We start from the raw sequence: 121,896 nt of genomic DNA on the forward strand, positions 1-121,896 counted from the left end.
GGTAAAACCCCCCAGCTGGGGCTTTTTTAATTCTTTACCTTTGGAATTTACCTGAAAAGGAAAAAAATTTGAACGTCCAAGGAAAAAAAAACCTAAAACCCCGAGCTACATTCGCTCCAGGTTTCACGCTATCCCAACGTGCTGCGCGTCATCTACCGCACCGACCCTTTTAAGTACCTGCCTCGAGCTAATTGTCAGGAGAGGAAAACAGTTTGCACTTAATTCCCTTGCCATCCTTCATATAGTTCTTGACCATGGTGACCTATTCTTCCACGGCTTCCCGATCGTGACGTCGTGGAAAGTGAAGGCAAGGGACGCTATTACTTGCTAAGTGGACAAAATATGCCGATCAAAATCGGCTGGAACTTCATTCAGATTGATTTCTACATGGACGGGAGATGCCAAAGGCTAGAGGGAGGCCTTTCCCTTGAGTCGTGAGGTTCAGAATGGACCCCCTTGCTTTCTAAACTCCTCCAAGAGGGGAGTCTAGGTGCGGCTGGATCCGAACTTAGCCCCGCGGCGGATCTACGGTTTGGCTCCCAGACTCGCAGGGGATAGGGGAAACACCTAAGGTATTATATTTACCTAAGGCCAAAGGATTGTACGTGTACACCTCATTCCTTATATCGCTCAGCCTGAATTTCAGAATTGCATCGCTCTACACCTCGACGTCCCTGCCTCCCTCCCGGGGGCGTGGGGACGGGTGGGTTGGGGTCTAAATCCTTGATCTATTGGGGCAAACTCTCAGACAAAAACCCTGTAAATAACTAACCAAACAGAACAGTACAGTGGGAAGGCTGAGTGGAGCTGCTGCTTCTGCTTAAGTCCCAGCCAAGCATAGAGATCCCTGGGTATTGATACCCTTACAAACTATTCACCCACCCCTCTACACTGTGATTCGGGCCAATAGCAATAGCTGAGTCTGTGGTCTTCTTGCTTCTCAGTGGATCCTTTGCGCTGACCTCGGACAGGACTTGGCTCCGCGCAGCTGTAGATTTTGTTTACGGTCCGTAGGAGCTCCTTTCCGGCCTTGAATGTGGCGTTTTCACTGAAAGAAGCCTATTTCTTCAAAAAGGTGTAAAGCGGGCCTTATCTCCCGAGTGTTAATCGGAGTCTGTAGCTGCTTTTGTTAAGATCAAAAAAGGCTATAACTGAGTGTTACATAGCCTAACAAAATGCCTTTTTGTAAGTAAGTGACTCATATTGACAATGTGATCACCTGCAAGGAAAAGAAAATAAAAGATTTCATTAAAACACGCTTCATCTCTGATAAAACAGCACACTACGGAAAACACTAGTGAACAATGTTCTTCGTAACAACTGCAAAACACCACTAAAAGGACTATGGACTCCCCTGCCCACAGCTACTCCATCCCACATGACTGCACAACCTCTGCCTATGCAATTTAACACGTCAGCAGATTAACTGGGGACTCCCAGACCTCCGCCCACCCCCCCCAACTCCACGTGTCCGGGCAGAGCAGCTCCAGCCAAACGCGCACCCGTGCAGACAGATGCTGCACAGCATGTTATAGACCACACGATGCCAACGGCACCGACAACACCCAACGATGAGAACGACGCGAAACCAGACACGCATCGACCAAAATAACCTGCGGGGAGGCAGTGGCATAGCAAGGAGCCTCCACTGTGACCCCAGAAAACAAAGGAGCCGAAAGTCAGGGCCCCTTATGAGACGGCAGCACTGAACGACAAGAACGACTCCAAACCAGAGACTGCATCAATCAAAACAACCTGCAGGGAGGCAGCGGTGAGGCAAGGAGCCTCTACTGCAACCCCAGAAAAACATAAGAGCCGAACATCAAGGCCCCTTATGAGACGGCGGCGCTGGCGCAAACACACACAGAGACGGCGGCGCTGGCGCAAACACACACAGAGACGGCGGCGCCGGCGCACACACACACAGAGACGGCGGCACAGCTTAAAAACTTCAAGATGCTGGGAAGAAGTGCCAGTCCCTGAGACTGGATGGGTAGAGAGCAGAGCTGCCGACGCAGCCCTCAGCAACACCAACTGACCAGAAACATCCAAAACGCCACGACCTGCCACGCTTTCAGCTGCTGATATGGGAAAACCAGCACCCAATTGGCACTACGTCAGTCAGCACCGGTGTTCCAGATCCCAGGATGGCACCTGAGGTGCCTTTCATGTCCCTCAAATGCAATAAGACCCCAGGATCGTCTGACAGGCGCAAGGCAGGCTTCCCGAACTACACCACAACGCAGACACAAGCTGGAGCTGCCCTGCCCGGCACACGCTGGTGTCGCACTCGGAAATTCTCTGGACCCTTCACCTGCCCAAAGGGACAGTTCCTGGAGGGCCCTTGCCCCGAACAGAACTTTACCCACCTCCCTGCGGTTCCCAGCCCCTTCCCAGCCCCCCAGCCTCCACTTAGCTTTCAGAGGGCCAAGAGACTGAATCCATCTTCAACGGATGAAAACGCCACGTGCGCTGACAGGGATATTCCAGCATCGCCAGCTTCCTCCTCAACATCTACAGCAAGACGAGAAAACAAGCTCACTAAGCAGAGCGAGCACACAGTATAAAGGCACAAGGCAAATCTTCCCACTGACACCACGCAACAACCCACCTGCTTGCGGCGCACGGCTCGCCTCCTCCGTCGCTCTTCCATGCCAAGTTGTCCCTCTGCACCTGAAATCAAGGTATTCAACAAGTCACCCAGCTAATCATCAACAGCTTGACCATCCCACAGGTCTGCTTTCTGTTTAGGAATCCCACCAGAAGCTCTAATTGAGTCTCTAAAATACTGGCGAAGGGACAGTCCGCTCCCCTGCCCACGGCTACTCCATCCCAGATGACTGCACAACCTTTGCCTGTGCAGTTTAACCTGTCAACAGATCAACCGCGCCCCCCTAGAGCTCCATCCACCCACCCCTGACTCCACGCCTCCGGGCAGAGCAGCTCCCAGCCAAAGGTGCACGTGCGCAGACAGACGCACCTCAGAACGTTATCGACAACACATCAACAGCACCAAAGACACTCTATAACAAGAACGACTCCAAACCAGAGACTGCATCGACCAAAAGAACCTGCAGGGAGGCAGGGGTGAGGCGAGAAGTCTCCACTGCAACCCCAGAAAAAAATAAGAGCCAAACGGCACGGCCCCTTAGGAGACGGCGGCGCTGGCGCAAACAAACAGAGACGGCGGCGCTGGCGCAAACACACGAGTCTGCTGCAAGACTAAGAACTTCTTCCCAGCATCTTGAAGTGCCAGTCCCTTAGACTGGGTGGGTAGAGAGCAGAGCTGCTGATGATGCAGCCCAGAAAGACGCCACAAATCACAACTGACCGGAAACATCCGAAATGCAAACACCATCCACACTTTTGGCTGATGACACAAGAATCCAGCACCCAATTGGCACCAAGCCCATTGGCACTGGCGTTCCACATCCTGGGACGGCACCCGAGAGGCACGTTGTGCCCCTTGAGCACAACGAGACCCCAGGATCGTCTGACAGGCGCAAGGCAGGCTTCCCGAACTACACAACGCAGACACAGGCTGGAGCTGCCCTGCCCGGCACACGCTGGCGTCGCACTGTAAAGTTCCCTGCGCCCTTTACCCACCCAAAGGGGACTGCTCCTGGATGGCCCTTTCCCTTACCAGAACTTTACCCCCCTCCCTGCGGTTCCCAGCCCCTTCCCAGCCCCCCAGCCTCCACTTAGCTTTCAGAGGGCCAAGAGACTGAATCCATCTTCAGCAGAGAAAACGCCACGTGCGCAAACGGCCATCTTCCTGCATCACCGGGTTCCTCTTCAATGTCTACAGGAACACCTAGGAAACAGAGAAACGACCAAGCTCAGCGAGAGCCACACGGCACAGCTTCCCTCTGGCGCCACGCACCGACCCACCTGCTTATGGCGCACGGGTCGCCTCCTCCGTCGCGCTTCCAGGCCAAGTTGTCCCTCTGCACCTGAAATCAAGGTATTCAACAAGTCACCCAGATGCTCATCAACAGCTTGACCATCCCACAGGTCTGCTTTCTGTTTAGGAATCCCACCAGAAGCTCTAATTGAGTCTCTAAAACACTAGGGAAGGGACGGTCCGCTCCCCTGCCCACGGCTACTCCATCCCAGATGACTGCACAACCTTTGCCTGCGCAGTTTAACATGTCAACAGATCAACCGCGCCCCCCTAGAGCTCCGTCCACCCACCCCTGACTCCACGCCTCCGGGCAGAGCAGCTCCCAGCCAAAGGTGCACGTGCGCAGACAGACGCACCTCAGAACGTTATCGACAACACATCAACAGCACCAAAAACGCTCTACAACAAGAACGACTCCAAACCAGAGACTGCATCGACCAAAAGAACCTGCAGGGAGGCAGGGGTGAGGCGAGGAGCCTCTACTGCAACCCCAGAAAAAAATAAGAGCCGAACGGCACGGCCCCTTATGAGACGGCGGCGCTGGCGCAAACACACAGAGAGACGGCGGCGCTGGCGCAAACACACAGAGAGACGGCGGCGCTGGCGCAAACACACAGAGAGACGGCGGCAAGACCAAGAACTTCTTCCCAGCATCTTGAAGTGCCAGTCCCTTAGACTGGATGGGTAGAGAGCAGAGCTGCTGATGATGCAGCCCAGAACGATGCCATAAATCACAACTGACCGGAAACATCCCAAATGCAAACACCATCCACACTTTTGGCTGACGACACAAGAATCCAGGACCGAATTGGCACCAAGTCGATTGGCACTGGCGTTCCAGATCCCGGGATGGCACCCGAGAGGCACGTTGTGCCCCTTGAGCACAACGAGACCCCAGGATCGTCTGACAGGCGCAAGGCAGGCTTCCCGAACTACACAACGCAGACACAGGCTGGAGCTGCCCTGCCCGGCACACGCTGGCGTCGCACCGTAAAGTTCCCTGCGCCCTTTACCCGCCCAAAGGGGACTGTTCCTGGATGGCCCTTTCCCTTACCAGAACTTTACCCCCCTCCCTGCGGTTCCCAGCCCCTTCCCAGCCCCCCAGCCTCCACTTAGCTTTCAGAGGGCCAAGGGACCGAATCCATCTTCAACGGATGAAAACGCCACGTGAGCGAACGGCCGTCTTCCTGCATCGCCGGGTTCCTCTTCATTGTCTACAGGAACACCTAGGAAACAGAGAAACGACCAAGCTCAGCGAGAGCCACACGGCACAGCTTCCCTCTGGCGCCACGCGCCGACCCACCTGCTTACGGCGCACGGCTCGCCTCCTCCGTCGCTCTTCCGTGCCAAGTTGTCCCTCTGCACCTGAAATCAAGGTATTCAACAAGTCACCCAGATGCTCATCAACAGCTTGACCATCCCACAGGTCTGCTTTCTGTTTAGGAATCCCACCAGAAGCTCTAATTGAGTCTCTAAAACACTGGCAAAGGGACAGTCCGCTCCCCTGCCCACGGCTACTCCATCCCAGATGACTGCACAACCTTTTCCTATGCAGTTTAACCTGTCAACAGATTAACCGTGCACCCCTAGAGCTCCATCCACCCACCCCTGACTCCACGCCTCCGGGCAGAGCAGCTCCCAGCCAAAGGTGCACGTGCGCAGACAGACGCACCTCAGAACGTTATCGACAACACAGCAACAGCACCAAAGACACTCTATAACAAGAACGACTCCAAACCAGAGACTGCATCGACCAAAAGAACCTGCAGGGAGGCAGGGGTGAGGCAAGGAGGCTCTACTGCAACCCCAGAAAAAAATAAGAGCCAAACGGCACGGCCCCTTAGGAGACGGCGGCGCTGGCGCAAACACACAGAGACAGCGGCGCTGGCGCAAACACATGAGGCTGCTGCAAGACTAAGAACTTCTTCCCAGCATCTTGAAGTGCCAGTCCCTTAGACTGGGTGGGTAGAGAGCAGAGCTGCTGATGATGCAGCCCAGAACGACGCCATAAATCACAACTGACCGGAAACATCCCAAATGCAAACACCATCCACACTTTTGGCTGACGACACAAGAATCCAGGACCGAATTGGCACCAAGTCGATTGGCACTGGCGTTCCAGATCCCGGGATGGCACCCGAGAGGCACGTTGTGCCCCTTGAGCACAACGAGACCCCAGGATCGTCTGACAGGCGCAAGGCAGGCTTCCCGAACTACACAACGCAGACACAGGCTGGAGCTGCCCTGCCCGGCACACGCTGGCGTCGCACCGTAAAGTTCCCTGCGCCCTTTACCCGCCCAAAGGGGACTGTTCCTGGATGGCCCTTTCCCTTACCAGAACTTTACCCCCCTCCCTGCGGTTCCCAGCCCCTTCCCAGCCCCCCAGCCTCCACTTAGCTTTCAGAGGGCCAAGGGACCGAATCCATCTTCAACGGATGAAAACGCCACGTGAGCGAACGGCCGTCTTCCTGCATCGCCGGGTTCCTCTTCCTTGTCTACAGGAACACCTAGGAAACAGAGAAACGACCAAGCTCAGCGAGAGCCACACGGCACAGCTTCCCTCTGGCGCCACGCGCCGACCCACCTGCTTACGGCGCACGGCTCGCCTCCTCCGTCGCTCTTCCGTGCCAAGTTGTCCCTCTGCACCTGAAATCAAGGTATTCAACAAGTCACCCAGATGCTCATCAACAGCTTGACCATCCCACAGGTCTGCTTTCTGTTTAGGAATCCCACCAGAAGCTCTAATTGAGTCTCTAAAACACTGGCAAAGGGACAGTCCGCTCCCCTGCCCACGGCTACTCCATCCCAGATGACTGCACAACCTTTTCCTATGCAGTTTAACCTGTCAACAGATTAACCGTGCACCCCTAGAGCTCTGTCCACCCACCCCTGACTCCACGCCTCCGGGCAGAGCAGCTCCCAGCCAAAGGTGCACGTGCGCAGACAGACGCAGCTCAGAACGTTATCGACAACACATCAACAGCACCAAAGACACTCTATAACAAGAACGACTCCAAACCAGAGACTGCATCGACCAAAAGAACCTGCAGGGAGGCAGGGGTGAGGCAAGGAGGCTCTACTGCAACCCCAGAAAAAAATAAGAGCCAAACGGCACGGCCCCTTAGGAGACGGCGGCGCTGGCGCAAACACACAGAGACAGCGGCGCTGGCGCAAACACATGAGGCTGCTGCAAGACTAAGAACTTCTTCCCAGCATCTTGAAGTGCCAGTCCCTTAGACTGGGTGGGTAGAGAGCAGAGCTGCTGATGATGCAGCCCAGAACGACGCCACAAATCACAACTGACCGGAAACATCCGAAATGCAAACACCATCCACACTTTTGGCTGATGACACAAGAATCCAGCACCCAATTGGCACCAAGCCCATTGGCACTGGCGTTCCACATCCTGGGACGGCACCCGAGAGGCACGTTGTGCCCCTTGAGCACAACGAGACCCCAGGATCGTCTGACAGGCGCAAGGCAGGCTTCCCGAACTACACAACGCAGACACAGGCTGGAGCTGCCCTGCCCGGCACACGCTGGCGTCGCACTGTAAAGTTCCCTGCGCCCTTTACCCACCCAAAGGGGACTGCTCCTGGATGGCCCTTTCCCTTACCAGAACTTTACCCCCCTCCCTGCGGTTCCCAGCCCCTTCCCAGCCCCCCAGCCTCCACTTAGCTTTCAGAGGGCCAAGAGACTGAATCCATCTTCAGCAGAGAAAACGCCACGTGCGCAAACAGCCATCTTCCTGCATCACCGGGTTCCTCTTCAATGTCTACAGGAACACCTAGGAAACAGAGAAACGACCAAGCTCAGCGAGAGCCACACGGCACAGCTTCCCTCTGGCGCCACGCACCGACCCACCTGCTTATGGCGCACGGGTCGCCTCCTCCGTCGCTCTTCCAGGCCAAGTTGTCCCTCTGCACCTGAAATCAAGTTATTCAACAAGTCACCCAGATGATCATCAACAGCTTGACCATCCCACAGGTCTGCTTTCTGTTTAGGAATCCCACCAGAAGCTCTAATTGAGTCTCTAAAACACTAGGGAAGGGACGGTGCGCTCCCCTGCCCACGGCTACTCCATCCCAGATGACTGCACAACCTTTGCCTGCGCAGTTTAACATGTCAACAGATCAACCGCGCCCCCCTAGAGCTCTGTCCACCCACCCCTGACTCCACGCCTCCGGGCAGAGCAGCTCCCAGCCAAAGGTGCACGTGCGCAGACAGACGCACCTCAGAACATTATAGACAACACATCAACAGCACCAAAAACGCTCTACAACAAGAACGACTCCAAACCAGAGACTGCATCGACCAAAAGAACCTGCAGGGAGGCAGGGGTGAGGCGAGGAGCCTCTACTGCAACCCCAGAAAAAAATAAGAGCCGAACGGCACGGCCCCTTATGAGACGGCAGCGCTGGCGCAAACACACAGAGAGACGGCGGCAAGACCAAGAACTTCTTCCCAGCATCTTGAAGTGCCAGTCCCTTAGACTGGATGGGTAGAGAGCAGAGCTGCTGATGATGCAGCCCAAAACAACACCATAAATCACAACTGACCGGAAACATCCGAAATGCAAACACCATCCACACTTTTGGCTGATGACACAAGAATCCAGCACCCAATTGGCACCAAGCCAATTGGCACTGGCATCCAGATCCCGGGATGGCACCCGAGATGCACGTTGTGCCCCTTGAGCACAACGAGACCCCAGGATCATCTGACAGGCTCAAGGCAGGCTTCCCGAACTACACAACGCAGACACAGGCTGGAGCTGCCCTGCCCGGCACATGCTGGCATCGCACTGCAAATTTCCCTGCGCCCTTTACCTGCCCAAAGGGGACTGTTCCTGGACGGCCCTTTCCCTTACCAGAACTTTACCCCCATCCCTGTGATTCCCAGCCCCTCCCCAGCCCCCCCAGCCTCCACTTAGCTTTCAGAGGGCCAAGGGACCAAATCCATCTTCAACGGATGAAAACGCCAAGTGCGCGAACGGCCGTCTTCCTGCATCGCCGGGTTCCTCTTCAATGTCTACAGGAACACCTAGGAAACAGAGAAACGACCAAGCTCAGCGAGAGCCACACGGCACAGCTTCCCTCTGGCGCCACGCACCGACCCACCTGCTTATGGCGCGCGCGTCGCCTCCTCCGTCGCTCTTCCAGGCCAAGTTGTCCCTCTGCACCTGAAATCAAGGTATTCAACAAGTCACCCAGATGATCATCAACAGCTTGACCATCCCACAGGTCTGCTTTCTGTTTAGGAATCCCACCAGAAGCTCTAATTGAGTCTCTAAAACACTGCGGAAGGGACAGTCCGCTCCCCTGCCCACAGCTACTCCATCCCAGATGACTGCACAACCTTTGCCTGCGCAGTTTAACACGTCAACAGATCAACCGTGCACCCCTAGAGCTCCGTCCACCCACCCCGGACTCCACGCCTCCGGGCAGAGCAGCTCCCAGCCAAAGGTGCATGTGCGCAGACAGACGCACCTCAGAACATTATCGACAACACATCAACAAGACCAAAAACGCTCTATAACAGCAACGACTCCAAACCAGAGACTGCATCGACCAAAAGAACCTGCAGGGAGGCAGCGGTGAGGCGAGGAGTCTCTACTGCAACCCCAGAAAAAAATAAGAGCGGAACATCACGGCCCCTTATGAGGCAGTGGCGCTGGCGCAAACACACGGAGACGGCGCAAATACGAGAAGCTGCTGCAAGACTTAAAACCTTCAAGATGCTGGGAAGAAGTGCCAGTCCCTTAGACTGGATGGGTAGAGAGCAGAGCTGCTGTTGCAGCCCACAACTACACCGTAAAACACAACTGACCGAAAACGTTCAAGATGCAAGAACCGTGCACCCTTTCGGCTGCCGATACAAGAAAACTGGCAGCCGATTGGTGCTACGCCGATCGGCACCGGCTTTCCAGACCCCGGGATGGCGCTTGAAATGACTTTCGTGCCCCTGGAGCGCAATGATACCCCGGGATCGTCTGACAGGCGGGAGGCGGCTTCCCGAACTACGCGACAACAGACGTGGGCTGGAGCTGCCCTGCCCGGCACACGCTGGCATCGCACTGTAAAGGTCCCTGACCCTATTTATCTGCCCAAAGGGGACTGCTCCTGACTGCCCTCTTCTATCTCAGAACTTCAAACCCTCCCTGCAATTCCCAGCCCTTGTGCCTGCACTTAACTTTCAGAGGGCCAAGGGACCGAATCCATCTTCAACAGAGGAAAACGTGACGTGGACTAACGGAGATCTTCCTGCAGTTGTCGCTTTCTCCATCATCACCTACAATAAGGAAAACAAGGACATGCGTACGATTAGGCACCCGAATAATATTTATTGGTAGCAGCCTACGAGTCATTGCTCACCTTGGCTGATTTCCGAGAGGTACATTTGAATGACCTACCGGGGGCCATTGCACGCTGCAAAGGTTCTGGAGACAAAACACTCTTCTAGGATAGGAGATTATATTAACAGCTATTAATACAGCAATACAAACCAAAAAACAACACTCCATCTTCATCGTGGTCAGGAATTACTGGAAAATGCAAAGCCCCTGGAACTGAATCAGCAAATGAAACATAATGACAAACAACCTTTCTGCTACAGCTGCTACTGAACCTTTGCTGCGCCCGAAGCTCTTACCTCAAACGGACACCTCCGCTTCTCCTAAGACATCTGCCCACGTAGCTTAAACGGCTCAAAAGCTGCCGACTGCCAAAGGAGCGACAGAGAACCGGCACCGAAGCCGTCCTGGAGTGGAATGAGCTCCCTACCCGGGGACTGGGGCTCAAATACCCGGAGCCCCACCCACCCCTGCCCACAATCCCCTGGGAAAAGGGAGGGATCAATCACCCCAGGCCCTGCCCACCACCCTTATCAAATTACCTGGAATCTCACTTGAAGTGACAGCACCTGCACTTCGTTACTGCTATTGCAACTACAATGAGACTCAGTATGGATGTCAACTTAGGTTTTCTAGGGAGCAGATAGAAAAGGAGATACAATAACCAATGCTCCATCTTCATCGTAGTCAGGAACTACTGGAAAATGCAAAGCACCTGGAACTGAATCAACAAATGAAACATAATGACAAACAACCTTTCTACTACAGCTGTTACTGAACCTTTGCTGTGCCCGAAGCTCTTACCTCAAACGGACACCTCCGCTTCTCCTAAGACTTCTGCCCATGTAGCTTAAACAGCTCAAAAGCTGCCGACTGCTGAAGGAGCAGCAGAGAACCAGCACCACAGCCGTCCTGGAGCGGAATGAGCTCCCTACCCGGGGACTGGGGCTCAAATACCCTGAGCCCCGCCCTCCCCTTCCCACAATCCCCTGGGAAAGGGGAGGGATCAATCACCCCAGGCCCCGCCCACCACCCTTATCAAATTACCTGGACCCTCACTGGAAATGACAGCACCTGCACTCCTGTCGGGCTCTGTCAGACACTGTTGGTTTTTGTGAAGCCCTGTCGAGACCTCTTGGGGCCTGTCAGGCTCTATCAGGCTTTGATGGGCTCTGTAGGGCTCTGTCGAGACCTGTTGGGGCCTGTCAGGCTCTATCAGGCTTTGATGGGCTCTGCAGGGCTCTGTCGAGACCTCTTGGGCTCTGCTGAGCCCTGTCAAGATTTCTCAGGCTCTGTTGAGGCCCCCAGGGCTCTGTCATACACATTGAGGCTCTCTCAGGAACTGACAAGATTTGTCAGGCCCTGACGGGTCCTGTTGGGCTCTGTCAAGCTTTGTCGGGCTCTGTGAGGATCCGTCAAACTCTCTCGGGCCCTGTCGGGCTTTGTCAGGCAGTGTCGAGACCTGTCGGACTTTCTCGAGCTCTCTCAGGCCCTGCCTGGCTCTGTTGGTCTTTCCTGAGCTTTGTCTGCCCCTGTCATGCCCTGATGGGTACATGGCTCAGCAGGGGCGGGGAAGGAGTTGTAGGTCTGTAGGCCACACCCCCTGCAGGGAGCCCACCAAGGGGGGTGGAAGTGTGGGTCAAGGGGGAGGAGCCCAGCTGGGAGGGTGGGGTGCTTGGAAAGGGGGTGGGGCCTGGTTGGGGCACACCCCTCCGGGAAGGCACATTGGGGACAGCTTGGGAGGGGAGTGGGGTTGGCAGTGGCCCCGCCCACACTTTCAGCCCCACCCTCAACCCTAAACCTCACCCCCAAATTCCTCACTGGAAATGGAACAAACCACATGCTTAAGGTTTTTAACATTATTTTATTGGGTGAGAATTGGCCCCAAAACCAGGTTAAAAATCCCCCAGCATGGCCCAGGGGAGCAATGTCAGGATGGCAGCGGCACAGCGCTGCCCTTTTCCAAGATGGCCATCGGGGGAAACAGAGTCACAGGTCCCACCACCCACCTTGGGCCCCACCCCAAAATGGCCACCCTAGGCAGGCCCCGCCCACCTCAGCCCCACCCTTCCAGCACAGGCTTGGCAGCCATGGCCCCGCCCACCAGCAGGGACACAGCAGCCGAGAGGGCCACACCCACCAGGGCAGCCATCTTGTTCCCATGGGCAGGGTGCAGGGCCACAGGGGCAGCCAATGGGAGCAGCCGATACAGCCGGGAGCTGCCGCCTGAGCACAGCCCAGATGAACAGCCCCTCCGGCAGTGCCAGCAGGGCTGCCAGCCGCCCCCCAGCCATCTTGGATTCCAAGCCGGGTGGAGCCCAGCAGCCATGCTGTCCTCATTTTCTATTGTACACAGGGCCCTGTGCAGCATCACAACCCAGGACATCTGGTGGGGTGAGGGGACCCAGGAATGTGGATCTATGCGCAGAACCCAGTAGCTGTGGGCTGCTACATATCAATGGGGCAGAGTTCTGGAACTATATGGTGGTGCAGAGCAGTGCTGTGGATGTATAGGGCACACTGGATGTGTAGGGCACTGAGGGGCATTGCTGTGGTTCTATGGGGCAGGGTGCAGGAGCTACAGTGTGCTGTGGGGCAGCACTGCTGGCCTATGGGCTACTGTGAAGAAGCTACGGTGTTTTCTGGGACAGTGCTGTTGATCTATAAGGCAGAAGAACTGTGGGGTGCTGTGGGGTTACACTGTGGGTTTATAGGGCAGAGTAAACAAGATACAGGGTGCTGTGGGTGATGTATGGGGCAGAGTGGAGACATAGGGTGCTGTAGAGCAGTGCTGTCCATTTATGGGGCAGAGTAAAAGCAGCTATGGAGTGCAGTGACTCTATAGGGCAGAGGGGCTATGGGCTGCTGTGGGTCACTGTGTGGGTCACTCACTCATAGAGGGTTCAGCCTCTTCAGGGGTGTTTCACCCGACAACAATCCCATTGACCCCACAGCCCCCCTGACCCCCACACCCGCCCCATAGACCCTTGTGACCCACCCATAGTGGGCAGTGCAGGCATGGCCAGAAGGGAGGGGTGGTCAGGTGGACAGAGGTGTGTGGTGCTGTGAGGCAGCACGTTGCACCAACAGGGCAGAATGCAGCACCTACAGGCTGCTGTGGGGCAGCTCTCTGGGTCTAAGGGGCAGAGTCGAGTCCTATGGGGTCCTGTGGGGCAGCACTGTGGGTCTATGGAGCAGAGTAGAGTCACTATGGGGTGCTGGGGGGCACTGCTATGGATGTATGGGGCAAATTACAAGAGCTATGTGGTGCTGTGGGGCAGTACTGGGCATCTTTAGGGCAGAGAGCAGGAGCCATGGGGTGCTGGGGGGCACTGCTGTGCATGTATGGGGAAGAGTATAAAAGCTATATGGTGCTGTGGGGCAGTACTGAGCATCTATAGGGCAGAGTGCAAGAGCCATGGGGTGCTGGGGGACACTACTGTGGATGTATGCGGCAGAGTACAGGAGCTATATGGTGCTAGGGGGCAGTACTGGAGATCTTTAGGGCAGAGTGCAGGAGCCATGGGGTGCTGGGGGGCACTACTGTGGGTGCATGGGGCAGAGTACAGAAGCTATATGGTGCTGTGGGGCAGTACTGGGCATCTATGGGGCACAGTGCAAGAGCCATGATGTGCCGGGGGGCACTACTGTCGATGTATGGGGCAGAGTACAGGAGCTATATGGTACTGGGGGGCACTACTGGGCATCTACAGGGCAGAGTGCAGGAGCCATGGGGTGCTGGGGGGCACTACTGTGGATGTATGGGGCAGAGTACATGAGCTATATGGTGCTGGGGGGCACTACTGGACATCTATGGGGCAGAGTACAGGAGCTATGTGGTGCTGGGGGGCAGTACTGTGGATATATGGGGCAGAGTACAGGAGCTATATGGTGCTGGGGGGCAGTACTGGGCATCTACAGGGCAGAGTCCAGGAGCCATGGGGTGCTGGGGGGCACTACTGTGGATGTATGGGGCAGAGTACAGGAGCTATATGGTGCTGGGGGGCAGTACTGGGCATCTATAGGGCAGAGTGCAGGAGCCATGGGATGCTGGGGAGCACTACTGTGGATGTATGGGGCAAAGTACAGGAGCTATATGGTACTGGGGGCAGTACTGTGGATGTATGGGGCAGAGCACAGGAGCTATATGGTGCTGGGGGGCACTACTGGGCATCTACAGGGCAGAGCATAGGAGCCACGGGGTGCTGGCGGGCACTACTGTGGATGTATAGGGCAGAGTACAGGAGCTATATGGTGCTGGGGGGCACTGCTGTGGATGTATAGGGCAGAGTACAGGATCTATATGTTGCTGGGGGGCAGTACTGGGCATCTATAGCGCAGACTACAGGAGCTATATGGTGCTGTGGGGCAGTACTGGGCATCTATAGGGCAGAGTGCAGGAGCCATGGGGTGCTGGGGGGCACTACTGTGGATGTATGGGGCAGAGTACAGGAGCTATATGGTGCTGGGGGGCACTACTGGGGACGTATGGGGTAGAGTACAGGAGCTATATGGTGCTGTGGGGCAGTACTGAGCATCTATGGGGCAGAGTACAGGAGCTATATGGTGCTGGGGGGCAGTACTGGGCATCTACAGGGCAGAGTCCAGGAGCCATGGGGTGCTGGGGGGCACTACTGTGGATGTATGGGGCAGAGTACAGGAGCTATATGGTGCTGGGGGGCAGTACTGGGCATCTATAGGGCAGAGTGCAGGAGCCATGGGATGCTGGGGAGCACTACTGTGGATGTATGGGGCAAAGTACAGGAGCTATATGGTACTGGGGGCAGTACTGTGGATGTATGGGGCAGAGCACAGGAGCTATATGGTGCTGGGGGGCACTACTGGGCATCTACAGGGCAGAGCATAGGAGCCACGGGGTGCTGGCGGGCACTACTGTGGATGTATAGGGCAGAGTACAGGAGCTATATGGTGCTGGGGGGCACTGCTGTGGATGTATAGGGCAGAGTACAGGATCTATATGTTGCTGGGGGGCAGTACTGGGCATCTATAGCGCAGACTACAGGAGCTATATGGTGCTGTGGGGCAGTACTGGGCATCTATAGGGCAGAGTGCAGGAGCCATGGGGTGCTGGGGGGCACTACTGTGGATGTATGGGGCAGAGTACAGGAGCTATATGGTGCTGGGGGGCACTACTGGGGACGTATGGGGTAGAGTACAGGAGCTATATGGTGCTGTGGGGCAGTACTGAGCATCTATGGGGCAGAGTACAGGAGCTATATGGTGCTGTGGGGCAGTACTGGGGATCTTTAGGGCAGAGTGCAGGAGCCATGGGGTGCTGGGGTGCACTACTGTGGGTGCATGGGGCAGAGTACAGGAGCTATATGGTGCTGTGGGGCAGTACTGGGCATCTATGGGGCACAGTGCAAGAGCCATGATGTGCCGGGGGGCACTACTGTCGATGTATGGGGCAGAGTACAGGAGCTATATGGTGCTGGGGGGCACTACTGGACATCTATGGGGCAGAGTACAGGAGCTATATGGTGCTGGGGGGCACTACTGGGCATTTATGGGGCAGAGTACAGGAGCTATATGGTACTGGGGGGCAGTACTGGGCATCTACAGGGCAGAGTGCAGGAGCCATGGGGTGCTGGGGGGCACTAGTGTAGATGTATGGGGCAGAGTACAGGACCTACATGGTGCTGGGGGGCACTACTGGACATCTATGGGGCAGAGTACAGGAGCTATATGGTGCTGGGGGGCACTACTGGGCATCTATGGGGCAGAGTACAGGAGCTATATGGTACTGGGGGGCAGTACTGGGCATCTACAGGGCAGAGTGCAGGAGCCATGGGGTGCTGGGGGGCACTACTGTGGATGTATAGGGCAGAGTACCGGAGCTATATGGTGCTGGGGGGCACTACTGGGCATCTATAGGGCAGAGTGCAGGAGCTATATGGTGCTGTGGGGCACTACTGGGCATCTATAGGGCAGAGTGCAGGAGCCATGGGGTGCTGGGGGGCACTACTATGGATGTATGGGGCAGAGTACAGGAGCTACATGGTGCTAGGGGGCAGTACTGGGCATCTATGGGGCAGAGTACAGGAGCTATATGGTGCTGGGGGGCACTACTGGGCATCTATAGGGCAGAGTGCAGAAGCCATGGGGTGCTGGGGAGCACTACTGTGGATGTATGGGGCAAAGTACAGGAGCTATATGGTACTGGGGGGCAGTACTATGGATGTATGGGGCAGAGCACAGGAGCTATAAGGTGCTGTGCGGCAGTACTGGGCATCTACCAGGCAGAGCACAGGAGCACGGGGTGCTGGCGGGCACTACTGTGGATGTATAGGGCATAGTACAGGACCTATATGGTGCTGGGGGGCACTGCTGTGGATGTATGGGGCAGAGTACAGGATCTATATGTTGCTGGGGGGCAGTACTGGGCATCTATGGGGCAGAGTACAGGAGCTATATGGTGCTGTGGGGCAGTACTGGGGATCTTTAGGGCAGAGTGCAGGAGCCATGGGGTGCTGGGGGGCACTACTGTGGGTGCATGGGGCAGAGTACAGGAGCTATATGGTGCTGTGGGGCACTACTGGGCATCTATGGGGCACAGTGCAAGAGCCATGATGTGCCGGGGGGCACTACTGTTGATGTATGGGGCAGAGTACAGGAGCTATATGGTGCTGGGGGGCACTACTGGACATCTATGGGGCAGAGTACAGGAGCTATATGGTGCTGGGGGGCACTACTGGGCATTTATGGGGCAGAGTACAGGAGCTATATGGTACTGGGGGGCAGTACTGGGCATCTACAGGGCAGAGTGCAGGAGCCATGGGGTGCTGGGGGGCACTAGTGTAGATGTATGGGGCAGAGTACAGGACCTACATGGTGCTGGGGGGCACTACTGGACATCTATGGGGCAGAGTACAGGAGCTATATGGTGCTGGGGGGCACTACTGGGCATCTATGGGGCAGAGTACAGGAGCTATATGGTACTGGGGGGCAGTACTGGGCATCTACAGGGCAGAGTGCAGGAGCCATGGGGTGCTGGGGGGCACTACTGTGGATGTATAGGGCAGAGTACCGGAGCTATATGGTGCTGGGGGGCACTACTGGGCATCTATAGGGCAGAGTGCAGGAGCTATATGGTGCTGTGGGGCACTACTGGGCATCTATAGGGCAGAGTGCAGGAGCCATGGGGTGCTGGGGGGCACTACTATGGATGTATGGGGCAGAGTACAGGAGCTACATGGTGCTAGGGGGCAGTACTGGGCATCTATGGGGCAGAGTACAGGAGCTATATGGTGCTGGGGGGCACTACTGGGCATCTATAGGGCAGAGTGCAGAAGCCATGGGGTGCTGGGGAGCACTACTGTGGATGTATGGGGCAAAGTACAGGAGCTATATGGTACTGGGGGGCAGTACTATGGATGTATGGGGCAGAGCACAGGAGCTATAAGGTGCTGTGCGGCAGTACTGGGCATCTACAGGGCAGAGCACAGGAGCACGGGGTGCTGGCGGGCACTACTGTGGATGTATAGGGCATAGTACAGGACCTATATGGTGCTGGGGGGCACTGCTGTGGATGTATGGGGCAGAGTACAGGATCTATATGTTGCTGGGGGGCAGTACTGGGCATCTATGGGGCAGAGTACAGGAGCTATATGGTGCTAGGGGGCAGTACTGGGGATCTTTAGGGCAGAGTGCAGGAGCCATGGGGTGCTGGGGGGCACTACTGTGGGTGCATGGGGCAGAGTACAGGAGCTATATGGTGCTGTGGGGCACTACTGGGCATCTATGGGGCACAGTGCAAGAGCCATGATGTGCCGGGGGGCACTACTGTTGATGTATGGGGCAGACTACAAGACCTATATGGTGCTGGGGGGCACTACTGGACATCTATGGGGCAGAGTACAGGAGCTATATGGTGCTGGGGGGCACTACTGGGCATCTATGGGGCAGAGTACAGGAGCTATATGGTACTGGGGGGCAGTACTGGGCATCTACAGGGCAGAGTGCAGGAGCCATGGGGTGCTGGGGGGCACTACTGTGGATGTATGGGGCAGAGTACAGGAGCTATATGGTGCTGGGGGGCACTACTGGGCATCTATAGGGCAGAGTGCAGGAGCTATATGGTGCTGTGGGGCAGTACTGGGCATCTATAGGGCAGAGTGCAGGAGCCATGGGGTGCTGGGGGGCACTACTGTGGATCTATGGGGCAGAGTACAGGAGCCACATGGTGCTAGGGGGCAGTACCCGGCATCTATGGGGCAGAGTACAGGAGCTATATGGTGCTAGGGGGCAGTACTGTGGATCTTTAGGGCAGAGTGCAGGAGCCATGGGGTGCTGGGGGGCACTACTGTGGGTGCATGGGGCAGAGTACAGGAGCTATATGGTGCTGGGGGGCACTACTGGACATCTATGGGGCAGAGTACAGGAGCTATATGGTGCTGGGGGGCAGTACTGTGGATGTATGGGGCGGAGCACAGGAGCTATATGGTGCTGTGGGGTACTACTGGGCATCTATAGGGCAGAGTGCAGGAGCCATGGGGTGCTGGGGGGCACTACTGTGGATGTATGGGGCAGAGTACAGGAGCTATATGGTGCTGGGGGGCACTACTGGACATCTATGGGGCAGAGTACAGGAGCTATATGGTGCTGGGGGGCAGTACTGTGGATGTATGGGGCAGAGTACAGGAGCTATATGGTGCTGGGGGGCACTACTGGGCATCTATAGGGCAGAGTGCAGGAGCTATATGGTGCTGTGGGGCACTACTGGGCATCTATAGGGCAGAGTGCAGGAGCCATGGGGTGCTGGGGGGCACTACTGTGGATGTATGGGGCAGAGTACAGGAGCTATATGGTGCTGGGGGGCACTACTGGGCATCTATAGGGCAGAGTGCAGGAGCTATATGGTGCTGTGGGGCAGTACTGGGCATCTATAGGGCAGAGTGCAGGAGCCATGGGGTGGTGGGGGGCACTACTGTGGATGTATAGGGCAGAGTACAAGAGCTATATTGTGCTGGGGGGCACTACTGGGCATCTATAGGGCAGAGTACAGGAGCTATATGGTGCTGGGGACACTGCTGTGGATGTATGGGGCAGAGTACAGGAGCTATATGGTGTTGTGCAGCAGTACTGGGCATCTACAGGGCAGAGCACAGGAGCCACGGGGTGCTGGCGGGCACTACTGTGGATGTATGGGGCAGAGTACAGGAGCTATATGGTGCTGGGGGGCACTGCTGTGGATGTATGGGGCAGAGTACAGGATCTATATGTTGCTGGGGGGCACTACTGGGCATCTATGGGGCAGACTACAGGAGCTATATGGTGCTGGGGGGCACTACTGGGCATCTATAGGGCAGAGTGCAGGAGCCATGGGGTGCTGGGGGTCACTACTGTGGATGTATAGGGCAGAGTACAGGAGCTATATGGTGCTGTGGGGCACTGTGATGTATGGGGCAGAGTACAGGAGCTATATAGTGCTGTGGGGCAGTACTGGGCATCTATGGGGCAGAGTACAGGAGCTATATGGTGCTGTGGGGCAGTACTGGGCATCTATATGGCAGAGTACAGGAGCTATATGGTGGTGTGGGGCAGTACTGGGCATCTATACGGCAGAGTACAGGAGCCATATGGTGCTGGGGGGCACTACTGGGCATCTATAGGGCAGAGTGCAGGAGCTATATGGTGCTGTGGGGCAGTACTGGGCATCTATATGGCAGAGTACAGGAGCTATATGGTGGTGTGGGGCAGTACTGGGCATCTATACGGCAGAGTACAGGAGCTATATGGTGCTGTGGGGCAGTACTGGGCATCTATGGGGCAGAGTACAGGAGCTATATGGTGCTGGGGGGCACTACTGGGCATCTATAGGGCAGAGTGCAGGAGCTATATGGTGCTGTGGGGCACTACTGGGCATCTATAGGGCAGAGTGCAGGAGCCATGGGGTGCTGGGGGGCACTACTGTGGATGTATGGGGCAGAGTACAGGAGCTATAGGGTGCTGTGGGGCAGTGTTGTGGATCTATAGGGCAGAATGGAGGTGCTATGGAGCACTGTGGGTCAGTGTGGGTCAGCGTGTGGATCACTCACCTGCAGGGCGTTCAGCCTGTTCAGGGGTGTTTCACCCCACAACAGCCCCGTTGACCTCACAGCCGCCCTGACCCCCACACCGCCCCATAGACCCTTGTGATCCCCCCTCCCGTCCCCGCCATGGTGTGCAGTGGAGGCGCAGTCAGCCGGAGTTGGGGGGCGCAGTCAGCCGGAGTTGGGGGGCGCAGGCAGCCGGAGTTGGGGGGCGCAGTCAGCTGGAGTTGGGGGGCGCGGTCAGCCGGAGCTGAGGGCCGCAGGCAGCCGGAGTTGGGGGGCGCAGGCAGCCGGAGTTGGGGGGCGCAGTCAGCTGGAGTTGGGGGGCGCAGGCAGCCGGAGCTGGGGGGCGCAGTCAGCCGGAGTTGGGGGGCGCAGCCAGCCGGAGTTGGGGGGCGCAGTCAGCTGGAGTTGGGGGGCACAGCCAGCCGGAGTTGGGGGGCGCAGCCAGCCGGAGTTGGGGGGCGCAGTCAGCTGGAGTTGGGGGGCACAGTCAGCCGGAGTTGGGGGGCGCAGCCAGCCGGAGCTGGGGGGGCAGTCAGCCGGAGGGGGGCGGCCAGGCTGCCTTCGCTGTTCTCTGAGCAGGAGCTGCAGTGGGAAAGGGAAGGAAAGGGCCGTTATTTGTGTCACAGTCCTGGGAAACAGCCCCGAATCCCCCCGCTTCAGTATTAACCCAGGGAGCAAATTAACTGCCAAAAAAATGGATCTTAAAAGCTTCTTTGAGCACAAATTATCCTAAAAACAGCCCCAAAATGAAGTAAATTGAATTTGAGACCAAAGAGCCTTAAAAATCTCAAAAACCCGCCCAAATATGGTCCCTCACAGCTTTATATAATAAGATATCTATGTAAAAATAGATTAGATACATTACATAGTAATTATATATTAATATAGATATTAATAATATATAATGAATATCATTATTATTACAATATTAAGTTATATATCATTATATTATGCCATTATATATTAATTATAAATTACATTAAGTAATATCATTGAATATTAGTTGATCAGTTAATTTTATCAGATTATATATTATATATATTTCTGCTATTCATCATATTATATCTTGTTGTAGTATATTACTATATGGATTTTATCTATACATTTAATATTAATATATTATTTAATAAATTAAATAATAAATTAAAATTAATTTAAATTAAATTAAAATCCATAACTAAATGTAAAAATCCCATGTAACCAATGCAGCGGGTTTACCTTCCTCTCCTCGCAGACAGCGCGCGGGGCGGAGCCAGCGGGAGGCTTTCCCGCCAGACGGCACCGGCCAATCAGCGAGCGGCTCCTCGGCCCCTCAGCGTGGGGGGAGAACGGGACGGAGAGACAAAATGGCGGCGGGTTAAAAAGCCGAATTTGTTCCCGCTTAAATATTAATTCAGTAAATTATAAATAAATAGATTTTTAAAGCTTTTTTGGGGGCGCAAATCAGCACCAGAGCTGGGACCCCCCCAGACACGTTCAATAAAGTGAATTCAGCCCTAAAACCCCCAAAAAGCAACGAAATGCCCCTCCCGACTTTAAACACAATAATTTACACACTGATTTCAATAACTATTTAAATTATTTTAACAATTAATAATTTAAACAATTAAGCGGCTTTAGGAGCCTCCGAACCGCCCAAAATGCTCAAAAAAACCCTCATAAAACCTCAAAAAGCCCCGTTTAAATATAATAATTTAAATTAATAAGCGGTTAAAAGGAAACAACGCATTTGGACTCGCAGCCCTGGAAACAGCCCCAAACCCCCCGGGCTCTAAACATCAATCTACTGCAGAAATTCCGATCAAAGTGGATTCAAAAGCTCTAAAGTGGCGAATCGGCCGCTCGGGCTCCAAACGCGATAAACGAACCTTTAAAAGCCGATGGAGCCCAACGGCCCGAGCGGCTCCGAGCGCTGAGCGATGGACAGTGCAGAGCTGCAGGAGCCCGGCCGACCCGCGCGGGAACAAAACCGCCAACAGCGCTTTGAACACAACAATTCAAATAAACAAGGGCTCTAAAACCCTGACTGGGACTCACAATCCCGGGAAAAGCCCCAAATCCCCCCGAGCTTTGAACTTTAACTCTCCTGATAAACCCTCAATAAACAGATTTTAAAGGCGCCTTTTGGCACAAATCGGGACCCAAAATACCCAAAAAGTACGTAAAAAAACTTTTAAAAGCCGAATTCGACCCAAACCAGCCGCGATTCCTGAGAAAAGCCCCGAACCGGCTCCGCTTTCAACACAACGATTCAAACCGTTAAAGCGGCTCCGGGAGCCTTAACCGCCCCCCCCCCCAATCACAAACCCGCGGCTTTAAAACCCCAATTTCCATCAAAACCCCCAGATACACCCCAGCCCGCCGCTCGCTCATTAACCCGCCGAGCCCCAATTAACACCCGCACGATAATTACCGCCCTAGCCCGCCCCGTTACCCGATTCCGGCCGCTCTCGGGTTTCGGGGCGGGGGGGGGGTGCTCAGCCGGTTCGTCAGCGCTGACGACCTCGCGCAGCCGCTGCCGCCTCCACGTGTCTGGTCCTGCGCGCGCTCTGCGCCGCCCCCTTTATCACCTCGTTGTCCCGCCCAGTCCCGCCCCCCGCCCGCCCTCCGGACAATGGGCGAGCGGCGCCCTCAGCCGCGCTGCCCAATCAGCGCTCCGTTGCTGTGGGCAAACGTCGGCGGGAAAACGACGACCAATCAGCGCCTTCTCTACCTCAGGAGCGCTAGCGAATCAGCGCCGGTTACTGGGAGCGCGAAATTTGGCAGAAAGGCAGTGACCAATCAGTGCCTTCCTCCCCTCAGCCACACGATGACCAATCAGCGCCTTTCTCTCACCCCCTCTGAGAACCCCACGTGGGGATTAGCCAATGGACGACTCCCGTGGCTGACACCGTCAGCCAATCAGCGAGCGCCTCCTCCCTCCCTCGGTATAAAAGAGCGAATGCGAACAGAAGAGGGAGACAAGATGGCGGAAAAGGAAACGTCATGGCTGCGTGCGGCGGCGATTGAGGAGGAAGGAGGACAGTCGGGGCTGGGCGGAAAACCGGCGGCTCCTCCGGCCGCGGCAGCAGCAGCGATCGGGGATGTGGGGGGGGCGGAAACCGGCGGCTTCTCCGGCCGCGGCAGCAGCAGCGATCGGGGATGTGGGGGGGGCGGAAACCGGCGGCTTCTCCGGCCGCGGCAGCAGCAGCGATCGGGGATGTGGGGGGGGCGGAAACCGGCGGCTTCTCCGGCCGCGGCCAGGACGTGGCTTCACCGGCACGGGGGGCGCGAGCCCGCGCGCTGCGGGGCTGCGGGCGGGTGCGGGGCCGGGGGCTCCGGGGGTCCCAAGCGGCGGCCGTGGGGCGGGAGGGGCGGCTGTGGTGATAACCTGTGGGGCACTTAGGTGGCTGCTGTGGGGGCTCTTCAGAGGCGAGTCTGGAGCTTATGGGGCAGGAACGGGGCTGCTATAGCGGTACCTGTGGGGCAGCCATAGGGCTGCTATGGAGTTACTTTGGGGTCACCTGGGGGGGGAGGGGGGGGGGGGGCGGCAGCGCGCGCAGCTGAGTGTGGCCCCACTCACGCGGGCGGGGTCAGTGCTGAGGGGCGGGACTGGGAGGACACGCCCATGGGGAGGTCCCCCTGGGGAAAGTGGCCGGGGGGTGGAGCTTCTGCGTGTCACGCCCCCATAGGAGGAGCCTCTTGGGGTAGGGAGAGGGCCACGCCCGAAGGGGGCGTAGCTTAGGGAGGGAGGGGTGGAGCCGATATAAGGTTGGCTTGTACAGCACGTGCTCTGAGGGGCGTGGCTTAGGAGGGGCTGAGTATGGGGGCGGGGCTTTGATACATCATGATGCTGGGGGGTGGGCGCGATGAAAGGGGAGGGATCTGTAAGGGACACGCCCCTCGGGGAGGGCACAGACTGGCAGGGGCGGAGCTTTTGATGGGGTGGAGTTGGGGGTGTGGCTTTGTCAGACCACGCCCTTGGAGGGAGAGGCCAGACTGGACAGCACACTGAAAAATTAAAATTAACTGTTGTTAACCACATCGAGTTTGCTGTCTTTTATTTTAACTCAGAGGTAATTAATACCAGTCATGTTTTTGCACAACCCCAGAAACGCTGTGGGTAAATTCAGACTGTCATAACTCACTGTTTTCTGATTTTATTTTACATCTAAATATCTTTTACTGTTCTGTTGGGAATCATCACTGCCTGGGAACTTTTTAATACCTCTATTTATAAACAGCCACTATTTAGTGGCACGTGTCTTTTCCAAGCAGAATGAGCCTGTGATTCCACAAAAAAGGAGGGCAAAGAGCAGGTCAGCTTATCAGAGAAAGACAGTGACAGGGAGCCAGACGAGGTGACACAGAGAGAGGGAGAGCGAGGCAAACGGGACGGAGAGGCCAAAATGAGCGCTCCACAGCCTCCCCCGCCTCGCCCCGAGACACCACGGAAGCGTTTGCAAGGCAGGCAGCTGTTCAAACGGGATTGAGTCGGCGCACTCTGATTGGCTGCTTTCCACCCCACCGCGCCGTCCTCCTATTGGATGCGCCTTCCGCGGTCCGCGCTCAGGTGCCCGCCTCACGTCGGACCTGACTGAGGACTGAGCACTTTGGGCATGCGCAGTACGGACAGCCCAAGCCCGCCCCTCCGGCAACCTGATTGGCTGCCTACGAACATCAATTGCCATTCTCCCCGCCTATCAGCGCTCCGCCCCTCCAGCCCTCCCGAGCCATCTCATTGGTCCATTCTGAATCCATACCATTTAGAAACAGCCGCTATTTAGTGGTTCCTTTTTACTTCTCTTTAAAAAAAAAAAAAAAAAGTAACGTTTTGACTCCGTTTGGGTCTGAGCGTTGTTGCCTCCAATCTCATGGCTCTGTTATAATTTAAATACTAAACACTCCCGATTACTTTCCAATGCTGTTTAAAATCTAAAGCTTCCTTACTTTGTTTCCTATGCAGTCATTCGTGCCTGCAGTTTATTTCATAACGGTTGTGCAAATGGAGCTACCAATGACTCCACATTAGTTTCCTGCCTTTAGCATTTCAAAGGAATTCCAAACAACGTGGTTTTAAACTAGGATTCAGATTGGGAATAACTGCTGCCTAGTTCACCAAGAAGTAATAGCTGAAATTAAATTTAGTTATTGCTTACGCCTAAATAATTTCATTTATTTACACTTTAACATTTTTATCACTACATTACTACCAGCCGGATTAACTAGCACACATTATTTTTTTATTATAAACTAGAGATTTTTTCTCCACAGGTATTACTTCCAATTAGTGCTCCAGTATTTATATTCCACTCTTTTAAATTTTACTACATCAACTGGAGATAATTACTGTCTGCAGAGTTTTGAGTAACAGCTAGAGGAGATGACAGGCATCATTTACTCCCAAAGACTCTTCTGGTTACTCTTATTTACGTTTTCATTCTAAATGCCTTACAGTAAGTAAGTAGTTACAATCATAAAACACCAGGGCCTTGGAATTTCCAGGAAAACCCACCGCAGCGCCTCGACGCGTCCAGAGATCGTCGGTGCCGGCTCCGCCAACGACGCGTCCAACCAGCCCCACCGTGCTGCCAAGGCTGCGGCAGCGCGACGGAACCGACCGGAGCGGGGGAAGGAGACTCAGCCCGGCAGGTACCGCACGGAACGGGAAACACCGGGCAGCGCAACTTCATTTCAAAGGAGGAACACGCACACGGAGCACAAAGGATGTTGTTCTGCACGGGACACGCGCTGTCCTTGGCAGCTGCACGGCAACGTTGGCTCTGTGACTTGGAGATCTGGTGGCAAATGAGGGAGCTCTGCACGTTGCACCTTTCAAACCTGCGCACAGAATCACACTTCACCCCGCAGGTGACACCAGAAACTAGGAAGCCTCCAAAAAGAATTTACAACCCCACACCCAAACCAGTTACACTCACCTCCACAACCAGTCCTGCTCTACACACATCTCCTCCTCCTTCACACACCCTTCAACAGCCAGATCCACAGCCAGCTCCTCACGGTCACTCACTGCACTAAACGCAGCAGGGCGGGGGGAGAAAGCTAAAGGAATTTTTTTAAAAACTCCCTGTGTTTTTTTCGGTGGCAGTTCTGGCGTTATTTTTGTTGGGGGTTGGGGGACATGCTGGGGTGTTTTTCGTTAAGGAAACTGCTGTTTCAGCCTGCAAGTGAAAACAAACCACACGCACAAGGCTGGACACGGTCGAAGAAGTCCCAGCTCGTCCGGCAGTCGCTGACAGCGCGTCCGTTCAGCCGTCTGCCCACCCTGACGCGCTCGCCCCCAGACGGACCGGCTGGACACATACACGTGTACTGGGGAACTCGCACCAGCGCCGCGTTCTGGGGAGGAGGGAAGGACAAACCAGAAATCAATCCTGCAAGAATCCGTCTCTAAAACACTACAGACCAACAATGACAGTTGTAAGTCACAGAGACTCCTCATTTTCTCTCTGACTCTCACAACAGTAACAAGGAAGTCCCGAAGGATGGAAAACACCAGGATAGGCTGGGAACAACAACAAAGGTAGGTAAAAGAAGGTAAATGGGGGCTCTCAGGGTCACAAAAGACAAGCTCAGCTGTCCTGAGAGGAGCAGATGGGAATCAGAGGAGTTCTGAGGGGATCGCGGTGGGGGGCTGTCCTGGTTTTGGTAAAAAACAAGTTTCTCTTTTAGTGAATTTGCCTGTCAGCCGTGCGCTGCAGTACCCGAGTTTCGCCACAGGGTGCCAGCAGTGAGGCGCGCCGCGGCACCGCATTGGGGCGGCCGGGTGCAGCACCGCGCTTTGTCCACAGGACGGCGACACTGAGACCCGCCGCGGCACAAATCTCATTTGTGCATGGTTTCTGTCCCCCCAGAACTCCTGGGTCCCCCCCTGAACTCCTGGGTCCCCCCCTGAACTCCTGGGACCCCCCCCTGAACTCCTGGGACCCCCCCCTGAACTCCTGGGACCCCCCCCTGAACTCCTGGGACCCCCCCCTGACCTCCTGGGTCCCCCCCCTCTGAACTCCTGGGTCCCCCCCTCCTGAACTCCTGGGTCCCCCCCTCCTGAACTCCTGGGTCCCCCCCTCCTGAACTCCTGGGGGAAAAAAACATGCCCCTCACGGTGGGGGGCTGTCCTGGCTTTGTTAAAAACCAAGTTTCTCTTTTAGTGAATTTGCCTGTCAGCTAAAGCTTCATATTAGCTGCATTTTCCTGGAGAACCAGATACGTGTTGTGGTAAACAGAGTAATGGAATGCTAACTTGTTGCTAAGGACAGATTCACATCTTGCAAGAGGGGCAACAAGAAACAGGTGACCGAGAAACTGGCCAACTGTGTATAACATCCCATTCACGTGAATACTTCATATAAAAGTGGGAGATCATGAGGATCTCGTCCTCTTTGCCCTTTTTCGTCCCTTCTGCTTATGGCAACATTAGGCGAGTAAGCTGGTGAAGGGTCCAGAGGCAAAGGGATGTGCCCTGAGGAGAACAAATCGAAAGGTTCTTACCTCTGAGAAGTTGTCCTGGACTTTGGTTCCGCCAGCAGCCGTCCTGTGGGCCCGGCACAGCCTGGGGATCCCTGACCTGCACCACCGCAACCTTTAACAGGACACTGGGCCGTTCTAGAGCCTGAATGACAAACAGCAAGTATTTCTCTAGGACAGCTTTGATGGGGGATTGTTCTGTTTTCCCTGCAGCGGACAGGGAGAAATTTCTCCTCCTCACACTACCACTGAACACCCTGCCCGTGATTCTTCAGGCATTTTGGGGCTGTGAGCCCCCAGCTCTCGCTGGCCTGCTCCTCCGGTAACATCATCGTCATCCCCCGAGTCCCCCCATTGATTCACTCCAAAAAAAAAGTTAGAAAAGGAAAACAGCCCCAGCGGGCAGCTCATTACTTTAAAATGCCATTTCCATACGTACATACCGGAGCCACCTCCAGAGAAATCCCTGGGGCGCGCCGAGAACGTCCTCGACTCCGCGCCGCCCTTGCTGCCGAGAAGATGACGAACTCGGCTGCCGGCTGCAACCTGGTCGGCCAGAGAGGCAGAGGGTGTAGAAACCTGGACCTGATCCTCTTGCTAGGAGTGGGGACTTACTGTTCCCAACTTAGCCTGGCCAATCCCTGTACCAAATGCTATGAGCGCGTGAGAATAGGACGACTGACACAGGATGTTCTCAGTTATCACACTCATGTTAATTCTGGGTGTTATGACAGAACAAAATTGGAAAAATGTGAAATCCAAGGGCAGAAGTTACGGGTAGCAACTCACCTAGGGAAAGGTGGACTCGGTGTGGGCTCTGTCTCCTGCCCTAGGGGAGAACAGAGTATCTGTTTTACACAAGCTGGTATGTGCGGCTGTTCAGATGGAGGGGGGGTGCAAGATCAGTATAAGGAGGAGTTAGTTAAGAGTGCCACTCAGGAATTGAAAAGAAGGCAAGAGAAACAAAATTGGTACCGAAAAATAGCGATCGGTATGAAGAAATAAGGAAAAAAGACAAGGGATTACAATTACCAACAGTAGGGAAAAACCTGTTTATAGATCTCATGGAAAAGAGAGCCCGGGAATTAAACGTCACATCATGCTGGATATGTGGGGGGTCTCCAATGGCAGAACGGTGGCCTTGGAGAGGAAAGAGTGTAAGCCCAGAAGGATTACTGGGATGGAACAGAACTCACGTAACTCGAGAAAAAAGACCAGAAGGATGGCTATTAAGTCACTTAATAATAGGGCAGATATGCCTGTCAAGGGATGATGGTAAACTGGATTTCACTGAATACGCTGGACAAACCCCTTGTAAGTTAGTGTTACGGGCAAATTCATCAAATGCCTCTATTCCTCCCACCCGGTGGCCAGGTCCACCTAATGGATATTGGTCTCGAAATTGTAGCCTGGGAAATGAAACGACATGCTGGAAGAATCGAAGCAAAGCAAACCCCTTGGAGGAAATGGGGGATTTAAGGGGATCTTGGCAGAATCCTGCCTCTACTGATGTCAACGAACCGTGGAAAGCCCCCGATGGATTATTTTGGATATGTGGGAATAGAGCTTAGAACGAGTTAATGCCTAAATGGAGAGGGTCTTGTACAATAGGGATAATTCAACCAGCATTTTTCTTTTTCCCAAAGGAAAAAGGGAGTCATCTGGGGAAACCTCTGCACGAAACTTTAAAGAGAGAGAAGAGGGGTTTAACAAATGTCCCCATAGGAGGAACGCAAACTTGGAAAGATGATGAATGGCCTGCGGAAAGGATAATTGAATACTGTGATCCAGCCACCTGGGCCCAAGATGGAAGCTGGGGATACCGTACCCCAATATACATGCTAAACCGAATTATCCGGTTGCAAGCAGTGGTTGAAATAATAAGCAACCGGACAGCTGAGGCACTGAATCTCATAGCGAGACAATTGTCTCAGACCAGGGCTGCAGTGGACCAAAATCGGGTAGCCTTAGATTATCTTTTAGCTGAAGAAGGGGGTGTCTGTGGGAAATGGAATACTTCTGAGTGTTGTTTAGAAAGAGATGGTAATGGGGAAGCTATAACGAAAACAGCAGAGGAGATAAAACGACTGCGCGTGTCCCAGTACAGAAATGGAATTCTATACTTACCGGCCATTGGTGGGATCACTTCTTTGGGGGAGCTGTTTGTACCGTGTATGATCCCATGCTTTATTCGGTTAATACATTCAGTACGCCAAGCCATGCAAATCTCAGCCGTGCCTATAGATCCTGAAATGGCAACAAAAGGAACAGGGTATAAATTGATGATTTTCAAAGATAACACCAAACTGGACCTGGCCGCCGCTAGGCAAGTACTAGCTAACTTTGAGGCCAAAGCACGAATCAAGAGGATAAAAAGAAAACGTGGCAACTGTCAAAAATGCACTTGTGATTCGTGCTAAGATGTTGAATGTTTACAGATATAACCAAATGAGGCACGGGCTCTGAACCTGGAAAAAGGAAAAGCTGTAGTTTTTGCCGTTCCAGTGCACGGTCAGAACCAAGGCCTATCCAAGAATTAAACCGAACTACGGCACGCCTCACCGCTACATACAGAGCCGGCTTTACACCGCAACGGAGCACCGCAACAACCGGTACCAAAAGCCCGGCCCCAGCTCTCCGCAAAGAAAGACTCCTCACCCGTCCTCGCGCGTCCCCGCGGCGACCCGACCGAGACCAGGAGTCTCTCCAGAGAAATCCCCGGGGCGCGCCGAGAGAGTCCTCGACTCCACGGGTCCTGCGGCCGCACAGAGCGGGTCCTCCGGCCGCCTCGCCGCCTGACACGGGGAAAGAAACGGGACGGCAGAGTCAGCGGCGCTGCTAAGCCGCGTGCTGTACTGCATTGGATGAGGTTAGTTATAACCGTTTAGTTTCTGGCTGACAACACATCTGTTAATTATTAGTTAAATATAAACTAAGCTCTCAGCTTCTAAACAACGTGTTATTTAATCTTCTGTCTCCCTCCTCTCATGCAGAAGGATCTAAAAGGCGAAAAGTGTCCCCTCACCGTGCAGGCGCTCAGAAAGCATTTCCCTCACGTCAACCGGTTCATGAGGGCTACATCTTCTATAACTTCATCGCAGCATACGTTAACTTGGCAGCTTCTCTTCAAAAGCGAGAAGAGAACACAGGGACAGGCACCTGAAAAAACAAGGCAGAGAACAAAGCAGCTGGGAACATTGTGTCATTTACACGTGCACGTACCACCACCCCCCAAAAGTGGGAGGGCTCCCCTAGGAAAACAAAGCGGAGGCAGCGCCCCAAACAGCCGCAGCCCCCGGCCCGCAGGCCGGCAGCTGCCCCCCGGCACGGCAATGCTGCTGGCCAGCCTGAGCAGGGAGCTGTTCGTGCCGGCCAATATCGATACCCCCCTTCGCTCTCTCGCGGGAGAGCAAGTTCTTCAGCTTTCTGGGCAGAAGTCCCTGGAGGTAAAGGTTCAGCTCCCATTACCTGCTGGGCAGCCGTCCCCGCACGCCCGGCTTCACGTACCCCTTGCTTTACGCAAAGCTGCTTCCATCGGTGACCCGGGAGTCTTCGGCATCCTCCAGCGGCCGGTCCTTTCGATCCGCTCCTGCTGTTGCCGAGCATTCGTGGGCCACCGACTGCAAGACGGATCCACTGAGGAAAGAAGCTGCACCGACAACGTTAGCAGTAGCAATATTTACGTCATTAAACGTTCTAAGGAGGCACCGAGAGAGGGATGTTGTTTGCACACAAACGGGGACCTGACCCCCGTCGGGGGGACGGACGCTGACACGCGGAGACCTGACTGCGAACCCCGCGGGTCACACAGCGTCTCTGCCCCCTGGCAGCTTCTCTTCACAAGCGAGAAGAGAAAACAGGGACAGGTATCTGAAAAAACAAGGCAGAGAACACAGCAGCGGGGGGGACAGAGGAAAAGAGGCCGGAAGAGCACCGAGGAACAGGGCAGAGGAAGAAACAAATCGGCGCGGCGGGGCGGAGACGGGGGGAAAAAGCCCGGCACGGTCAATGGGACAGAGAGGAACGCGGCCACGGGCAGGGAGCGGGACACGGGGACGCAGCGAGAAACCACGGGACGCGGGGAGATACCAAAACGTCGGCAAAAAAGACTCCTTAACACTGTTCTGAAAGTGTTAAACGGCAGGCAATTTCAATACAGCGCACCGCACGCTCAAGGATCGCCCCGTAATCGAGCGTGCGTGTGACTCACGCTTCTTGGTATTGATTACATCTACCTATTGGATATTCATTTGCTCCCAGCGCTTAGTTAATGCATTAAACGGAAGCTCTTTCCATAACCCCACCCTTCGCTGGCAGTCCCTCCTTGGTGTGCCAGCGTGTCCACCAAGGGTCTCCAGCGGTCCCCGGTGCCCCCCCGCCCCGGTGTCGGCTTCTCGACCTCATTTCTTGAGCACGCCCACTGTCATTTTGTGCTGCTACTCAAGTAGCTCCTTCTCCATTCTGTGGAACGTTCCATTTTCCCAGCCTGCGAGCCAAGGACATCCCGCTTTGCGCCACCTCCAGTCCCTGTAGAGCCAGTTTTTCTCTGTTAGGTTTCTGTTACGTTAGGCCTGGTCTTGCTACCTTATGCCGAGGGCTTTCTAAAAGATTTTTGTTCCTCCTATCAACGGGAAGCAAGAGGGAGAGCAACAGGCAAAACCGATGGCAGAGCGAGAGAGACCACGGGGAGCACAGGGGGCTGGAGGAAGAAAGACAGGAATGAGGAGCCCCGCGGAGAGACGGAGGGCAGGGAAAAAACAACAAAAAAAGAGAAAAACGGGGCGGGGGGCAGCACGAAGGCTCAGAACAGGAACGAGGACGGGAACAGCGCCGTACAGAATGAAGAACGCCAGCAACGCTGAGCACGACAAAGGCACAAAGAGAGCAGACGAAGGGAGGGAGGAAGGAAAGAGAAAGACAGGAAGGTCGGGGGACAGAGCAGCACGTACAGACACAGAGAAGAAGAGAAGAGCGCGGGGACACACAGACGAGAGCGCAGCGGGGGGACAGACGAGAGCGCAGCGGGGGGACACGCACACGGATGAGAGCGCAGCGAGGGGACGGACGCACAAGAGAGCGCAGGGGGGGGACGGACGCACACGAGAGCGCAGCGGGGGGACGGACACGCACACGAGAGCGCAGCGGGGACAAGAGAACAGCGGGGACAAGAACGGGCCAGAGAAAGCGTGGGGAAAAAGGAGACGGAGGGGCAGGGAGGCACCAGGACACGGAAGCTGGGGACGAGGCCCGAGGGCCAGGGACTCACAGCAGCTCTCGCTTTCGGTGGCTGCCAGGAGGCTTCTAACAGCTCAGACGCTCCTGTCCCCTCCTCTCCTCCCTCGGGGCGCTCGGCCGTCCTCAGCCTAGGAGAACACGGTGGGGTGTCAGGGCTCCTACGAGACGAGGCTTCGGGGACACGGAGCCTCGCTGGCTCGCTCGCCACGCAGCCGTCCCGCTCCAGGATACGCGCACGGACCTGCCGCGCACGTTGACGGCCTGGCCCGCTGCACGCCACGCAGAGGGACCCTTCGTCACCCGGAGAGAGGGGCTCCCTCTCTTGCCCGCCGCAGGAAGCAGACGTCGGGCCGACGGCCCCGCATTTCTTCCTCTTTACCTCTCCGGCTCCAGCCGCGGCAGCACCCGTCCATGGACGGGACGCGCTCCCTCGTCGCTTTTCCCGACGCGCTGCCAGACGAGCCTCGCCAGCCCGAGGCGGGCGCAGCCGACGGCATCCCCGGGGTGGCAGCGAACGGCTGCATCCTCAGCGTGGCCTCTGGCCATGGGGCTCGCGAGCGGCCCAGGAACACGGGACGGGTTCGCAGGAGCTGCCGCAGCTGGGGGCGGCTGCACGGGGCGAGCGGGGCCGCGGGAGGAGGCTCACGGGGAGCTCTGGCGAGCTGGGGACGCACCCGGCATCTGCCCCCGGCCGGCTGGCGCCTCCTGCTCCTCTGCGGCACGCTGGCCAATACACTGACAATACACCTATTAGTTAAATAGAAACTAAGCACTCTGCTTCTAAACAACGTGTTATTTAATCTTCTGTCTCCCTCTTGTCATGCAGAAGGATCTAAAAGGTGAAAAATATCCCCTCAGCGTGCAGGGGGTCAGAAAGCATTTTACCTCACATCAACTGGTTAATGAGGGTATGAGTTGTATAACTTCATCACAGCATACGCTAACTTGGCAGCTTCTCTTGAATTCCCCCCTTTGCAATATACTTGCAAATTCTTTGACAGTATAAATCTATAAAATATTATCATCTCGTGCTGTGGTACAGCACAATTATTTGTTACCCACTAGCAGTGCCAAACAGAACACTGTAGCATAATGTAAGTCAAAATGACTAGCATCAACATCAGACTCATAAGATCAACGCTGATGGAGCTCTGAAGCCGCAGCTCCTGCCGGTTCTGACGGTTGTTTCTTATCTGGCACTTTTGAGTGCTTGTGTTTCTTATCTGGCACCGCTGGCTGCTTCGGGTCAAGCAGCGTCTCTGCCCCCTGGCCGTGCGCTGCAGTACCCGAGTTTCGCCACAGGGCGGCGACACTGAGACCCGCCGCGGCAGCCCCGGGCGAGCGGTCGCGCCGGGTGTCGCGGGAATCCCGAAAAAAAAAACCCCAAAAAACAAAGGCAACAAAACAAAAAAGCACACGGAGAGCCGCGGCACGAAAGCCGCGCCTACAGGACACGGAACCCGCCGCGCCTCGCCCCGAGCTCCCGCCGAAGCGGCGCCCCACCACCGAGCCTGCAACCGCGCCTCAGCTCCGCTTTCAAACGTGCCCCCACTAACGGGGGCTGCGCCGCTCCCGGAGGGACTGCCGGACCGGGCACGGGCGCTGCGCCGGAGGGAGACGCGGCTCCAGACCGCAAGCCTTCAGCGCACCTGCCCTCGGGGTCGCACGCCGTCCACCAGCTTCGCCAGCTCGGCCGTAAGGGCGGGGGGGAAACGGAGCCCTCCCGCTCCCCCCGTTCCAGCGGCACGGTCCCCGTGGCCGTGGCTGCACTCACCTGCCGCGTCTCTCGCCGCTCCGTTCCCCTCACGCTCTCCCGCCGTCCCGCCGGGCTCCGCGGGCACCGACCCCGCCGGCCGCAGCGAGCGCTCCGCAGCAGCCCCGACCCCCGTTCCCGTTCGCTCCCGGTTACCCCCCCCTGCCCCAAACCGAGGCGCTCGCGGCTTGGACATGCGCAGTAGGGATACCGCAGCACCCGCCCCTTGCCGCGTCCCGGTTGGCTGCCTAGGACACGTCAATCACCTCTCTCGCCGCCTATCAGCGCTCGCTATTGGGGCATGCGCAGTAGGGAGACAGCAACGCCCGCCTCTTCGGCAACATCATTGGCTGCCGGCTGCACGCCAATCACCATGTTCTCCGCCTATCAGCGCTAGCTCTTTGGGGCATGCGCATTACGGAGCACTCAACGCCCGCCCCTCCAGCAACCTGATAGGCGGACAGAGTGGCAACTGACGTGCCTAGGCAGCCAACCAGCGCTCCGCCCCTCCAGCCCTCCCGCGCCATCTGATTGGCCCGCTCCGAATCCTCTCAATCCTCACCCGCACGGCCTCTCCTTGCGGAAAAAACATGCCCAAACACTAGGGAGCCGTGGGGAAACCAGTGAGAGACAAGACGGACAGCAGCAACGGCAAGTGCAATCTGGCTTCAATTCTGATCGTGCACTTCAAAGCCTCTCTCAGTCCTACCACTAACTGTTCCTTTTCTGGAAGGACAAACTTTCTTACCTGAACCTCCTAAATTGAAGACTCCACAGAACAGAACGGGGATTGAGCCGCAGGACAACGTGCCATCGATTTACACTAATGGGGAAAAAAACCCCTAGAAGTCAACCCCAAATTTAAAATGGCACGTGTCTTTTCCAAGCAGAATGAGCCTGTGATTCCACAAAAAAGGAGGGCAAAGAGCAGGTCAACTTATCAGAGAAAGACAGTGACAGGGAGCCAGACGAGGTGACACAGAGAGAGGGAGAGCGAGGCAAACGGGACGGAGAGGCCAAAATGAGCGCTCCACAGCCTCCCCCCCCTCGCCCCGAGACACCACGGAAGCGTTTGCCAGACAGGCAGCTGTTCAAACGGGATTGAGTCGGCGCACTCTGATTGGCTGCTTTCCACCCCACCGCGCCGTCCTCCTATTGGATGCGCCTTCCGCGGTCCGCGCTCAGGTGCCCGCCTCACGTCGGACCTGACTGAGGACTGCGCACTTTGGGCATGCGCAGTACGGACAGCCCAAGCCCGCCCCTCCGGCAACCTGATTGGCTGCCTACGAACATCAATTGCCATTCTCCCCGCCTATCAGCGCTCCGCCCCTCCAGCCCTCCCGAGCCATCTCATTGGTCCATTCTGAATCCTCACCATTTAGAAACAGCCGCTATTTAGTGGTTCCTTTTTACTTCTCTTTAAAAAAAAAAAAAAAAAGTAACGTTTTGACTCCGTTTGGGTCTGAGCGTTGTTGCCTCCAATCTCATGGCTCTGTTATAATTTAAATACTAAACACTCCCGATTACTTTCCAATGCTGTTTAAAATCTAAAGCTTCCTTACTTTGTTTCCTATGCAGTCATTCGTGCCTGCAGTTTATTTCATAACGGTTGTGCAAATGGAGCTACCAATGACTCCACATTAGTTTTCTGCCTTTACCATTTCAAAGGAATTCCAAACAACGTGGTTTTTAAACTAGGATTCAGATTGGGAATAACTGCTGCCTAGTTCACCAAGAAGTAATAGCTGAAATTAAATAGATTATTGCTCGCGCCTAAATAATTTCATTTATTTACACTTTAACATTTTTATCATTACATTACTACCAGCCGGATTAACTAGCACACATTATTTTTTATTATAAACTAGAGATTTTTTCTCCACAGGTATTACTTCCAATTAGTGCTCCACTATTTATATTCCACTCTTTTAAATTTTACTACATCAATTGGAGATAATTACTGTCTGCAGAGTTTTGAGTAACAGCTAGAGGAGATGACAGGCATTATTTACTCCCAAAGACTCTTCTGGTTACTCTTATTTACGTTTTCATTCTAAATGTCTTACAGTAAGTAAGTAGTTACAATCACAAAACACCAGGGCCTTGGAATTTCCAGGAAAACCCACCGCAGCGCCTCGACGCGTCCAGAGATCGTCGGTGCCGGCTCCGCCAACGACGCGCCCAACCAACCCCGTGGCTGGGTGCCGGCTCACCACACTTCGGGTGCCGGCTCTGCAGGTGCTGAGACATTCAAGATTGGTTTTGTATATTTTGTATTATTTTCCCTATTCTTATCAGTAGCATTAGTAAAACATTGTTAATATTTCCAGCTCTCTCCTCTCTGTCCTTCTCCCCCTCCCGATCGCCTGTCCTGAGTGGGACGGGGGGAGAGGGAGGGGCAAAAGGGGGAAGTGGGGGGGAGAGGGGGTTAACAATACACCTGCCAGGGTTTTACTGTCACCCCGCAATCTAAACCCTCGACAGGGGCCAACAGATGGGGGGTCCTGAGAGGAGACAAGAGGGCAAAAATGAGGCCTCTGGGATGTGTCAAGAGCAAATGGGGAAGTTTTGAGGGGAAGAGAGAAAAGAGGGGAATTTAATGGGGCAAGAGGTCAAACGGGCACCGTCATGCCACCAAAGAGCCTGCAGGGACCCAAAGGCAGGCAGGGTCATCGCAGAGGAGCTGGAAGGAAATGGGTTTCTGAGGGAACCAGGGGGCGAGTAAGCTTGTGAGGGGGACAGAGGCAAAGGGACGTGTCCTGAGGAGAACAAATCGAAAGGTTCTTACCTCCGAGAAGTTGTCCTGGACTTTGGTTCCGCCAGCAGCCGTCCTGTGGTCCCGGCACAGCCTGGGGATCCCTGACCCGCACCACCGCAACCTTTAACAGGACACTGGGCCGTTCTAGAGCCTGAATGACAAACAGCAAGTATTTCTCTAGGACAGCTTTGGTGGGGGATTGTTCTGTTTTCCCTGCAGTGGACAGGGAGAAATTTCTCCTCCTCACAGTGCCACTGAACACCCTGATTCTTCAGGCATTTTGGGGCTGTGAGCCCCCAGCTCTCGCTGGCCTGCTCCTCCGGTAACATCATCGTCATCCCCCGAGTTCCCCCATTGATTCACTCCAAAAAACAAAAGTTAGAAAAGGAAAACAGCCCCACTGGGCAGCTCACTTTAAAATGCCATTCACATACGTACATACCAGAGCTCCCAAACCCGGGGGGGCAGCACCCCGAACAGCCGCAGCCACGTCCCACAGGCCGGCAGCCGCCCCCCGGCACGCTGGGGACGGACGACGGTGCCGCGTCTCCCGCTCCGGCGCTGCTCCCCCCACCGGGGCTGGGGGTCTGCTGAGCATGGGGCGGTCACAGCTCCCCCTGAAACACAGCAATTCCACAGGAGAGTTCTTGAAACATAGCCCCTCGTTTTGCACGTTTCCAGAAAGCATTTCTTATGTCAACTGCCTGATGACAGGCTTGTCTTTTGTAACTTCATCACACTATACATTAATTTGGCAGCTTCTCTTGAATTCCCCCCTTTGCAATATACTTGCAAATTCTTTGGCAGTACAAATCTACGAAATATTATCACCTCGTGTTGTGGTACAGCACAATTATTTGTTACCCACTAGCAGTGCCAAACAGAACACTGTAGCATAATGTAAGTCAAAATGGCTCGCATCAAAATCAGAGTCATAAGATCAACGCTGACAGAGCTCTGAAGCCGCAGCTCCTGCTGGTTCTGACGTTTCTTTCTTATTTGGCACCTCTGAGTGCTTGTGTTTCTCATCTGGCACCTCTGACTGCTTCGGGTCAAGCAGCGTCTCTGTCCCCTGGCCATGCGCTGCAGTACCCGAGATTCGCCACAGGGCGGCGACACTGAGACCCGCCGCGGCAGCCCCGACGCCCTAACCCGACGCCCTAACCCGACGCCCTAACCCGACGCCCTAACCCGACGCCCTAACCCGACGCCCTAACCCGACGCCCTAACCCGACGCCCTAACCCGACGCCCTAACCCGACGCCCTAACCCGACGCCCTAACCCGACGCCCTAACCCGACGCCCTAACCCGACGCCCTAACCCGACGCCCTAACCCGACGCCCTAACCCGTCCAAGGAAAAAAAACCTAAAACCCCGAGCTACATTCGCTCGAGGTTTCACGCTATCCCAACGTGCTGCACGTCATCTACCGCACCGACCCTTTTAAGTACCTGCCTCGAGCTAATTGTCAGGAGAGGAAAACAGTTTGCACTTAATTCCCTTGCCATCCTTCATATAGCTCTTGACCACGGTGACCTATTCTTCCACAGCTTCCCGATCGTGACGTCGTGGAATGTGATGGTGAGGGACGCTATTGCTTGCTAAGTGGACAAAATATGCCGATCAAAATCGGCTGGAACTTCATTCAGATTGATTTCTACATGGACGGGAGATGCCAAAGGCTAGAGAGAGGCCTTTCCCTTGAGTCGTGAGGTTCGAATGGACCCCCTTGCTTTCTAAACTCCTCCAAGAGGGGAGTCTAGGTGCGGCTGGATCCGAACTTAGCCCCGCGGCGGATCTACGGTTTGGCTCCCGGACTCACAGGGGACAGGGGAAACACCTAAGATATTATATTTACATACAGCCAAAGGATTGTACGTGTACACCTCATTCCTTATATCGCTCAGCCTGAATTTCAGAATTGCATCGCTCTACACCTCAATGTCCCTACCTCCCTTCGGGGGCGTGGGGACAGGTGGGTTGGGGTCTAAATCCTTGATCTATTGGGGCAAACTCTCAGGCAAAAACCGTGTAAATAACTAACCAAACAGAACAGTACGTCGGGAAGGCTGACTGGAGCTGCTGCTTCTGCTTAAGTCCCAGCCAAGCATAGAAATCCCTGGGTATTGATACCCTTACAAACTATTCACCCACCCCTCTACACTGTGATTCAGGCCAATAGCAATAGCTGAGTCTGTGGTCTTCTTGCTTCTCAGTGGATCCTTTGCGCTGACCTCGGACCGGACTTGGCTCCGCACAGCTGTAGATTTTGTTTATGGTCCGTAGGAGCTTCCTTCCAGCCTTGACTGTGGCGTTTTCACTGAAAGAAGCCTATTTCTTCAAAAAGGTGTAAAGCAGGCCTTATCTCATGAGTGTTGATCAGAGTCTGTAGCTGCTTTGGTTACCATCAAAAAAGGCTATAACTGAGTGTTACATAGCCTAACAAAATGCCTTTTTATAAGTAAGTGACCCAATTTGACAATGTGATCACCTGCAAAGGAAAGAAAAAAAAATATTTCATTAAAACACGCTTCATCACTGAAAAAACAGCACACTACAGAAAACACTAGTGAACAATGTTCTTAGTAACAACTGCAAAACACCACTGAAAGGACTATCGACTCCCCTGCCCACAGCTACTCCATCCCACATGACTGCACAACCTCTGCCTACGCAATTTAACACGTCAGCAGATTAACTGGGGACTCCCAGACCTCCACCCACCCACCCCGGACTCCACGTGTCCAGGCAGAGCAGCTCCGGCCAAATGCGCACGTGCGCAGACAGACGCTCCACAGCATGTTATGGACCACACGATGGCAACGGCACCAACAACACCCAATGATGAGAACGACTCCAAACCCGACACACATTGATCAAAATAACCTGCGGGGAGGCACTGGTGCGGCAAGGAGCCTCCACTGCGACCCCAGAAAACAAAGGAGCTAAAAGTCAGGGCCCCTTATGAGACGGCGGCGCTGGCGCAAACACACACAGAGACGGCGGCGCTGGCGCAAACACACACAGAGACGGCGGCGCTGGCGCAAACACACACAGAGACGGCGGCGCTGGCGCAAACACACACAGAGACGGCGGCGCTGGCGCAAACACACACAGAGACGGCGGCGCTGGCGCAAACACACACAGAGACGGCGGCACAGCTTAAAAACTTCAAGATGCTGGGAAGAAGTGCCAGTCCCTGAGACTGGATGGGTAGAGAGCAGAGCTGCCAACGCAGCCCTCAACAACACCAACTGACCAGAAACATCCAAAACACAATTACCTGCCACGCTTTCAGCTGCTGATATGGGAAAACCAGCACCCAATTGGCGCTACGCCAATCAGCACCGGCATTCCAGATCCCGGGACGGCACCCAAGACGCCTTTCGTGTCCCTCAAACGCAACAAGACCCCAGGATCATCTGACAGGCGCAAGGCAGGCTTCCCGAACTACACCACAACGCAGACACAGGCTGGAGCTGCCCTGCCCGGCACACGCTGGCATCGCACTGGAAAGGTCCCCGGGCCCATCACCTGCCCAAAGGGGACTGTTCCTGGATAGCCCTTGCCCCGAACAGAACTTTACCCCCCTCCCTGCGGTTCCCAGCCCCTTCCCAGCCCCCCAGCCTCCACTTAGCTTTGAGAGGGCCAAGAGACTGAATCCATCTTCAACAGATGAAAACGCCACGTGCGCTGACGGGGATATTCCAGCATCGCCAGGTTCCTCCTGAACATCTACAGCAACACGAGAAAACACAACCTCACTAAGCAGAGCGAGCACGCAGTATAAAGGCACAAGGCACATATTCCCACTGACAACACGCAACAACCCACCTGCTTACGGCGCACGGCTCGCCTCCTGCGTCGTCCCTTCTGTGCCAGGTTGTCCCTCTGCACCTGAAATCAAGGTATTCAACAAGTCACCCAGATGATCATCAACAGCTTGACCATCCCACAGGTCTGCTTTCTGTTTAGGAATCCCACCAGAAGCTCTAATTGAGTCTCTAAAACACTGCGGAAGGGACAGTCCGCTCCCCTGCCCACAGCTACTCCATCCCAGATGACCGCACCACCTTGGCCTGCGCAGTTTAACACGTCAACAGATCAACCGTGCACCCCTAGAGCACCGTCCACCCAACCCGGACTCCACGCCTCCGGGCAGAGCAGCTCCAGCCAAATGCGCACGTGCGCACACAGACGCACCTCAGAACATGATCGACAACACATCAACAGCACCAAAAACGCTCTATAACAAGAACGACTCCAAACCAGAGACTGCATCAATCAAAAGAACCTGCAGGGAGGCAGCGGTGAGGCGAGGAGCCTCTACTGCAACCCCAGAAAAAAATAAGAGCCGAACATCACGGCCCCTTATGAGACGGCGGCGCTGGCGCAAACACACGGAGACGGCGGCGCTGGCGCAAACACACGAGGCTGCTGCAAGACTAAAAACTTCTTCCCAGCATCTTGAAGTGCCAGTCCCTTAGACTGGATGGGTAGAGAGCAGAGCTGGTGATGATGCAGCCCAGAACGACGCCACAAATCACAACTGACCGGAAACATCCGAAATGCAAACACCATCCACACTTTTGGCTGATGACACAAGAATCCAGGACCCAATTGGCACCAAGCCAATTGGCACTGGCATTCCAGATCCCGGGATGGCACCCGAGATGCACGTTGTGCCCCTTGAGCACAACGAGACCCCAGGATCGTCTGACAGGCGCAAGGCAGGCTTCCCGAGCTACACCACAACGCAGACAGGCTGGAGCTGCCCTGCCCAGCACACGCTGGCGTCGCACGGTAAAGTTCCCTGGTCCCTTTACCTGCCCAAAGGGGACTGTTCCTGGACAGCCCTTTCCCTTACCAGAACTTTACCCCCATCCCTGTGATTCCCAGCCCCTTCCCAGCACCCGTGCCTCCACTTAGCTTTCAGAGGGCCAAGGGACCGAATCCATCTTCAACGGATGAAAACGCCACGTGTGCTAACGGGGATCTTCCTGCATCGCCGGGTTCCACTTTAATGTCTACAGGAACACCTAGGAAACAGAGAAACGACCACACTCAGCGAGAGCCACACGGCACAGCTTCCCTCTGGCGCCACGCACCGACCCACCTGCTTATGGCACGCGGCTCGCCTCCTCCATCGCTCTTCCAGGCCAAGTTGTCCCTCTGCACCTGAAATCAAGGTATTCAACAAGTCACCCAGATGATCATCAACAGCTTGACCATCCCACAAGTCTGCTTTCTGTTTAGGAATCCCACCAGAAGCTCTAATTGAGTCTCTAAAACACTGCGGAAGGGACAGTCCGCTCCCCTGCCCACAGCTACTCCATCCCAGATGACTGCACCACCTTGGCCTGCGCAGTTTAACACGTCCACAGATCAACCGTGCACCCCTAGAGCTCCGTCCACCCAACCCGGACTCCACGCCTCCGGGCAGAGCAGCTCCAGCCAAATGCGCACGTGCGCACACAGACGCACCTCAGAACATGATCGACAACACATCAACAGCACCAAAAACGCTCTATAACAAGAACGACTCCAAACCAGAGACTGCATCAATCAAAAGAACCTGCAGGGAGGCAGCGGTGAGGCGAGGAGCCTCTACTGCGACCCCAGAAAAAAATAAGAGCCGAACATCACGGCCCCTTATGAGACGGCGGCGCTGGCGCAAACACACAGAGACGGCGGCGCTGGCGCAAACACACAGAGACGGCGGCGCTGGCGCAAACACACAGAGACAGCGGCGCTGGCGCAAACACACAGAGACAGCGGCGCTGGCGCAAACACACGAGGCTGCTGCAAGACTAAGAACTTCTTCCCAGCATCTTGAAGTGCCAGTCCCTTAGACTGGATGTGTAGAGAGCAGAGCTGCTGATGATGCAGCCCAAAACAACACCATAAATCACAACTGACCGGAAACATCCGAAATGCAAACACCATCCACACTTTTGGCTGATGACACAAGAATCCAGGACCCAATCGGCACCAAGCCAATTGGCACTGGCATTCCAGATCCCGGGATGGCACCCGAGATGCACGTTGTGCCCCTTGAGCACAACGAGACCCCAGGATCGTCTGACAGGCGCAAGGCAGGCTTCCCGAACTACACCACAACGCAGACAGGCTGGAGCTGCCCTGCCCAGCACACGCTGGCGTCGCACGGTAAAGTTCCCTGGACCCTTTACCTGCCCAAAGGGGACTGTTCCTGGATGGCCCTTTCCCTTACCAGAACTTTACCCCCATCCCTGCGGTTCCCAGCCCCTTCCCAGCCCCCCAGCCTCCACTTAGCTTTTAGAGGCCCAAGGGACCGAATCCATCTTCAACGGATGAAAACCCTACATGCGCTGACAGGGATCTTCCAGCATCGCCAGGTTCCTCTTCAGCGTCTGCAGGAACACCTAGGAAACAGAGAAACAACCAAGCTCAGCGAGAGCCACACGGCACAGCTTCCCTCTGGCGCCACGCACCGACCCACCTGCTTACGGCGCGCGGCTCGCCTCCTCCGTCGCTCTTCCAGGCCAAGCTGTCCCTCTGCACCTGAAATCAAGGTATTCAACAAGTCACCCAGATGATCATCAACAGCTTGACCATCCCACAGGTCTGCTTTCTGTTTAGGTATCCCACCAGAAGCTCTAATTGAGTCTCTAAAACACTGCGGAAGGGACAGTCCGCTCCCCTGCCCACGGCTACTCCATCCCAGATGACTGCACCACCTTGGCCTGCGCAGTTTAACACGTCAACAGATCAACCGTGCACCCCTAGAGCTCCGTCCACCCAACCCGGACTCCACGCCTCCGGGCAGAGCAGCTCCCAGCCAAAGGCGCACGTGCGCAGACAGACGCACCTCAGAACGTTATCGACAACACATCAACAGCACCAAAAACGCTCTATAACAACAACGACTCCAAACCAGAGACTGCATCAATCAAAAGAACCTGCAGGGAGGCAGCGGTGAGGCGAGGAGCCTCTACTGCGACCCCAGAAAAAAATAAGAGCCGAACATCACGGCCCCTTATGAGACGGCGGCGCTGGCGCAAACACACAGAGACGGCGGCGCTGGCGCAAACGCACGAGGCTGCTGCAAGACTAAGAACTTCTTCCCAGCATCTTGAAGTGCCAGTCCCTTAGACTGGATGGGTAGAGAGCAGAGCTGCTGATGATGCAGCCCAAAACAACACCATAAATCACAACTGACCGGAAACATCCGAAATGCAAACACCATCCACACTTTTGGCTGATGACACAAGAATCCAGGACCCAATTGGCACCAAGCCAATTGGCACTGGCGTTCCAGATCCCGGGATGGCACCCGAGATGCACGTTGTGCCCCTTGAGCACAACGAGACCCCAGGATCGTCTGACAGGCGCAAGGCAGGCTTCCCGAGCTACACCACAACGCAGACAGGCTGGAGCTGCCCTGCCCAGCACACGCTGGCGTCGCACGGTAAAGTTCCCTGGTCCCTTTACCTGCCCAAAGGGGACTGTTCCTGGACAGCCCTTTCCCTTACCAGAACTTTACCCCCATCCCTGTGATTCCCAGCCCCTTCCCAGCACCAGTGCCTCCACTTAGCTTTCAGAGGGCCAAGGGACCGAATCCATCTTCAACGGATGAAAACGCCACGTGTGCTAACGGGGATCTTCCTGCATCGCCGGGTTCCACTTCAATGTCTACAGGAACACCTAGGAAACAGAGAAACGACCAAGCTCAGCGAGAGCCACACGGCACAGCTTCCCTCTGGCGCCACGCAACGACCCACCTGCTTACGGCGCGCGGCTCGCCTCCTCCATCGCTCTTCCAGGCCAAGTTGTCCCTCTGCACCTGAAATCAAGGTATTCAACAAGTTACCCAGATGATCGTCAACAGCTTGACCATCCCACAGGTCTGCTTTCTGTTTAGGAATCCCACCAGAAGCTCTAATTGAGTCTCTAAAACACTGCGGAAGGGACAGTCCGCTCCCCTGCCCACAGCTACTCCATCCCAGATGACTGCACCACCTTGGCCTGCGCAGTTTAACACGTCAACAGATCAACCGTGCACCCCTAGAGCTCCGTCCACCCAACCCGGACTCCACGCCTCCGGGCAGAGCAGCTCCAGCCAAATGCGCACGTGCGCACACAGACGCACCTCAGAACATGATCGACAACACATCAACAGCACCAAAAACGCTCTATAACAAGAACAACTCCAAACCAGAGACTGCATCAATCAAAAGAACCTGCAGGGAGGCAGCGGTGAGGCGAGGAGTCTCAACTGCAACCCCAGAAAAAAATAAGAGCCGAACATCACGGCCCCTTATGAGACGGCGGCGCTGGCGCAAACACACAGAGACGGCGGCGCTGGTGCAAACACATGAGGCTGCTGCAAGACTAAGAACTTCTTCCCAGCATCTTGAAGTACCAGTCCCTTAGACTGGATGGGTAGAGAGCAGAGCTGCTGATGATGCAGCCCAAAACAACACCATAAATCACAACTGACCGGAAACATCCAAAATGCAAACACCATCCACACTTTTGGCTGATGACACAAGAATCCAGGACCCAATTGGCACCAAGCCAATTGGCACTGGCATTCCAGATCCCGGGATGGCACCCGAGATGCACGTTGTGCCCCTTGAGCACAACGAGACCCCAGGATCGTCTGACAGGCGCAAGGCAGGCTTCCCGAACTACACAACGCAGACACAGGCTGGAGCTGCCCTGCCCGGCACACGCTGGCATCGCACCGTGAAATTCCCTGGACCCTTTACCTGCCCAAAGGGGACTGTTCCTGGATGGCCCTTTCCCTTACCAGAACTTTACCCCCCTCCCTGCGGTTCCCAGCCCCTTCCCAGCCCCCCAGCCTCCACTTAGCTTTCAGAGGGCCAAGGGACCGAATCCATCTTCAACGGATGAAAACCCTACATGCGCTGACAGGGATCTTCCAGCATCGCCAGGTTCCTCTTCAGCGTCTGCAGGAACACCTAGGAAACAGAGAAACAACCAAGCTCAGCGAGAGCCACACGGCACAGCTTCCCTCTGGCGCCACGCACCGACCCACCTGCTCACGGCGCGCGGCTCGCCTCCTCCGTCGCTCTTCCAGGCCAAGCTGTCCCTCTGCACCTGAAATCAAGGTATTCAACAAGTCACCCAGATGATCATCAACAGCTTGACCATCCCACAGGTCTGCTTTCTGTTTAGGTATCCCACCAGAAGCTCTAATTGAGTCTCTAAAACACTGCGGAAGGGACAGTCCGCTCCCCTGCCCACGGCTACTCCATCCCAGATGACTGCACCACCTTGGCCTGCGCAGTTTAACACGTCAACAGATCAACCGTGCACCCCTAGAGCTCCGTCCACCCAACCCGGACTCCACGCCTCCGGGCAGAGCAGCTCCCAGCCAAAGGCGCACGTGCGCAGACAGACGCACCTCAGAACGTTATCGACAACACATCAACAGCACCAAAAACGCTCTATAACAACAACGACTCCAAACCAGAGACTGCATCAATCAAAAGAACCTGCAGGGAGGCAGCGGTGAGGCGAGGAGCCTCTACTGCGACCCCAGAAAAAAATAAGAGCCGAACATCACGGCCCCTTATGAGACGGCGGCGCTGGCGCAAACACACAGAGACGGCGGCGCTGGCGCAAACGCACGAGGCTGCTGCAAGACTAAGAACTTCTTCCCAGCATCTTGAAGTGCCAGTCCCTTAGACTGGATGGGTAGAGAGCAGAGCTGCTGATGATGCAGCCCAAAACAACACCATAAATCACAACTGACCGGAAACATCCGAAATGCAAACACCATCCACACTTTTGGCTGATGACACAAGAATCCAGGACCCAATTGGCACCAAGCCAATTGGCACTGGCATTCCAGATCCCGGGATGGCACCCGAGATGCACGTTGTGCCCCTTGAGCACAACGAGACCCCAGGATCGTCTGACAGGCGCAAGGCAGGCTTCCCGAGCTACACCACAACGCAGACAGGCTGGAGCTGCCCTGCCCAGCACACGCTGGCGTCGCACGGTAAAGTTCCCTGGTCCCTTTACCTGCCCAAAGGGGACTGTTCCTGGACAGCCCTTTCCCTTACCAGAACTTTACCCCCATCCCTGTGATTCCCAGCCCCTTCCCAGCCCCCCAGCCTCCACTTAGCTTTTAGAGGGCCAAGGGACCGAATCCATCTTCAACGGATGAAAACGCTACATGCGCTGACAGGGATCTTCCAGCATCGCCAGGTTCCTCTTCAGCGTCTGCAGGAACACCTAGGAAACAGAGAAACAACCAAGCTCAGCGAGAGCCACACGGCACAGCTTCCCTCTGGCGCCACGCAACGACCCACCTGCTTATGGCGCGCGGCTCGCCTCCTCCGTCGCTCTTCCAGGCCAAGCTGTCCCTCTGCACCTGAAATCAAGGTATTCAACAAGTCACCCAGATGATCATCAACAGCTTGACCATCCCACAGGTCTGCTTTCTGTTTAGGTATCCCACCAGAAGCTCTAATTGAGTCTCTAAAACACTGCGGAAGGGACAGTCCGCTCCCCTGCCCACAGCTACTCCATCCCAGATGACTGCACCACCTTGGCCTGCGCAGTTTAACACGTCAACAGATCAACCGTGCACCCCTAGAGCTCCGTCCACCCAACCCGGACTCCACGCCTCCGGGCAGAGCAGCTCCCAGCCAAAGGCGCACGTGCGCAGACAGACGCACCTCAGAACGTTATCGACAACACATCAACAGCACCAAAAACGCTCTATAACAGCAACGACTCCAAACCAGAGACTGCATCGATCAAAAGAACCTGCAGGGAGGCAGCAGTGAGGCGAGGAGTCTCTACTGCAACCCCAGAAAAAAATAAGAGCCGAACGGCACAGCCCCTTAGGAGACGGCGGCGCTGGCGCAAACACACAGACGGCGGCGCTGGCGCAAACACACAGAGAGGGTGCAAATACAAGAAGCTGCTGCAAGACTTAAAACCTTCAAGATGCTGGGAAGAAGTGCCAGTCCCTTAGACTGGATGGGTAGAGAGCAGAGCTGCTGTTACAGCCCAGAACTACACCGTAAAACACAACTGACCGAAAATGTTCAAGATGCAAGAACCGTGCACCCTTTCGGCTGCCGATACAAGAAAACTGGCAGCCGATTGGTGCTACGCCGATCGGCACCGACTTTCCAGACCCCGGGATGGCGCTTGAAATGACTTTCGTGCCCCTGGAGCACAATGATACCCCGGGATTGTCTGACGGGCGCGAGGCGGCTTCCCGAACTACGCGACAACAGACGCGGGCTGGAGCTGCCCTGCCCGGCACACGCTGGCATGGCACCGTAAAGGTCCCTGACCCCATTTATCTGCCCAAAGGGGACTGCTCCTGGACTGCCCTTTTCTGTCTGAGAACTTTAAACCCTCCCTGCAGTTCCCAGCCCCTTCCCAGCCCTCGTGCCTCCACTTAACTTTCAGAGGGCCAAGGGACCGAATCCATCTTCAACAGAGGAAAACGCGATGTGGGCTAACGGGGATCTTCCTGCAGTTGTCGCTTTCTCCATCATCACCTACAATAAGGAAAGCAAGGACATGTGTACATTAGGCACCCACATAATATTTATCGGTAGTAACCTACGAGTCATTGCTCACCTTGGCTGAGTTCCAGGAGGTACATTTGAATGACCTACCAGGGGCCGCTGCATGCTGCAAAGGTTCTGGAAACAAAACACTCTGCTAGGAGAAGAGATTATATTAACAGCTATTAATACAGCAATACAAACCAAAAAACAACACTCCATCTTCATCGTAGTCAGGAACTACTGGAAAATGCAAAGCCCCTGGAACTGAATCAACAAATGAAACATAATGACAAACAACCTTTCTGCTACAGCTGCTACTGAACCTTTGCTGCGACCGAAGCTCTTCCCTCAAACGGACACCTCCGCTTCTCCTAAGACATCTGCCCACGTAGCTGAAACGGCTCAAAAGCTGCCGACTGCCAAAGGAGCGGCAGAGGACCTGCACCGGAGCCGTCCTGGAAAGGAATGAGCTCCCTACCCGGGGACTGGGGCTCAAATACCCTGAGCCCCACCCACCCCTGCCCACAATCCCCAGGGAAAGGGGAGGGATCAATCACCCCAGGCCCCGCCCACCACCCTTATCAAATTACCTAGAATCTCACTTGAAGTGACAGCACCTGCACTTTATTACTGCTATTGCATCTACAATGAGACTCAGTATGGATGCCAACTTAGGTTTTCTAGGGAGCAGATAGAAAGGAGATACAATAACCAATGCTCCATCTTCATCGTAGTCAGGAACTACTGGAAAATGCAAAGCCCCTGGAACTGAATCAACAAATGAAACATAATGACAAACAACCTTTCTACTACAGCTGCTACTGAACCTTTGCTGCGCCCGAAGCTCTTCCCTCAAACGGACACCTCCGCTTCTCCTGAGACGTCTGCCCACGTAGCTGAAATGGCTCAAAAGCTGCTGACTGCTGAAGGAGCAACAGAGAACCTGCACCAAAGCCATCCTGGAGCGGAGTGAGCTCCCTACCTGGGGACTGGGGCTCAAATACCCTGAGCCCCGCCCACTCCTTCCCACAATCCCCTGGGAAAGGGGAGGGATCAATCACCCCAGGCCCCGCCCACCACCCTTATCAAATCACCTGGACCCTCACTGGAAATGACAGCACCTGCACTCCTGTCGGGCTCTGTCAGACACTGTTGGTTTTTGTGAAGCCCTGTCGAGACCTCTTGGGGTCTGTCAGGCTCTATCAGGCTTTGATGGGCTCTGTAGGGCTCTGTCGAGACCTCTTGTGGTCTGTCAGGCTCTATCAGGCTGCGATGGGCTCTGTAGGGCTCTGTCGAGACCTCTTGGGGTCTGTCAGGCTCTATCAGGCTGCGATGGGCTCTGTAGGGCTCTGTCGAGACCTCTTGGGGTCTGTCAGGCTCTATCAGGCTGCGATGGGCTCTGTAGGGCTCTGTCGAGACCTCTTGGGGTCTGTCAGGCTCTATCAGGCTGCGATGGGCTCTGTAGGGCTCTGTCGAGACCTGTTGGGCTCTGCTGAGCCCTGTCAAGATTTCTCAGGCTCTGTTGAGACCCCCAGGGCTCTGTCATACACATTGAGGCTCTATCAGGAACTGACAAGATTTCTCAGGCCCTGACGGGTCCTGTTGGGCTCTGTCAAGCTTTGTCAGGCTCTGTGAGGATCCGTCGAACTCTCTCGGGCCCTGTCGGGCTTTGTCAGGCAGTGTCGAGACCTGTCGGACTTTCTCAAGCTCTCAGGCCCTGCCTGGCTCTGTTGGTCTTTCCTGAGCTTTGTCTGCCCCTGTCATGCCCTGATGGGTACACGGCTCAGCAGGGGAGGGGAAGGAGTTGTAGGTCTGTAGGCCACACCCCCTGCAGGGAGCCCACCAATGGGGGTGGAAGTGTGGGTCAAGGGGGAGGAGCCCAGCTGGGAGGGCGGGGTGCTTGGAAAGGGGGTGGGGCCTGGTTGGGGCACACCCCTCCGGGAAGGCACATTGGGGAGCGCTTGGGAGGGGGGTGGGTTTGGCAGTGGCCCCGCCCACACTTTCAGCCCCACCCTCAACCCTAAACCCCACCCCCAAATTCCTCACTGGAAATGGAACAAACCACATGCTTAAGGTTTCTTTACATTATTTAATTTTATTGGGTGAGAATTGGCCCCAAAACCAGGTTAAAAATCCCCCAACATGGCCCGGGGGGAGCAACGTCAGGATGGCAGCGGCACAGCGCTGCCCTTTTCCAAGGTGGCCATCAGGGGTAAACAGAGTCACAGGTCCCACCACCCACCTTGGGCCCCACCCCAAAATGGCTGCCCTAGGCAGGCCCCGCCCACCTCAGCCCCACCCTTCCAGGAGGGTTACACTGTGGGACAGCACTGTGTGTCTATGGGCAGAGTGGAGATATAGGGTGCTGTGGAGCAGTGCTGTCCATTTTATGGGGCAGAGTAAAAGCAGCTATGGGGTGCAGTGACTCTATAGGGCAGAGGGGCTATGGGCTGCTGTGGGTCACTGTGTGGGTCACTCACCTGTAGGGGGTTCAGCCTCTTCAGGGGTGTTTCACCCCACAACAACTCCATTGACCCCACAGCCCCCCTGACCCCCACATCCACCCCATAGACCCTTGTGACCCACCCATAGTGGGCAGTGCAGGTGTGGTCAGGAGGGAGGGGTGGTCAGGTGGCCAGAGGTGTGGGGTGCTGTGGGGCAGCACTCTGCACCAACGGGGCAGAATGCAGCACCTACAGGCTGCTGTGAGGCAGCTCTCTGGGTCTAAGGGGCAGAGTAGATTCCTCTGGGGTCCTGTGGGGCAGCACTGTGGGTCTATGGGGCAGAGTCACTATGGGGTGCTGTGGGGTACTGCTGTGGATGTATGGGGCAGAGTAGAGAAGGTATGGGGTGCTGCGGGATAGCAAGCAGGAGCTATAGGGTGCTGTGGGGCAGTGTTGTGGATCTATAGGGCAGAATGGAGGTGCTATGGAGCACTGTGGGTCAGCACGTGGTTCACTCACCTGCAGGGCGTTCAGCCTCTTCAGGGGTGTTTCACCCCACAACAGCCCCGTTGACCTCACAGCCGCCCTGACCCCCACACCGCCCCATAGATCCTCGTGATCCCACCCCCCTCCTCCCCGCCACGGTGTGCAGTGGAGGCGCGGCCAGCCGGAGGGTGGGGGGGGCGCGGCCAGCCGGAGCGGGGCGGGGGGTAGCACGCAGTCAGCTGGGGCGGGGGGGTCAGTGCCTGTGGAGCCGAACAAGGCTTTCATACTGAGAAAGGAGAGCCCTAATTCAAACCACATTCAAACCAAATAGACCAAAAAGGCATCTTAGCCCACCTAGCTATTGGAGAAAAAAAAAATCTTCATGTGGAAAACTCTCATGTGGAAGGCCCTCATGTTAAAAACTTTCCTCAAGGAGGTAAAACATCAGTGAAAATGAACAGAAAAATCCTCTGGCAACATTCTATTGTTGCTTTGGTTTTGCTCATTTCCCAGGATAAGCAAGGCTGGATGTGATTAGTGCTTGATCAGAGGATCCCAGGTGGTGGGGCTGCCAGAGCCATCCTTACCGGGAGGCTAAGGGGCCGGACCCCAGCCCTTCCAGTCTGATCAACTAGAAACATACTGATTGCTTGTGGTCGTTAAGAAACATTTTTCTGAGATTAGAGATGATGGCCCTGATGCTGTTCTTGGCTGGAATTTGATAAATGAGATAACGTTTGCCTTGATTTCCTTTCAGTTCCAACTGAATACAGTATTCCTCACTTTCTGTGCTGTTACCACAAATAACCTATGTTTATTAGAGCATAAATCAGAAAAGTGGTGCCTAACCCAAACTCACAGTAACTATGGCTTTTTTCTAGCAAAGGCACACGCTACTGTATGAAAAGTCAAAATATTTCTATCCACCTTGTCACAGACTAAAATGTTCCAATAAACACTGTCTGTTCTAGGCTGCCTGTCCTCTGCAGGGTATTAGTGGCGCTAAGCCAATTAATTTTAATTATTTTTATCCACCCTTCTCCACTACACCCCCCCAGCATCCCCATGCACAGAAACAGGATGCAGGAGGCTGACTCTGAAGTTGTTGTTTCTCTGCCAAAACAGTGACTTCTCCTTCCTCTGCCTGCACATCCCACAGCTTCGGGGAAAAAACTCCAGGATCGAGGTGCTCGGATCGTCCCGCGCAGTGACCGTGTTCCTGCCGCAGAGCCCAGGCTCTGTGCTTTGTAAAGAAGCATTTATGAGACAAAATGTTGCAGAAATTCCACACAAGCAGTGAGGTTTGCTCGAGTCACTGCAAAATAGTTACGTACAAGAAAAATTGCAAGGTCTGAGGATTCAAAGCCAAACTGTGTATTTCAAACAGTCGTAGTCTTTCACCTGCAGACGGAAGGCCGTTCTGAAGAGCAAACCCTGTAATGGCTCGATTTATTTTTAAATGCTTGTGGTTTGGGTTTTTTAGGAATCTCATCAACTCTGTGCCTATTGGCCTCAAATTCCTGTGTGCAAGAAAATCCTGAAGATAATGGAAACCAAACACAACTTTATGTGAAGTGCCCCTTCAAACTTTCAGCACTTACTGTTGCAGCAGCAGAGAATTTCTTGAACGGATGAACTGCTCCCAAGACCTTGAACCTCAATTAAAGAAAGGTACGAACTCCAGGGAGCCCGTGTGCACCACGTTAATCTGCGCTACCAGGACAGCGTGAGGTGACGCCGGGGACACCCCCGCAGACGCCGGGCGGGGCCTCCCCGCCTCAGCCTCGCGCCTGCCGTCCGGAACGCTCTGCTCATGCGCAGCCGGGGGACAGTGCGGGGCCACGCACGTGCGCGCCGAAGGGAGGTGGCGCGAGCCCCTCTGAGGGGGAGGGCGGGTACTCCGGGCTAGCGGTACGGGCGAGCCGTCGCCGCCGGGCCCGCTCCGGTTCGAAGGCAGCGCCCCGGGGGCGGACCCTGCCGCGCCACGGTCCCGCCCGCCCTCTGAGCGGCGAGAGAGAGGGCGGGCGCGGGTGCGCGCCACGCCCCGGCGTGTCTCAGCGAAGCCGGCCGGCCGGGCCCCGCTGCTGTGCCGCCGCGCGTTCCGCCCTGAGCGTGAGTGCGGGGCCCGGCGCCGGGCCGGACGAGTGGCGCGCTGCCGGCGCCGCCGCTGCCATGGGGAGAGAAGGCAGCGGGAGGGGGTGACTCCGCGCCCCTTCCCCCGATGAGACTGTGGCTGAGCTGGCTGTGCTGCTACACCCTGTTCCTGTGGGTGCTGAGGAGGAAGATGTGGTCTGGCCCTGCCAGGTACCTGAGGAGCCCTTTATCCAGGTCCCTCTACGCGAATATGATGGGCAGCCACAGCCAGACAGCCCCGGGCGCCAGGGAGAACCACCAGGTACGGCCCCAGGGGCAGCCGCCCTTCCCGCCCCTCCCGGCCCCCAGCCCGCCTTCCCTCCCGTGCGCGGCGGGGAGTCCCGGTGCCGGCAGGACCTGGGGCCTCCTTCCCTCGTCCCCTCCCAATCACCGCCCCGGGGAGCCGGCGCTGGGGAGCTCCGCCAAGGGCAGCGGGCGGGGGGGTCCTTGTCCGCCGAGGCGCACTGAGGTACCGGCCGCCGCGGGGACCCTGGTGCGGGCTGAGGGGGCACCGGGCCGGGCAGCGCCAGACAAAGGGAGGGAGCAGCTCGGTCCGCCCGGCGAGAAAGTTGCCGTGTGCCCTCCGTGTGAAACACGGCCGGAGCCTGCTGAGGAGGGGAGGCACTGGGCTGGAGAGGCGGCAGCGGGGCCGGGTGCTGTGGGCTCGGGCGTTCGCCGCGGGAGAGTCGTCGGAGCGAGTCCGGCGGTAACGGCGGGACGGGGCAGGCAGCGCGGGGTCCCGAGAGCGGGGATGCATCGGGCTGAGTGCCAGGGCTGCTCCTGGGAGATGTGAACCTGCGCCTTGCGTTCTCTCTGCTGAGCTCTGTGAGCAAACACCACTTGAATAAAGTTTGCAGGTGATGTTGGATGGGGCGGGTTTGTAGCCACAGAGGTGTTTTTAATGAACGCTAGTGTATCTAGAGGAAAATAACAAAAGTGAGCAACTGGGAAACTGTGGAGATCACAGAGACCTTGGAACGGTAGTTGATGGCAAACTAGAAATGAGTTTGCAATGTAATATGGCTGCAATATAAAAGGTTAGTGCTATATTTGGTCAGTATAGGTATGTGGATCAGTACTTTGTAGAGAAATTAGGGACTATACTCTTGCTCTACAATGGTTATGTGATATGGTTGCATTTAAAATATGTTCAGGTCTGCACTACATTTTACCAAAATGCTACTGAAAATCTGTCAGGAGTTCAGAAGGGCTAATAAAAACTCTTAGGGCTAAAGGAAGATACTGATTTGTTCTAAGGAAAATATACAGAGCCAAGCTAATGAAGAAGACATAACATAAATACTTGGTGACTGCTGAACAAAGGAAGAACATAATCATGCATCATAATTCTTCAATCTGATCTATTACTGGAGTGCTCTCGGTGGGCACTGGCACCCAGAATCTTGCTACTGAGCGAATGTATTACAGGGGTTTAATGAATATGGTCTGCTGTTTGGATCATTCACTACATAAGTAGGACGACAAAGAGAATCAGAATTTAGGGTTACAGAGAGAACTTCCTTCTGGTGAACAAAGAAATTTTTAAAGTCTTCTGTGGTGTTAAAAACCACTAGAAAGACAAGTCAAGCAAGGCAATGTGTTATGGAGATGAGTATGTCATTCAAAGGTAGATGGTCTGCAGTGGATAATCTCTATTTCTAATTTATTCGACCGAGATTTTAAACCTGAAGTGTTGATTATTCAGTAAGTAGTAAGGTTTGTGATTATTGAGGTTTTGGGGTTACTCAGAAGTAAGGATTGCATGTTGAGGCCCAGGTGCTTTCACTCTGCGGTTTCACTGACTTAATTAGTTTTAGGTAAGTTAGCTGAAATAACATTTTCATCATTTCACTAATATTAGGCAAAATTATCAATAAACAATTTTTATTATAACAAAGCTCTTAACATAATATTTTTCAGGGTTTTGTGCTGTAATTTTTCTACTGTTGTGCTATAAGAGCTCGATACACTTTCCATCATTAGACTAGTGGCCCAAGAAGGGCTCTTCATATACTGTACATGGAGGAAAACAAAAGCGGTTTCTGTTCTGAGGAAGCAATTCCAATAATTACGCTGTCTTTTACCACTTACATGAAATTTGGATTTGGTTTATCCTGTGTTGCCTTTTTTTTTTTTTTTTTTTTACTGTTTGCTATCATTTCTATTATTCACTAGTATTATATAGGTAGTTGCCAGTAGCCTTTTTGGTGAGATTAACTGTGAAGAAGTTAGGGAAGGTCTGAGAGCAATGTCTCATTTCTGAAACAGGCTTCTCACAGTTGTTACCATCATAGTTCTGCCAATGATTATGTCAATAGATATCAATATTTAGAAGTCTTAAAGACAAGAATTGTAGGACTGTTGTTTTCCATGGTCAGATCGTGGAACTACAGGTGACAGTTCAGTGCAGAACCAACTTTTAAAAGCTCAGGTACAGCACATAAGTGGTCCTATTGCTTATGGAACAAACCTGTGTTTCCAAAGCTTTGATAGTTGGATACATTTTCTTTTGGACTGAAAATGGTGAAAGGCAGATCATCTGAGCCACTCCAAACCTGTCCAGTGTAGCAAGGCAGCAGCCTTATGAATGAACCTGTTGCAGAGCCCAGCCTGCTCCTCAGCAACATGAGGTTGTTTGCTTCTGCCAGGCTCTTGAAACTGGCTTCTGAAGATGGATGGACAAAGTACATAGGCTGCTGCTTTAGTGGTTTTTCATGACTCGCTAAGGATTCCCTTTGGGAGTCACTGGTCTATGCTGATTTGTTCAAGTAGCCTTGCGCTGCGGTGCAAAAAGACCTGAACTGGTAAATCATCAGGCTCTGGGATCCCTGTGCCAGGCTCCATCATGTGGTACAGATTTGCTCAAAAGCTGGTTTTCAGAGCAAAGGATCACTTGTGTTACCTACAAGAGTGTTTGAAAGTACAGTTGAGAACCTGAATCTGCCAGAAATATACCCATCATCCAAATGGTTTTCGAAGTAAACCTAAGCAGGCATATGTTCGCTACTCGACTGAAGGGTCTTGACATCCTTTGCTACTTTGGGTCGGTGTTTGATGGAACCCCTGTTTATGAATCTGGCATAACGGCCTTGGTGCAGCTGTCTGCTCCCCTCTGCTTATTGGCACTATTATCGTGAAGCAGCGAGACACTGTCACAAGAATCCTGTCCCGTTATTATTTGTATTACAGTAGTGACTGGAAGTCCCATTGTGCTGAACACTGTAAACATGGGTTAAGTGACCGTTTCACTCCCAGCAAGGTACAGCAAATGTGAAGGGATCAGGATGTGGGCATACATTTTGCACAGGATGGCTATAGAGAGAGTCTTAGGTATTAAACTGTTGGGGAGTTAACCCAGCTGACTGTTTGCTGTCCTTCTATATGCACTTTTACAAGAATCTGTGAAAAGTCTGGATTGCTCTTTAAGATACTTATAACTCCCTATCTGCACAGTAAACACATGCAGTCAGATTAGGGAATGTTATTGGAAGAGCTAAGGAGAGATAAGAGAGTGTTAGCTGTAGGGAATAATTCTTGATATTAGAAAACAGACACAATGGCGTTAGAGATCCTGTAAGAACAGCTGACAATGGCTCTGCATAAGTGTAGGAGAGTGAAAAATAATAGTGACGTTCTTAAATAAAATTACATTTAAAACTTTCTTTGGTAACTTCTGCATAATGAGTGGAAGGGGGTTTTGAAAGCTTGGCATTGCAACTTATCAAGGAGCAACCTTTTGAATTTTATTATTAGTGCTGGCATTCCAAAATGCTGCAGCATTAGAAGCATTTGCTGGAGATGCAAAAGGTGGTCATGAGAGTCACAAAATTTTAGAATTTCTGTAAGTTTTCATTGTTTTGCACCTTTTTTTTTTTGCATTTAAAATAATGTAAAGCAGGTGTTAAATAGGGGGTTTAGATGTGCCTTACATGTGGATAGTAAAATGTTAGGATATTGTGTGGTGTATTACATTTTCCAGATAGATCTGATACCAAAAAGTAACATTCTTTTTCTGGGAGGAAGCTTTACAGATATTAATTGTTTTGAAAGGCTTGTGGACCTGCTTGCTGGTACTGGTAAGCGAAGAAATATAGTCCAGCAATGCTATGAGACAGTTGTTTAGAGTATTGATTTGATTTATCTCCTTTATCTCTTTTCCTGGAAAAAAATTCCAAATGCACTTGCTGATTTATTTGCAGATGATGCCTAGGGAAAAGTTGAGGGTGAGTTGGAAGATAGAAAACAATGTTATCCCACCTCATACTGCTTCATCAGGATGGTGCTAATCCACAGAGGACCCGTGTTTGCTTTCTAGGAAAGTTACTTTGTAAAATTCTTCAAAGTACAGGGTAATGACTAAGACAAAAATTAAAAGCATAATTTCTTAGAAAGTAATCAGTCCTCACTTGATTCAAATCTAAGTTAAATTAATCCTGAAGCTTGTTGAAAAGTCTGTAGAAAAACCTAAATTTTTATGTTGCAAAAAATTGATAATAGCCTTCCATGCATTCATTTTTAACTACTACTGCTTTCATGTTGCTGAACTTTTTAATGGTCCTTTATCTTTTTTCTCTAGTGGTATGTCTGCAACACGGAACAGTTGTCTGAATCCCTTCAGCCTATTTTTGTCCAGAGTTACCTTGACCAAGGAACACAGATCTTCTTAAACAACAGCATTGAGAAATCAGGCTGGCTGTTTATCCAACTCTATCACTCTTTCGTGTCCTCAGTTTTTAGCCTCTTTATGTCTAGAACATCTATCAATGGGTAAGTGAAAACTCAGTCTTAGGTCAACTAAATACAGTTTGGATTTAAAGTTTTCAAGTGTTCAGCTCTACCCCTTGATCTCTCAGCTTTTCTTAAATTTGTAGCTTTCCCTTTGCTAGTCTAACAGATATGAAATGCCCTACTGTGTTCTTCATGCCCAGCCCTCTTAATTGAAGAACACTGTTTCCGGCATGAGGGGACAGAGAAGGTAATTGCAATTAATAAGAGATAGAGGATTCTAATTGTGTTTTATAGCCATTACTTGTATTAATTATCTTCTAATAAGAATGTTCTCTTTGTTTTAGACAATGTATACCTCTTCCCTCCGCTTTCTTTCCCTGCTTTGCTCTTTACTCTACTGCCATATCACTGTTGGTTTTGCCTTTGTTGAAGGTGGCTGTATCCAGTCAGTTCTGTATTGCATCTAAAACTCTTTCTAGGAGAGAGTGCGAGCAACCCGCTGCAAACCTAGGCAGATTTCTAAACAGTGCAAAAGTTGGACGAATATTGTGTCTGGTAACACTGATGTGGAACACAATTTTGTCCTTTCCCCTATTCTGTAAAACTTAATTTCACTTCGATTTTTGTGTAAGCTCTCCTTTAACAGGTAAGTTCTGATGTGACATGTTTGACTGATGAAACATCAGGAAGGCAGGAAAAGAGAAGTTTATAAAATAATAATCTGTTAGTCTTATTGAATCCTTATTAATGGTGACCTTATTAATGTTTATAAATATATAAAGGGTGAGTGCCACAAGGATGGAGCCAGGCTCTTCTTGGTGGCAAACAATGATAGGACAAGGGGTAATGGGATCAAGCTGGAACACAAGAGGTTCCACTTAAATTTGAGAAAAAACTTCTTCTCAGTAGGGGTGACAGAGCACTGGAACAGGCTGCCCAGGGACGTTGTGGAGTCTCCTTCTCTGGAGACATTCAAAACCCTCCTGGACATGTTCCTGTGTGACCTCACCTGGGCGTTCCTGCTCCAGCAGGGGGATTGGACTAGATGATCTTTTGAGGTCCCTTCCAATCCCAAACATACTGTGAAACTTCTCTCCCGTGGCTGCAGGGGAGTTTAGCTTTTTGTGGGTGCTTTAATATTTTTTCAAAAAAAGTCAGTGCCTTTTTTTTTTTGCTCATGTTGCCACATTTAGACATGTTTAACAGGTTGTCAGTTTCAACCTTAGGAAGAATGCTTTTTCTTGTCCACCTCTGCACCAACTACATACTGCTGCACAGTCTGATAGGAGGATAGTAGCTGTCTACTAAAGCTAGAAAAATAATATTTTTCCGTATTTTATAACCTGATGACTTTATGAGCTTCCCTGCGGTGTTCTTAGTTACTTGTAGCTTTATATAAAGGTTCCTTTGGTGTCTTCTCCTTCCTTTCTCTTCCATTTTTTTTCAAAGGCTCTTCAGTGCTTTGAATAACTCATAGTGCTGTTAGGAATAATAGCTATGAGCCAATTATGCAGTGTGGGCTGACACAAGTGTGCTGCAAGGGGGCTCTACTTGAATTGGCTGTATTCTGTTTATTTTATACATTTAATTTCCTGCTTTAGTTTCTTCTGTATGACTTTGTATACTCTGTCCTTTTGTTGGCTTGTTTGTTTTTTACTACAGTCAGTGTTTCCTAGGTTGCCTCTTTTTCTTAGTTTTTGTATTCTTGGATTCTTTTTATCTATGTTTGCCTTTTTCCCCCCTTGAACATAAAATAATTCGGTTTGTTGTCTTTAAATTTAACTCGCTGTCCAACACTAGTTTAAAGAATCATGTTTATCTATCTTCAGTCTGTTACTGTCCAGTTCTTCTTCCTCTGCTTGTTCTCCTAACTCTTTCATCTTCTGAATTCCGCTATGACAGCTGAAATCTGTCACTATGTAGTCTTCAAACACTTTCGGGCGGGTATGTCATTGACTTGATCCATAAGGAATCCAACTGTCACCTCTACACAATTCCTTAATGAGTTGCCTATTTTCTATTCTACAGCTCTTCATATTGAATGCAGGTTCTGCAGATAGCAGCAAAAGCCATTGTAACATACAATTAAAAAAACCTTTTGCCATTCCAGCAGTGTTACCCCAATCCTTTCTTTAAATCTGTTCCCTGGCTTCCCTCCTAGTTCCACATCCTATTCTCATTCATTGTACATACTTCTTTGTCTGCAGCCGTATTTATTTCCTCTACTATTTCATCTTTTAAGGTAGGTGGCAGATTCAAATCTGCAGATGTGACAAGTAAGGTTCAACCTTTATCTTTCCCTCTCTTTCTCTCCCCCTCCTTTTTTTTTTAAAATTTATTTTTTTTTAACGTGATCATTTTCTTGAGCTGCACCTCATGGGCTCTTCCTTACCTAACCAAATTCCTCCTGAAGTGTTAACTGCTGTAACTGTACGTGGCTACATGTTTGATCTCTGACAAGTGCAAGACAAGTTTAACTGGATTTAAAATTTATCTGAGCAGTGACCTTGTACGCTATTATGTGTGAGCCATTGCTGCCAAAGCACATTCTAAATTACTTCATTGTCCTTCCTGCTAAAGTTTGTACGAAATTAGTAATTTCTCATTTTTACATTTCAGGCTGCTGGGAAGGGGTTCAATGTTTGTGTTTTCCCCAGAACAATTTCAAAGACTGCTTAAAATAAATCCAGAATGGAAATCCCACAGACTTCTTGATTTGGGGGCTGGGGATGGGGAAGTCACTAAAGTCATGAGTCCTCACTTTGAAGAAATCTATGCCACTGAATTGTCTGAAACCATGATATGGCAGCTTCAGAAGAAGAAATACAGGTACTGTACTGAATACTTCCTGCATCCTTTATATCAGATGTTACAGAGAAGTAATCTGTTTGTAATATTTAACGAATGCTTGGTATTTTCAGTCAATTCCTTTGTTGTTTGGTTGCTGTGGAATAGGTTGGCCTGTACAAAGCAAGAAAACAAACACATCTGATGTTCACTGTTAGCAGTGCTTTTGTTATGTGGATGTTACCTGTTAACACAAAATAGGCAACAACAATTTTGAAGTCTCCTTATTCATAGCTTGCATAAATTGCTGTAATCAAGGGAGTCAGGAGGATGAAATAGAGATGAGCAGTCCAAAATTTCAAGAGGAAGACAACAGGTGCTGTAGAAGAAGCAAACTGAATCCTGGCAATAGGGATACCTTGGTAATCTGTGTCTATCTAATCCCACAGCATAGAAGACTGTGTAAAGATTCTTTTATTCTTACTTATCAGCTCCTGCTGATAAGATTGAATAATATTGAGTAACAAAAGCCTCAGCACTTTCAAAATGTTGTTCATGCAATTGTCACAGCTTCTGGAAGTTCTTGTAGGCAGTGGATCCAGTCCTGTTGAATAATGGTTATTATCACTATGTGCCTAGACTTCAACACAAAGAATGAAAGAACTGTGGATTTCTTTTCTTCACTTGTTTTTGAGTGGAAATGTATCAGCTACTTCACAATCCAGGTTTGCACATTGGTAAATCAGAATGGGTAAAATGCAGAAAGCCATTAATCGTGTTTCAGGTTAAGAAGTATCTTTGGTTTTATTCTAGGACAACACATTTTTTTAATACCTGGGGTTTGGGGGTTTGTCTCCTTTATTGCCTCATGATTATAAGGTCATATAAAGGTTCATAGGACTGGATATATAGCCATGCCCATTGTTGACTTAGTTTTCCAAAAGACCACAAGGATCACGTCTCTCTCTTTTCCTTGCCTAGGCGTGTGACCTTACCTGCATTATCAATGCATCCATAGGGAATTTTTGTCTTCAGTGGCTCTCTCTGAACTCAGCTTGTGTTTGTTTCACAGACTGTATCTCTTTCTCTTTTCCTTTGTAGGGTGCTTGGTATAAATGAATGGCAAAACACAGGATTTCAGTATGATGTTATCAGCTGTTTGAATTTGCTGGATCGATGTGATCAACCACTGACTGTATTAAAAGACATTAGAAGTGTACTGGAGCCAACTAGAGGCAGAGTTATTCTAGCATTAGTTCTGCCATTTCATCCGTATGTGGAAAATGGTAAGTGCACTAATTAATAGCTATTTAGGTAGGTAAAGAAAACATTTATAGGCTATAGTATCTCAAATTAAATGTTTAATAAATAATTGGCAAGTTTGTATTAGATTTTTACAAAGAGGCCACATGATGTAAGATGCTTTCTTAATTCCCCAGCGCACACTGTTGGCACCAACAAAAAAGCTCAAATACTGAAGCTGCATATCCTGTTATTCAGGTTGCCACATTTGAGCTGTGTTGGAGCAACACGGGAAAATTTATCTCTGCTACTGTCATATAGGTAACCCCAGTTGTCCCTAGCAACCATTGAGCAAAACCATCAGGACGGTCTCTAGTGCTGAATTAGAGCAGTTCAGGTCAAACTGTTTCAAGTGTTCCAGATGAAGCGCGCCTAAAAATTCATAGCGAGATAACATTCACTTTACAACATGAGCTCTCCAAGTAAAATATAAACCCCTACTAATACAAATTATCTATCACTATTAATATTGTATTAGTAAATGGAATAAAAAAGTAAAATTCAATGCTAAAACTCCATTATTTCCCTTAGTTGCATTTTAAAGAAATACATGAGAGATTTTCAAATGAATCTGTCTTTATGACCAAACTTCGAAAGAGGCTAGAAACTTTTTTTTACATGCCTGTGATTGTGGATTCAGGTTGAGACACTGTAAATGTGGTTTGAATTCTAGAAGGCTTTCCTTGAGTATTGAGGCTTGGCTGTGGAAAGGCATGTGTTCCCAGAAAATACAGAACTAATAACCTTAACATTCTAGCAATCACAAATGCATCAAAGTTTTTCTCTTTCTATATGCCAATGGTATTTTAGTGGGGGGGGGAGTTTTAAGTATAAAAAATGCTATAAGATGAAGAATTGCTTAAAATACAGTATTTGAGCCTATACTCATGTAGCTACTCTGAAAAGTAGAGTGTCTTAAATGAGATGTGGGGGTTGACTTACACGTCTGTACAGTATTTCGAGCATGTTCAGTTACAACATGTTCGTACAATGTGGAACGATATGCCACCTTCTTGTAAAAATTCTTTACAACTCTGAATAACAGCAGTGCCTTTGTAGGCTTTCATTGGCCTATTAGAAGCAGAAATTGAGAAATTATTTGGGTGGCTTTTTTGTTTGTGTGCCTTCAAAACTGTGTTTTGCAATCGCTATTGCACCCACCATCTGCTTTTCTGTGTGTTGTTGGGTAACCACCTGGCAGACCACATGCAGCTTCCTGGTTCAACAGGAGGTAGATCAATTAAGGAAGAAACTACTCAAAGTCTGCTTACATCCTTCAGGAGGACAAAAGATAGTTAAATTTCCAAATCCTAAGGGACTGGAAACCTGTTCCGTGATGATTGAACTCAGTTATTCCTACTTGTTGAAAACTGAAATCTGTTGTAAGATGTCTTGTAAACAGAAGTCATACTTTTGTTTGTGGTGGTGATTTGTAGCAGAGTAGTCACTTTGTTTAATGCAGTTTTGTTTCCTTAATATCTTCTGAAATTTAAGATACTTGTCTGCTTATCACTATCATAGATATGGGCCCCTATAAATTTATTTAGACAATGCAGGGATAGTACACGCAGAAGTTACTGTCATTCCACTGGAGCTTTACCACTTAAGATCAATTTAAGTGTAGTCTAAAGAAATAGACAACGAACTGCCAGACTTTCTTTGTGATGTACAAATGATTTTAGAATTTCGGTATTTTCATTCAGCTGTTCTACAAGATGTGTTAGGTCTGTATGTATGCTTTATATTTAACAAAAAAAATACTTGGAACATTCAAAGAGGACATTTTATGGCTTAAGTAACTTCTTGTATCAGCTAATTAAAAACAGTTTGGATTTGCCTAGATAAACTTTTGAATTTTAGAGGGGGGAACAAATGCAGAAAAGATGAGGCAGGTAAGGTGTTCGATCAGTGTATTGATCAGTTTCAAGAAATTGATAAATTATTTTAATCAAAACTGGATATTTGGGAGGGTAATTGTGGAAGCCGTCTATGTGAATAACACAAAACTTCCTTTAAGAGAACAAAGCAAGGTAGAGGACTGTGAAAAATATATTTCTGTGCTTGCTGTTTCTGGAATTACAGTGACACCCAGAGTCCAAAGTAGCTCAATCATAATTTTTTTCTGAGGTTTTTCAGAGTTTTATTTTTCACATATAGAACAACAAGTAATACACTTATTGCACATGTCTAAATTTGGCCAGGAAGCCGGGTGAATCATAAGGTATTAGACTAGTCACGTAAGAAAATATATTATTTTAAGTTTATATTTTTATAGGTATATTATTTATAGGTATCCCATAGGGTCATGTAAAAATCCTTTGTATTTCCTAATACAGATGTCATATTTATATAAAGGCATTATTAAATAATATATAAGTAGACTGGTTTGAGTTTCTCTACAATAAAAATGTCAGAGGCGCCATATTTGAGAAGTAGTAAACACTAGCAGCCTGGGATTGTGAAATGTTCTTGTTGAACACATTAATGTCCTTGCGATTGATTGACAGGGATAAGACGACAAAGGTGTGCTTTCTGTCTTCCTGAAATACTTAGTACTAAATTGAGCTGGAAACACAGCACTGTGCTAGATGGACCCTTGATTTGTTTCAGTTGTCAGTTCACATCTCACTGAAATGAGAAATATAATTTCATTTGTTAAACAAAACCTTGCTTTATGTAAATGATGATAAAAGATGCAGCGGTTCTTTGGTAGGGCGAATGCCTGATACTAGTAGATCTCTTGTAAAAGTGCTGATTTTTGTAGTCTGGCTAGGTAGTAACTGCTAAAAAAAAAAAAAAAGGTACTTTAAAAAAAAAAAGGTATAATACCTTGAGTAGGTAGTATACTTCTGTGTTCGTGCATGTTGAACAGGCATGTGAAGGCAAAACTTGGTGCCCCTGAGTAAGCTTGACTTTGGATGGTAGGGCTGGAGGATGGGGGTTTGTCTGTCTAGCAAGTGAATTGTAATTTTAATATTGCAGGAGCAACATTCTCACTATGACCACTCCTTCTCTTTTCTAAAATAGGCTAGGAAGCTTTACCATGATAGAACATACATTTATATTGACTGGTTTTTCTGCTTGTCTGTCTACAGAATACATATGTTTTGCTCTGTTTAAGCTGTTGTTAAGACTTAGGAACTGTTGATCTGTGTATCTGTTACATCAATAACTATCACATTACAGAATCACAGAATTGACTGGAAAAGACCTCAGAGATCATCGAGTCCAACCCTTGGTCCAACTCCAGCCCATTGACTAGATCATGGCACTAAGTGCCATGTCCAATCTCAGTTTAAAAACCTCCAGGGCCGGTGAGTCCAGCACCTCCCTGGGCAGCCATTCCAATGCCTGACCACTCTCTCTGCAAAGGATTGCTTTCTAATCTCCAGCCTAAATTTCCCCTGGCAGAGTTGAAGCCCTTGTCCCCTTGTCCTATTGCTGATGCCTGGGAGAAGAGACCAATCCCCACCTGGCTAGAACTGCCCTTCAGGTAGTTCTAGAGAGTGCTGAGCTCACCTCCAAGCCTCCTCTTCTCCAGACTAAACAAGCCCAGCTCCCTCAGCCTCTCCCCATAGGGCTTGTGTTCAAGTCCCTTCCCCAGTCTTGTTTCTCTTCTCTGGACCCGCTCCAGCACTTCAATCTCTTTCCTGAGCTGAGGGGCCCAGAACTGAACACAACACTCCAGGTGTGGCCTCCCCAATGCAGAGCACAGGGGAAGGATCACTGCCCTTGTCCTGCTGACCACGCTGGTTTGGATACAGGACAGGATACCATTGGCCTTCTTGGCCACCTGGGCACACTGTTGGCTCCTGTTGAGCTTCCTGTCCATTAGTCCCCCAGGTCCCTTTCTGCCTGACTGCTCTCCAGCCACTCTGTGCCCAGCCTGGAGCGCTGCAGAGGGTTGTTGTGGCCAAAGTGCAGGACCCGGCACTTGCCCTTGTTGAACTTCATCCCATTGGAATGGGCCCATTTTTCCAGTCTATCCAGATCCCTCCGCAGAGCCCTCCTGCCTTCCAGCAGGTCGACACTCCCTCCCAACTTGGTGTCATCAGCAAATTTGCTGATGATGGTCTCAATCCCCTCATCTAAATCATCAATCAAGACTTTCAACAGGACTGGACCCAACACTGACCCCTGGGGACACCACTAGTGACTGGCTGCCAGCTGGATGCAGCCCCATTCACCAGCACTCTCTGGGCCCGGCCCTCCAGCCAGTTCTTAACCCAGCGTAGAGTACACTTGTCCAAGCCATGGGCTACCAGCTTTTGCAGGAGTATGTTATGGGAGACAGTGTCAAAGGCTTTGCTGAAGTCCAGATAGACCACATCGACAGCTTTCCCCTCATCCACCAGGTGGGTCACCTGATCATAAAAGGAGATCAGGTTGGTCAGACAGGACCTGCCCCTCCTAAAGCAGTGCTGGCTGGGTCTGATCCCTTGTCCATCCTGAAGGTGCTGTGTGACTGCATTCAGGATGATCTGCTCCATAACCCTGCCAGGCACCGAGGTCAGGCCGACAGGCCTGTAGTTGCCAGGGTCAGCTTTGCAGCCCTTTTTGTGGACTGGGGTAACACTGGCCAATTTCCAATCGTATGGGACCTCCCCAGTGAACCAGGACTGTTGGAAGGTGATGGAGAGCGGCTTGGCGAGCTCTTCCGCTAGCTCCCTCATCACCCTAGGATGGATCCTGGCTGGTCCCATAGACTTGTGAGGATCCAGATGGCTCAGTAAGTCACCACCTATTCCCTCCTGGAATACAAGGGGCCTATTTGGCTTCCTCTCTCTATCAACCACCTGCAGAGGCCAGCTGTCCTGAGGGCCACCTGTCTTACTGGTAGAAACTGAGGCAAAGTAGGTACTAAGTACCTCAGCTTTCTCCTCATCTTTGTTATACTGTATTTCCCTCAAAGTCCAACAGAGAATGGAGGTTTTCCTTGCCCCTCCTTTTGTTATTAACGTATTTAAAGAAGGACTTTTTATTATCCCTGACAGAATTGGCCAAATTAACTTCAAATTGCAGTTTTGTTTCCCTGTTTTTTTTTTCTTCATGATCTAGCTATTTTCATAAATTCTTCATAAGTAGCCAGCCATTTCTTCACAGTCGGTAAACTCTCTTTTTATTTCTGATTTCCTTCAGAATCTCCCTGTTTAGCCGAGCCGGTTGTCTTCCCCGCCGGCGAGCCTTTCGGCGCACTGGTAGAGCCTGTTCCTGTGCACTCAAACCTCCTGCTTGAAGCGTGGCCAACCCTCCTTGGCCCCCTTGTTCTTAAGCATTGTTTCCCAGGGTATGCTCTGAACTAGACTATGACTAAAACCAGAATTTCATCTATGCAATGAATTTATTTTCTGTTGCTGTCAATTATCATATATCTTTCACAAATGCTCAATTCATGTAAAAGGAATACATGTACATTTATGTAAAAAGAAGACACAGAATTAAACCTAAACTGAAAAATGAAAATTTTATGAAGAATTAGCAGTTATCTTATGAAAGATTAAGTCTTTTCCCACCATTCTTATTCTTGCAGAATGAAAAATAGGAGTAACATGTAACAGAGAAGTAATGTACAATACACTTGGTTTTGTTGATCTGTTTAGAAAATACTCTTGAAGAACACTGTCCTGCTGGGTTTTCTTCTCTTTTTAAAGCAAAGGAAGTCTGTGAAGAAGCTTAACTTCTTCATCTGCCTGTTTGCTTGCATGAGAAATATTGAACAAATCTGAACTGCTGCACAGGCTCATCTGTTCTGATAAATAGTGTCATCTTCCAAATTATCCTACGGAAAAAAATGTAGAAGTATTTTGTTACTGATGTAATAAATAAAGATAGAATTTCTTTTTTGAGGCAAACCGCATCCCTTTCCCATTTCAGTAAACTTCTTTCTCCCTACTTATCCAGTTGCTTTTGTCCATGTGGTATCCACAGGATTCAAAACATATTTATTTTCCTAATCTCGGGAAGCACGCAGGCAGTGAAACACACCCCTTTGTTTCACAGTGTTCAGATCTGATGCTCAAACCAAGGACCAGCTCATGTCAGCAGAGGCTCAAAGTCTTTAAAGGGGTAATCACAGAGGCTGTATGAAAATAAGTGAAGTAAAAATGTATAGTGGATAAGTGTTTGTGTTCTGTGTTTCCTTTGGTTTCTCCTTAGATCTCTGAGTGGTGCAGCCCATGCTCAGAATAGGAGAGAATTTATACTGTTTCTCAAGAGAAGCAACATTTTTGAAGCAGGACTTTTGAGGCCATTTTCTTTGTTTGCAAATACGCGTCACTTTTGAAGTTGTTTTTTGTAACTTACATGGCACATGCAAAATTATTGTCATATGGTCATGTAAGACTTACTGGCATAAATTCGGAATGATTAAATAAGTTGTGTGGCTTTATACACACTGATACTTATTACCTAGTTTAGGCTCTGTAAGTTGAAGGAGGGGGAAATATCTATAAGAATGTTGTAGAGCTTTTGTAACAGGTTTATTACATTTTTGTCGTCTAGCTACCCTGGGCTAAGGGAGCAAGAGGAACTACAATAGAAATATTTTTTTTTTAATGGAATTCCTAATAGCTCTGTGCCTTTTACCAGACAGTCCAGAACTACTTGTTGAGACCTTTTGTTGGCAAAATACAAATTTATGAAAGCTTCATTTTTAAAGGTACATACGTATGTACATATAAGGTATATACTATCACATATATATAATTGTATTTGTATGGTCATTTAGAATGCCTTATAATGTCTTTGACTGTTGTGCAGAATACTTTTTAAAGACCTTTATGAACTTTAGAAGACAGAAGTCTGTTTCCAGAGGAAAAGGAAATGGTGTATGCTTAAAAAACATCAGTTCTTCTTTTTCCCCATAAACTTGTGTTTGGGTGGTTGGATACTTACCGGTTGTGCAGCGTACTTCTGCTTTTGAAGTTCTTGGGCAATTGCTTGAAAAATTTTTCGTCCACTCCTGATTTTCTGCCAATTATTTAAAATAATTCAGGTCAGTGCTACATTTTAAGTTGGGGGAAACATCTTTTTCTACCTTTTGTAATTCTGATTTTTTTTTTTTTTCACTGAATATGTCTTTGGGAATGTTATTAACACTTTAAGAACATGCAGTTTGGCAGGCAGAAGTGTTTTAAATTACATTAACATTACATCTCTTAACATATATACCTTCTTTAATGGATGTTTAAATGTATGGGCTTTGATTTTATATTTTTTTTTTTTATTGAAGCATGCATGATGATAGAGGTTCTTAACAGACCTGTTTTAAATACAGTAGGGCTTACCTCAGTGCACCATTTAAACAACCAAAAAGCTAATAGCAAAACCTGCTATTTTCAGATGTTCAGACAAAATTTACTGAAAACCTAAAGGAAGCTGTATATTAGAGATGGCCTTTACGTAGGTTGACTTTATCCTGTACCAAACTCATTAAAAAGAATCAAATTAACTAATTTTTTAAATATAAAATCATTAACTACTTTTATACAAATCTGAAGTGAAGCCTTAACAGCTCTGAATGTCTTCCTAATTGAATCATTGATTAATCACAAAACTGATGCTTAAAAAAGAAAAAAACCCTCCGAATCACAGACAAAGAAAACAAAGTGGTAACATACACAGTTCTCTGTTCTTTGGTCTTCTTTCCCACTTTCCTTTAGCAGCTTTGGTTTTAACTGGAAGGAGGGATAATAAAATAAAAGATTAAAACGTAAGATGAAATGCCAACTGTTAAAGTAGCGGAATAGCTAAGAGCATCAAACAGTTTGTAGACAAGAGTTTTTCATTAGATCAGCTTATACTGTTGGAAAAATCAGTGAAATTCTTGTGTGTGTGAGGCTTTTTTCAGCTTCTGGTAGCAGATGTTGCAAGCATTTTTGCTTTGAGTACAATGGGACCTGCCTGAAGCACTCTACCCAATTCTCAAAAATGAACCACTGGCATCACAGATACCAGTTTTTCCCCTGAAGAAGGCCTGGTTGTTTTTTCCCACTATAATGTTTCACCTAATACAAAGAAAAAGGGAAAAATAAAAAAGACTGTCCTGTCTTTATGTTTAGACACTAAGCAATACAGCAAAGAACCGTTTTACCATACTGTACCACTTAGGACTTCATGTCAGAGTCTTATTATGATGTAAAGACTCCAGTGGCAGCTTTGGGTGTTTGTTTTTAACTAAACACAGATTTTGTTCTAATTCTTTTGCAAAAATACAGTATTTATGTATTTTTTAACCAGGTGCTTTTTAGTGCATTTGTTTCCATAAGCATAAAACTTCTTCCAAGTCTCTGATTTTTTTTAAAAAAAATTACCAAGGTCTTTCTTCTCTATATGTCTGATGTATTAACAGAATTTCATTGCACAAGTGAAGTCAGTTTGCAGTCACTTTACTGCTGCTGCTGACAAATACTTGGACGTTAAGTTTAAATTATTTTACTTTTGCTGGAAACTAATCCAGAGACTTAATGACTTACAATGGTAATTTCTAGTTTTGTATTTTGCGTGTGCCTTGATGGATAATCTCCAACTTGCTGATTACTACTTTCAGGACCATTTTATCTTTAGAATACCTTTTCTTTTAGACGTCCTACTAGAAAAGAAAATGTGGTTGCTATTCAGAGTACAGGTATGTGCCATACAAGAGTTTGCAGATGAGCGCAACCACCTCTTTAAAACTTAATCATAAAAGTTCCAGAATCTAGAAATGCCTTTTTATTCTCTTTCTGGAGAAGTTAAAACTGCTTAGATTTAAAAAATAAAAAAATCAGAAAAATCACTTTGAGCCTACCTTGTAGATTACAAGGAACATGAATACAGTAGTGCTGTATAGAAACAGTAAAGCTGAGGTGATGATCATGAAGATGGAGATGACTTTTCCATTGCTGTGCTGCTTCTCTGCGCCTTTATTAAAAGTGAGTGCAAGAATAAAGGACAGTTCTTCTGATTCACATAATTTTCTTAAGATTCTGCATTTCAACCCCTTTCCTGTGAGGAATTAGAAAAACCTTATACCCACCAATATTTTCTGATTCATTTTCAGTCTAAACTCCTTAGTGAGAACACTTTTGTTTCTGTGAATATTTGCAAGGGCAATGGAGACTTGTTTTTTTTATTATGACCCCTCCATTGAGGGGTAGACAGAGAACAGAATCCAGTTTTGTGCTCTCATAAAGGAATAGCAGCATAAAGCTCACAGACTTTTGTTCAGAAATGCAATTAGAGGAAAGAAGGAATATAGGGGAAAAAAAAATTCACCTAGGTTGTTTTTTTCCCTATTTTAGGCATGTAATACTGAGATGTAGTTAATGAAGTCTCATCACTTTCTTAACTAGAAGGCAAATGATATAAAGGTTCAGAACGAAAACATTTGCTCATGTTGGTGCACTGAATCCCCAGCTCTGAGACCTTGTACTCTGTTGCATGCATTTCCACTAAATATCAGGTTTTCTACTTCTCATTTTTCTGTTTATACTTCCTTTCTGATAGCCAGTAAAGTCGTCCTGTAAGAGGATGTAGCGTATGGCTAGATAGGACAGAGTACAGAACTTCTTTCTTTTGTAGAATTTTAGAGTCATTTGCATCATATGACAGAACAGTCCAATTAGCAAACAAGGTTAGATGCTTATTTGTACAATCCCTCCATGGTTTTACCGTTAGTATTTTAATATAGTCATATTCCTCCTAACATTATTGGTATTTCCATCTTAAATGCCATTGTTGAAAATGTAAATAGAGTATTTAGTAAAGATCATTTATTTCTTTTAAGGTGCTTCATTAAGAAACTGACCTGTTTTCATTAGTACTGTTCCATCTCCTGTTTGTTTAGAATGGGGTGAACTTGAATCTGAAAATGCTATTCCACAGATATAAACAGCATTATCGTCTACAGTCAGGTCATTGATTTGAAGTGAAATGTTGTTTCCTGGTAAAAAATGTACTTTGTACTTCTGCTGATCTGTGCATCCAGGAGTACACAAATCCTCATGTTTACCCGTTAAAAAGCGAAACCATAGAATTTGAAGTGAGGATGGGGAGCATCCAGAAGCAGAGAAAGCACATGTTAGGAACACAGTGTGCACGGAGTAGTCAGCTCCCTGAAATCTGGGTTGTGTTACCGTGACATGGCAGGTATCTGCAGAACCTGTTGAGAGTAAACAATTGGTAATGTGAGGGACAGTCGAAAAACAAGGAACAATCTAAAAATAAAATAAGGTACTTTGGAGTCATTTGAGACAAGGTAGGAGGAAAGGGGGAAAACAACTTGAATTTTTTTAGATTGTTTCCAGGATACTTGTAGGTAATTCCTACAGCTTCCCCATGTGTTCGTTCAACAGTTTTACCTGTGTGGTAATGTGCTTAGCTTTCTGTTTTTCTGAAAAGGTATAGAGAAGACTCATTTATTTAAAGTAATATTAATGTCTCCTTTGGCCCTGGAGAAGACCAAAGGAATGGTCTGGTCTGGTTCCCTGCCTCAGATTTAGTCCTGAGTGTTTTGGGGACTTGTGGGGGCAATAGGGAGGGAGGGATGTCATGTGACGTAAGTCTGGATGTAGCATGGAGGGTGTTGGTCTCTTCTCCCAAGTGATGGGACAAGACGAAATGGCCTCTAGTTGCACCGCGGGGGCTTACATTGAATATTAGAAAAAAAAAAATCACAAAAAGAGCTGTCAGGCGTTGGAACAGGCTGCCCGGAGAAGTGGTGCAGTCACCATCCCTGCAGGTTTTAAAAGACGTGTGCATGAGGTTCTTAGGGACATGGTTTAGGGGTGGACTTGGCAGTGCCAGGTTAAGGGTTGGACTCGATGATCTTAGAGATGTTTTCCAGCCAAAATGATTCTATGATTCGGTGCTTGGTGGAGTAGTTCTGCAAGGGTTTCTCTCTCCTCCACTGCTCCTGAATCAAGTGAGACAGCCTGATGGCACGCAGTGGAAGTGTCATAAATGGAGACATTTATAATTTAGTAATCTCATAACATTGATTAGAATTCATAATAGTTCCTAGACGTTCTTCCACTTCATTACATATATTCACTCTGGGTTTTTAAGGATAATAATACTTCTTGTTAGTTCTGACATTTAAAAATGTGTGAAGAGAAAACAGGAAGGTTACTCAGAGAAGAGAATTCTAATTAAGGAACAGAAATGTAAGCTTTAATATGACTGGTCTGGGAGATATATATTTTTTAAGTCCTTGTTGAAATCCATTATTTAAATACTGGTTTGGTATATTTCATTTTATCCAACTATATTGCTATTTAAGCAATGGGATTGAGATTATTGCAGTAAAAATGAAGATATTATATTAAAAGTATCCTTTGCTACTTCCTAGAAAATAACAAATTGGAAGAAAATTAAACTGAAGTCTCTTAACTTACTGCTGAAGCACAATTTGTAAGCCTGCCCATGGTGGCCGATCACCACTGTCCATCATTTTTCTCATGGTTTTATGGACCAAAGTTAAGCAGACTCAGTGTCTGTGACTTCTACAGGAATAAAATGAAACTCCGCTGCTGTGTCAGATCAACATCAGAGCGGTTCCATAGCAGCTACAGTAATCTGAAGATTGTAGTAAGACAAGTTGGTGGTGAACTTGCACCCTGTGTGGTGAAAGGCAATAGCTTGTGCTTCCGCAGCTGATCCCCTTGTCTTTTCCACTTTACTCTGGGGCTCTGGCCGGCCGTGCAGAGAGAATTCCACGGCTTCAGTTGATGTAGATACTGTCTGCTGAACTTCCCAAACCCTCCTCCCAGACCAGCTCAGCTGCACTGAAACCACGGGGCTGCTGCTGGAGCACTTTGCAGGGAAGTGCAGTAGGATTTGACCCAGAAATAGATTACAGGAGCATTTCAGACTTTTGGAAGAAAAAGCTTTTGCTAATGGTTGTTTAATTTGTGAGTTGCATGAAGATAGCAGAAATTAGCTTGATTCTTGGCAAAACTTTTTACTGCTCTTACTTTGTAGCTATGTTGCAAATCATAACCACAACATTTTCAATCCTGTTTAACTGCTGTCACACAGGAAAATACAAGAAGAATAAAAAGAAGTCTTACCAGCACCATGCAGAATCCAGTCAAATGTCAGCATTAGCAAGTTTTTTAATTTGGTGAAAGATACCATTTCTTTTATCTCGCAGGAAGTGATTCTGCTTGAAGGAAGAGAAACTTAGGAAATGTTTGGAGTTGCAGAACGCTCTGAATCACGCGATTTAGAACTTCCTGTTTAGAAGGGTGTTTACTGTTGCGTTTAGCAAACTGGTTAAAGGTACAGACCAAACCAGAAAATATTTGTCATTTGTGAATTGCATTACTTCGAAAATGAGTGAAGTGTTTTAAATTTGGAATTTCTTAGCATTCTGCCTATAATCCTTCCGATTATTTCATTGGATATGACAAATGAGAGCATGTTTTCCAGCATGCTACAAGTGTTTGGCTTCTTAGTTTTTTATGACCCTAATCAGTCTTTACCAGCTAGTAGGTGGCCACTGGAGGAACTGATTTAGTAGCCATCCATTGTAATGTGGTGGTCTACTGATGGACACTTCACAGCAAATCATAATTTTCAACTTGATGACTCTGTTTACTGTAAATACCCAAAGCCGTCTTTAGCCAGACAGTGGGCATAAAGAAATAATCTTATAATGCTGGAAAAGATCTTCATTAAATAGTCTGTCTGTACATACCTGCTGAACAGCAGCCTCACTAGAGGAAGTTACTTTTCAGCCAGTCTGGGAACGAGTTAAAAATGTAACAAAGATAACCTTAAAAAGGAGCCACTTCTGAAGAACAGGTGAAACCTTGAACACATCTTGGCAACAGCTCAACAAATGGCTTGTCAACCTCCTATTTGGAGTGGAGTGGAATATAATCTGTGTCATATGCTTTCTGTAAGATAATACAACACGCAATAAAACTTTCTTTGTAATTTAAACAAAGCTGTTTTGTTTTCTCAGTAGGTGGCAAGTGGGAAAAGCCCTCAGAAGTTTTGGAAATCAAAGGGCACACATGGGAAGAACAGGTGAATAGCCTGCCAGAAGTTTTCAGTAAAGCTGGTTTTGCCATAGAGGCTTTCACCAGACTGCCATACCTGTGTGAAGGTGACATGTATAATGACTACTATGTACTAGATGATGCTGTCTTCGTCCTCAAACCAGTGTAAGCATGTATGAGGTAAATCTCCAGAATCTAACCCAAGAAGCAGCCTCTGAGAGAGGGTTTGATTTATGGTTACTTAAAGGGAGGGAATTTGGGGATTGCCGTGTTAAATGAATACCATGTAAGAAGTTTAAAGGCCAAAATACTGATGTATTTCTTTGTAGTGTGATTAGGAAAAAAAGGTTGTTTTTTAAACAGGCTCTTCGGTTAGGAATTTCTTTTTTACCTGACAATTCATTCTGCAGTCCAGCAGTAATGGAAGATTTTTTTTATGCTTACCTGCAACAGGGATCAGATCCAAACAAAAGCAATAGCCCTAGTAATGATGAAACTGATACAATGTGAACTGTTATTAAAGAAATCAAGTGAAATCTGGCAATAAAGTTATCCATTCAGTTCAAGCCTTGTTGAATATAAACTGTTGAAGTGGATATTCTTCCATGCTAAGTTACTTTCTCTCTTACTGTCATTTTCCACATGTTTTTAATCATTCTAATAAACTTTTTTGAGATTACTTTTTGCATTAACTTTTGTGTTCGTTTTTGTAACCATAGCCATGCTTGTCTGCAGCAACTGGCCTTTGTATTGAGAGTCAAGCTCTCAATAGCAGCACAACCTTGCATTTATTTAAACAGCATTTAAATATTGTTTAAAGGGATAACAGTCCACACACAAAAAAAAAAAAAAAAAAAAAAAAAAACAAAACCACGCTTTTGGTTGGGTTTCCTTCATCTTCCTCTCAAAGCCTCATAAATCCTCATTGCTTTTGCATATGCCATTTTCAAGCTAAAGGAGTTATGGTAGAACTTGCCAAAACTGCACTTTAAACTGATAGGTTTAATAACAAACTTTCTAAGTAAGTTGTTCTCAGAAGTTTTCAGCTTAAAACACTTGCAGGTAGTTTTCTTGCCAGTTTTGCGAGTCAAGCTACCTCTGAGGATAGGGACCTGATTTTGAAGGTTTTGCTTGCTTGAGACATTTTCTTTTCTTCAGGAGCACTAAATAAATGCTGTTTACTTTAACGTTTTATTTTAAAAACTCTGTTTAAAATGGATCATTTCTGGCAGTTGGGATATAACCTTCCTTTAAAACAACAAGCAGCGTCATAAGTAGTGCAGAGCTGGCAGGCGTGTGTCATACATTGCTTGGGATGTAAGTGTTGTGAGAGAGCAGAGAGACCTCAGCTTGTATATCAGCTGGTAAGTAAAGTAAGAGCTGACTTACCTTTGCTTTTGAAGTCTAAAAAAGTTGTACATTGTGTTGCTTGGTTGTTTTTTTTTAATGTTTGGTGATCTTATGCCAGGTAGGATATTTGAGCATGTCTTTTTAGATGTACTTTGAATTTCCTTTGCCTGATGGTTAGTGATTTCTATTGCTAATTTAATAGCCTGGGATTCTCAGTCATCTTTGTAGAACAGTAAGTATTCTGTAGTATGCAGAGATGGGTTTGACTGGTGGGTTTTTTTCAACAGTAATTCAGGCTCACTGTTATTCTCATTTCAGTATGTGCACTTGAATTTTGGCACAGAGTGCACTCAGATTTGTCTGTTGGAAAGATGAACTGTGTATGCTTTCAAGTGATTCCATTCATTTTTGGTTTGTTACCTTCATTTGTACTTATCTAGTAGTGGGAAATATGTTCTTAATGTGTAGTGAATTTAGCTTCATGTAGCAAATATGTATTAAGACAAAATTCTTCAAAGCTGCTTAAGTGTTTTAATCCCACAGGTTCAAAAAGTCACACAAGAGACTATGAATTTCACACCTCATATCTTGTAGTCCTGTCAGTTAAGACTTAGGTTTGTAATAGCTTTGAGAGGTTTTGGGACAGAAGGTGCAATGTAAATAATAGTATTCTTTTTCTAATGATTTCCTGTTTTGTTCCGTCTAATTAAACAAGTATTCTTAGACTTGAAATGGGGAATTAAAACACTTATTAAAGCATGAGCAATAATAGGGAAAGGCTATGAACAGAGTAAGCTTATATTTTAAGGGTCTATGTTCAACATGGTCAAAAACCTGCTTGGTCTTGTTGAACATACAGAGTAGTCCCAAGGGACTGTGCCTACACCCGTACTTCTAAAACCAGAGTTCCTTGCAAAGGAAAGGGTGCGATGTGCCTCATTGTAACGGGGAAGGGGATTCTTTTCTTTCCAGACCTTGAGGATGCATTTGCTTGCAATTAATGTCTGCTCACACATCCTCTACAGAGAAACCCTTGAGTCTAGAAGTTGATTAAATTGCCTGAAATACTTCTAAGATGTCATCCAAGGGGACAAGTGTTTATTGCAAGTCCAATGTCCAAATTCATTACTCCTGGGCTTGGGGAACCTGCCTTGTCCCCGCACTGTCCCTGTCCTGCTGTGGGTGACAGTGTGCAAGTCACACCTCGGTGGTCTCACTAACATGCATTGTTTTGCCCTGGAGAGTAACTAAGCTGTCTGTTCTGTCAAGGTGGCACTGGATGTGTTGCATCGCAGGAGAAAGATGCTGTGCAAGGGCATGATTTAGTTGGAAATTTTCAACACCAAGTTGGAACAACTTCATCTCACAGCAATCACAGTTCCTTTTGCTGGGTGATCCCAGGTACAGTCAGTTCGTGTTCTGCTCCTCGGAGCCCAGGCTGGGGGTGGGAAGGCTGGGGGAGCAGGGCGCTGAGCAACACCAGCCCAGCCTGTGTGTTGTCTCCACACAAGTTGTTGAGCTGTCTTCATCTCTGGAGGGGAATCACCCTCTTCTCCCTGCGTGGGAGTCTCTCACCCCTGAGCCCTCCAGCAGAGCAGACTTTTCCCCTCCCCTCCAGCTGCAGGCTGGGTGCTGCTGGGCAGACGCTGAGGCTGCGGGGCGGCGCTGGCCCCAGTCCTGGCCCCTTGCACTCCGGGTCCCTGGCTGGAGCCGCCCAGCTCATCACAGTGCGAGTGCAGGGAAGGAGGCACACACAGCAGGGGCAGGTAAAGTGCCGTGGGGTCCTGGCTCTCCCCAAGAACCCACCATCTCTTCTTTCTCTTCTGCCCTCTCCTTACTTCCCTCTCTCCCTTTTCAGGTTGAACCCCTTGAGGGTTTCCTCACTGCATGTAGCGGGGTTTTTTTCAGAGGTACCGAGAGCTTGGCTGCAAGGGGGAGGATGGGCACTGACGGAGCAAGGGCTTATCAGCAAGACTTCCTATTATGAGGTTAGCTTTCTGGTTATCAGTCTTCAGATAAGGCAGTGGCTGCATCAAGATGAGTGATAAAATGTCTAAGATTTCTTCACATGGAAGAGCAGCTGCTTAGGGAGCAAGAGGAGAAGGCAATCTGAGAACTCCTCATACCGGAGAGTCCTGCGAGGGTGACATCTCAGAGATCTGATCCCAACACATGCTGCTGTGGTGCAAGCAGTGATCCGTGGGGAGATGCTGGATGGGATCTGCAGAGATCCCCACAGGGTGATTTGGGATTGTCTAAAAGCTGCGGTGAACTTCTGCAAGTGGACCAGCTGCGCTGACAAGAGGAGCTATTTCATCCTGCAGATTGTCTTATCAAGCAGGGCTGTGTCACAGCAGACTTGTTCTGCGCCTGCTCATTGTCCATTGGAGGTAGACAGGATAAAACAGCACTTTTCTTAGCATTTAATCTCCTTACCTATTAATGTAGCATGCTTGAATTAAAATATACTCCCTGATCAAAGTGAATGAGTTGGAATAAGTAAATCACATTTGACATTGGTAGCATGATTTAAGCTATGCAGAGTAATCAGACCTTACTGCAAAATTAACATGGCAAAGGCAGAAACAAACACAAGAAAGTTCATTGTCTAGGAAACCGGATACATCTGAATGAGAGACATGTACTGTGGTGCTCCCAAAAGAACAGCTGAAAAGGGTTGCAGTGTGTGCAAGAACAGGACAGAGGCGATTGCTTCTTAAAGTCTAATGTTTAAACTTTTCATCATCCGTCAGTTTGAACCATTTCTGTTAGAAGACTGGAGTTATGTATTTGCGGTAGACTGAGGTATTGCTCGAGGCTGTTGAAAGACATTTTCGTAAAAGAGCACTGTGCTGATACGTGAGATTAAACAATCTGAAAAAGGTGTGTTTATCAAATGTTCAGATCTGTAACTCAAGCCATGGTAAGGAACTTCAAATAAAAATAAAAAAAAAAAAAAAAGAGTATCCAAATTCAGCAACAAAGAGAAATGCAGAAATTAAACATGGCTGCAGATAAACCCTTAAAATATGGGAAAAGGAGAGAAAACCTAACAAAGTCATCTCAGGATCAGAGCAAAGTTGGCAAACAGGGCCCTCGGTGTCATTTGTTAAAATCAGGGACAAATCCCAGTGTAAGAAGCTGCAATCTGTATAGCAGGGCATCATGTAATATCTCAGATTAATTAATTGTTTTACCTGTGGGGCTGGTGACTCACGACGGGGCAGAGGGCCAGGCTGAGAGTGCAGAGGCAGAAAATCCTTTGCAGTAAACGTGGTGTGATGTGGATCGAAGCAGCAGATGGTCCCCGATGCTGTGGAGGGGACGTGGCTGCAGAAATACCGGCATGAGTGAGACCTGCTCAGTCTCCGTGTCCTTTCCCTCCCCGCTGCCTGTCAGGCTGGGCATCACTGCAGTGATTATCCTCATCCTTCAGGAACTAGACTGAAAGCAACAAATTCATTTCATGGAGGACGACTGTAAGACTATCAAGACTTGTCTTACAAGAATCAGTGACACTCTGGTGAAAAGCTCCAGGTATCCTGTTACGGCCCTTCCGGAGAATTTATTCTTTCAGTGATCTTTATGATGCATAGCACAGGGCAGCAGGGACAGCGAAAGATGCTAAAACACATTTCCTAGCTGATGGTGAAAAACTGCTGGTACAGTTCTCATGACTACAAAGACTAGTGCTTTGGTCCATCTTAATGAAGTGTGGTGTTCTTGAACCCCATTTCCCAAATGTGTCACTTCTGGTTCAGAAGGGCACAAGGAGGTTTTCCCCCTTTTTGCAGGGGGAGGGCAGCACTCCCCACCTGGAGCACCCTGCAGGGAGACAGGACGAGCCAAGGGCCAGGGCTCAGGTGGCTGGCGGTGGAGGGTTCCAGCCCTGGTCTGCAGTAATAGTCCAGGCAAATTAATGAGCTAGCAAAGGCTTAGGGTTTGCTTAGAGTTTCTTTTTCCATTTTCATTCCCTCAATTTCTTTTCTATTTTATTTGAGTTTAAAAGCATTTTGTTATTTGTTTTTGGTTTGTTTGTTTTAAACTAAGCCACATTTAACTCATATTTAAGAGGAATGTGGCTTAGTAAATAAGCAGTGCTACTAGGAAGAAAATTAAAAGAGCTAAAGGAGAATAAATCTGGCTGCGCATACAGACTTTTATTTGCATAAAACATATATCTATCCTGGAAAAAAGTCTAAATTAAAAACTTGGGAGCAAGCACTTTCGGGTCATTCTGATCTTTATCTGTACTCCGTAGCTTAGACTGCTGTGAAAGTTTTGGGTGAATATTGCCTTTTTACTATTTTTATTTTCCTTTTCAATCCAAATACCCTCTCATTCTAACAAACACTAGAAGAAATGTCCAGACTTTTGAAGATATGTTTCTTATTGATATCAATGAATCATGCTGAGATTACACACAGTCAGGACTCTGAAGGTAAGACCAGGACTCCTGTATGAGAGATTTATTTTGCGTGGGTCGAAAAAGCGCTGTGTAGTAAAATAGGTGCAGTACTGTTCAGTAACTAGGACCAGATTCTCTGCTATACCAGCAAAGAATTTAACTAAGATTGCTTATTATTTAATATACTTATTTTCACTGTTTTTCTGTAGATATATTTAATCAAAACTTCATTAAATGCTTAGAAATAAATTATATGTGTATAAATAGTTTTTATTATTGCATACAATAAATGTATTTTTGTATAGCACAGCTGAATGGTAAAACATTAAATCAACTTTTAGTAACGAGAGAATCTTTTACAGATTTGCCTCCATTATTGCACAAAGCTGTGGTTAGTATTCTTATTTGATTTCTCAATTAACATTTTACATTATCATCTATAAATAACAATTTATTACACATATTTACCATTTTTTCCTTAGGAGGAAGTAATAACTGGGAAATACCTAAATGGTAACGTACTAAATTGTTCCCACTTATGCTTCTAAAAGGAATTAAAATGCAACATCTGACTGTAGTTTTTTATGTTCTGTTTTTCATGTGTAGCCCTCCTTGATGTACTTCATTTTCAGAGGTAATGTATCACTCTCACCAACTTGTTTTTTCAGTGTTATCTTGCACTTCAGATATGATCTGTTTCATTTCCACAGAAACTGGAACATTATTGGCACATACAATTACTTTGATTTAGATATCCTGTGAGGAGTATTTCCTCTTAACAAAGAAAAATATGTTTGTCACGATAAAGCAAAAAACATGCACAGAACGAGCCTGAGAAGAAATATCTGCTACAGTTTTCAAAAGCTTTGATAATCAACTTTGTTCATATGTTTCAGAGTGGCTTCTTAAGGAAATTAGGTGCAGTTCCAGCTTTCTGTCCACCTCCCTCTTTCAGTCCTGCTCCATCCCCCATCCATCCCATTTCCTCCAGCTCCTGAAGACCTTGGAATTATTTGCTAATTTTGTCTAAATATGAAAGAGCAGCATAAACCTCAAAAGCAATTCCACTCCTACATATTTTGAGAAAATCAATGGCTGCGTAAAGAAGACGTGCTGAAATTAATGACTCTGCTGAGGGAAAGGCGGCAGATAATTTAGGCACTGTGCTTCCACCAGCAAATCAGAACAGCCACAACAGGGTGCCGGGAAGCACATCTGCAGCTCCGGACTGGCCACAGCACAGCTTGTCTCCTGCCTGGAGATGGTAGTAATGGCGTCATGTTGGAAAACTGAGATTGTTGTGGGGGGTTGTGGAGTTAGATTTAAAAAACATAACTAATTCATTCTGTTCCTCGTTGAACCATGTTTTCATTGCGTTCAATAGGTTGACTCTTACTCTCCTTAGGCCAAAAAGCTGAGTGCTTGTGTCATTATGGTGTTAGTAACAGTATTTGCTTCTCTTATTGTTTTGTCTAGTAATCTGCTATTTTGCATGTTACATTATTTTACCAGCATTTTGGTCCTGTTTTCTGTTACAGTTCTAATGTCTGGACAGCAGATATGCTTACAAAAGTCATGGCATATTTTCATGCCCGGGAAGTTATGTTTACTCTTAGCAGCCTACAGGTTTGTGCCATTTAAAATGCATGAAAAATTTTATTTAACAAGGAATTAAAAAGCAACCTATTTCTGTAGCCAAAACTAGTTTGTCAATTATAGAGTTATCTATAGTGTAGATCTAACAGATCTACAGTGTAGCAGATAAATAGGAAATAAGAATAGGGGTTTTTTGTTGTCTTTTTCTCCTCAGATTGCAGGAGCATGCAAGGCAGAAATAATAAGAAAAATATAATCTTTTTTCTTTTCCTCTGATGGAAAGCAGAAATTAGGAGTTTTCAGGCTCAGCAGTCGTTTCTGAATTGAGTGTATGCACATGCTGTTTCTCCGCAAAATGGCAGGTTTCTCCCAGATTTTGACCAGCTGTAGTTTGCCCTGTTTCTGATGAAATTTGAGACACGAGAGCATTGTGCAAAATGCATCCACCTTTTAAAGCTCCTCTGAACTCTGTTTTTCGAAACTGTCAATGTGGAAGTGATACAGTAAAAAGTCATTGTTCTTTGTCCCTGGTCATTAGGATTAGTTATGAGCCGGTTTAAGTGGAGCTGTAGCCTAAGCCGTTCCCACCTCCCTACACGCACCCCCTCGCTCTGAAAAGGAGAGTCGAATGTGCCATCTCTGAGCCTGGGGCATTCCCAGAAGTGCGTGAGCCTTTTCCCAAGCTCTGTTTCCCTGTCACAGCTCATCCAAAATTGCATGAGACTGACATTGCCTCTTTCCATTTGATTCAGTTTATTAACAGTTTGGGGCTGTAAACCTGGGCCCCTAGACAACAAGGGCCTGACTATGTTACTATTTGTTGGTGGCTATGCAAGTTAAGCAAAGACAACAAAGAACAGTTTCAAGTCAAATTCCAAACCAATTCTGAAATAATTGTGTCAGGACTTAGAAGGGATTTTACTCCAGCCTGGTGCTAATGAGCCTTACAGTGCTTTCTGTTCTAATGTTATAATTCCCCTGAGATGGTTAACTGGTAATGCAGTTTGATGTGAGAGAGAAGAGTTTTGCCTTATGACCTGGTACAGACTTTTCCTCACATCTAATTGCACATTTCCTTCCTTTTTTTAAGTAATAATAATATGCACACAGTACCTGATTTTTTGGTGAGGTCTTTAAAAGTTGCATTTTCATAGCTCTGCTGTGTGAGGCAGAAAGGCATTATTACTCTTGTTTTATGAAGTGAGAAACTGAGGTACTTTTGTTAAATGGCTCACTGGAGAGGACTTGCTCAGTAAACCAAGAACAGGATTTTAAAATTACTGTCTTTCAGAATTGCATTATTTTTGTTTACAGTTTAAATATAGTTATTTAATCATTTACAACACAATACAAGACTTTATCTCTCCTTAAGCAGAGATTTTCAGGGGGTAAAAGATGCCCCTAGTATAATAGTGTGAGTTTTATGTTTATTATGCATATTTTTATATACTTCAGATGTCTATAACAAGTTACCTGAAGAACCTTTTATACCAGCCTAGGCAACTACTATCTGAGTTTCAACAGCTTGATCAGCAGCAGTTCCAAACTGCAATGAAGTATCTCTTCAACAGCAGAAAGAACCATCTTGTAAGTCACGTCGCGCCTGTCAAAAAGAAAAGCTACTGTCAATGGTTTAGATAAATGGGAGAGGGCCAGACTGGGGGTGTCACAGTGCGCTCCATGCAGTTATTTAGCTGGCTCGGAATAGATTCTAGGGGCTCCTCTCAATTATGTTTGACTTATTTAATTATTGTCTAAAAGTTTGGTGCCAAGTCCAAGTCAGTCATCTGGATTTTCTCTGTAATCGGCGGAGAGAAACGCATGTCCAGAGAATGATTTACCTTCCTACACCAGTTGTTCTCAGGGAGTATCTGCTTCTCTTTAGTGGCTAGAAAGAGAGAGCCAAGATGACTGAAGAAGGTGAAATTAGTTATCTTGCTAATTAGTTATGGGACTGTGCATGCAAACCTTTAGGCAATTTGGAGGGGAGGCAGCACAGCATCATGTACTTGCTTCTGCGGTGCGTTCCCTGTTGTGACCCATCCTAAAAGCCTCTCGGGGTCAGTGAGTGCCGCCCAGGGAGCCCTGCACTGCAGGGACGGGATCGTAGCCTGATGTATGAGAGCACTTGGTATCTTCCCTGCTGGGAGGAAGGGCCTCCGGTGTGGGCATCGCTGAGCTGGGGGAGATCAACCCGGGAGAAAGGGACGGTGTTTCCCCAGGTGCCTGAGGTGACTGCCCAGAAAAAACACTGTATAATCCACTATTTAAACAATGGTAGCACAACTCCTCCTGCCAAAGCAGGATAGGTATGCAGCAGGCACCGGAGCCAGAGCAGTAGAGCATAATCCCTTTCAATAAACTGTAAATGTTGTCTTCTCAAGTGACGTGCTTGGTTCTTCCAGGGCTGATAGTACTGCATGAACAAATCACCACTCCTGGGACTATCGGCTCTCAACAGGTTGTCCCAGACATGTTGACTTGTGAGATGGAGCAACCTAACAATCCATCCCCAGCCAGGGTGAATGTATTTCCTGGGCTTGGTTCTTTGATGTTGCCCCATCTTCTGGAGGGGATGTTTGTAGTAACAGCTGCAAGAAATACTGCATGAAAAAAGGTCTATTCTAGAGACGTCTACATATTAAATTATATATGATATAATACCATTCTATTCCAATATCCTTTCATTCTCCAAGTAACTAATTCGTTTATGAGAGCACACACTATAACTTCAGCCATTTGGATTATTTTTTTGTTTTTCATTTTGATGTTGTCAAAAGGTCCAAGCTTGTCTCTGGCCATCGCCAGAAAGGCATTATCTGAGGTAATTCACCAAGACGGTGTTTTGCATCTCTTCTTTATGATAACAGCACCACGTTGTTTGTAGAGTGCTGTCAGGCCTCAAAATGAACAATATATTGAATTAATCAGAGACATTCTTTTAACCCTTTGTTGCATGCAGGAAATGGGAAATATTATTCTTGATTGGGAGAAGACTAGAGAGAGAATTTTTCAAAGTCCAGGAGTAAATAGGACCCTGTTCCTTATAACACTGGATAAATGCTTCCTGACTCTGAGTGCTTTGGACTGTGTGGATATCCTAAGCCAGGTTTTGCGCACGTCAGCAGTGAACTATCTCCAACCTGATGTAATTGGGAGACTCCCAAATGTTCTACAGGAGGATGCTTTCAGAAACTTGTAAGCCATTTATTTTCCAGAGACAATTAATTCTATGTAGCATTTGCTGACTTATATATTCATTTTAAAAAAGGTTACTACATGGTCTCAGTCTGTTTTCCAGATACAGCTTTCTGCTTATATGTTGATGTTTCTAAAAACATTTGTCCATGTGTGTCATTAAAAAAAACCAAATAGTTAACTCATTAGTGAACTAATGCACCCCTGTATCACTTAGATCGACAGTATTCAAAGACCTCTATGACAAAACCTCAGCAAATACACGGAGAGCTCTGTATGGCTGGATGAAGCAGATGCTACAAAAATCCTATGACATGAGTGGTATGTTACGTACAATAAAGTATTTTCTTCTTGCTTATCATAAGAGGAAAAAAAGTCAGCAAAAGGCCTGTCTGTTGTATTGCATTGTTTCCCAAATTTAACACAGGTCTGTTTAAGAGCAGCTGTCTTGAATACCTTTGCTCCAGAATACAGTTATTCATGGCAAATAGTTCTCCAAAGATGCTTGTTCTTTACCTTTTCTGCACAGAGCTATACACATAGCCTCTGTACTTTTGAACTCCTATTCAGAATGAAAAAATAGATCTGTCTCAGAATACATTACCCAATGTGCTGTTTAAAAATATAAAAGTAATACAGGATGTTGTGAAAGTTCTACTACACCTGGAACTGGGACAAGGGACAAGATTAAAAAAACAAGAGTTAATTCTGATTTTATGCATTGTACCACATCTGTTTGCCTTGTTAATATATCTTAAACATATGTGCCACCGCTGGGACAGGGGCTGCAAAGTGGCAGCAGCACTGAGGCATCAGAGCTAGCGTTTCATTGAACATCCCAGCAGAGCTGTCGTGGGAGCATTTTAGACTTTTGGATGTGTATGTTCTTCCTCTTTCCCAGAGAATCAAATGCAAAATGCCCACTTGCTTCAGTGGAGCAAAATTTGGCTCCTGGGAATCCTGCTGCTACAAAATACCCGAGTAACATGTTAAGTCGTAGAGAGGAAGTTCATGATGCATGAACTTGCATGGTTATACTCAGCAGCCCTGGGAAAATCCCACAGCATCAGACATGTTGGATTTTGTCTGAAACATTAGTGAACCCTCAGTTTGTAAAAGATCACCCAGCTCAGGAGGGGCTGAGAATTACTGTGCCTCTCTTGTGTCCTGATTGCTGTTTCCAATGCGAAGCAGTGCAGACACGGAGAATCCACTCTTGAAGGTATAAAGCGTGTGCCGATTACCAGCTAGTTTTGGTCATATGAGCTGCAGAACCCATCAGCCCTGAGCAGGCACAGCTGGACTGCTACCAGCATCCAGGTTGGCAAGTCTAAAGCTCACTCAAGTGTGTTTGCACACCACGCGTCACAGCACAGAGTGCGGGACGACATAAGCGTCCTGCAATAGTCTGATTTATCACTTCAACTTCATTTGGGGGTAGCAGCGAGAGCACCTGGAAAGGGATCAGCCCGTTGCAGAAGCAGCATCTTCTTCCTGGAAGCTCAGCAGAAAAGAAACTTGAAAGAAGCCTCCTATTTGTGGTGCTTACGGGGCTGCCTCCCAAGCATTTCTGCTGGGTTTGGTGCCAGAGGGCTCATTGCCGTGCCTCTGTTGTGCCCCTGGAAATGCGGAGGGCTTTTCCGTCATGCCAGGTCTCCCCGCGGTGTCCAGCAGCCCCTGAGCTGGATCACTGCGTGAGCAGGTGACCACATGTGGCTTCTATGTCTTAAGAGTCAAACCTTTCAAGAACTTTATTTGCCAATTCTTTCACATTTCATATTAAAAACACTGAGGAATTCAGAGGTGAAGCATGCTGGTAGCCCCTGCAAAAACAGGAGGCTGTCATTTTTTAATTTTGTACCATTTTAAATTTTTTTTAAAAAAAATGAAACAAACAAAAACAACAACAAAAAACCCACAACACATTTTGGGGGATCACAGTTACCATGGTTGGTAACTGCAAGTCTGTTCTGCTAAAGGCCACAGTCAATATCCTTAAATTGTGGTCGTTTTTGTTTAACTCTTCTATCATCTCTTTCAACTCCCTTGATATTCCTGGCAATGGGAGATATAATATCACCTTGAAAAAAACGGAGCCTTGACAGGTCTGCTGGGAGCATCATCTCGTCTCAGCTAAGGAGCTTAGATCTCTGTTTTCAAATAAATCCCTTGCTAAATGGGGTTCTGCAGCTTCTGATATTTATAGGCTGTTTTTTTTCAAATACCAAAAACTGCAAAATGCCCTGATGCTTCTATTTTAACAGAGTTGTGAGTATCAGCACTGCTAAGGAATATGTTAAGAAGTATCACATGTTGAGCCATCCAAATTAGGACACTTTGGAGAAAATGCTGTCTTTGTGGCTCAAAGTACCCTGCTAGTCCAGAAATACTTGTTTCTCGGGGATATTTGGATCTTGATTTCGTTTTCAATCCCTGTGAGAATGTTACTAAATGAATTACATTTTTTAATTGTTATGCTATATTTTCTAGTTTTTTGCCAACCTGTTTCCAAGTAGGTATATGAATGCTTTTTCATTTTCTCCATTGTTGCTAGCACATATTGCTGAAATAAGTGGTATCATCAATAATAAGATATATAAGGTGTTACATAGTGTCATGCCTTCCTGGTGTTCTTAAATAATATATTTGATTAGGAAAATTGAATTTAACAAATGCTGCTCCATGTTTATTACTGTTGGTTTAATTTTGCCTGTCCACTACTTTATCCATTTTCTATTTCAACAACATAAAACATTAATCATTTTAATATGGGAAAATTTGAGGCATTTGAAACACTATTTCATTTTCATTAAAAAATGTATGGGCTCATAAAAAATGTGGTTCCAAATGGAGGGAAGCTAACTTTCACTGCTAAGGATTTGTCCGAATTGCAGATTTTTAAAAAGTTATTTACCAATAACAATATACTGGGTACAATGTATTTGAAAAATGATGACTTTCTTACCATTGTAGTGAGTATTTATTTGTACAAAACAGAGTTCAATGAACCAATTTCTTGGGTCAGTGCAGAAAACTTATGGATTTTGGGAAGATACATAGTTCATCTCCCATTAGAAGAAATTCTGAAAATCAATCTCAATGAAGTAAGTAACATACAATAATCATGTATCATTGCCAAGTGATGTTGGCTACAAACAATATGAACATGAATGCAAACTTTAACATGAAAAGGAAGTCCATATTTTAATTGCTTCAATATAAAGTGAGCACAGATCCATTGCCAACCAAATATTCTTCTGGTTTTAGAATTTGAAAGTGCCTGTCATTAATGTGTAATTATTTATCTGTATCAGACTTCTGTGACTTGTACTGAAAGACAGAGACCAATGATAGAAGACCCTCAAATTATGTGACAGTTTGACAGAGAATTGCTCACTGAGCTTTGTCTTCAAAAATATTGTATTTATCCAAATCTGTCTTCTTCCTTTCTCTATAACATAAATGGAATCAATTAATTTAGAGTGTCAAGCGTATTTTATTGGATGTAATTGTTTCATAATCCTGATGCATTATTTTGTTTGTACTGGTCAGATAAGACTATTCATTAGCTATGACAATGCAACAAAGCAGTTGGACACAGTGTATGATATCACACCAGAGCTTGCACAAGCTTTCCTGGAAAGAATAAACTCATCAGGATTTGATATGAAAAATACTTCAACTATCTACAGGCAAGACTGCTTTTCTTTTTCTTTCATGGCTGTGTGTGGAGAGAAGGAATAAGTGAGGAGAAAAGAGAGGAGCAATAAGCAGCTGATGAAATTGTTGATGTGGCAAGCTGTTTCCTTCCAGCAGAAAAATCTAGGCTGAAATCCAACTAGTTAGCAACAGTGAAGAACTGCTACTTTATGAATTTTTGGAGGTGTGCCTAGTTAGCTAATGCTTTGTCTCCCACTCCACAGTGAGGAGTTGTCTGTCGTATTAGGAGGAGTAGTACAGCAGTATCTGAGGGACCCAATCAAAGCTCCATCATGTTGTGCAGTACAGCAACAAAAATTGGGATAGCAAGACATGAGTTGCCTTGACCGTTTGAATCACAAGAGACAGAGGTGTGTTGTGGAGATCATGCTACAGTTAGGATTGAAGGAGGAAATCTTAGCTCATGCCAGGCAGGACTGCAAGTAGTTTTTAACTGGCAGGGGTGTCACCAAAGAGGTCACAAAGAGAAGAGGTGTAAAGCCCATCCTGCTGTCCTCTGTGTCCTGCAGGGTAGAGGTGAGCCACGCTTAAACACGTGGGACTGTTTGTGTGTAAGCAGGAAACTGCATTTTCGGAGATGTCAAATCAGCACTGAACTTACTTTTAAAATAATAAAAAACCAAAATAAGCTGTTCTTATTCATAAATACGCAGAGAGTATGAGCTACCTGCAAAGTGCTGTACTCCACAATTATATTTACACTGTCACGTAAATGGATGTATTTAGTCCCAAGACGCCACTGTCTGAAGTTATTTGTAGTCTCCTTGGGGGATACCTTGGAGTTTTAAACTAATGGAGAATATGCTTTATGGCTTCAGAGCTCCCATTATTATTGCAGTGTAACTCACTGACTTCCGTAAGTATTGCTGATTGTCGGAGATGTAAGCAAGAGAATTATGCCCACACTATAAATTTCCATGTCAGAAATCTTAAAAATGATTTTACAACTCATGAGAGGTGCCACATTCTCACAGATGAGAGAAATGTCATGCTCCATAATCCTTAATATATTCCATTTTTACAGCACACTTATTTTATATTACTCATTTTAAACCTACTGATGATTTAAATGCATTTTTACTTTTAAGAAGTAGTATTATTCATTGCTGCTAATCCCAAAGGAGATTAAGAGCTCTTGGTGGCTATGCAGTAATGCATCAGAAGGTAATTATTTGTTATACAAATGCAGTTATATATGTTTCTTTGATTTGTATGTTAGTTTGATGATGTCCCACGAACTCAAATGGGCTGCTGAAGCAGTATTTTGTGATATTGCTAAGCAGGTTGTTGGTGAGGGACTAAAGGAACTAAAAGCTAAGCCTTTCTGCACTGCAGAATTTTCCTAAGTTTGTGATAGTGCTGCAGCATTGTCCACTGTGGATTTAGTTCACATCTGGACATTATTGCCTGGACTCTGCCTATGCCTGCATCACTGAATTGCTAAAAACCAGAGACTGCAGCGGGAAAGCTGGGCTTTGTAGTTTCCTGTCCTGTGTAGATTACGAAAGCAAAGGCTAGTTGTTTACAGTGACAGGAGACTGTTTCAGGCTTCCTACAAACGAATTCATCACCATCGCTATGAAGTTTAACTTGCAGAGAGAGTGATGCACAATTCAAACCTCCTTTGCAGGGCTGTGGGTAATGGCAGTAAATATTTGTGAAACTGTGAAACTGAAATAAGCACAAGGTGTCTGCCTGGAGCAGGTGGTCACCTTGGTGGTGTGAGTGCTCCTCTCCTCTCCTCCAGCTACAGCTGCGGTTGTGCTTTACAGAGGTTAATGGAAATGCTGACTTCAATATTACAGCGTGGGTACTGTGGAGGAAAAGGAGCTCCACAACTGGTTCACAACATTGTCTTGCAAACTGCCGTGCTGGTGCAAATGAGACTGAACCTCTGCATGTTTTCTCCTGGCCAGTGTTGAACTGGACAGGTCTCCATCCATCAGCCAGGTGTATGTTTGATGTGAAATACAGCAGGCTTTGTTTAAACCTGAAACAATAAAGATGCTCTGTATTGCACTAGCTGCTGCCCTGACACATGAATGAGTTATGCTGCATGTGAAATCCAACCAGAAGTTAGAGTTCAAAACAACCAATTAATACAGATAAAAACTCAGCAAGCCACTTCTAGAGACTTATTTAGCCCTCCATCCTTTTCAAAGCAGAGATTATGCTGCAAATTCTGGCAAGGGGAGTGGAGTCGTTAGCTCGGGAAATACAGCCATGGCAAGTGGAACCAGGAAAATTAAATTTTCAACAGCACAAGCAATCTGGGTAGAGTTCAGCTGAATGCAGAGAATGGTACATATGTCTCATCCCCCAATTTCAGGCCACATGGAGTTTTAAAGATTGCAGTTTAAGGCACTTAGACAGAAATTACTCAGGTTTTGAGCACAAGTAGAGTAAAACATACAATATTTCAGTTTCCTGAGAGTGGCACCTTTCATGTCAGAAGTTAGCTAATGTATTTTCTTCTGTATAGGCTTGGTTTATTGGTTTGCTTTTACAATGACATGGAACAGATGGATGCTGCTGTTGCCCGGGCTTTACTTCATCAGATGATTAAATGCAATCAGTTGAGAGGTTTCCAGGCTGAGGTTCAGAAGGTGGGTACAGTGCTCATTTTTCTTGCCTAACCTAATCCTGAAAACAGCGGAGGAGGGACTTTCTTCTTGAATTTGGAAAGAGAAGAGTAAAAAATGACTGGGATGTAAGAAATCAGTTGAAATAGATCTCGATTATAGAATGCAAAGAATAAAACCCCTTTTTGTTTGTTTGTTTAGTTGGTTGGTTGATTTGTTTGGCTTTTACAGTACTCATTCTTTTCTCATTCTGTTTCCTCCTGTTGCATATTCCTTTGACAACCGTGGTTCTAATTTTGATTTTTATGAAGTATATGGTCACTAAATGATTGCCAATGCCAAGTCCAGAAACTCTGGTTAAAGTTTTGTGTGATAATGAAAATTAGTTGTTGGCAGAGTTATATTCCCCATCTGCTTTTTTTATTTGCTTTAGCTCAAATCTCAACTCCTGAACATTGCCACGCAAAACCAGACATTGAATGATGTCCTTGGATCTCTGTCAGATGCCGTGGTTGGGCTAACTTCAAGTCAGCTGGAATCTTTGTCACCTGAAGCGGTGCATAATGCTATTGCAACGTTAAACCAAGTCACTGGGTGGGCAAAAAGCCAAGTCATTATTTTATCCAGTAAATACCTCTCATATGAAAAGGTACCTCTGATAACAGCTTTCCTACCTTCTGTTTTTTAAAGTGAGATGGCTTTTTCTCAGTGTTAACCATAAATTTTGAAAAGTTTAGTACAAGACTTCTTTCATTACTGCCAGTGGTCTGAAAATTTTGTTTAAATCAAATAAAGACATCCAAGACTGAACCTCCCAAAGAAACCTCTGTCTAGTAACAGAAACAATTATTTTGTCTGTATCACTGCCCTAAGCAGAACTGGTATGATCAGAGACCCCAGACTATCTATTCAAGTATTCTGTAATGGGAGGAATCAGGGTTCTCTCTGAAGTTTCCAAAAAAGGAGCTGCTGACAAAATGGTTGCATTTGTCCCCTGGACAGTCCTGTCTGAATTGAAAGAAATCTGAGGAAAGTGCAACAATAATAGTTTTGCTTTATTTATTACCTTTTGCTTTTAAACATATCTGATGTTCACAAGCCGGAAAACATCCTGTTTGTGCTGTTATCTCTGCAGGTTTTGTCATTTTATAATGTTAGTCAAATGAGCGCGTTGGTAACTGGTATTAGCACCCAGTCATTCTACAGTATGAACCCAAAGGAGCTTTCTCAGATTATTCGAGGCACAACATCCCAGTACTTACCTGACTTATCGTCTGTACAACAACAAGGGATCCTCAGGAAGGTGATTATAAGCTTGAGTGTGTAGCACGTTCTCTCTGCACAAGAGCACAATAACCAGAAATGCCAAACATGACTTAAACTGTTGTCAGAGATTTGTGGTTTAGCCCAGTGGTTAATATTTCCAGTGTTTTTTCTGAACACCAAGTATTAATATACTCCAAAGGTTGTCTCTTGCTTAGTCCTGCGGCATTTTTAATACTGACATGTTTTTTCTTTATCCTCTTAAGAGAAATATTACCCAGGCTAGAAAGAAGAGCAAATCCTGTAAATTTAAGCATCAGCCTTGAAATGCCAAGTATTTATCTGTTTCTCTTTTTAGATAACTGCATCTGGAGATTTTTCTTCATCAATCAAAGATATACAAGGAGCTTGCTTTAAAGAAATATCTCTCTCTGATTTATGGAAGCAGACTGGATATAATTCTTCAATGATGAAAGAAAAAGAACTAAGAAGAAGCCAGGTACAAGTGATTATGCAGTTCCCATTCCACTGCACTTTAGTAGGATGGAACAATAGGGAAAGTGTTGTAATACATATGTGTTCAAGGAACGTATGGAAAAGGAAGGAACTGCCCCAAATATATCTTGACAGAAACAACTAGAGGTCACTTAGAGTTTAGGCACCATTATGAGACAATGTTGCAGAAAGGGAAGCATTAATGTGCTGCGTTTAAAAGGCTTCAAGATTCTGCCACTTTTTTTTTCTTTCCAGTACTGTAGATTCAACATTTGCATGTACAGTCAGTCCTTTGGCTCTGTCCAGAGGGATGCAAGGTTGGACTAACTGATCTCTAGAAGTCCCTTCAAACCTAAATTATTCTGTGATCGTGCGCCATGAACATATTTAACGTCATCCCATAGGAACAGTCAGTGGTGTCTTGTCGTGGGAAGAAGAAATTCAGTACTGGATGCCAAACCTTTTGGTTGGCCAAACTGGAGCACAGAAATGCCTTCAGAGTACATAAGAGAGTCAAGCACACAAAAACCTTCCAGTAGTTATTGCATCTTGCACCTGAATTACCTAAGCTTGACAATAAATGTGGTGGGTTTCATTTCAGGCTTTGTATCTGTATGAGCTACTGTCTAAGAAAAACTATCCTGTTGAGCTTCTAAGGTATGGATAATGGTGTCTCTTGAAATGGGGTTTAAGTCTGGTTTTGTGATGAGAGTGTCTCTGAGGTAGACATAAACACTCCGTGGTTATTTTGTATTTATGTTTATTCATTCCTTGGTACCACAGGATAATTCACCTCCCTTATTAAAAAGGGTCTCCAAATGCAAAATCAGGATCAAAGCACTGCAGAGGTTTTGGTATTTTAAAGCTCAGTCAATATTTTTCAATTTGATTACATTTTTACTTTCAATAGTCTTTCAGTTACAAGAAGTGGAAAAGAGAGGGGGTCAAGAAACTGTATCTTAGGACACGGTTATGGGGAGGAAGGACTAGATCCTGCTTAAATATTCGAAAGATTGAACTTTGCTTTTCCTATCAGCGCAGGACAGCTTGTGAAAGGAGTAACTTGTCAACTCATTGAAAGTATGGGCACAGACATTTTTTTGAACAATTTTAAATTCTTTGAAAACAACCTTCACCTGCTTTCTCCATATCAGGTAAAACAAACAAACAAACAAAGAGACTTTGTGTATATAAACATACTACCCAATATGTAAACTGTGGGTAGATTAGAGTTTGGTTAATTTTATTCTCATTTTTTTCAAAATCTTATATGTGTAAACTTGTCTGTTAACATATTTCGTTTAAATCTTTTATGTGTGAATTTGTCTGTTACCATCCTTCATTTTGATAATTTCTTTTGTCTCCTACAAATTCCCAGAGATTTCTACAGTCCTTTTAACTTGCTAATTCATGAGTGACCTGTTTGGACATATACATAAGTTTCAAAACCAGACAAATGCTCTCATGCGCCCAAATACAGGATGTTTCATCTCTGATGTCTACAGAAAGAAAACTCTAAACTACTTTTAGAAAACCAAAGAAACATACTCGCTGAAGATGATATGCAGAGTTTTATATCTAATAATTTATAAGATCTAACAAACCATATTTTAATTCTTCCTCAAAATTTCTGAATGTATAAGGTTTTAATTTTTTCTTGCTTTTAGGTTAATTGTTTGGCTTGGAAGTTTTGGAAGGTCTCTAATGCATCTATTCCTCCCTTCCTCTTATCGGTGCTTCCGTAAGTTACATCTTGCTACATCTTAAGTTATGCTTTGTAGCAGTGCATTCAGAGTAGCCTTTCTGACCACTTTTTTAATAACCTCTTCAGTCCTAAGAAAACTGATGGTTCAAACAAATGGTGATTTATAAAAAGCGGTCGCTGACTGTAGGCAAAATCTGTGTCAGGAGCTCAGTGCGCAGACTGAATTACCGGGCAGTGGTGTGTTGCTCCTTATACTGTTGCCGATGTCTGCTAAAATAAATAAGTTAATTAATTGAGTTTTCTTGAATATAATTGTTTAGAATCACAAAACCAACTTAAATGCAGTTTATGCTGGATTTTTTTCTCTGCTTCCCTGCTCATCCCCCCACCCCCTAGATTGTGAGACTTGGTTTCCTTATTAGTTTGGGGTTTTTTTGAGGGTAGAAATGTAGGACAAAGCCATTGGATACCACCCAAGCATACTGCTCTGTAAGGTTAAAAACATTTTCGTGTATTTAAAGACATTTTGGTAAGTTAGCAAAACTTCGCATGGTGTAAATAGCCAAGTAATATTCAGTGACAGCTTTTTCTCCTCAGGAAAAAAAAAAAAATTGTACAACTTGTTAATTCCCCTTTTTCTTTATTTCTTTATTCCCACACATTTAAAGGGGTAAAAGGAAATGAGTACTATTATTTCCCTGGAATTTTTTAATTGAAAAAGATAAGGAAAAAAAAAAGGATTATGTTTGAAAAAGCATTACTGTATTTAAAACCAATAAAATAATAACAGACTTTAATACAAGGCTTTCTTCAAACAGCAGCACGAAGCTATTTGGCCAAAAACTGCATATTGTGTGTTCAGGGCCATCAGAAGTCACTGGCGCCCCTGCCTGCAAACCCGGTGCGGCTTTATTGGCAAAGGCTGCCTGCCACTCTGGCTGGAGAAGAGCATCATTTTGTTTAATTCGGCAGCCTTTCTTGGACTTTGATAAGAAGGAAGCCTACTCTAAAATTGTTTTTTGTCCTTAACCCACCTACCACATCTTAATTCATCAGAGAATTATTCCTGACAAAAGGGAGAAAGAAGAAAAGTTTCTGAAGTGTAGACAGTCTTGTTTAATGTGGTGTTAAAACATCTCAGAGAAGTTTCCTCCGCTTGTAGCAAGTTATAACCCTTAGCCATTTTTTGAAGTGAGGTTCAAGTACTGGTGAACTGGAAGAAAATACCTACGTTCAAGCAAGGTGTGGGTTAATTGCAACTTTTCTGGCCTGGCAGGTTTATAATTTTTCAAGTCCAAGCTTGTCTCTACATTTTTCCATCATCACAGATTTTATGGGTGTGGTTATGGGTGTATGAAGGCCGGGCTTACATTCTGAGAGCATTGGAATTCTTTCTGCAGGGTTGAGTACCTGGAGTATGTTTCAGGCCCTTCGTGCGTCCCTTTCATTGAAAGTCTGGGGAGGACTGACATGGACCTTTTGAATCCAAGCCTTCACAAAAAGAACGCTGTCCTGCAAAAAGTGCAGGAGTGCTTGGTAGGTACGGCTAGGAGGGGTCAGCAGTGGAAGGGGAGCTGTAAAAAAAGTAATCTGTAATTAGCCACTGACAATTCCAAATTAAGTGAGAGTGGTTGATCAGTTTTCTTTCCCCTTATTGTCATGTGGTGCATCATAAAGTTATCTTGCCTACTGTGCTCTCTGGTCCACATGCTCATGGTCTGTTCCATACAGACAGCAACCTGAGACACAGGCTCTCGTGCAGTGTGTTTGTGCAGTGAACCCACAGCTGATGGGCTCTGAGAGCCCAGAAGGCAATAGCACAGTTTCTGATTTCTTCATCATCACAAGAACAGCTTAGGCTGTCACCTGGCTCAGAGAAGCTCTCGGTGCCAAGGCCCCAGGCCACCTGCTGTAGCTGACCTGCTTTGAGCAGGGGAAGGACCGGACGACCTCCAGAGGTCCCTTCCAAACTCAGCCATTCTGGCGTTCTGTTTGTGCATATTACTGTACTTCATTTCACACAGTAATGTCAGTCACCATCTACATTAGTTCTTGACTTACCTATCTGTATTCTTATGGGGGTTTTTGTGTGTTTCCTATTTTATTGTTACCCGCCTAAGGAAACCGTTTTGTAGTTTCCTTAATGATTTTCCTTGACTGCATGCATGTGACGAAGTGTTCTGAAGAAGTCCTACAAGTGTCATTGCTGACCACAGTGAACTGGCCAGGACAGCCTGGAGCTGACCTGTTGGCACCTAGAGCTGTTCTCCCTTGCTCCAAGCAGTTCTGGTCCTGTAGAGCCATACATGGCACTGGAAGCTCCGTGGGAGAAGTGGTGGTACCAGGATTTTGTGACTTCTGCTGTCTGGGAACTGCAGCAGTCACCAGTTTTTAGGGGAAAATAGTTCTTTGATGTAGCTGTGAGTATTCATGTCTTTATACATACTAACCAGCCCTATAATTCCTGGTGTTTCAGCAGCTGCTGAAAAACCCACCAGAGGGTTGTGACAGCAAGAGCTTGTGGCCCTTTTGCCATAAGGGGCCACGTGAGGGCCCTTCTGCTAGGCAGAACTGCACCACCTCTGCAGGTGTTGGGTGGTCACCTGGATATGGAGATTGTGGCAGGAGATTTAGTTTAAATTATTTTTATGTGTGCTTCATTATGGAATAAAGAATACATTGAAAGCTCTGACAAGTGCTTATTAAATGTCACCAAATGCATTGGTAGAAGCAAAAAGTATAAAGCAGTCTCAGCAGAAATTGTAGATGAAGTTGCCAGTGCAAACTGTCGTGTCTTTGTTCCCTAAAGGCTCACAGAGCTTAAATGTGTTGTGATGCAGTTGAGCGATACAGGGCAAGAGCCAAGGTTAGCTCTGCCAACAAGGTAAATGTTTCTTGTTTCAGAATGGCTCCATTGCTGATGAATATGATGTTGACCTACTTGGAAATCTAATCTGCCTCTTACCTCCAGCCTTTCTACATGGCAGCATGTCCCTGAAGGCAATGGCAACAGCCCTTCATCAGTTCAAACTCTGCCAACAGCTCTGCCATGAGCAGAAGACTGAAATTAAATATAAACTCCTTGAGTTATATGGGTAAGGTATTAGATATACCACCTTGTTTATGCTGATGGTTAAGCCATGCAAATACTAACCGCTCGCTGTGCCCAGGTAGAGCTGCAATGAAAACAACACAAAGCAGCTTCTGTCACTGGCCAAGCTTGGGGTCTCCATCCACTAGAATGACGTTTCTGTTCTTGTGTGTAACATGATAACTGTGGAACACAATACAACCCCAGGGACACCCTGCATGACTTAAGTCCTGGAGAAAAAGGAGAGAAAATGTAATGTTTGTGGAGGGGCAGGCAAACAGACTCTCTGGCATGGCAAGAGAAAGGGCGTTACAGGCAAAGAGTGGCACAAGAATACAAAGAATGGGAAAATCTAAGTGAGATAGTGTGCTGGTGTGAGAAGAGAAATAAAGCAGCCTGCAAGCACCTGTGGCAGTGGGCTAGAGGAGAAGTAGAGGGATACAAGATTCAACCATCTGAAGCAACAAAGTGGACAGCGTGTTAGATGTCATTAATGACTCAGATCAGGAGGCTGATTTGAACAGCACTGCTGTATCAGTCATGCAAAAAAACAAAGCTGTCTTCTATCTGTCAAGAATATGCTGTTCTTCTCTTGCATTGTGTCTTAGACGTATCTTGTACTTGAAAAGGGGAACTGAACACATAGTTTCCAACCATCCCTTCAGCCTAACACCAATTAAAAACAGCCCCTATACACCTGCAAATAGTTACATATTGGATTAGATTAGGGTTTTTTTTAATTTAGAAGCAAGTACTGACAAGTATTTCTTGCTTGCAGTATTAAGCCACATTAGTCCTTAGAATAAGATTCTCGGAAAAAGAGTGGTTTGAATTTTGGTTATTAGGTTTCCACTTCTTCTTTGATACCATTTTGCAGACTAATATTGCAGTATGAACCTGACAGAAAATGGTAAATTTTCTTTTTAGAAAAGTGTTACTTCTCCTTGCTTCAGCACTGCGATGCTAACAACACTAAGGCTGTTGAGGGAGAGAGCTCCATTACCACAATATTTGGAGGCTTTCTCTGAGTATAGTGAGAATTCCACTAATGCCCTGTGTATCACAGAGAAATGAGAAAATGCAGACTGATATTAATAAGCATGAATCATCACATTGGCATAGGAGTCTCTGTGTTTCCTGTATGATATCGTGTAAGAAAAGCTCTGAAGTTTTAGTAGAATTTTGACTACAAACATTCTTCCTCAGTAAAATTTTCCAAAATATTTCTTCAGCTCCCCAAAGAACTGGACAGCTGAAACAACTTTAGATGTTGGACCATTTGTAGCTCTGCTGTCAAAAGGGGAATTAGATGTCCTTGCTGAAAAGGTATGTTTTTATTAGAATTCATAAATTTGCAGAAGATGTTAGAATTTGGATTTGCAAATGTCGTAATGCAGTCTAAATTATGTAACCCAAGTGCTAAACTAGGTAAATAATTCTCTTGACACAGAACCATGTGTTAATGTTTCGCATATTCTTGACTCCACCAAAATTTCTGAGATGACTTCTTGAAAGTAATGGTAAATTATTAATATCCATTTAAATTATTTGCATGCATACAATGAGAGTTGTACATTGTCATGTATGGAAGAGAAATGGTACATTTACAGTGACACATACTCAAACATTTTTAGTACTTTATACCTTGTGGTGTTGTTTCCTCCATTCCCCTGCCTTCCATCCATAAAAGTTATGTTTCTTATCCTGTTAACAATGAGATCATACTGATCAAATTAGAATTTACTCATGTGGCCCTTTGCCCTAAGGCCAGCATAGCACACGTAACAACTGATAGCCTCAGCGTTGCATTTTGCAGTTTCTTTGCCCTCTTTAGTTCTTATAATCTTATCATTTTTATCTATAGTAAAATATACTGGAATGAGGAGTTCATTCCTCAGCAGAAATATGTGAGCACAGTCAGCAACTTTTCCTCAGGAGATAATGCTTATAACTGACCAAATAGAATAGGACTAATAGAACTCCAGCTGAAAGGAATGTGACTAGCAGGGTGGAGGAGAGAGGTCCAAAGAGCCTAAAATAGGTGAACAGGTTGAAGTTATTTCTCATAAATGAATTGCGCCCCTATCCTCAATTCTTACCTGGCAAATTTAAGACAAACAAAATTAATTACTTTCCGCACCGCACATAATAAAATGGTGGAACTCATTGCTACTGGAGGGTCTGGACACAGGCTCCAATCAGGCAGTGCTCAGGTGTTGCCAGTAGCTGAGAGGGCATACGAGAGGGAGAATCACTCAGAATTTGCTCTGTTTAGAATTTTTATTGCCCTTAAACATAGGCTGTTAACCTTTCAGTACCAGCCAGTTTACTCTCCTCTTCTGAAACATTTGCACAAGCAGGAAGGAGGCTGAGTTGTTATTAACCCCTACTTTGCTGAGGTCTGCACAAGTCTTTCTCTGCAAATTCCTTTGTTTCAAAAGGGAGAAAGAAATCTTATTCATTCTTTCTTTCTTTTGAAGTTCCCAGATATCATTTTACAAATAGGAAAGACACTTGGACCAATTTCTTCAGCTGAAGAGCTTCTATCAGCTGTATTTGAATCTGTCTCCAATGCGACTGCCAACATGGAATCATCTCTCACCACACCTGGTCAGTGTTTCACCTGGTATCTCTGCAAAATGCCAGATTTACAATGGTGTCATTTTGGCCCATGATGGTGCAATTCAAACACGCTTTTTGTTTCACCTTGTCATCAAATGCATTCTGAGAAGCCAGACGATAAAAAGTAAAGCATTGAGTAACTCAGAGAGGTTCAGATTTCTAGCAACAACAGTGTGAGTCTTCGTTCTGTTGCCTGTAGTAGTCTCATGCATTGACTAATTTCTGAAGCACTTGATTTCATTACAGGATTATGTAGTTAAGCATCTCCTGGAATGCTCCTGAATGCACAAAGGGAAAAAAATGAATTATTTGAAATAGAGGGTTCAGGGTGTTTTTTGTTTTTGTTTGGGTTTTTTGGTTTGTTTGTTTGTTTTGTTGTTGATTCTTACTTTCCTTTGTAATCTAAGTGAAAAGCATTGAATCAAAGAGCCATGAAGGTGCTAAGTTACTGTTGTGCCAAAAGGTAGAGCAAATGTAAGCATATGCAGACTCGGCTGCTCTCAAGTCAGACGCTAGAGGCACTGTATTTTGTCTATCCAAATGGATCAAGTTTGTTATAATCTAAGAGGTATTTCAGTTAGCAACCAAACTAATCTATTAGAATATCTGGTGACAAATGGATCATTTTCTTTGTGTAAGGTACATACTTTGACTATATTCTAATATTACAATGACTGTGTGCTTCCTCTTACTTGAAATTCACCCAGGAAGCATTTTTAAGGTATGCCATCCTGTGCCATGGAGAACAGCCCTGCTGTCGAGGAGGCTTTTGAGAGCACTATTGGGATTTCAGACCCCAACAATTCCAAGGAGTTTGGTATTGTCTGTCTTTATGTCTTTGAAAATCTCCCCATTGGTTCTCTGACTTACAAAATACAGGTCCAAGCTCTCAGCAAGCCCTGAGCCACCACGGAAATCCACCTGCTTGTATAACAGCAACTCTGAGTGACTGTGTGTCTCTGGGAATGAATTTGTTGCTGATAATGCTGTATTCATATAGAGAGAGAGACAGAGGGTGTTCTATAGAGTTGTATTTTTGCATAGCCTGGAAAAAAAATGACCTCTATTGATCAGAGGAGTCATTACACGATTATCATGTTTTTAAAAAGCAGAATCGAGCTGATGGAATAGCAGAGTATTAGTCCATCTGTATGCATTAAATTCAATGATCCTCAAACAAGTAAACCATCAGGTCATAAATCATATTTCTTTAGGCGTGGGCCACAGGACTAAATGTTCAGCATCAGGTATTTCAGTATGCTTGTGTCCTTACATGTGCTTTTTTAGGCCTCTGGATCCCAACAATATGAATCCCAAAGACTTCTCTGATCAGGCTAACTCATGTCCCATGCAGTTGCAGAGCTGTCTCATCTGCATTGCAAAACTGATATAAAACCTGCCAGTGAAGCCAGTGATCTCGGTCAAAGGATACCTTGGATCCAAGGCTGTTGGAGGCTTTTGGTGTTTCATTTGGGGTGCAAGAGCTCATCTAGAGGGGAATCTGGGAAGTGAAAAACTGAAGGATTGTTTGTGCTAGTCCAAGAAATACTTCTGCAGTCCAAGTGTGGTATTGAAGTTATGTTACCAAACATAATCTTATCAACTCCACACAACTAATGAAAAAAAACCCCGAAGTTTTAGGGCTGATTTGTAAATCACTAGAAACTGGGTGTTATGGAAATAGCTCTAGAATAACATGGATGCTCTTCATGCTACCATCCTGCTATTTTACATTTCCCACAGTCCAGTCGTGAGCTAATATTAATAACAGTAACAACTACCAGTGACAGAGTTGTAGCATCTAAGTCTATATACCTCAAGACAGAAACAAAAGTTGTGGTGCTTTAGGCAAGAGGGAACATGTGATGCAAAACTCGGGAATCGTGTGTCTGAGATGCTACCAGAAATCAGCGGCAGTGCTGGAAAAAGAACTCAAGTTGTTTTCCTCAAGTACTGAGATGTTATAATATATTTTATATATAATATGTTCTTCATCAAACTAAATGTGATTATATAGCAAAAGAAAGAGTGAAGTAGCATCAGATACAGGAAGCAAAGCCAGGAGTCTAATTAGTATTTTCCTCTGTAATTGAGCCAATGTATCTGGTGTGTTACAAATAATAAAATAAATGTTTTCTCCAAACCCACAAAATATTAGGTTTTTATGACCTGGGGAGGGGAACTGCATTGAGTCTGGATGGGTAGTATTTACATTATAAAAGCTGACCTTTTGCAGCAGGGGAAAGGGAAACAATGCAGCTTCACAAGAGGGCGGTGTAAAGGGAGAGCAGAACATCAGCTGGTACAGGGGAAGCTGAACAACATTTTCGTTTGCTCAACAGATTCAGTCTTTTCAGTGTTCTACCCACTACTGCAGCTTCCTTTGATGCAAATAAATCCCTCCTTTGCCTCCTTTCAAAGTACAAATCTAATTTATAGATCCTCGTTTTAATTTATTTATCTGGGGGAGCTTAGCTCAGGCACAGCAGCTGTGAAATTCATGCTTTTTATTGGTAATGACCATATCTGAAGACATGTAAGGATTATTTGGTATAGATAATTATTAAGTAAGGTTTTCCTAAATTAGTGACAGGAGAGAGAGCAGTAAGCAACCACATGGGGATTCTAAGTTATGCTTTGCATCAATATTAGAGGCAGATTATGCCAACAAAGACCAGGATTTGTTAAAGCACACAATAGAAACTGTCTCATTTGATCACGCGTAGGGCCAGAACCTGACCGTAAAGAAAATGTTTTAAATGGAGTTTGTGTGTCCAAACAGTTCTGTTGTTAAGTGAACAGCCATCTCTACATCCTGACATTTTAACAACATGATTGACATAAAGAACAAGCACTGTGCTTTTCTGACACATCCAGCTTCTGTCTTCACCTTGCTTAAATGTCAGGCAAGTCTTACAAGACATACATCTTTGTCAGGGTATTTCAGAGTGAAAGAACCTGTCATGTCTGTTACTTTCCTTTTGAACTGGATTCACATATGTGCTGTTTGAATGTGTAGAAGTTTATTCTGCTGCAACGTTTTTTTTGTGAACAATTACATAGCTATATGGAGATTTCCACTGAGGTCATCCCAAAGATTTGCATGTCATGCTTAAGCAGGACTCTCAGTGAATGGTGCTTTTACCTCAGAATAAGCCCTAACCTGAATTTTGATGCCTTTAGGGAATTCAACTTGAAAGAAACTTGTAAGATATTGGTTAATTTTATTGCACACATCCAGATTTCTGTTTTATTGTGGCATGCAATATTGTAACTGTTCTGAAACATACGTCTGCTCCTATTTTCTTTTCCAGCATGCAGTGCCGTTGCAGGACAAAGAATATAACAAATTTCTTGCAAGTTAGGCAAGTTCTAGTTTTATATCCACAATGTTAACAATGTAAATATTTAAAGAAATTACTTAATTGCAAGATAATTAATTTATCAGCATTTTATCTACTGCAGTTGACTCATAATCTGTCACCCTCTTAAATCTCTGTTTTGCTTTGAATTTTTTTGTCTCGAAGAAAACGCTTGCTATTTGACTTTTTTTCCAGATTGCCTGGGAACCAGAGCTCCTTCTTCAAATGAAATTATTAAATTAGCAGAAGCAAATGTCTTTTGGTCAGTTCAGGAACTGAAATGCATGGATGCAGGGACTTTTGACAAAAATGTGGAACTTCTTGGGACTGTCTCAAGTTTTAACAGCTCCCAGCTTATTGCCTTGAAGGAAAAAGCCAAGCAGGTAACTATGCTGTCTGTGAAGAAAAATTAAGTCCATAATTTGCTTTGCTGTTATTGAACTACGCAGTTCTAAAATAGCTGTGCTATGGCAGTGTGATTACTGCTGCAAGAATATTTATTGTTTATTGGAGAAATAATGTGAGATGGTGATAGAAGACTCTTGCCCTTGCTTTAGAGTCAACAGGCAAGTTGTTCTGAGCTATTGGCAGCTGAAAAACTTAAGTGCTTTGACTTTTGAATTGCTTTTCAGTTACTTGCTTCTCACTTTTGTTTCACAAATGACAAATCAGCAAGCAGAACTATAGGCTGTTGATTGGCCTGCTGAGAATTAAGCTCAGAGTATTAAACTGTCTAGATCAATGTTAAATATAGTTTACAGTGTTGTAAAAAGCAGGTGGACTGAAAGAGACTTACTAGCTGAATAACGCTTTTTCTCCCACCTTGTCACAGTCAGGGACAAACGCATCCATGGGAAATTTTAGGGAGTGAAAAAACCCACACACATTTAGTCTGGCTTTACTAGGATGCTATTGGTGAGTGCAAGTTCTGGAAGCACAGCAGAGAGATGACTTCTGTCTTTGCTGGCCTGTAGATTCATGGGCAGGAACCAGGCTGCAGTCTCGGCTCTTGTCACCACTCCTGCAGCACCACTGTCACCCGTCTTTCAGAGCGCAGCAGTGCAGCTCCTCTTGAGCTCCCCAGAGAGGTCTCTGCCCTGGGCTCAGCCCCTACGTGATGCCCAGGCTGCAGCAGTGGTGTGGGAGGCTGGGACTAAAACTCCTCCGCGCTGGCGCTGCAGCGCAGGGTCTGTGCCAGAGCCCCCCGGGCAGAGCGCTGTGCTGGGCAGAGCACCAGCACGGTGCCTGGGTGCCAGCAGTGCTGCCTTGGCCAGCTGTGGGCTGGGACAGAACTCAGACCGCACTCCATCCCTCTTCCTGGTATTGCACTCCTCTGGGGGGTGACCTCCTCTTGCTGCTTTGTGGTTTCCTGCACTGCTTGGGAACAGCTAGTGTCCCAAACTTACTTTCTTTCAGCAAGGAAAAGGCTTAGAGTGCAGTCAGACAAGTTCTTTTGGTTGCAGAAAACGCAGAGGAGAAGAGGTTACTGTCCCCAGCTTGTCTTCAGCTTCTTGTCACCAGCAACTGCTGGAGGTTATCTGCTCTCTGCTTCCATCTCTGCATGGCTAGGTACTCTGTAATCCTGTTCTGTCAAAATGATCCAATGTTCTAAAAGTCCTTTTAGGTTCCATCAGATCATTCTGACAGAATGAGGTTAGGAAACATCTACAAGTGCAGTTGGCTGCACGAGTAGTACAAGTAGCACAAGTGGAGATCCTTGGAGATGAGAGGGCTGTGACCTCCGGAGGAAAGTGGGATCAAGGGACAAGGTGCGCCTTAAATCAGCAGCTGCAGCCAAAGTAGTAGAGATGACCATGACTTTTGGGTAGATAAGCCAACAGTACAGACTTTAGCAGTGAAGTTCAGCTTCTAAAACTCCTGAACTGCAGGTGCTCAAAGAGAAGCAGCACTGACCAGATTTTCAAAAGCAGATGGTGAGCAATTCTGTGCAATTCTGCCTCCACTGCCTTATTGCAGTAGGACAACATCAGATGCATTCTTCCCAAGACAGCTTCCCTCTGCCAGCACACAGACATGGGTGGGAAGAGGGAAAAGAAAGTGTGATCCTAGAAGAAAATAAAAACAATGCTTATCTGAAATAGTGGGAATTAAATATTTTACATCAGTGCAACGTAATGATTCGTGATGTCTGTTGTCAAGAAATTGCCAACAAGGTTAATACACTCAAATCCTAGCCATATTCAGTTCAAAGATGTATAGATCTGTAGTGCACTGAATGAAAGTATATTCTGTAAGCGTGAGTGTTTGTAAGACAGATTGCTGCTAGACAAAGCCAGACTTCCTAGATATTAATTTGAACGTGAAGCAGGAGAAATCAGACAGTACAGGCAAAGCGCTTAGAAATTATGTGCATGAGATGCTGTTATGTTATTAACTAAAGGGCATCTTTGATTAAAGATTTCATTAAGCCAGCTTTAATTTATCCTAATTGATTGATTTCCCCTAAAAGAAACTGCGTACTAGTCATGGTCCCAAACTAATTCAAAAACTCTAGTTATCGGATTGTGTCTTAACGAAAGTAAGAAGCTTAGCTCACTTGTAAATGGAAGGTCTCCAAGCTCCGTGGCAGTAACAGATATATGGGTCTGTGTTTTCTACGTGAATGAGGACAAAGGAGATTTCAGTTTCATGTGTTGTGTTATTTATACCGTTATGTCAGTGATTTCATCCAGCATTGTCAGATAATACTATTTATGAAATCCTTCAAACTCTGTAGTTTATGACCTAGATCAGGAGATAGACACATTATATTTTTAACTGCATGTGTGTCATGTAGCTCTTAAGCTGAAGAATTAAGAGCTTTAAAATTGAGCTAATACTTTTCACTATCTATTTTCTTTTGAAAATATAGAAATTTCCCAAGCTTAGACCCTTTTTCTGTTTCTTTATGACACTGTAAAACCAACGTAAAAGATACAGTGGAATCTCAGTCAGGAGGTACCGGACCAGCAAAGCTTCTCTGAAACAAATCCTGAAACCGAGGGTCATGGTTAAGAAAATCAGCTCAGCAGTCCTGAGGCTGCTGTGTTGGGTGTGTGTGGTGCTATGAACAGCAGATAGTCTGCAGCTCTGTGTAAGGAGTATCTTATTCCAGAGATCGGGCCCTTTTTCTTCATTTGATGCAGATGGTACAGCTTCAGATGTACCTGAAGATGCAAAAACTATTTAGTAGGAAACTGCAGAGATATTTTGTCAGCAAGTCATTGCCAGCTTTGATCTAATTAAAAAAAAACAAAACAAAACAAAAAAAAAAACAGGCCAAAACCAAACAAAAAACAACAAACAAACAAAACCCAGTTAAAATTGTAGCTATCCTGAAAATGCAATAAATATTTCGGTGAATCAGACAGCATGGATGATCAACTTAGCCTGGGACTGGGGTTTTAGTTTTATTTTTCTATGTAGAGTTAGCAGCATGTACTAGAAAGCTGTAATGTATTGACTGACATCAAGCAAAGTTGCTGGAGTACATGAGACTGTTAAAGGAAGCTTTTCTTCTTTTTCTTTGAAATACATGCCTGTCTTGTTCAAGGCACTTCCCTCAGCCGAAACCCAGGGTCTTGTTTCTGTAAAGACAGTTGGCCACATCCTGAGAGATACTGACCACTGACTACTGTCTTCTATTGTTTCTAACTAAATGTAATTGACAGTTCCAGCCTCTGCAAATTCAGCTCTTGATGGACTTTCATTATTCCTTATTCAGACAGACCTTTTTCCGAAATCAAAATTTTCTTAGGGCTGGTCTGTGACAGCTTTAGAATCACTGTAACTACATCACAGATAAAGCGAAAAGCAGCGAAGCTTGTCAGTTGAAATACATCGGTACTAGTACAGAAGAGCCCCTGCTTATTTCTTTGTTTTTACAGAGCCTGACGGATTTAACTGTATCTGGACGAAGACATTAAAATTAGTTTTTTATTTTTAATATTGTATGCACATAAAACTAGACATCAGAACTTTAAGAATTGGCTATTTGTCTGTATTACTCAGTTCTCTACTTCGATTTCTGCTTTACTTGTCCATGACTGAGCCAGAATGACTGGTTGCAAAGGCAATTTAAAGCCACTCCACTGGAGCGTTTGCAGTTGGTGTAGTAGCCCGGGTAGTCCCGGTGCTGCGTTCATGGCAGCAGCGTGGCAGTGTGGATCTCAGCACAGACTCGCATTTTTAGTGGTTTTAGTGGTACTTGCTCTTACAGCAACACTTTCAGCAGTCCCTGCACTGACCGAGCAACAAACTCAAGCTGTAGAAGTTACAGCAATTTTAGAAAAACTAACCATTATTGGTGTAGAACCTTGAAAGCCTAAGCAGAACAATACCTAAGCTCTGCCTTTTGTGTGCAGAGAGGCACACTTTGGGTACTGGAACATTTAAAATTAAGGGGTTTGAGAATGGTTTGTATAGAGGAAGATTATAATGATCTAACAGACTCTGTACATTAATGAATCTCTTCTGAAGGTCTGGGGATCGCTGCCAGACTGGAAGAGTTATCATATTGTTTCTCTGGGCCACATTGCTCTGGCACTCACTGAACATGAAATTGAAGAGCTGGATTTGCATTCTATTGACACCATTTCTGTCCTTAGTCAGCAAACAGAATGGACTCTTACCCAGGTAAGTACGTTACTGAAGGTACTCCTGGTGAAAGGCTCTGGATTCACGTCCTTTGGGACTGAAATCCTGGAATCACCTAAGAAACAGACGCAGCAATCCCCACTGCTCCCTGCTGCCGTTCTGTGGCTGGGACCCCGGTGAAAGTGGCAGGTAGGTCAGCACTGGTGTCTGCCTGGCCACTGGCTTCCCTGGGGAGGTGGCCAAGTGGACATCAATCAGCATTAGTTGTGGCAGGGACAAGAGTATTGTTCAGCAATTGCTCACTAAGTAGTAGAAAGCGGTCAGCCCCTCCTCTCACACTGGCCCCAGAACAGACACTAGTATCTCCTCTATCAGCCCTTCCTAACCAGGAGTAATCACTGAAGAGGCACCGTGCCCCCAGCCCCAGCATCCATTGCCCTAGAGGCCTCAGTTAGTAGCAAACAGGCTCCTCTCATCTTCCTTTCCTTGACTAACTTCTAGTTCTGTCAACGGGACGTTCCTCATAAGAGTTAAAAGCCTGTATTTGTATATGCAGTTGGCAGTGTACTTCTGACTGTGTGACCCATCCCATCAGGGCTCTTCCACTGCACAGATGCTTGCATGGTTGCAGCCAGCTTTGGCAAAATATCACTAATCTGTTTAATAGCTTCTTGTTCTGAACAGCACCATCAGTAGGAAGCACTTGGGAGGGTTTTGTACAATAGTAGTTGGCTTTTGAGGTTTCCTGCTGTAAGAATAGGTAGTTCAAAGAGATTCATCCTGCCTAACTTCAGTTGTCTAAAATTTAAGCAGCCAATTCGAGCTAGTCATTTGAGGCTCAGCATTGTGCATAGATTAGGAAGTCTTGAAAGATGCTTGTTTCTGTCACTGTCTTTGAAGGATGCCTTGGCATCAGGTCTAAGTTAGACATACAATTTTTAAGTGGTTAGTTTAGGATGAGCACCATCCTAAATAACTTAGGCTCGCAAAGGCATTTTGGTACAAATATCCTACTCATATCTGAAAATGAATCCCAAACACAGGTCACTACCTATATATGACACTTAAATTAAACAGGACAACCTGAGTATTACAAAAACTAGAAGTCTCATATTGATCCCCTTGAGTAATTTATGTTTCCTTCTAGCAATTTAAATGTTAGGCACTTCAACACCTGTTTCTTCTGGCGAAGTGTTTCCTCGTGACCCAGCAGAAGAGGAACAGAGTACTCTCACCTTGCACCTGGGAAGTGGTTGTGTAACAGTGCCCTGTTTACGTGTCACATATGGGTGGTGACTGTGCTCTGCCTGAAAGCCATGGCAAAACTCCAACTGATTACATTGGGAAGGCTCAGGTTTATATATGATCCATAGTTTCTGGTAAGATTTTGAGCCTCTAGTAACAAAGCCTTCAATTATATTTACACTGTTCATGTATAATATCTTACTGCTTTTGTAGGCAAGATCTATTTTGCAAGGTTTTCTAGAAGACTCTGGCCAGACGATCAGTACACTAAAAAGCTTTGATTTAGTTGGTTTAGGAGCTATTCTCTGTGCTCTGAACTCCTCGGAAATCATGTCCATAAGGACTGCTGAATTCAGGTACTGCATTTAATACTTAATGAAATATTTATTAGTGTCTCTATTGATAGAATTTATTAAGCAATTTGTTTTCCTTCAAGATTTCAAAAGCCTAAAGGACACTTCTAATGCTTTTAGAAAGGCAGTAATTGTTATGGAAGACATACACTGGTTGTTTAAAATATATTCAATTTTAGATTTTATCTGCCATTTATATCCCACCATTTAAGTGTCACATTGAGAAACTTTTTCTTTCTCAAAGCATTAAACATTTATATATATATCTTCTAACTTGAAAATGGGTTTAATCTTCTTACAGCAGACTAAGTATATTCCAGGCATATTTAATATTGTATGTAATTGCAGCATGCAACGTTAACCCTGTTGCCTTTTGCAGTGCTGCTGTTGCAAGAATTGGCCTGTTGTTGTGTAGCACCCCTGTTCTGAGACAGTTTAAGGAGGTAACAGAATCTGTGTTTGGTCCCGCTACCAGCTGGAACAGCTCTATTTTGCAAGAGATTGGTACTATAGCAGGTAATAAAATTTGGACTTCAGATGGTGATGGTTCTGAAATGTTGTTATTAAGCATCAAGAGACAGGTTCACGTAGCAGTGCGTTTTTCTAGACTGGCAAAAGACATTTTTTTCCAGAGAGGAGTCACCTGCAGGGATGGACATCCAGCAGTTTCATTAGCACTAAGGAAAAGTTGTATTCTCTGTAAGGTTCTCTGAATCTGCTCAATCCGACTTTGGGGAGCACAACCTGAAGTCGTTTGGGTCCCATAAGTTGGAAAAGGTAAATCAAGGAGGGCAAAACCAGCCAGGATTTCAGACCCACTCACCATTTGTGAATGTGCTGCTACAAGAGTGTCCCTATGGGATCGGGGCAGTGCTGCAGCTGAGCGAGCATCCTGCCACCAGAACTGGAAACGGGCTGCCCAGGGAAGAGCAAAAGAGCAGGGTTAGCCTGGAGTGGTTCTGCTCCAGCGTGCTCTCAGGGGCTTCCTGAGCCAGAGGTCACGCACAGTTCTGTTCATGGTCATGAACTTTAGCATCCCCGATGCCTGTGGCAATGATTCCACACTCTAAGTAGCTAATGGGTGAAGAAATAACTCGCATTGCGTGCTTGTGCTCCTTCATCTTGCATCAGAAGAGGCTGTGAACAAGCATTCCCTAATAACAGTTCTTATTATTTTAGTGATTTTCATCATTGTCTCTTTTGTCTCTTTTCCAAGCTAAAGTAACTTGAGTACATGCCATACCACAGGTTAAGTTCAGGTGATTTGAAATGTTAGAATATAATGAAAGAAACAAAACAACAAAAGAACCAGAATCTATCTCCATAATGCACTGGAGTAAACAATTTACTAGGTATTTTGTATAAATGCTTAAAATTTGTGTTAGCCTAAAAATAAATCTAATAAAAAGAATATTAACTGAGTTCTATTGCTATCTTTTTCAGGTGGCTTGAATGAGGATGAATTAAAAGCATTTGATAGAAACTTGATGCCTTATTTCCAGCCAAAAGGAATAAGACGTATACCTCCTGAAATTTTCCAAGTAAGAGTTTGATTACCGAAGAAGTAACCAAATTTCTATAATATTTACTCTAGTATAAATAAGCTGCAGCACTGATTTATAGTTTGGTTCTGGGTTTCAGCAAGAATTTTTCGATGGTGTGTTAAGTGAGAGGCAGTCAAGAATCTGAAATATTAACTTTCAGCTGTACCATCTGAATTTGTGATGCTCATAAAATGTGCTAGACAAGGTTTATTTATTCTTCAGAATCTGTCCCAAGGAAAAAGTAAAGATCTAGGATCAGGAAACAGGGAATGGACTCTCTTTCTTCCAACATTCTGTTCAGATCTGAGTTTTCTTCTCTGTTTATTAATATTTTCAAGGATGCTATCAAAGCTACACATTTCTCTGCTATGTGAGAGCTTTTTTATTATCCTAAAATCTGGCAACATTCTCCCGAGTTAGCTCTAAAAAACAGATTGTACAAGTAGATAGAGATCAGAAAGGAATGACATCTAATTATACCAGGCCTGAATGTGGACCAGAAATTAGAACACGGATCTTGAGATCATTGCCCCAGACTTATTCGACTTAGTGACAAGATTAATATTCTGCCCAGGTGGGTCTCTTTCAGATGCTCGGGCAAGCAGTTTACTTATGGACAGATGAGCTAAACAGATAGTTAACCATGTCAGCTTCCATAACAGAGAAAAACTCCTTGAACACCCACTGTTCTGCACAGGACCACTGGCAGTCGAGAAGAGTTTGAAATGTCCTTAGTGAGACTATTTATTTGAAAAACAGCTGAAGACCTATGGCAGCTTGTAGAATTTCTTTCAAATAGCATTTTTGTTATTAAGAATAGTAATGACACTACCAAATGTGCTTAACAAAGAACAGGGCACCTTCTCAGAGGAGTTTTCTGTATATGAAAGATTCAGAGCAGATTTTGTTTTAACATGGGTTTTGTATAGCTTCATTTTAGGACTGTATGTTAATCAGATTTTGATTTATGACAAATTACATTGTGTTATGGACTTCAATTGAATTAGGAAGAGGCTTAATTCAAAATTTCTGGACCTGTAGTCATTTACATGGGTTTACTCAGTTGAAAAGTGCACACCATTTAGCAGACTATGAAAAACTGGGAATTATATGCTCCATTGTCTGACCTACTTGGAATGGGAATTTAGTCTCCTTAAAGTAGAACCCAATGCAGAATTGTTGCAGCAAAGAAGGCTTGTGTAGGAGGGCTACAATTCTTGTGCCTGCAGAATGTTAACTAGAATCAAAGCAATCCAGCATGCCCAATACATGCAGGCTTTACAAACTGGTTAATTGCTATGTGATATAATATAATTACTGTAAGATTATTATTACCATGTTTCATTTTCAAACATGAGTTTTAATATGAGCAAGCTTGGAAGATTTTCAGTCTAAAAGAGAAAATTGAATAACAAGATTAAAGCATGAGTTTTTTCATCTCATTGGTCTATTGCTAACTCTAATCAAATGTCAAACATAGGTTCAAGTGAGGTTACTTGGGAGCAGATGTAAGAGGAAATAAATGAGAACACAAGAGGATGTACAATGTCACTAGTCTTTGAACAAATCAGAAAATAAATGGCTGGAAGATTAAACGCCAGCAATATATTGAAGAAGTGTCCAATGCAGTGTTGGCATAGAAAGCTTCTCAAGCTGTCAGATCCCAGCAGCAAAGAGAAGGGTGAAAGACAGCTCAGTGGTCAGTGGAGTAAATGAACGCAGAGGATTTTTTTTAAGCTCTATTGAGCTCTTTTACAGCAACACAATGTTGAAGGCTACTTCCCCTCATTCCAAATGCCAAGGCAGTGCTGACTTCCGATTTCTTACCTGCCTTACATAATTGACGGCCTAAACCCATTTTTTTCTGGCTTTTATTCCTCCCAGGCATTGTCCCCAGAGCAAATAGCAAACCTGGGCCCTGAAAATGCCGCCATGGTTACGAGGTCGCAGCGTGAGCATCTGAATGCATTGCAGCTCCAGAGCCTGCAGCTGGCGCTGGACGGAGCCAGGCCCAGCACCCCAGGGACACAACAGGGTGCGAGCGCTACCCAGGCGCTGCAAACCCCGGCTCTGGGCGGTGAGTAGGTCAGTCCCTCCTCCCGCTTGGAGGAGGACACACGCTCCAGCGGGGTGTGCAGTCCCACAGCATCCACCAGAATCAGACCTGTATTTTGAAGGTGGGTTACTGTCAATTCTCTGAACAGCGTTTTAACTCATGCCTCAAATCATGTCTGACCACGACAAACAGCAAGGATGTTGTTGGATTTAGCCACAGCAAGAGATAATGAAGGTTGTCAGGTGGCATTAACAACTATATGCTGCTAGTAGCATTACACGATGCTAAGCACTAGCTTCTGTAAAATGTAGCCTGAAAGAGTGAGCTTTTCCTTCTCCTTCTTTCCTGTATTCTTTGCCTAAATTTAAGGCAGAGATCTCCACCTCTGGACTTTCAGATCACAACCTTTATCTGCAGCAGAACCTTGTTTGCAGAGCTGCTAGTGGGAAAGGAGGGAGCACTGGGGTGGGTTAGCATCTTTATCCAGACTGTAAGACCCCTTGAACAGTTTTTCTTGCTGTTCCTATCCTGTTTGGAATTAAAGCCTATTAGTATATTTGCTTCAGTGGTTTATTTTACTTCTCCATATTGCAATTTATACTGGGCAAATTATGCTGAACTTCATAGTGACACTAACAAATGATGCCTTCTGCTCTTCAGGTGCTCCCTGTCTGAGTGGCTTCAGCATCTGGTTATGTGCTGTGTTTATGCTGCACCTGCCTTTCTGAATCCAAATTTGTTAAGCTTGAGGTAAATTATATTTTCAATAAGAGGTAGCTTTATAACAGAAACATAGTTCATCTGTAACAGTGGTGGCTTATCAGTAGCAACACAGGATGAAGGACCGTGGGACCCCCTTCCAGCTCTGAATACAGAGATAAAAATTTCTGAATGATTTTTCTGTATTACAAAGGTGTTTTGTACCTCTGTTAGACTATCTTAGAATCTAATCAAGGGGAAAGAACTTTATCTTATCTTTACTGTAAAGCTAACCTTAACAAAAGTATATTTAAAATTCCATGTAACACTGATCCATTACTGCATTGTTATTTGGAACATATTGTATTAATCTGTATTTTGCCTGTTTCAGTTTATTGATAAGATTTTATTCCACAACTGCGTTGATAATCTTTAATTAAAAGAAGGTTGCCATTAACTTTCATTGGATTTTACCATTTTGACAGGCTAAAATTGAATAAGAGCACTGGTGGGTTTAAGGAAGAAATTCAAATTGAGCAAATAAATGCTTAAGTGTTCTACTTAGTCTTTGAGACTGCAAATTGAGGTACATCAAAAGACTTAATATTTTTCTTTGCTTTTCGATTTTCAGTGTCCTGGAGCTTGCAGAAGAGATGCTAGAGATAAAGAGCTGCAGCTCAGCCTGACAGTAGAATCAAGAGGCTCTGAGATGCCTGAGTGTAAAGTGTTTAATTTCTTAAAAGCAACACCTTCACCTGCCATCCTGATGTGAAGTTCCCCCTTTCCCTACCCTTTACCATTAACCAGTAACACAGGATCCCTTCAAATACTTCAGACAGATTTTAAAACTGGAAATGGCTTGTCTGTCTCCTGAGAAAATCACTGAAAGGTATGCTTACGTGTTAGGAAGGAGCCTGAATGACCCAGGAGACCGGTAGCAGGTGACTTATTTGGAGGCTGATGTATTGTACCCAGTGCTTTTTACATTGACTAATTTGGTCACACTATTGCATCTATCTGTTAGGTTTTCTTCTTAGAGTGTACATTCCTCAGGACAGAGGCTATCCTTCCATGCATAGTAGAAACCAGACTAAAAGTTACGGCTTTTGCAATAAAATAACTTCATCTCTGGGCTGCTGGTTTAAATCCTGCTCAGATAAGAAGTGATGATGTGTTCTTACAATTTAAGCACCTGTGTGAAACGTAGTTCCCCGTGGCTGCATGTATTCAACACCAGAACTGTTGACACAGAGGGGACTGGCAGTACCATTAGTATTTCACGTGACAAAAGGCGCCATGGAAACCTGCTTGTGTTCATCATGAGGTAGTCCCTTACCTCGGGCAGGGCTGAAGCACACGCGTGGGAATGGTAAGGGAATAGTGTTCATTGGGTCTACGTACTACTAGGACAGTCAATCCAGTACTTTCTACAAGCTCTATAATAACTAATTTCTCATCGTTATAAACCACAAACAATTTCATGTGTTTTATCAACATATGGCTTACATGTCTAATGTTTTTCATGCCATGCCTCTGTATTTTAAACAATGGAAAAAACAGATACATTAAAAATCCTCTGCATGTGAACATACATTTTTATGTCATTCAACGTGGTTTTATGCCAAGAATGCATGCTACAGTTTTCCATTTTGCCATTGCAAGTCTTTATCGTTGCTAGACTAAGAAAGGCAATGCATAGACTTAAAATATTAGCTTTTCGTGTCGGGCTGTACCAAACTGCTGCTGGTTTGGCTGGGCGGGGAGTCGAGTGAATCCACCACAGGCTGTATTGTAGTGAACACCTTTCAAACTTTTATTTGTATTTCTTTATGGCAAACATTACCTCTAGCTTCGCATCCCTGAAAGCGGAATTGAAATTTTGCTCCAGGTGGGGAAGCAATAGGAGTGGGGCTGGACGGGGACGCCGGGGCAGGGGCTCGCTGCTGCCGGGGGAAGGATGGTGTTGGCTCTTGCTGCTGCTGGGAGTAGCAGCTCCCACCACAGTCCCACATATGCTGTAATTCTTACAGCAGCAGGAACCAACCCGATTGTCAGGCTTTGTTCTTGGGAAAGTAGGCAGTGAGAGCATGGCCCTTTCTCAGCCCTTCTGTCCCCTCTACCCCTGTAGCAATCTGCTGCTCTAGAAAACTGCCTTTGCCTGTATCTGACCTTGGAAAGTGTGACATGATGTTAGAGATAATGCTACATGCTTTAGCATTGCATTTTATGAGCAAAGAGCTACTATTGCTGCAAACCGCCTTGCACCTTCTTCTCTAATGTTAATGAGAAGATTCAGCTTTTCCCGCTGTGTTTACTATTCTGCATTTAAACAGTAGATTGTGGCAAATAACCTATGTATTTAAATAGAAAATAAATTGTTTTAGCAATCCCAGCATATACATGCAAATGACCAGTAAAACAAAAAAATGCCTCGGTGGATCAAATACATTATAAAGATTTATCTGTTTTTTCACATTTAAAAGTTCTGCCTGGTTTAGATGTGAACGTACTAAAAGGTTGTTTGATTTGTAGAAATTGCCTGACTTGGATTCTGTGTGCACTTCAGTGAAGATGCAGGAAAATATTTTCATAATCAAGAAGACAGTCAGCATTTCCAGGTCAGCTGTTTAAGTCAGATACATGACTTAGCTATACCAAGCACTTCAGAAATCGGTATGAGCTGAAAATGATCATCTTCTGTCAATGTACCTGGGAGTGAGTCTGTTTGCAATTATGTGAGTTAGAGTTTAGCTTTTAATTGGAGCAGGAGTGAGCTCTTTGTTTTGCACCATCTGCACTGTAATTTCTTTCAAGCACAAGTGGCTTTAAGTAGCTGAACTCCTTGATTATTTATTTATTTTATTAAATTAATAATTATAAGTTGGGCATTGCATTTACATTTGGCCAAAGACATATCTGTTTCTTCTAAGAGTAGTGTAGGAAAGGTAAATATGGAGCACTCAATGTTGTACTTATTTCACGGTGAAATTACAAATTCTGTTTGGTTCATAAGATGGTGTGAGTATTGTAGAAAAGCAATTTTACTTTTGCCAATGTACCACTTGTAAAGGTCACTGATAGAAAAACCCATTCTACAAAAAATGTGAGTCATGAGATACCTCCTTCAAAACTGTTGAAACTTAATTTCTGTGGGAAGAATCAATGGAAAGGAGAGAAAGAGGAGGAGAGCGCTAGTATGCATGGTAGGTAATTTACTCTCCATGTATGTAATCTGCTATCCATTCACAATCTGGCACACTTCCACTGCTGAGAGGAAGCCGAAACATGTACATTTCCCTTTTTACTCTGGTGAAACAAACCACAGAACCCCCTAAAGCAGGCATCCATGCCATACGATACTACTAGTCATATGGGTCTGCCCCCTGTGCATTCGTACATTCAGTACAAAATGCACGTGATCTCTTTCACTGGAATGCATCTGTGGGAAAAATGTCCCACAGTCCCTCGCTTTTCACACCATCGGGATTTTGGGGAAGAATGTACGACAGAGAAATGCCGTATAAAGGTTTCTTTGATCCTTAAAGAAATGTTGTTTGTCGTAAATGTGGGTAACATTTGTTTAAACCAAGCTTAATTTTTCCTGTATCGTTTCAGTTCTAATGTTTATATTTGAGAATGAAAAAAAAAAAATCAGATGAATGCATAAATCTGCTGTTGAATATATATCGTGATAATCATTTTCCTATCTGCATATTGTGAGAATTGCAGCCCTCTTCTACACTTGTGACTACTCTGATCGTTGCTAGGCACTGCTGTACCTACTGCAGGATATACATCCGACTGTTGACTGTCTGACATAAGGCTGGTGTAGGCCTAGATATTCTAAGTGTTGTAAACCATGCGACAGGTGGCCCTGTCCAAGCAGTATGTACAAGGAAGTATTTAATGTAATTCATTTGATTGGATGTGGGATTCTTACGAGGTTAACAGGAAGAAATACTTTGTTGGCTTATTATTTCAGTGCCTGACACTTTATATTCAGAATTGTGTTTAGAAAAGAGAAAGAGATTCCTGGCTCTGGATCACCAGTAGAGAAAATATCCCTAGCACCCGGTACTGAAGAAATGCCACATTTGTAGTATCTCTACATCCTGGAAGATAAGAAAACAGCTACCCATCCACAGTGTCTGAAAACTGTCCCTGTTAAATCTGGCATTATGGCTGTTGTCAAGTTTTGTACAGTACATAGAATGTTTGACTCCCAGTGATCCCAATCTGTCACATCAGAGCTAACCAACTCCTGTCAGTGTGAGGCTCTAAAGTTACCTCTTTAAAAAAAAAATGGCATCCTTCTTTAATTTTAAGAAGCCCTTTACGCCTTTTTATATTCTGCTGAAATATTCCAGAAGCAATTATGTACTGCATTATGGCAGATTTGCTTATCACTTGGCTGCTACGCTGATCTTAGGATCATCACCACCTGATTTATCTTCCCATAACACAGATTTCAGTCCCAGGACCTTGTTAGAGTCCCATTCTGCCCACGTTGAAGCAGATGTGAGATGTGCCTCCCAGGTGTGCCAGCCAAACGCACCTGGGGTTATGGGAGAGGCCTGTCTAACTCAAATGACACTCACAAAAAAAGCAAGTCACCTGGAACATGTCCCCTGAGCAGTTAGCCCCGTAGCACTGGCCATCGTGCACTTGCTGGTATTCTGGCTCTTGCTGCGTTGTGGTTATGGACACCGCACGCTGCTTCCGAGTGAGTGCACAGCCAGTTACGGCATTTCAGTTGAGGAACGGGAACTCGTTAAACTGCGATACCTTGTTCCCTTGCGATCACCTGTCTTCAAGAGAAGTAGAAATCAAATTTCAAATAATCTCTTCCTCTTTTATTTTTTTCCCCTTAAAAACAGGCTGATATTCTAGGCTGGTACACAACTTCAAGCATTGTGGTCTCTTTATCTCAGTGAAAATGTTTTTGATAAGTATGGTGGGTGGGTGGGTGGACAAGGAAAAGAGAGCACAGAAGTAAATTCCTAGAGAAGAAAAATGAAAACAGTGAAAAATACTGATCTCTCACAAATACAGCAGGATAGTATTTTCTGGTACTCTTTTCCCCAGTAATATTTAACTGTTGTATAGAAAAGAAATGTATTGATTTATCAAATAATAGTAATTGCTGTAGTTAAAATCATGTGTTGGCTTGATGCACAAGCTAAAGTGGCCCTGGGTCACCTTTAACTGCAGCCTGGACGTGTTTCAATATTTTATCAGATGTCAGAAAACAACTTAGATCACAAACATGTTCTGAATATATCCTACATGAACTGAGAAAGGGGTTGAAAGAGAAGGGATGTCGGCTCTCTGCCTTTAATGTATCTGTTAAAATAGATTCTGGTCATGTACTTGTCAGTGTTTTTATTAGGTACTTTTATTTCCATATTAATTCTTTTAGAAGTGTTTACATCTAACGCATTAAATGTACATATTTCAATCAAACCTCTGTCAAACAGCTCATCTGGCTAGTTCAGACAGTGCTTTAAGACAAACTGTACTTTCAGACCTCTTTATTACATTTATACATAGTGATGGAAGTGCCACAGCACTGTAACCACTTAGGTCATCCTTAGTGGCACTTTTCCCCCCACTATTGCCGTCTGTACCATGGACCTGGGGAGCTCTCCCAAATGCTGTTGTTTTAAGCACAAATTTTCCAGGTGCTGGATTTGGGTTCCTAACGTGTCCTCAAGTAGGCAACTTACTCGTAATTAAATCAAACATTATTTGAGGCTGAAAATTATTCAATATGTTTAAAACAATTAGTCTATTAGAGTTCAAATCTATTAAACTTTTCACATGTAACACATACAACCTCTTAGGGCATTGTAAGAGTAAAATAAAAGATACTATAGGGCTTGTCAAGGAGTTGTATTGCTATACTTGCAAACACGATTTAAGAGGACAGACTTTGATTTCTAATCCCTGAAAATAAGTAAACTTTTTTCTGTCATGCTGTGGATACGTTTAAAAAAGATAAACTCCACGGGAGGTACTAATTCTTATTTTTCAGGGAATATATAAGCTATTTAAAGATTTCAATGTTTATGCTAT

General features: G+C 46.9%; 4 protein-coding genes across 12 annotated transcripts; 2 read left to right on the plus strand and 2 right to left on the minus strand.

Annotated features, from left to right (window-relative positions):
* Window positions 1-25,877: 25,877 nt before the first annotated feature.
* Window positions 25,878-31,358, minus strand: LOC309445668 (uncharacterized protein; the record flags this gene model as incomplete). Its single annotated transcript, XM_082064671.1, has 8 exons — window positions 31,286-31,358; window positions 30,804-30,937; window positions 29,906-30,025; window positions 28,568-28,607; window positions 28,222-28,324; window positions 26,503-26,653; window positions 26,233-26,356; window positions 25,878-26,134 (listed from the first exon to the last, which is right to left on the minus strand). Coding segments are annotated over exons 2-8 (817 nt in total), but the record flags the coding sequence as incomplete, so codon positions are not given.
* Window positions 31,359-53,992: 22,634 nt separating this feature from the next.
* Window positions 53,993-76,615, plus strand: METTL9 (methyltransferase 9, His-X-His N1(pi)-histidine). Its single transcript, XM_082064568.1, has 5 exons — window positions 53,993-54,395; window positions 58,710-58,900; window positions 61,481-61,690; window positions 62,750-62,934; window positions 75,900-76,615. Exons 1-5 carry the CDS (start codon window positions 54,222-54,224, stop codon window positions 76,103-76,105), a joined length of 966 nt encoding a protein of 321 aa, XP_081920694.1. The 5' UTR covers window positions 53,993-54,221; the 3' UTR covers window positions 76,106-76,615.
* Window positions 68,401-75,155, minus strand: IGSF6 (immunoglobulin superfamily member 6). Of its 2 annotated transcripts, none has more exons than XM_082064567.1 (6): window positions 75,001-75,155; window positions 72,738-73,091; window positions 71,739-71,851; window positions 70,570-70,626; window positions 69,845-69,919; window positions 68,401-68,729 (listed from the first exon to the last, which is right to left on the minus strand). In XM_082064567.1, the coding sequence occupies exons 1-6, from the start codon at window positions 75,065-75,067 to the stop codon at window positions 68,691-68,693; spliced, it is 705 nt and encodes a 234-aa protein (XP_081920693.1). In that variant the 5' UTR covers window positions 75,068-75,155; the 3' UTR covers window positions 68,401-68,690. The 2 variants fall into 2 exon arrangements, with proteins under 2 accessions (XP_081920693.1, XP_081920692.1); XM_082064566.1 differs by having other exon boundaries at window positions 71,739-71,935.
* Window positions 76,616-78,861: 2,246 nt separating the features above from the next.
* OTOA (otoancorin) lies at window positions 78,862-120,338 on the plus strand. Of its 8 annotated transcripts, XM_082064868.1 has the most exons (31): window positions 79,025-79,052; window positions 79,145-79,274; window positions 81,647-81,727; window positions 82,057-82,085; window positions 82,177-82,207; window positions 82,301-82,328; window positions 83,233-83,320; window positions 84,746-84,877; window positions 86,253-86,488; window positions 86,706-86,809; window positions 89,462-89,592; window positions 90,041-90,180; window positions 92,691-92,814; window positions 93,224-93,439; window positions 93,926-94,093; window positions 94,412-94,552; window positions 95,150-95,205; window positions 95,585-95,702; window positions 96,216-96,289; window positions 97,654-97,789; window positions 99,158-99,348; window positions 100,577-100,670; window positions 101,825-101,954; window positions 105,524-105,711; window positions 109,808-109,963; window positions 111,383-111,525; window positions 111,902-112,038; window positions 112,966-113,063; window positions 114,951-115,143; window positions 115,783-115,872; window positions 116,453-120,338. In XM_082064868.1, exons 3-30 carry the CDS (start codon window positions 81,649-81,651, stop codon window positions 115,848-115,850), a joined length of 3,429 nt encoding a protein of 1,142 aa, XP_081920994.1. In that variant the 5' UTR covers window positions 79,025-79,052; window positions 79,145-79,274; window positions 81,647-81,648; the 3' UTR covers window positions 115,851-115,872; window positions 116,453-120,338. The 8 variants fall into 8 exon arrangements, 6 of the variants coding, with proteins under 6 accessions (XP_081920998.1, XP_081920993.1, XP_081920995.1 ...); XM_082064867.1 differs by lacking the exon at window positions 79,145-79,274 and having other exon boundaries at window positions 78,870-79,052; window positions 81,644-81,727; XM_082064869.1 differs by lacking the exon at window positions 79,145-79,274 and having other exon boundaries at window positions 78,870-79,052; window positions 81,644-81,727; window positions 89,486-89,592.
* Window positions 120,339-121,896: the final 1,558 nt, after the last annotated feature.

Source organism: Streptopelia decaocto, assembly GCF_964273445.1.
Source record: "Streptopelia decaocto genome assembly, chromosome: 13".
NCBI classification, from domain to species: domain Eukaryota; kingdom Metazoa; phylum Chordata; class Aves; order Columbiformes; family Columbidae; genus Streptopelia; species Streptopelia decaocto.

Coding starts and splice junctions, on each gene's coding strand:
- METTL9 (XM_082064568.1), top strand. CDS start 54,222: ATGAGACTGTGGCTGAGCTGGCTGTGCTGCTACACCCTGTTCCTGTGG. Junction 58,901..61,480: donor TCTAGAACATCTATCAATGG/GTAAGTGAAAAC, acceptor TTTACATTTCAG/GCTGCTGGGAAGGGGTTCAA. Junction 61,691..62,749: donor CTTCAGAAGAAGAAATACAG/GTACTGTACTGA, acceptor TTTCCTTTGTAG/GGTGCTTGGTATAAATGAAT.
- IGSF6 (XM_082064566.1), bottom strand. CDS start 75,067: ATGGTATCTTTCACCAAATTAAAAAACTTGCTAATGCTGACATTTGAC. Junction 73,092..75,000: donor CTGGATTCTGCATGGTGCTG/GTAAGACTTCTT, acceptor TACTCTCAACAG/GTTCTGCAGATACCTGCCAT. Junction 71,936..72,737: donor AACAGTACTAATGAAAACAG/GTCAGTTTCTTA, acceptor AATTCCTCACAG/GAAAGGGGTTGAAATGCAGA.
- OTOA (XM_082064867.1), top strand. CDS start 81,649: ATGTCCAGACTTTTGAAGATATGTTTCTTATTGATATCAATGAATCAT. Junction 82,329..83,232: donor GATGTACTTCATTTTCAGAG/GTAATGTATCAC, acceptor TTTCTGTTACAG/TTCTAATGTCTGGACAGCAG. Junction 95,703..96,215: donor ACCTGCTTTCTCCATATCAG/GTAAAACAAACA, acceptor TCTTGCTTTTAG/GTTAATTGTTTGGCTTGGAA.